General features: G+C 43.2%; 1 long non-coding RNA gene across 1 annotated transcript; it reads right to left on the reverse strand.

The window, feature by feature from the left end:
• Window positions 1-10,416: 10,416 nt before the first annotated feature.
• LOC128835377 (uncharacterized) lies at window positions 10,417-102,626 on the reverse strand. Its single transcript, XR_008444641.1, has 3 exons — window positions 102,342-102,626; window positions 94,334-94,434; window positions 10,417-10,501 (listed from the first exon to the last, which is right to left on the reverse strand). It is a non-coding gene; the product is annotated as an uncharacterized LOC128835377 (long non-coding RNA).
• Between the last annotated feature and the right edge of the window lie 41,553 nt (window positions 102,627-144,179).

Below are 144,179 nucleotides of genomic sequence, written 5' to 3' on the forward strand. Positions count from 1 at the left end.
TGTTTCAGTCACTAATTTAAGCAAACTCTTGTGCTCTCAAATTTATATTTGAAATTATAGATATAACGAAGACTATGGTGAGCAATTTTGTTCCCAACCTTCCAGCTTCTTATGCCCTTACTCTCTTTGCCAGGGGCAGACACTATCTTAACCTGAAACCTTTTTGATACAAATGTTGGCAATTGAATTAAAAATGTGTAAATGGTCAATCAGATCAGGAAAATGAAGTACCCATGTGTTCTATAGAACTTCTGGACTCATTTGGATTCTTTTTGAGGAGCTAAGCCTGCAGTCTGTGGGCTGGGAAGCTCCTTCTAAAGCTGAGAATTCCTTGCCTAAGGACAGTAGGAACAAACTATTGAATATTTATATTTTGTAAAGATGGCCAGTCTCACAAGAGTTTAATTCACAGCCAGGAAATGTCAATCGTTATCTCTCTTGTTTTCTCCCTTGCTTATAGAGTGCTTACAGAAAACAGGGCTGTTATATGAATAATGAATAATGTCGCATAACAATTGGAGTCTCGGGGTGCCCATGTTCTCTTCAGTATAACTGCTTCTCTATAGAATTTATTAATATCTCTCAATAAAGAAGAGATAGTATATAAAATTGCAGTTTACAAAATAACACCTCTGAACAATAAAGGTCACTGAGCTGCTTAGCAGTTAGTCAGTCTAACACTAAGCACATATTGTCATAGACTTATGCTAAGTGGCACAGTTTGCAATCAGGACAAGCTACGGCACAAATATTTGTTTGTTAGTGAGAGACATAACCCCTGAGCAGAGATTCTGCTGGACATCAACCTCACTTGCCATAGCTCTTGGATTCAAATATATTCCTCCCTAAGGCTCAAATGAACAATGCACTTGAAACACTCTCACAAATGAGACTGCTGTGGTACTGGAATAAAGTCTAACTTCTTTTATTGTGGGAATCAAGGGATCTATTACTGTGCAGCTGATCCCATAAAATAACACTCACAGTGAAATGACTACCTCATGGTCCTCTTTGGAATGTGATTTTCTTAATCACATCAGAGGCATGATCATCAGAGCAAGTGGAAGAGGTTTGGCTTGGAGGGTTATTTGTGGTTGGGGTGATATTTATGAATATACTGTGATATGTTTGTTTCTTCCTTCACTTAAATGGCGTGTGAACATCATGCACTTTTTTCTTATGATATTATATGGAGGGTAAATTAGTTTTGAGACCTGATGCACCTATTACTAGGGAACATTTAATCCAATCACACTTCCTGAAAAAAATTTCATGTTTGCAAGATCAAGAATTTGTATGTAATTATTTCTAAAGTGGCAATCTTCTCCTTGTGGATTTAATTAGAAAATGAATAAAAACAAAGTTCCAGGACACAGGTTCCAGAAAACAAATGTAATAAATATTGTTGCTTAAATACATTTCATGCATTAACCAAAACAGAGGTAGATTTCTAATGTTGCCCACTCGGAACTGCTTCTGTTATCTTTCCTGCAGCGAAACTGCTGCTTTCACCCATACAGACAGAACTTTGTCCATTAGCCTCCACCTCCTTCACAGTGCGCTTCTTGCTTGTTTCATTCTCCCATGGAGACTTTCCTTCATTGCACAGCACACCATGAGAAAGTATGGCTATTTCTCTGTTGCTATTCTGAATGTGACAAATGCCTGATATCCTATCCTTGTGACATGCAGTTGTTTTTATACAGCTGATAACTATAAGAATTGGGGACAGCATTGGGTCAATGGAGGCATTTTTCTTCTAGTATGGAGGCATTTTTCCCTGTGTTTTTGGGCATCTCTTCAGTTCCCATTGATCCTGTGGAAGACATGTAGCTAATAATGGGTGGGATTGCTGCCCTGGATTTGAGGGGTGTGTATACCCCAGAATGCGATTAAGCTAATTGCAACCATATTATGTGCATTCAGCCACCATGAATTAATGAAATAGAAAACCACATAGTTAAGGGTTAATTTGAAGATAGGCTTTCAGAAGCAAGGTCAAAACTAGCTACAGTTTCTGCTAATCAGAGTGGGAGGAGGGGACAGACAAGTAAACCACTGAGACTGAAATTCTTGGTGGTTGGGAAACATTTGAATCTAGACTCCTCTGATATTAAAAGTTTGTTGAAAGTTAAAAAAGTGATGAACTAGTAGGGGCCATTATGACCTATATGTTTTGTAGAAGTTAGTTATAAAAGACTAGCTAATATAGTCTACTTTGGAGCAGTCCTCTGAAGCCCTCTTGAGAGGCGTTTTTCCTGACACCCTTTCTCCCCAGAGGGTGAGCAACTGGCCACTGCAAACCTGCTGTTAATTACTCAATACCGTTCCAGATGTTAGGTAAATATCTGGGATGTTCTAAACCTATTGCTTATGTCTTAAGCGGTGTTAGAAAAGACCACACTTACTTGCATTTAATCCTTGATTAGACAGAATTGCTGTGTTCCTATTGATTTATTCCTGACTGCCTGGATGAAATAGGGTTTTCAGAACTCACAGCCAGGGCAACTTAACTGAGTAACAGGATGAGTCATTGGTATGGCTATTTTACTGCTTTTCACCGTCCTTTAAAGAACATAAGGAAGCAAGGGTGCTAGCAAGTGTGGTTCTAGCATGCGCTAACCCCTGAGGTGATTTTTATGTTGTCAAGGGAAGTGTTACTTGTGGAAAGAGTGAGTACCCTAATGGATAAGGTGTCTTCTTCAAATGTCTTAGGTTATCAGTTCAAATTCTTCAAGGCTGCACTTGAACAGAAGTGAGAGGTAAAAACAACAGAATGATTAATTGAAAAGCAATTGTAGAGGCAAATGGGTGTGTTTCAGAGTGAATTGCTTTTGAGGTTTTACAGAAGCAAGTAGAGATTCTGCAGAGTTTGTTTTGTGTGTTGAGTGTCTTGTACGTAGTTGAAAGCTCTGATGTTAGGAGTTGAAGAGAGGTATTTGCACTGACAATATGGAGTCAACCAAAGTATGTCAGCAATACTTCAGTGAACATTGTGGATAGGAAGACAGCAAAGAGGTGGGTTGCTGAATAAGTTCAAAGAGGAAGAGATATTATAGTGCCTATGCAGACAGAGTCCAACAAGAGTAGAGGATATCACTAGAAGTAAGACACAATAAGTGGAACATGCAGTGGCTGCCATTCAAAGTCAACAATCCATTAGCAAAAACAAGGAGAAGCCCTTGTGGCACTTTAGAGACTAACAGATTTATTTGGGCATAAGCTTTCGTGGGTTATAACCCACTTCAGCAGATGCATGGAGTGAAAAATACAGTAGGCAGGTATAAATATACAGCACATGAAAAGATGGTAGTTACCTTACCAAGTGTGTGTGTGGGGGGGTCAGTGCTAACGAGACCAATTCAATCAGGGTGGATGTGACCCATTCACAACAGTTGATAAGAAGGGGAGAATATCAACAGAGGGAAAATTACTTTTTGTAGTGCTAATGAGGCCAATTCAATCAGGGTGGATGTATTTTTCACTCCATGCATCTGATGAAGTGAGTTATAGCCCATGAAAGCTTATGCCCAAATAAATCTGTTAGTCTCTAAGGTGCCACAAGGACTCTTTGTTTTTGCTGATACAGACTAACAAGGCTACCACTCTGAAGACCACTAGCAGTTATCATACCACCATACTGCCATAGTAATTTCCTATTTTAAGTACTAGGGAAAACTGTGGTATGTTGGATCTCAGACCAAAAGTTTCATTAAGGTAAAGTTAAGGTTGTTGGACCAGAGGAGTGATTTGAGTGTATATTACATTTCAAGAACTTTAGAATTAAAAATAAACAAAACAATATTCTAAATCCAGGGAATTTAGAGTGAAGGTAGTACTTCATAAACCAGGCACTGAAATAATAAGCACAAACTTAACACTGCCACAGAATAGACAAAAGAGACAAAGTAAAGCAAATAATTAAACAAAACAGCTGATTCATGGATTTGATGATACAGTAAATGAAAGTAAAGTGGTTGTAATGCTACTGTAGAAATGTGACTCTGATAAACTCATTTCACAATTGTATTGTATTATACATTCAGTTTCCATCACAAACCCGAAATACTAGGTTTACAGTCTGTCATTGTATAACATGTGACTAGAGAATCCAGAGGGAAGGGGACTGGCATTTTCCCTTCTTCCTGATGACTTCATGAGGTAACATAGCTTAGGCCTGGTCTACACTAGAAAACTAGGTTGGTTTAAATACATCGGTCAGAGGTATAAAAAATTAACATCCCTGAGAGGTGTTGTTAAGACAACCTAAGTCCCTGTGTAGACAATGCTAGGCTAACGGAAGAATTCTTCTATTGACCTAGCTGCCACGTCTCAGGGAGGTAGAGTACCCATACCAATGGGAGAACCCCTCCCATCAGTGTAGATAGTGCAGTGCATAGTGTTTAGCAGTTCCAAAATTATCACACCACTGCACATAAGCCTTGTGGCACAGCTACATCATGAGTTTGGGTCTCTCAATTTGACATACTACACCTCCATGGATTTTGCGTCAATTACAATGAGCTGAGGCCATTCATCACTAGTGCTGCAAAAAGTGAAGTAGTAAGACTCCGGGGGGGGGGGGGGTATGTTCATTCCAAATGGAATTGTACCACTTCATCCATGAAAGAGAAGATAATACAGAAATCAACGCACGACCAATGATAGAAAGAATACATTCAATACAATGGCTGATGTGGTATTTCAAGAACAGTCTGAAGATATTTCTTGTAATGCTGGACTATCACTGAAGTGTGGGAAAGAAAAGCCCCTTACCCTCCCTGGGCAATTAGTCTTTTAAGCAGTGTACGGCATTTGAAAAATGTAGAATATGTCCAGAACTGACTCACCAAGAAAAAGTACTTGAGAAAATAAACTCTTGCCACTACAAATGAATGCTGTTTGAGATTTTTCCTGGTGTCTTTGAAGACCACTACCTCATGATGTCCTATCAATACCAAATGACACTGATACTGTTCACACTCAGTTGATTCCATTTTGGACTGGTTTCAACCATAAACTTTCAACAAAGAAGAGCACTTACACCGTGGTTGCATATGCACTGATTGTGGATGCCATACCAGCTGACATGGCCACAGTCTATATCACAGGGCTGAATTGTAAGGAAATGTCTAGGACAGCAGCATGCCATTCAAACCATGGATCAGCAGCTGTATGCTGCTGCTCAGCAAGAGAAATGGACTCTCCCAAATGAACTAGGTACCAATAGGATTTGCCTGGGTGTTTTTCACACCCTGTGCTATTTTATTGCATGTATCGGAAATTTTGGGGAGAGGCAGGATTGCTAGACTTTCTTGTTGATTCTGTTGTGTACGTCGCTTGTACTGCAGATAAAATGCTTGCTGGTAAGCAATTCAACCATGCCCTATGTGGCTTGACTAACATTTGAGGCCCTGAGTGCGATGAAACTTTACTCATTTATTAAATAGTGTGAGCAGGGAGGAGGTACTCACATAGTTCCAGCATTTGTCTGGCAAATGTTGGCTAACCTTCAAAAGGTGTTTGAATCTGAAGACACTGAATCCTTACAACACATCATTAAAAGAGCTTGATGATGCTGTAATTCAGCATATACTACCACTACTGGAGGACTTTAAGACATGGGGGTATGCCCAGTCTCCTACTTTTAAATTCTGGGGTAATTTTCTCCTGGTTATACAGATACTAACTTCTAAATGTCTATGCAGTGCAAGAGGCTGATTGGAAACTTCACCTACACACACAGCATGCCATGCTTCCCTACTTCTTTACTGCAAACTGATCCAATAATGCCAGCTGGATACCAATCTACATTCCTGATATGTTAAATGCCCTTGAAGAAGTACACAATGGCTTTGAATGTGGGCAATTTGCTGTACATCAGATTTTTGGTTCTTCCCATGTCACTCCAAATTCCATTGAAACTCAGAAAATAGTCATCAAAGACTCAGAGGGCAGCAGGGGGATTGTAGGACTGATCATAAAGAAACCAACCCTCTTCAAATGTACCCTCATAAGACAAGGCAATGAAGACTCTGTAACTCACGCATTTTAAATGGAGATCATGATAAACAAGATGATAATGATGTTGACTAGAAATGTCACCAGCACTCCTACATTGCAATAATACCTGTACATATTTATTATTCTACTATTGTTGTGATGCTTTGCGGTCACAAATAAATCCAATTTTATAGACTGAAATAATACATAGAACCATTAAGCTAACAGAAACAAATGCAAATATTTCAAAGTGGTCACTTTAATGTGTTGATGGAGTCATTGATTATTCCTGTTTCTATGGTAATAACACCACTTGATAGCTCCACCTCATGCCTCATCTTAAAATCAACATAATAAGCTTTCAAGTGATGTATGGTATGTGTGTGTGTGTGTAGAGAGGGTACATTAAGTCAACCAAATTGATGGTGTTTGCTGCTCTTCTTTTACAGTCACTGCATAATACCTAATTGGTGACTTTACTTCTTAAGAGTAATCACTGTAGATTGAATATGCTGAGTCTATTTTGAGACTTGGATCTAGGATTGACTAAGGCAGAGCTCTGACTTCTGGACAACAGTCTGCACACTCCTAGTAAACACAGATCTTTTCAAACTTGAAGCTGCTGATGCTATAGATGTCAATATACAGCATACAACAGCGATAGTAGTAGCTGGAGTATAATGTCAGCTCGGCTTGAGAGGATACAATAGTGAAAAAGAATCCTGTGAACATGAACCCCCTGACATCACAGCAAGCAACACTTAGCAATTCTATCTGGCAGATGACTGACTAGAAGGCCAAGTACATCATTAAGTAAATTATGGTCAAGCTGTCTTTAAAAAAAAACAGTTCATTAGTTTGCATTTTGCCCCATCTGGTTTTTTTAAAACAAAAAATCATTCTGGGAAAGCTGTGGGAATTCAGTGGGACATCATAACACTTGGGAGAGAAGTAGTATATTTGGGTTCATATTTGTAGGGCTAAGTTCTTCTCTCACTTACACCAGTGCTTTTTTTCAAACCACTAGCATTCTTCATCTCGCTTGAATTAAACCTCAGCCAGCTAGTTCTCATCCAAGCCAAACAGGGTTACAAAAGTGAGAGAGTAGAATTTGAGCCCAAAATGACTGTTCTGCTACTTAAAAGCATTTATGGCCTCCTAGATACCTAGCTGTAGTTCCCTCAAGAGAGAACATTGATGTCCTTTATGTATCTGTCATGGGGTGCATCCCTCACCGCCCGACTGGTACCTCCTCCTAGTTGCTTCAGGGATTAGCTCGAGGCTGACACCCCTGTCCACAGTCTGCACACCATCACTCTGTCTCTGCTTCTGCCTACAGCCTTTCTCTTGGCTTCTGGAACTGCAGCATCCTCTTTGCAATTCAGCCCTCCAGCCATGTCACTGTCTGTGTTTCCCCCTTCTGGGGTGGGGGGTGGGACAGGATGTATCACAGTCCTATTGTCCAGCCACTTCTCCAATGGCAAGTGGCAGGGACCCAGGTGCACTACTCCACGTCCCAACCCAGAGACCATGTAAATAGCAGCCTACTGCTTTGGCTCTTTAATTTTTATCAATGCTGCTATATTTCCTTGTGCCACTTCCCCATGGCCCCAGCACCTTCTTTTCCCTCACCTCAGGGCCCTCAGTTGCTCAGCCCCACTGCCAGCCAGGAGCTCCCCCTTGCTCTTCTGGTCCCTGCTAGCAGCTGCTCTGTCCAAGATGCTTACAGTTCTCTCAGCCCTCCAGGGACACAGTACTTACTCCCTAAGCTCTCAGCATCCACTTACCCACTCTGACCCTGCTCCTTTTATGTGAGCCCACTGGGCCCTGATTGGTTGCTCCTTGTATCCTCTCCCTAATTGGTTGTGCCTTATGCAGTTTCTCTGGGCCACTCGGAGGACTCACCTCCCCTGCTCCTTTTGGGACAGGGCATGGTTAACCCTTTCTATGTCTGTGTGGGGTAGGCATCCCATCACAGTATCTCATCAGTGAAACAAAGGAGAACCAGTATCACGTACCACTGGCTTCAACAGATAGTGTTTTATTTCTTGCTGATCTATTTCCATCTTAGTTTTAAATCTTCTCTTCCCCTCCCTCTGGCTCATTGGATGAGTTTTCCCAAGACCTCTTTCACCCATGCCTGTGAGTGATGATTCTTATATTGGCAAAAGGGAATGGACGGACGCTCTATTCCAGTTACTTTTCCTAAATCAAACACAAGGCAGCTAATTTCTTCTGCAAGATTTCACGCCCAAGAAAATTTGTTCTAATAGCAAGGGGACTGATAAGGCAAATCACTGAGTATTCTCCCTGTGTTTGACAAAAATTCTTTATAAAATGTTGCATTGGCCATTGGAAAAAGGCCAATATCAGACATAAATGAAAATTCTTGAGGTCCAAATCACTTCTAGTGTAGCTTTTCTTTGGATCTTTGTTACATTTTGCATGGCCCTACATAGGATGCAATGAACATGGTAATTTTTTAAAAGTTTATATTAGGTACCTAAACAGGATAGGTACAAAACACCTGCTGTGGGTGCACTAAAAAATGTCTATTTTGTGAATGATTCTATTGCTTCCAGAAATATTCCCTATCTTTTCATTGCGGCACTCCAATAGAAAAGACAAAATCTGTATATAAGCAAAACTGAATAAAGTAATATTTCCATATGTAAGAGGATTCTCCTTCACCTCTCAGAATGTTATTTGTGCAGACTTGGGATATTGTATATGACTGAAGCCTAATATTGTTTACTTTTGGCTGCATCTCTTAAGTGGAATTTCTATCTTTATACAATGAGACTATGCTTTCTCCTTTTAGCTGTGGCTGAAATCTATAGAAATGCATTAGTGGCGTGCTGACGTAGTTTCAGCAATTTTAGATAAGTTTTAGGATACAAGCCCTCATTCAAGGAAAAAACTTTCGTGGTTGTGGGCCCACAGAAACTTCTGGGCTGCGCCACCATGAGGGCATTTCTCTTCTCAGAAAAGGACATTCCCACTCCAGCAACTGCAGAATGCTTACCAGGATGAACATTGTGACATTACCAACTTGAACATCACATATGGCTAGCCCTTTGGAATGTCACCAGGCAATTTGACATCAGGGTAGGCCCTTTGCTGTCTAACTAAGGCAAGGGAGAAGTGGTCCTAAGTTACTGTTCCTTGTAAGTGAAACCTTAGCTGACAGCTCCATTTCAGAGGTCAGCCAGGGAAAGGAGGAAATAACCATTGAGGACTGAAGGTCCATTTCTTTTCATTCCTTCAGAACAAAATCTAATGCTTTAGGGAAGTCAGCAAAATGCTCTCTTGCTCATGTCCCCTCATGCAGACACACTTACCATGGAAACAGCTCATAGACATGAAAACGAAGCTTTTTTATTTAATTTCTGCAGCAGGTCAGCCTTCTCCTGGATAAGTTTGGCTAATATAAATGTGCAGTCTTCCAAATGAGCACCAGTGAGATGGCCACGAATGTTTTCAGTGAAATGAACCTGACCCAGGCAATGGTAATAAAGACAGCACACCTTATTTCACAGGGGATAACAGTGGATCATCATTTTCTGTCAAAGCAAAGTTTTTAAAAAATACTGTTAAATGTTTTACAATTGAAATAGCAACATGATTTGTTAATCATTCTGATTTTTCTAACCAACATTAATCAGTTAAATGTGCAGTTCATTATTATAATCTAGTTAAAGGAGAACTACAACTGCAGCTGAAGATCTCAGAAAAAAGTGAACAGACTAAATTAAAATATATAAGTAAAACAAAATTAGGTGTAAATTTCTTTAACTGACATACCCTGTGAGTTTTTCAAAAAGATGAACATTATTTATGACTATTTCAGGATTCTCTTTAATACATATTTGATAGGCTTTGAGTACGTTCAGACTCAGAAATTCTCTTTTATTTGGTCTTCTTTTAAATACTAAAGTGAAATCAACCTTGGATTTAAAGGAATATTAGCTCTCTCCTCACATATTCTGTCTGGTCTTGTGAGAGCTGCCCATTGTACCCAAATACAACAGTTTCTTTAGCAGTGCTGAAACTTAGACACTAAAGACAGCCTCTCCTCAATGGGGGCTACTACAGGGGGAAAAAGAAATTTTCAGTGCATCAGAGAAGGGACAATCTAATCCTCTTTGCTGGTACATCTGCTCTGGCAGTTTTGCTCTACAAATCAAAAGACATCCCATTAATTAAAGTTCCTTTTTCTTTCATTTTTATTCAGCTTGTGAAATGTGACCAGTATTCACAAAAGTTTCAGCCCACTTTAGACACAAATATCCACCAGAAGGGTATGCACTTTGATTTGTTGTCTGGTTTCCGCTTACTTTTCTTTCTTTCTTCCTTTCTTTCTTTTTCTTCTTTTTCTTTTTCTTTCTTTCTAGATGAGGACCTTCTCCTTTGGCAAAGTGTGATACATTCAGAGAGACTTACAAAACAAAGCTTTCAGTTCTTGGTCAGCAACAAACTCATCTTTGTTCATGCAGCTCTATTAAGGAAAGAAGGCCAATTTTATGCAAGTTTCTATGGTCTGCAGCACAAAGGCATCTAACTGCATGCAAGCTATCTGGCAGGCACACTGCAGACTATGAGATCATCTATTTCAGCAATTGCCAGCTGCAATGAGGAACTGTAAAAATTATAAACTGGTTTATATAGTGCTTTTATTTTTCCAAACAGCCTGCACTACAGATTTATACATTGTTTTGTGGACAGTTAACAAGTGCAGCTAATAGGGTCCCTTCACATCTAGATCTCAGGATGTGGTCTACATTCTCCCCCCCCTTCCCCCCCCCCCCCCCCCCCCCGTGATTCCAAACTATTTTGATTGGATACTTTTTTATCTTAAGCAGGAAATGATGCTCGACTGCCTCATCCCTGGGATTTCTACTGTTGCCTAAGGAATCTGGTCCTTTATTTGATGGACTTTTACTGCACTTTCGCTACCATCCACCATTATCACACAGTGGGTGGCCATCTATTTAACACTTGCCAGTTGCATCATATACTCATTATAAAAAGAGCATATTATAATTCCACAGGATGAGAAAAATGAGAACATTTCACAAAGTCAGACTTACTCTTTATAGAAGAACAAGAAGGGAGGGAACTTGGATGGGGTTGGGAGGGCTTTTAGAATTTTAAAAAATATTCAGCTCATAACTAATCATGAAGCTATCAAAAGATTTGATATATATATATATATAAAGAGAGAGAGAGAGAGAGACATAGCATAAGATTTCAATTATCATATGCTTTTCATTTGAACTGCACTGTGCAATATTTACAGTGAATGCAACTGTGTAATCTTTTACCTATTGTAATGGGTCACAGTGCTTCTCATTTATATCAATGCAACTTCATTTACCAAAACGGGCTTTTACCTAAGCAACTCAGGAGCAAATCCAGCCCTTATCTAAGGATATGTCTACATGGGGACAACTAACCCACAGATGGCATGCGGGTCAGCTGACTTGGGCTCCTGGGGCTCAGACTGTGGGGCTAAAGTAGACATTTGGGTTCATGCTGGAGCTCTGGGACACTGTGAAGGTGGAGGGGCCCAGAGCTCTGGCTCTAGCCTGAGCCTGAATGCCTACACAGCAATTTTTAGCCCCGCAGTCTAGGCCCCAAAAGCCCAAGTCAGCTGTCCCGGGCTGGCCGTAGTTGTGCCTTGGGGCTTTTATCCCCATGTAGACATACCCTCAGTGGCTGTAGAGTTGCCTCCAAAGCTCCGTGAAGTCAATGGAAAGACTCCCAGTGAATTCTGTGGGCTTTGAATCAGGTCTGTGGTGCAACTCACTGCACAAAGGAGGGTACTGGATTTATGTGTCTCTCACTGTATGGTGCGGAGTTCAGTTTCACAGAAACTCCCTGCACATTAGCCTCATGGAGGCAAGAGTGACGTAGGAGCATGGACAGATTGGGGGATGGGCAGAGCCAGTGGGCCCACTGCTGCACAGACAGTACAGCCTCTACACACTGTAGCCATCTTAAGCATGGCCAGGTCCTTTTAGCCAATGGGCCAATGTACCCCTGTGAAGCCATTCCTTGGCTTTGGGGTGAGAGTATGCCTTTCCTAGCCTCCCTGCACATTTTTCTACATCCAGCCCAGCACTGGAGACTAGACACTAGGGTTAGGATTTGCTTCCAAGAGCAGAATGTTGGCCTAACATATTGAATTTCATTTTTCTTAATTGAAAAAAGTTGTTAACAACAGCTACTGTGTTACATTAAAATGAAGTGCAAGCAGTGTGGGATGGAAACGTTTGGGGGAGTGAGAAAATGGGATTCTACAGACCCTTATTTTTCATAGAACGTGTGATGTTTATTTACCTGAACAGTAACAACTCACAACGTCTTTCAAGCATATTTGACTGAGAACTTTAATACATGTGTCTATAAAGAATTCATAAGCTTTTGTTATCCAAGACCTGTGGTTTGAAAACAATTAAGTACTGTAATGAGAGTAGTGCATACTCTTTATTAATGCAGAGTATCCTCTTGCAGTTAGTGCCATAGGAAAGTTCACCCTGTTTGTGAAAACTTTATCTTTATGTCCATTACACCCTGACCTATATAGTATTCCTACAATAAGTAATAATTCTGCTGTACTTTCTCTTTGATCAACAACCACCATATCATGCACTAAGTTAACAGTTAAATATTTCTAACACACATGTAATGCTGTAGAATATCAAGCTAAGTCACTACACACGATACCAATGGGTGCTTTAAATAGGTTACTGTGCTCTCTGTGCCTTTCCAGAACACTTTGAGCCAAATTCTTCCCTAAGATACTTAGCTCCCCTGGACATCACTGGGATCGTTATTATTTATTTGTATTACCATAGCACCTAGGAGGTCTTGTCATGGACTAGGATCTCATTGTGCTAGGTGCTGTACAAACACGGTGTGAGCTTTGAGCATGTGTTTGTGGACAGAATTTTTCCCATTGTGTTTATAATACAGAGTAAATGCCTAAAAATAGCCTTTGTTTTGTTTCCAAACATGAAAGCAACTCTGTGTATTCAGTAATACCTCAGCATGTGGGTGAGAAGTGATCTGTATCCCAAATGAATTATTTAATAGCCCATGTGTTGATTTGTAAAGATGATCATCCAGCTAATGTGTCTTTCCCTAGGATGTTGGCTATAATTTGTAGATTTAACTTGGGTGTATATTCTGATGACAGCTTGGTTTGGGAAGAAATGTTTGTTCAGGGTATATGGATCTGTTCTATGGACTGAATCTTTTTTTACTTCAATTTATTTATGAACGGTACAACTGTTTCCTTCAGGGACTAACGGTGATTCACTGCTAAGGTTTGGGTCATACAATCATGACCGGTGTGCTTGTCAAGAGAGCTCTAGAATATGAGCCACTCAAAAAGACATTGGGATAAATTGTAACAATTTCTCTATCTTTTTATCCTATATTTTAAGCCTATATTACTGTTACTGCTATCTTACATTTACAATTAAGATCAGAAAGGATTCCAAAGCACTTTACAACTATTTAGATAGAGCACCATTGAATTGTAGCCACCTCTTAGCTATAGAGGTAGAAACCAGCCAGGATGCAGTATATTGCACAAGAATGTGGGGTGCGAGTGACAATGAGAGAACAAACTACCACCATCATCTTTAATGACCATACTGAACCCTAGATTTTCAAAAGTTTTGTTGAAAAGAATAAAATGCATGGTCTTCAGTCTACCTGTCCTAGACAATGAAGGGCTGAGTTGCTTTTACTGGGATTTAAGTCTGGAGTTCCAAGGAATCCTGACATTGCAAAACTGAAATTTTAAAAATTTATTTCTTTGGATTTATCAACACAGACACAAAAAGAAGGCACCTACCTATCCAAGCACCTAGGCACCTTGACATACTTTGAAAAGAAAAGAAAAGAAAAAAAAAGAAGAAACCAGGAGAATAGCAGGGAAATTTTCTAGAGGTGGGAAAACAGACACTTTTGGGTTTGTGTGTATAGAAGGTCCATCCATCCATCCATCTATCTAATGAGAAGTTATGGCCTTGATGCAGGAATTACTGCGTCAAATTCAATGGACTACCTTATGCAGGAGATTGGTCTGGGCTAACATTTAAAAAAGCATCTAAGTGACTTAGGGGCCCAAATGACATGGGTATTTAGGAGCCATAGACTCTCAATGTGACTTATGTTTATAAGTTCCTAAGTCACTTATGAAAATGGGACTTAGGAGCCTAAGTCATCAAGATAAGTATAATGGTCCCTTCTGGCTTTAAATCTATTAATCTGTCCTAGGTTCTTATACAGTGCCAATCACTGTGGTAGTGGAGGTCTATGACTGCATTTTTTGTGGAAGAGCTATATGCTGTGAATAAATTGTGGCAATCATCTGAACTCTTTAATAGATGATGCAGCCAACATAAAAGCTAGAAAACTGAAGGAAACCAAAATGCTTCATACAGGAGGGAGCTGGAGACCAGTGGGTTCCAAGTCACTTCTGCAGGGGCCCCTAAGAAAAAAATAACTGGAATGAGAAAATTCCATGTAATCAGTGATAGCCAGAATCTTTTTGGCTGGGGGCACAGAAGCCAGTTCTTCTCATTATTTCCCTTGCTTTAGTCAATGACCAAATTTGGGCAGAAGGGCTTTTTCAATCTGAAACCAACCCAGGGTGATTACTGTACTCAACTAATCACTTCATTTTCACCTGTAAGAAACAGATAAAATCTGGATATTTGTGTGCACCCCGTACTGAGTGTTCATTTTCTAAGTTCAAATAAATACAAGCTCTGAAATTTGCAAGCACAAGGAATACTCAGTAAACAATCTGCAAGGACAAAGCTGGATGAGTCAACAAGACTAGGCGAGGCACTTATTAGTTGATGGCTGGTTTAGGTTTCTGTTGAGATATGTGTAACTACCTGGTATTTTCTGTAATGAAAAGCTTAAATAATAGGTATACATGCACTACAGAATCTTGTGGAAAGAATGGAGGACAACAAAATGAGGAGCATCAAAATAAGGACAACAATATACATTAATTTGTTCTCTTATACATGAGAAGGATGCTCAACCAATTCAAACTTGACATACGACATAATTTACCTTCTTTAAATAATACCAAGGGATGTGGCAGAAATTCTGAATTCTAGGGAAAAGAATTGGAAGGCAGCAGAAATATCCACATTCCTTCAAAGTCCATAGTAACTGAAATAGTCTGAAAAAGTGCACATTACTGTTTGGTTGTTTCTTAGGAATAAAATCTCAATTTTTTTTTCTTCCTAAGTGGTTGTACAAATCTACAGATCCCATAAGGAAGCCCATTTGAACTGAAATGCATAGATCCCATCCAGTGGTTAGCAAACACAGGACTAACTAACACTCTCTCAGAAACCTGCACACCTGCTTGTCCATAGTGCTGGGATAATCCAGGAGCCCACCCTCAAAAGGGAATGTTGCTGGATTCAAGCAGGGTACATGACAGCCTCCCAATAGAAGTGAAGCTTTAGAGAATCTCTCACTCTGGACAGGTCTGAACTAGGTCCAGGCTTACTTCCCAGAAATAAGGCTGCAAAAAACCATTTTGCACAGCATTTATTAGAACTTTGGCTGTGAGATTTGTTTTTATTTACAGATCCCATGGCTATGAGAAACCCTTTATCTGTATTTCAAATGCTAGCTGGTTATTTTTTCTCTGGCCTTGTCTGTTGCTATGGTGTTTCTGCATTCACATTATGTCCATGATGTACATTGCACTGGTAGTTTGGTGCTGAAATGTTTTTACTGAAAATTAAACAGAGTACTGGAATTTAGTCCTCACCCTGTAACTAACAGCATCTGATAGCCTCATTTACTGAGGACATACCAAGGCAGATAGCATTTGTCGTCCACATATCAGAAAATTCCCTAGAAGGCAACAGAAATTCTTATATTGTGAGATTTAGCCAGTTCAACTTATATAGCTTATCCAAAAGAAGATCAAGAGGTGATATGATTATTGTATATAAGTACCTTCACAAACAGAAAATACTGGGTACTAAAGGGCTCTTTTGCAGAAAAAGGCATAACAAGAACCAATGGCTGGAAGCTAAATCCAGACAAATTAAAATGAGAAATAAGATACACATTCTGAACAGAGGGTGATTAACCACTGGAACTAACTAGTAAGGGAAGTTGTGGATTTCCCATCTCATGAGGCCGTTAAATCAAAATGGGATGCTTTTCTGAGTGATATGGTTTAATCAAACTTAAGTTTGGGCTCACTACAGGAGTAACTGGATAGAATTCTATGTCTTATATTATACAGGAGGTCAGCCTAGACTATCTCATAGATTTAAAGCCAGAGGAGACTATTAATCTATTAATCCATACAATTCTGTTTCTGTACCTAAAATTCAATTTGATAAGCATCCAAATTTCTGGGTGCTGAACTGAACTTTGGAAGGTTTGCCTGTCATTAACTTTTTCATATCACTCTTTGCATTCTACTCCGAGAACAAATCCCATTATTATTAGTATTATTGATTATTTATATTACAGATACACCTAGGGGCCCTGATTGGGAATGGGCCCCGCTGTGCTGGACACTGTGCATACATAATAAAAAGATAGTCCTTGTCTGAAAGAGGTTATAGTCTACAAATATGATGAGGCACAACAGGTGGATAAAACAAATAAATGGGGGGAGGACAAGGTAAATAGTGAAACAATAATAAACTGTCACAGCACACCAACCATGTCTTGGAATCTAGACACTAAAGCTCTTTAATGGAATTCTAGCCCCATAATTTAAATTCTACCTATTCCAAAAATATTACATTTACGCCATGGAGCAGCTCCCTCTTTTAGCCTTAGTACCTGCATCCACATTGCAAAATGACAGGTCTCACACCTGAGTCACAGCAGGACTCAGGCTCTGACCCATCCCCTCTAGCAGGGCCCTAGGACCTGGATTCCTAGTGCTTGCTGACTGAGTCAGACTGATTTGTGTTGGGGCTTGGGCTCAAACCTAAATCAAAGCCTGAGCTAAGTGTGCAGTGTAGACATACCCAGAGTGAACTTTTTCTTCTTCTGTTTCTCCACTCTTCTTCCCAGATTCTAATACTGCCACCTTCCTTCCACACATTGGTACCGCCTCAGTTTCCTCCCATTGCTGTGCCTGTGCCCAGTTGTCTGAGTTTCTCTGCTGTCTCACACTGCAGGAGACATGGCTGTCCTGCCCTGATAAATTACCTGTATCATCTACCGAGACTAGTTATGAGCTATGCATCAAGCTCATAACCTGTGTTATGCAGGAGGTCAGACTAGCTGATCACAATAGTCCCCTCTAGCCTTAAAATGTATGACTCTATGAGGCACAAAGGGTCCTGTACAGCTATTCCATAGATCCCACTTGTCAAAGAATTAAAATATCAAGTGGATCTATAACCCACATTTAGTTTGGTTTTGAAAGTGTGGGTCCTTTAATGGAAAAAAACAGGGAGTGTTGCCTAAAATTCCTAAAAAAGACTCATTGAGCAACCACAATTAGTAAACCAAAGATGCTATAACATGTTTGTTTGCTTGACGAGGGAATAATGTGATTAATAAATGGAGCTCTTATTGGTAAAGTTCCAAACACTGTCATTTCTTTTATCTGTAACTTCAAACAGCTTTACATTCACGAACTGGAAACTATAAAGGTCACCCATAAAGGTTTTGATCCTGCTCCATAGAAGTCAATGAGAGTTTTTGCCATTAACATCAATGGGAGTCAGAACAAGCCAAAAGGGTCTGATTTTCAAAGGTGCTTAGCACTCACAGCTGCTATTGATTTAAATATGGGTGATGAGCACCTCTGAATATCTGGTAGTTACTTTAGGATGCAGTTAGCTCTCTGATATAGAATCCTCTATATAAATGAGTAGCAAAATATTGTTCTTTCTTTGCCACCTCCTCTTGCTTTATAGGGAACACCTGTGATATATCAAGATCTGCAGTGAAAGAACAAACAGTTACTGATTCAAGCTTCCCATTGTGATGAAACTTTAATGGTGAGTCATGGTTCATGGCATTAAATATTTAAGATCAAATATGTAGTGTGACTTCTGTCTTTTGGCAGGTTAAATGATAACTAGGCCTTCAGATCTGTCTAGGCAAGTGCACATATTGCCCATCCTTAAAATGCAGAGGATACATAAATTCAACACATTAGCTCTATTCTCCTTATTACACCAACACAATCTTTTTTTTTCAATGAGTTTGCACTGGTGTAACAGTGGAGAATCTGACCCAAGGCATTCCTTGAATAAAATAGTCCCATTGAAAAGGTGGGGTTACTTTGACATGGACGGCAGTAGTAGATTCAGAAGCTGTCTGCTGAACTAGCAATAGTGAGTGAAAAGCTGATAGAGCAGGAGAACATAGCGAACCCCTAGAGCAGGAGGTGGAGCTATTCTAGGTATGGAGAAGCAGCTGTGGGAGAAGAAGACCGGCTGAGAAGAGCTGGGGAAGACGGTGTAGCAGGAGCTTGTAGAGGAGAAGCAGCAGTGGGGGAGAGGGAGGCAGTAATACTTTGTGAAGGCACAGAGGAATAGGGAAGCCCTGGGAGTTGATGGAGGGGAGGGATGCAGGAGACCTCCCAAGGAGCTTGGTGGGAGAGGAGCTATGGAAACGCTCTGTGGAGGCTGGGAGACAGGCAGAACATGGATCCAGGCTCAGATCCATGCATTGTATGAAACATTTAAAATAAACCTATTTTGAATTATGGAGCTATAATTCCATTTAGGAGCTCCGGTAACTGCACAAACCACTTGAGCTTTGGTCTCCTGGCTTCTGACATTATTGAGACTCCTTGATAGGATTAGAGCCCTGTAATTCACAGTGGCTGGTTATTTATTATAGATGTAATTAGCCTGAGCATGCATAAATGCACAGTAGTTTCTATTGTGTTACAGCATAATCCAATCATCATTGCAGTGGTTATTTTATTGTCAGGTAAAGAACATGGAATTTGAGCTGTGGAGATCTGAATAAATATGTGAATGCTGGAAGAAGTATTTATTCTAAACGGCATACTACAGCCCAGCATGAGATGAGTAGCTGTAATACTGAAACTGCCTATGAAAGTATATTCAGAGCCTAATAGATTGATGGTAACTGACCTAATTTTTTTTCTAAATCAATACCTGTCATTGGTGCATTATGGTACAATGGAGTTCTCTCATAAGTGTTATGACAGCAAGAGGTTCAAAGCAAAAATGCTCAAATAAGATGCCATCCATTTATACTATACCAGTAGAGGTGATCTTGAGGGTCTGGAAAGTGTCTTCACACTCCACTGTCCAGCATACTCGAGAGGGGCTGCCCTTGGTGATTAGCTCGGTCAGGGTTAGGGTTTGAAGCAAATAGGGCATGAATCATTAGTAATACCCATCCAGCCCACAGGAATTGCCGCACCTGCCTCTTTGTGGTTGGGGCAGGACAGGCCTGCAGCCCTTGTACCTTCCCCACGAGAGGGTGTACTTGTCCCCACCCCTCCGCAGGGTGTATCCCAATAGGTGGTTTCTTGCCACCTGATTCGGCATTTTTGGGGGTTTGCTGTTAGCCCGGCGGCTCGCAGGGCCCAAAGGATGGCCGCCACCAGGTTTAAATGGTCCTCCCAGCGCTGGCTGTACTCTACTACATCATCCAAGTAGGCTGCAGTGTATGCCATAGGGGGCAGTCCATCATCAGCTGGAAGGACGCTGGGGCTCAGTGAAGGTCGAAGGGCATTTGAGTGAAGTGATAGAGTCCTGTTGAAGTGGAAAACACTGTCTTCTCCCTGGAGCTCAGGTCTAGGTGATTTGCCAGTAGCCCTTCATGAGATCAAGGTTGTGATGTACCAAGATTTCCTGAGATGGTCAAGGAGTTTGTCAATCCAGGTCATTCGGTAGGCATCAAACATCGAGATCACATTCATCCTCCAGAAGTAGATGCAGAACCAGATGGTCCCAGGCTTCAGGACTCAACACAATGGGGCTGCACCACTTGATCTGTGACCATTCTACACCCCTAGATCTACAATTGCCTGGACTTCCTTCTCCATGACTTCCCACATCCACCGCGGGAGAGGCCAGATGGCTTATCGGACCACCTTCCCTGTGTTTGCCAGGATAGCATGCTGGACCAGGGATGTCTGGCTGGGCGCCACAGTGAAAGTCTCGGAGAAGGCTTTTAACAGGCTGTGGATTTGTTTCCACTGCTTTGTCATTAGGGTGTCACCCAAATGTGGCTCCTCAGAGTCGGTGCCCTCAGGGACCTGTGAACCTAGAGCTGGTTTGCGGGGATACGGGAATATCAGCAGCTCCTTGCATTCCTGCCAGGGCTTCAGGAGGTTCACATGGTAGATTTGTTTCTTCTTCTGGCAGATTACCTTGTAGGGGCGCTGCCAGCAGGCTAGGAGCTTCGATACCTCTGAGGGGAGTAGAAGGAGTGCCCAGTCGCTGGGTTCAAAGGTGCAAACCTGGGCTCCCCGGTAGTAGGTATGTTCTTGTACCTCTTGGGCTGCCTGCAGATTCTCCTTTGGACCATGCACTCCTGTAACTGCATGACATACTGTAAAAGTCCCTGAGTCATTAATGGGGTATGCTCCCAGGTCACCCTCATTAGGGCCAACAGCTTGTGGGAATTTCAGCCATACAATAATTTGAAGGGCAAGAACTTTGTGGCTGCCTGGGGCACTTCCATAATAGCTAATAGCAACGGTGGGATCAGTTGGTCCTATTGGTGGAGCTCCTGCAGGGGAAACTTACAGACCATATCTTTTAAGGTCCAGTTGAAACGCTTGATCAACCCTTCCACCTGGTGGTGATACACCGAGGTCTGTAGCTTGATCCCCAACAATGTACACACCTGGCAGAGCAGCCTGGAGGTGAAGTTGGTGGTCGGTGAGGTGAAAAACTTCATGAGCTCTGCTGCAATGGTGCGGGCATTTGTGTTTTGTAAGGGGATGACCTCGGGGAAATGGATGGCATAATCCATCAAGACAAAAATGTATCGGTAGCTGGCACTACTCTTCAGGAGGGGTTCCATCAGGTCCATAGTGAACTGCTTGAAGGGGACCCTGTCCATGGGTAAGGGCACCAAGGGGGCCTTCTGCACTCTCAGGGGAGCCATGAGCTGATACTTGGGACACAAGTTACAGTAATTCTTCACCTTGTGGTGGACCCCAGCCAGAAAAAATGGGCCAGGACCCAAGCCAGGATCTTCTCGTGCCCCAGATGACTGACTGCTGGGATGTCACAGGCAAGTCTCAGAACAGCCCACCAGTGGCTGGGTCCGGACCCCACAGGTCCATGGGTCTTGGTCAATGTGCTACAGCGGTTGCCTCTCAGCTCAAAGCAGGGCCACTGGCCCACCCAACTGGCTCAGTCACCTCTTTGTTGACGCGGGCCAACTTTTCATAGGCTCAACTGAGGCGTCCTGCCTCCTGGGTTACTCTTGTCTTCCTCAGACGGATCCCCCTTGAGGCCTTCCTGAGTAAGGGAAGCCCTGAGGTTTGCGCCCTGAAGCAGTTCTGCAAACCCCACCCAGTTGTGGCTGAGGATGATGGGATAGGTGAGGGTGGAGGCCAACTCCACCGTGATCACCCAAGTCACTCCATTTATGGTCAGCGGTCCCAGGCACTGGGGTAAAGTCTCACATCCCAATGAGGACACTGGTGTCTTATTTCTCCAAGCACCTGCTCAGGGTCAGGGGTGAGCTTCTGGCGGACGAGGGTCTGTCCAGAGCCCAAGTTTATGAGGTTGGTGACCTGTATCCATCCTACCTTCACAGGGATCATGAATTTTGCAGCAGGCTGCTAGCAGGCACGGGATTCTGCCATGTAGACCTGTCCAAAACTACAATCCATGTCTTGGCATTCTCGTTGCAGGTGTCCAAACCGGCCACACGCAAAGCAGGGCTCCAATTTGGGCATGCCAAGTGGGTGGCCACCTCAGCCAGGGAGTTGAGTGGACTCTGATTAGACAACCAGCTGGTTGGGGCAGCCTGGGGCTCCCAGAAAGTGGGATAAGGTCGGCAAGAAGCGTCGCTCACCCGACCATCATGTCTCCAGGGTCCAGGTCGTACAAGGAAGTCCTTGGGCCTGGACTTCTTCTCTGGGCCCAGAGTGGTTGGTCCTGGTGCCAGGGTGCAGACTCCCAGCTCAACAGGAACTTCCGTAGCCAGGAAGTCCTCCATCAAACTGAAAGCCACACTCAGTGTAGCAGGCTGGTGTCAAAGGACCCGGGCCCTCCCTCGGGGTGGGAAGATATGTACGAACTGCTCCATGGTGATCTGTTTGGTGACGTCGCTCCCGGAATGCCGCTTGGGTTGCATCCATCACCAGCAGGTGTCCTTCAGTTCCTGGGCCACGACCAAGGTCAGGCGCCCGTTGAGTAGATCTTTCCTCAGAACCGTTGTCGGGTGATCTCCAGATTAATGTCCAAAGCATTGAGGATGGTGGCCTGCATTGGTCCATAGTCCCAGGCCTTGACATTTGGAAGCCCCCCATTTGGCAGTTTGAGCTACCCCCATCAGGTAGAGGGCTTGGAGGGTGGCCCACTCTTTAGGTAGCCCCCTGGCAACTGAGAGCACCATAATGAAATTGCTCTTTGCTTCTTCCAGATTTGGCATCTTTTGTTTTTTGCTTCATTTTCCCCTTGCTAATTTGACTTACTGAGAGGAGTCTTTGGAAAACATGAAACAGGCTGCTCTGAAAATGTTCAGCTTGGGCACTGTCACGGGGTTGCTGGGGAGTCCAGGCACAGGCTACCTAAGAGAGCTAATTTAAGGAAAACTAGCCTATATAGGCAGTAAATTGAATAATGAGCATCTGACCCTGATCGAAGGCCACTGGGGCTCAGTTGCAAGGAGATACTCATATAGAAGCTCTTGTCAGGGAGAGGAGTTTCCAGAGAATCACAGGCCTCAAGGAGGAGGGGTTTGCAACCCAAGCCTAAAGGGAGAGCTTTTATTTCAAGCTTATTCCAGTGGGGTAGCTCAAAGTAGAAATTTGTCCATCCACCATAAGTTGGGACCTACCCAATGACATGTCACTAGGGCAAGTCCAGAGGCCTGGAAACCAAACTTCCTTACTCCTGCATGGTGGGGGAGGAGGGGAATCTTTTTGTTTGTCCAAATTTCCCAGGGCGGTAGCCACAGGTGGTCCTGAGGAGGCGAGGGCAGAGAGGGGATGGTGTCAGGGAAGGGAAGAGTTCTGGGCTGTGTTGCTGTCTCTGGACGTGGTTGGGAAGTACCTGCCCTGCAATGAATCCCTGCCCTGTCCCCAGGGCAAGTCTCAGAATGGGGCAGGGGTTAGAGAGTGAAGCCCTGGGCAGACTGTGCCCCGCACTTTACTGATATCTCAGTGCTGCACCTGTTCCCCCACATACTCATGGGCAGGACTCACCAGTGAGCTGATTGAAGAAACTGTCCAGGTCCTTGGAGTCAGACAGACTCTCCTTCCTGTCCTTGCTCTGCATCTTCCTACCAGCCACACTCTGGAGGTGCCTGTCCCAAGCCTGGCCAGGTGTGTCTGTCAAGGAGAGAGCCTGGTGCTGGGTTGGGACTGGAGGGGACCAGGTGCATCTCTTCTCCCTCTGACTGACAGCAGATACTTTGAGCAGATGGGGGATGTGGAACAGGAGCGAGTGAACTTTGGGTGGGTCCACCAAGACCCACCCATGGCTATGTGCCTGGTTTATTTGTATTTAATAGAGCAGAATCCAACAGGGGAATTTTGTCTGACACCCTTTTGGACTGTGTGTGTGTTTCTTAAGGGTCCCTGAGAGAAGGGAATCCAAGACAGCGCATTCCTGCAGTGTCACACTAGGTCAAGAGGAGACACAACAGGGCAGGCATGTTTTACTCTCCCTGGTTCCATGGTTTCATGCTTGGAGCTCTGCACCAAAGATGTTCTAGCTCCTTTTCAGAGCTCCTCCTTGGACACTATTGGATAAACTGTCGCAGAGGAATGCAACTAAATGATCATTAATGGAGAGGCAGCTGGTCACAATATAATGAGGATGTTTGGCATCCTAGAGCTGTAGATTGACAATGAAATGAACTGGGAGCCAATCGTGGGTGCAGAGCACTGGTATGATGAGTTTTCTGCATTATTCCTATTAAGGAAATGGGATGTGCGTTTTATGCAAGCTGAAGATTTTGTGTTGCTTCCACCTGCAGCCCCAGATAAACTTAGCTGCACATGGATCATTGTGACTAGGTCTTCATCTGAGAGTCAGAAGTTAGAAGAAGGTATCTCTCATTACAGTTGCTAGCTGGATATGCTCAAGCAGTCCAGTTGGCAAACAGCTGTTTTGACTGCAACATCCTTAATGTGTTACCGCTAGTCTTTTTTCTGAAAGCTAAGAAGAGTCAAGTGTGATGTCTACTTGTATTGGAGACAATCTGAAAGATCATGTTGCTTAAATTGTTTCATCAGAAGAAGAAATTTCCTGGAACCCAAATAGCAAGGAAGATAAAAAGCTTTAAGACCCATCTCCAAGTAAGATCTGTTCAAGACAGAAAGGACAGATTCCTTACATACATCATGTCACCCTAGAAAGAGATAATCCAGGTGTTTGTTGTTTTATATCACAAAGTCAGGGCTAGTTCTGACTAGGCATGGGTGAGCAGGGCAGCTTGGTTTTTATCCCCCTCTGTTCTCAATTGGCTGGCATTTTGTTTTTGCCTCAACTATTAGGAGTGGGGGCAGGCTGCCAAAAAAAATTCTTCCCCGGCCAGCAAAATGACTAGGGACTCTCTTGCACAAGGTTTTAAGCCCTATACTCTCAGGTGAATAAACAGGTTCTCTGTGCAAATAAGGCCTACTTTCAAGTTCCTGCTCCTTTTGCCTGTCCCTGCAAAGTGTTTGTGAACACTTCAGCTGCAAGGCTATTGTTACTAAGTCCTTTTGAGTGTTAAGAATGTAAAAGACTAAATTCCTTGGTTTCATAAATGTGAATGCCTGTTACTAGAGCTGACCAGAGGACTGGCAAGTCTGTTTCACAGCAACTTCCAAGGTTTTGAAATTTTCCAAATGGGAATGAAACCAAAAGAGTTTGGAATGATTTTGTGAAAATGGAATTATGTTTGTGGATAAAAACCTGAGCTATTGAATTCAGGAAGTGGAGTGGGGGCAGTTTATAACACTGGCCTGAGATGTGGGTGTCCCACGTTCAAGTGTTTTTTCTGAGTGTTTTTTCAATCCTGATACTCCAAATCAGGCAGTGCAGACCTGAATTGGGATCTGCCATGCCAGTACCTGAACCAACAGGCTGCAGAGTCTCCTTCTCTCCCTCCTAACCCCCAAAATGTCATCAGAACTGATACATCTCCATGGAACATTTCAGCTTTGGTGAAATAGCATCTTTTGAAGAAATTGCATTTAGTCAAAAATGCTCTGCCCAGCTCTATCCATTTTTTATTACTGCATGCCTTTTACCATGAGCTGCATAGCCTTCTCCAATGTGTAGTCTTCTTGTAATGTTTTTTCTCTTCACACTACATATTCCTTTGCCCCAATGTGTGTTCGCCTACGACTGAGGAAAACTACAAAAGTTGATAACAAAAAGCATGAATAACTAGCAAGATTTGTGGGTTTGCTTTATAACAGGTTCTGCAGCTGTCTGCTGTTCTTTTCATCGAGAATGGAAGTAGCACTCTGCAGGGAGACTCTGTGGCTGAGATTGATACTAGAATAAGACTAAAAATCTGTTGAGACAAGTCAGGAGTGGCACTAAGGAACATCAATGAGAGCAGTTCTAAAGGAATTATTAAATTTCTTTTAATCTTTCTTATAATTGTTTTTCCTGTTTGTACCTCAGTTCTTTTATGCTGCTGAGAACTCTTGGAAAGAAGTAAGCTGTCTTCTGTAGCAAGGGGTTTAGGTGCATATCCTGGTTTCAAATGATCTTAGTGAAAGGGTATCTGCTTTGCTAATCATTGCTGGAACGGAATGCTCTTCTGTCTCTTGCAAATGGAGTCTGAGAAAAGGTTAAGACCTTTGTCCTTGGTCCTTCAGTGCTTCAGTTTAATCATTTTTTGTTACCATTTGCTAAAAGTAATAGAAAATACCAGTAAGGGGCCTGATCCTTAAGGGGTGCTGATTTAGTAACTTGCCCCATATCTCATAGACAGATCAATAGCAAGGTTAAATATAAAATCCGCAACTCTTGACTTACATGGCTGTGCATGAGCCACAAAATGTTTCATTTGATCTCAATAATAATCATTAAAAGTTTGACTGTTGTGTAATTTTTTCATGGAATGCTGCAATCATGCCAGAACAAAAATAACTAACATTTTAGCGTAAATAGCCATTTATACTCATGAAGAGCTATCACTAAATCTGGGAAATGTGCACTTTTTAGTTACAATAGCATAACATTACTTTCTTCTTCAAACTTCCCATAATCTATTTGTTGAGACTAGAGCTGGATGGAAAATGGAATTTTCGTTCCCCTTGAAAGTCCAAGATTTTGAAATACGGTTTTGTCTGGAGGCAAGACGAAAAGTCAATCTCGGAATCTTTACAACACAAAATATTCTGAAATATTTCACTCTGACCTTATCAAAGTATTTCAATGTCAAAATGTTTCATTTCAACTTTTGTTATGTTACTTAATAATTTGTAATATAATATGAAAGTCAAAACACTTCTAATTTTATATCATATTATAAAAAGCAACGTAAGTTGAAAGGATAAAGTTGAAATGAAATATTTCAACCTTATTGAAATTAAACATTTCAATTATTTTGAAGAAACTGATACATTCCTGCAAAATATTTCAACTTCATCAAATCAGCATTTTCTGATGGAAACTGTTCTGTTGGGAACTTGTCTCAACTAGAGCTTGTAGAGCAGGGTCTTGAACCTCTCAAAGGACTACATCAAATCATTGCTGAATGAAGGTGGCACAGAATTGTACTCAGTATGCCAGCAAAGATGTTGGGGGGAAATTTTAAAATAGGTTTCCAAATAAGAGTGGTTCTAGGAGGTGGAACAGATTTTTGCAGCGGATTGTGACCTAACAAAACTGCATGCATGCAACTGAAAAACAGCTGAAACCACCATTGAGGCAGAACTATTACTGTTATAACAGTGAGCAAAATTTTGCTAGGAATTTGAGAGGACAAATGAAAATGCTAGGTCTCTGTCCCAAAAGGCTCACAAACTCATTTTAACTGTGACTGGATTAGTGGGGATAACAAGTGGTAGTGAGTGTGTGGGGAAAGGAAGGGCAAGTGTTAAAGTAATGAAATTCCATGGTTCCTTCATTCAAGCATATGTACTCCTACATAGTTTGATTAAAAGTAGACTTGTACATGTATATTATTGGCGGACTCAGTTGTGTTTTTTGTAGAAGAAGTGAATCTGAAGGAGGGATTTGAATGAAGAGAGAGAGTAATGGCTCAGGTGACCAGAACTGACACGTTTGGGGGGTGATAGCCAAGATAAGGTTTTGAGGGGGATCAATATGCCAGATGAGTATCACTTTTGCCCTGACATGAAACACAAAACTCACAGATTTAGTTATTAAAATAATTTCACAGTATTTTTATTTTCCTGTGAAAGAAAGTACTATCCTCAGTTAAGGCTGCTGTGAGTTTTCTTGCACTTTCTATTATCCCCTCTTTTTTTTTTTTTAATAAGCATTAGGCAGCAGTTTAACATTAGGCAACAATGGGTATCAATTTTCAGTCACATTCAGTTGAGGAACAATAATGTCAGTGCCCACCCCACACCCCTTGCATTTTTATGCATAATAATATTGTAACAGATTGCTAGAGGCGGTCCCAAGCCTTCCTTGTGGAAACTTAGTCTATTCAAATCTCTGTTACCTGTCCTGAGCTAAATGGCAACACCAAAGACATGGAATCTCACTTTTCATATGCCCCATGTCACAAAGGTGACCATCTTATAATAGACAAGGGCAAGAGGGGATTAATGTCCTGTCCTAGAGACAGGAGCTACAGCTGCCCCACAGCCACTGTCAACAATATCAGACTTGAGGGCAGGCCCTCCAGGAAGGACTGTGGGCTTTCACAGCTGGGCTGCCCTGAAAGAGAAATAATGGGTCAGCTCTTTAGTCAGTGTGAGTGTAATCTATTGAAATCCATGGAGCTATGTTGATTTATACCAGCTGCTGATGTGGTTCAATGATTCTCAGGCAGACAGGACCTAGTGGGTAGGTGGAAAAGCTGGGAGCAGTCAAGGTTGGGAGGAGGGTTGGGCTGGACTATGATTTCCTATTGTTCATTCATCTGTTAATAATATCAAACCTCAGGCAGAAGGTGAGTTTTGACACTAAATAGGGTGTATGGATTGTTTTACAGCATATGGGAATGTCTCCTGCTCACACTCCACCTCCCTTTAAATTCACACAAATATTAGAGGAAGAACTCAGCAAACTGATCAAACTAACTTCCTTTACAAACATGGATTAATTCCAATGACAGAACATAGAGAGATATATAAAATATATGACCCCATGTAATATCTTACAGAAAACTAGCAACATCAGATTCAGACCCGACCTGGGGGCAGAGTTGGGTTTGAAAAAGCTCCCTAGAACAGGCAATAGCTGGCGCTGAGGTGGACTATAGATGCATCTTCTACTTAGATCAATGGGAACATTTTCATTGGCTTCACTGGAGCCAGCATGAGGCCCTTCAGGTTCCAATTCAGCAGTCCATCCCTGTCCAGCAAATCACTTAAGCACATGCTTAACTTTAGTCATGAGCTTAAGTCCTATTGACTTCAGTCGGACTTAAGCATGTTATTACTTTTATTATTTAACATATTTATTACGGTTGTGCTGAAAGGCCAACCAAGTACAGGGCCCTGTTGTGTTAGGCACTGTCTAAATGCAGAGTTTAGTCCCTACCTGGAAAAGCTTATAATCTAAACAGACAAGACAGACCACACGTTGCGGAAAGGGGTAGAACACACAGACAGAGTGAACCATATGATGGCAGCAAATCACACTTTGTTTCCACTTTTTATTTTTGGGGGGTGGGTTGATTTGCTTAAGAGGGGCTTTGCTAAATGGAAAGAAAAGGGGGTGAGTGGAAGAAGGCAAAGGAGAAGAGAGTAAGAGGGGCAAGTGTGCAGTGAAACTGAGGTAAAGAGGCTGGGAGGGAAAGGGAGCAAGAGGGTTGGGTTGGGTTGCATGTCCTTAAAGTTAAGCATATGCTTAGGCCAGTGGGTTCTCAAACTTCATTGCACCGTGACCCCCTTCTGACAACAAAAATTATTATACGACCCCCAGGAGGGAGGACTGAAGCCTGAGCCCACCCAAGCCCCACCACCACAGGCAGGGAAGGGAGGGGTCAAAGCAAAGCCCAAGGGCTTCAGCCTGGGCAGGAGGCCTGTAACCTGAGCCCCGCTGCACAGGGCTGAAGCCTTTGGGCTTCAGCTTCGGCCCTGGGCAGTGTGCTCGGGCTTCAGCCCTGGGCACCAGCAAGTCTAAGCCAGCCTTGGTGACCCCATTAAAATGAGGTCCCAACCCACTTTGGGGTCCAGAACCACAGTTTGAGAACTGCTGGCTTAGGCACTTTGCTGAATAGTGATGGACTTAGACATCTGCTTAAATACTTTGCTGAACTGGAGCCTCTGAGAGAGCGGGGGCACATCAGCAATTACTTCATGCATTTCCAATTATTTCCCACTGTTATAAAATGAAGAGGCTCTTACTATTAGACAACATGTTTTAGAACAAGAATATCTCCTCTTTTCCCCAGACCTGACTAGTCAGTATGGGGAAGGTTGCTGTCCTTTTCAAAACATCTTTCTCCTCCAGTTCTTCCCCTGAGAATTTATCTTTGAGCATTTCCCAGTTAAGTTGTCTGTTCTTTTTCTTGCCTTTTTCATTATTAATCCTCCTGCTAACTCTTTTACATCACTGTATCCTTGCCTCAGATTTGTATTGACATCAAAGATTTTTTTCCCCCCAGAAGATTTTAGTATCTTGTTATCAATTTCCTCTTAGTCCCTGAGGGTGCTTGACCTTCTGTTTCTTCCTGTTGCTGCAGCAAAGGGCTGAATAACCCCCCAGCAGGGGATATTGCAGGTACTAGAGGCCCTTGGCAGGAGCCATGGAGCTGGCTTTGGGATGTTCTGCAGAGCCTGGGGAGGGGTGGGCATGTGCCATCACTATTACAAGGGTCCACAGGCCAGTGTAGCAGGGGTGCAAGTTGAGCACTAGGTGCAGAACCTGCCCTCTGTGGCCTCTCAACAACAATTAAGCACAGAAATTAATCTGACCCCTACTGGCCTCCTGAAAATCCCAAGCAACCATCTATCCAGTCCGGGTCTAAAGTCACTGCTGACTCCAACAAAAATATCAGACCTTCAAGAACAATGTGCTATGACTCACAGATTTTATTTATTGTTTTATTCCTTGTCCCTCTCTTCTCTACCACTTTCTTTGAGGGCTACCTGCATTTTGATGTTTATCTCCTTTTAAGACCTGAAAACAAGATCAGTTCTTAGTTTACAAAGCCCTCATTGCAGGGACAATGCCTTCTTATTTCTGAAAAGCATCATGCAAATGAATGGGGCTTCCCACCCTTTCTCCTCCCTCCCAGCCCCCCGGAATGTCAACATTTTGGGGTACGTTTTCCAGACCTGAAGAGCCCTGTGTAAGCTCGAAAGCTTGTCTTCTTCACCAACAAAAGCTGGTCCAATAAAAGATGTTACCACACCCATCTTGTTTCCCCAACATTTCCTGGCAGGAAGCCATAGCTTTTCATGGTAAACCCCACAATTTTCACCAGGAAAACCTGCCTTCTATTTTCATAGAAAAATTCAAGGTGGAACTGCAAAGTGTCTCCTTGAGTCTCTGTTCCTTGTTGCATAATCCTGATCCTTGGGTTCCATCTGCAAGTGACCTTCCAGACACCACAAATGTTTTTGACAGAAATGATCCATCATTTCTCCTTGAGTCTCTTGACGCTGTTCTCTCTTGGTACAGCTCCTACTCATTTACTGAGTTTTATGTGAATTGATTGCTGGTGAATGGTACCACACTAACAACCCTTGAGATTGAAGGCATATATTTATCTACTGAGAAGATACAGCTTGGCAGTGCCTGTGGGCACTTCTCCATGTTGCACAGTCAATGTGCTTCATACGTGGCCCACAATCCACCTGCCAGCATGAGCAACTAGTTTAGTGACCAGTCTCTATACTCATTCATTCCTTGGCATCTCCTCCAAGATTACAAACAAGGGAGCTAACTAGTGCCCATTGTGATGTTGGGTTTTGCCGGAATTTACTTATGTACTGGCAACTGGACTGAGACCATGAATCACAAAGTCATCAGATGGCAATATTTTTATGATGACCTGGTTTTGAATAAATAGCTTTGATGTTAAAGTGTATCTCTTGACCTATCCAGTTGCAAGGAATTTGTGTTCAGTGAGGTGCCAATTTTTGCACTCAATCCACTGTTGCAAGTATCCCAGAAGGCTTTGTTCTCAAGTCTCTTGTTTTTAGTATAGATCTGCTTTGTCCTAGGTATATTCTACCATCTTCACTGTTAATGTAATAAATTGTTGGAGACCTTTGCAGAAACAAAGAATAAATCATTTACTTCCTCCTCTGATACTCCAGCCTTGTATGCTATATATGTAGTGAATGTTGTGTGTGAGAACTGGTAGTTATATGGTTATACCCTCTTGCTTTCAGGTTTACTCTGTAATTATTTGGCTTGATGATCTGTTGGCCAAGAGCCTTGTCTTGACTTCCTGCTGCCATATGAATGTGTTTAGAATTAAATTCTTGAAGCAATGCCATAAATGTTTACTTTAGAGGGCAAAAATGTCCCCCTCCCCAGTGGGGATGGGTATGTGTGGACCAGCAATAATCCCAGATTTCTCAAATGAGATGCAGCAGTCACCAACATATTCCTATCTTGTCTGTAGAACTGGGCATAAAATGAAGTATAGATTCCAACATCTCATACTTTGGGAAATCCAGGTGCAATCATGGTAGCTGGCCCTTGTAAAAGTAACCACTGAAGTTAATGAAAACTGACTTCTGTCACATAACGTAGACAAAAGCCTTTTAAACCTGACTCATGTCATGTGATAGAGCCGTTAAAGTACACTTAACAATATATCCATGTGACTCAGCCAAGTTATATCTCATCTTTCTAAGTATGTATGTCTACACTGCAGCTAAAAATCCACAGCTGGCACCAGCCAGCTGACTTAGGTTCACAGTGCTTGAGCTACACCACAATTCAACAGCCCCTTAGCCCAAATCAGTTGGCAGAGGCCAGCCATAGGTGTCTAATTGCAGTACAGATATACCCTATGAGGGCAAACCACCTTGCATCTCATCTGAACACCTTCAAACTTTGGGAAAATTCAAATAGAGACAAACTTTGTAGCTCTGTTTGTTTTACTGCCACACCATTGTACACAAAAACATCAATCAACTTCATATTTGAATTAATTGAATTTGAATGATTTATAATCCTGGGGATTTTAATGCCTGTGGCTCTATTATGCACAACAAATTTTGGGCTAACAATACACGGTTGGTGATAGATAAATAACTGGGTAAGGAGCAAAGTCTAAATTTCACTTAGGTTTGAAAAACATGCATTATATGTACCCTTGACTCTGGCTACAGTGCATGAGTAACTGCAATAAGAAAATCAATTTAAACTTGTTTAAATTGAAAAAGATATATATTTGGTCAAAGTGATATGGATTTTCAGACATAAGTGAACCTTAAACTGATTGTATGTCCTATCATTTCAAGTATTACCTAAGATTACCATAACGATAAAGAACTCAGACTTTTCTCTATTTTTCAGTTTATTTACTTGTGCAGTTGATGGCACTTCGTGCATAGTCAGTTTCACTGTATCCCCATCTAATCAGTTAGGGCCTGATTGTGAATCTCTTTCACTGGTGAGAGGTTATTCCCCAGCAAACAGTGGGACTACTTGGATGAGTAACTGCTCATCACTGTGAATAAGAGGTTCTCAATCTGGCCCTCAGTCAGTCTTATTCTCTGTGGTTGGAATGTCTTCTCTCCCAACAACAGAACAGAGGAACAGTTTTTGAAAAATAAATAAATAAGTGTGGCTTTAAAAGCACAAATATTGGCATAGGGACTCAGATGCAGAGGTAAGTATTTGAAACTACATAAACTCAGTTAAAAAATAGACAAGGTTTCCAGAAATAAAATACAGATTCTGCCCTTATTTAGGCCCTGATTCAGCAAGGCACTTAAAATGTACTTAACTTAAGCACATGCTTAAGTGTTTTGCTGAATCAGGGCCTTATACTCATGAAAGCTTGTTGCTCAGTTTAAGGAAGGACAGAATTTGGCCTTGTAATTTTGCATTAGTAGAGCAATCCTGTTATCCTGGTCATTGCAGCTATACTTGCATCAGGATAGCAAGAATCAGGCATTTAGAAAGAGAACTTTGAACTATTTTTCACAGTTCAGTGTTCTCATTTGTTGTTGTCAGTTGCTTGCAGGCATCTGTGTGACTCCTTCTGCTACAGTTAGTTATGCAAGCTTCAATGCACCTTTTCCAGTTATTAGCAATACACAGTATCCAAGCTCTTTCCTTTGGGCCACATTTTTAAATAGAAGGGGCCTACCCAGCTCCCATGCAATGCACAGATACAAAGAGGTGATTTTTTTTGTATGCACAATTACCTAGTTTCAGTGAGTACACACTTATTCTGTGTACAGTTACCTACTGGCATGCACATATATTGTGAATGCAATTTAGATTTTGTTTGCAAAAAACATCCTTTAAGTTTATGAACTAACCTGACTCACTACTGGTTTGATAACATATTGATTTAACGTTTTATCAATTGCATTGTCATTCTCCAGGTTGTTTGAGTAATTTTCTGATAATGTTTGTCCTTGAGAAATCTCTTCTGCCTAAACAGGACCTTTACAAGTACCTTACACTTGGTCTCTTATTTCATGCTGAGTCTTTTCTCTTGCTGTATTTCCCATCTATGGAATTACTTACCCTTGGGTCTTAGAAGTGTCCTTGAACTCTCTTAAAAACAAGACTGTGGTTTCACTCATTAGTTTCCTTTTTACTTACTTTTATTCTGTTCGAAATCTAGTTTTTGTTTCTTATCATTATTGACAATATATGAGATGCTTCCATCAACGACATTACAGAATACAAATTGACTGAGTGATCGAGAGTGGCAATAGTGGCTCTTTATTTCACTACACAGTGTACCTGGTTTTCGATGCCACCTCTTTTTTTAAAATGTTCTGCTTAAAAATATAGAGAGCTGGCAACAGAAGAATGCATGAGTACAAACCCAAAATATCAGAAAAACACTTCAGGGAGTTCTCATTTTGATAATTCTGTGACATCTGGTCTCAGTTCATCCCAAGTGGAAATGTTTGATATTACTGACATGTAATGAAAATTTACTGTTGATGTTTCTATTTTAACATCATCTTAACAAAGCACTGAATACCCAGCACAGTCCCCCTCAGTTCTTTGTAATGAAATGTGCTCTTCTCTTATACATTTTGTTTTATGTTTCCTATTAGAGTGAGATATAAGCTTGATAAAGAATTTGGGAATGCCAAGAGCTATTGAGTATTATATTGGCTCCCTTCCCATAAATTGTCCCCTTCTGCTTCTGCTGTAGTATTGTCAACTTTTGAAAACACCTAGCAATCATAATAAAGACATTTAATTGTCTAGTTTATAGGAAAAATAAATTTCTAAATCATGTAAATATCTTTTCATCTCAATTTGAATGGTGGACATAAGAACATCTCATGTTAGGTAGGAGTGAACAGTTCTTCCTCAAAGGCATTTGGGACTGTAATTTATTATAAGATCTGCTTGTATTTCATAGAGAAATATATAAGTGAGATATAAGCTTATATCTCACTCTAATAGGAAACATAGAGAAATACAAGTACAAATTATATTACCCGCTCTTTTAAAATATTTTGCTTAAATAATTTACAGAATTGGCAACAGAATAGTGAAATACAAGTACAAATTACTTAACCCAAATGTTAAAAGAAATTCTCAAAACTGGCCCCTTTACTTAAAAAAAAATTAGTTTCTTGCTTTTATAACACCAGCTATTACAAATGTTAAAATATTGTTTATCATGTTACCTACTACATGTTGCATTGTGATATATCGCCACACTGTATGTTGGGTTTGATTTGGACATATCTGTTTAAATTACAAGAAACAGTATAACAGAAACCAGTGATTACAAGTTAAGATCTGAGATGAAAAACAGTGCCTTTTTCTATAATTATAAAAAGAAACCTGTTTTCACAAGAGCACATTTCTTTGTAACATACACTTTTGGATGACTGCTAGCTGGAAGAAAAAGTAGTGTACAAACAGTAAATCAAATTTTATATTGAGAAAGTAAAAAGAGATCTATCCATTGTCTATATCTTGTATGTACATAGTTCCAGGCACTGTAGTACCCAGGCCCACTTAGTCATACATTGAGAGAAAGTTATGACATTTTAATTTTAAAGATCCCAATTTAGCAAGATATTTAAGCATGTGCCTAACTTTAAGCACGAGCAGTACAGCTGGTCAGAACCTTTTTGACGAGAATTGATTTTGCAGAAGCATTTCAGAGAGACGTATCAGTTTCCCCACAAAGTTTTTGTCAAGAAGCTTTAGAGAGACGCCCTCTGTAGCAGGGGTGCTGGAACAATTTGTATAGTGGGAGAGCTGAGAGCCATTGAACCAAACTGTAAGCCCTGTATATAATGCAATCCACTTCACACCAAGGGGTGCTGCAGCACCACTAGTTCCAGCACCTATGCTCTGTAGCCTTGTGGTTAGCACACTGGTCCTAGATGTAGAAAACAGGAGTTCTAAATCCATGCTCTGCCTGTTTCAAAGCAGAGATTTTTATTGCAGAACGTGGACTTGAACCAGGGTTTCCTCCATCCTAGGAGAGTGCCCTAATTAGCAGGACGTATGAACAGAGCCACTCACCATTACTTTTGATCCAAAAACAGACATTCTGCCACAATTCTGTTTTCATGAAAATGTTCAGAAGGTTTTGGTTTTGTTCCAGTGTGGAACAAAAATAAATTTCAAACCTTCAACAGTTGCCACAAAACAGAATTGTCGTCTTCCCATCAGCTCTAATGAGTAGCTCCACTGAAGTCAATAGGGCTACTCATCTGCTTAAAGTTAGGCACGTTCTCAAGTGCCTTGCTGAACTGGGGCCTAAGCTAAGCCGACAGTTGATGGAAACAAAATTAGAGGTTGAACTGTGTCAGAATGGTGCAGCAAACGGATCCAGCTCTTCCCATAAACCCCTAAAGACCGATCGTGTCACTATTTAGGACACCGTCTATTATAAAGGATGGTAGCCCCGGAACATCCCAGAGAGTTCATAATTTGCTGCTGGTTTATAGCCCCCTGCCCTGGCTCAGTTATGTTAACACACGGTGGGGAAATGGAGCCCAGGCTCTGCTCTTTCCCTGCCCACCGGCTTTAGGGGAGGAGTGGTGTATAGCATTCACTTAGCCCTGCATGCCCAGACCCAGGAAACTTATTCTCCTTTATGCCCCTGTGCAGAGTCACAAGAATCCCATAATTTTCTTGCTCCCTTTCTGAGCTATAAAGAGGAGAATCTACACCTTTCCCATTCACATCCCTTAGTAATAAGCAACCTTGCAGACCTCTGAACCTTTATAATGCTGTGAAACAGGCAGGAAGAGATGGCTGGTCCCCTGGAAGAAACCAGGGAAGGCTTCACCCTTCAGGAGCCCATCCCTGGAGTGCTGGCAGGTGGGAAATGACTATTTTTGTAGCACTGCAGGAGGTAACCTATCAGGAACATGGAACTCCCAGCATCTCATTAGTGGGGCTTAGCAGGCCTGCTGCATTGGATCTGCTGTCTACTCCCATGGGTTCAGGAGTCTTTCCTGGGGTTTCTCCAACTTGTCACAGGGCCGGGAAGTAGAGATGATTTTCTATTTGTGTCTGTATATGTGTGTTTGGGTGGGGGTGTGAGGGACTGTGCACACAGAAGCATAGAGAATTCTAGCACTTGGTGGTATCCTTTTACATTTAAATCACATTATTAAAAAGACCCTATACAAATAAATGTACAGGAGCAATTTCCCTTGGAGTCCCATCTAGGGAAGATTTCTTTCAAAGGAGTGTTTACTACTAACGTTTCAGTCTGTATTGTGATGCTGGTAACTTACTTCCCAGCTACACCACTTTTTTTCTTACTACCATATTGTAAACATTACTTTTTGCCCCACCCTTGTTGATGAAACACCCCCAATCTACCAGGCATAGTAATGGAGCCACCAGTGATTTTAATGTGGCCGCAGATCCTGCCCATCATTTTCTTTTCCCATCTATGATGTAGCCTCTCCCAAACCAAAGCAGCAGTGGCCTCCTGGGAAGATCCTGTTCCGGCTCAGGGGGCGGGGAGCTACGCCATACAGCTACAAATCCCCTTCCTCAAAAATCCCAATTTAACCAGTGACCACAAACACACAAACAAAGCAGGACACTTGATATGTTTCTCTCTCTCTTCACATTTGTATTCAGCAGAACTTTAGGAAAACACGTCCTAAATCCCTTCTGAATAATTTAGCTTGAAATGTTTACCCTTTGATGAGCAAGCACAAAAAAAGTAGAAAATACAAAGTGCTGAAACCATTCCCAGAAGCTACCGTCACATACATGGTCTTTACATATTTTAGACTCTTTATGCCAGAAAAGGCCTCGGGCCTTCTGTGCTGCACAAGGCTCAGGAAGATACAAAAGAGACTGTAAATCTTGGCTATGCCGCTGAACTCTCCTTCCCACATGTGAATTTCCTCTCAACAGAGAAGAGCCAAAAACCAATTCACTCCATAGTATGTTACTTCAACTAAAGGCAAAAGTAATTCCCCAGTGGACACCCACAGATGGTCAACGGAGTTCATTGCAGCTGTCCTATTTCTATAAGTACCTGGGTTACAATGAAGGACACTTTTTGTCATTTGTAACTTTTTAAAGTGACTATGGCTTAAGGTGATTCACAGCTGCCATGGCAACTAGCTTTCTACTGTTCCACTCAAGAGAGCTCTCATCCTTGTTATGTCATGAGAATTTCCTGCTCCTTAGAGCCCTCTTGGTTTTGTTATCGGTTGGGTTAAACCTCATTGAAACTGCTGGGTGTAACATCCAGCCCTCATTTGGGAAAAATGTAAGAAATAATTAAGCTCTTTTACGGAACCAGAAAGCCTCCACTCATAACACAGGCACATGTCACAACCCAAAACAAAGGCACATGAAAGGCATGGGTGGGTGAAGGGGTTTCACTGAGTATTGTTTTAGGAGAGGTAGAGAGAGGTGTGTGTGTGTGTGTGTGTGTGTGTGAGAGAGAGACAAAGAGAGAGAGAGAGAGAGAAAAGCAGGAGAAACATCAGAGAAGGGGAGAGAAAAACAGCAGAGAACCAAGACACATCCAAAAGCAGCACTGGGTCTGGAATGAGGCTTTGAGAAAAGGCTAGAGAAAGAGAGCTTTTGGGCTAAGTGCTGGCTGGAAAGGGGCTTGGAACTGTGAGCAAAGAAACAGTCTCCACCTGTTTGATTCCTCCTATGTTCCGGGAAACAGTATTTTGTACATTCTTTGTAAATACACAGAATTGTATCAAAGATGACTGGTGCCATCATCAATTTCTCCTCCTAATCGAAGCAACCTGTAGGACCCTGAATTTTGGCTAACTGTTTGGGTCAAAAAGGGTTAACTATCATAACAAGAACTACTTTACATGAGCGTGGATGGCAAAGGCAAAAGAGAACAATATTAATACCTTACACCTTTCATCCCCTCAAATCCCAGGGCACTTTATACTAAATACAGGCATTATTTCACCCACTGCTGAAATACAGCCACCTCTAGGATGGAATGTACCAGCTGTATAACATTACACAGGAGTTCAGGACAGGAAATGAAGATGTATTGTAACCGACCCCGCTGCAGGGAGTCACTGTGAGTGGTGTGGTACACCATTCCCATAGGTGGCTGGTAGTGTGCTGGGTGAACTACACGCTCAGAGGCAAGTGCTGCAGGAGTTGCAAGCAGTCGGCCCTTCAATCTCTAGCCCTTGGTGTTTTTCCATAAATACAGAACCTGACAAACAGTGACTAATGCTTTACTAGGGCTGCCAGCAATAAATGGTGCAATTAATGATTGCTTTATGGACTAGTTTCCACACCAGTATAACTATGTCAGTTAGGGTAGTGGTTTTTCTACTGCTATATTTATCCCAGCATAAGCCCTAGTGTAGATGCACTTGTATCAGCATAAAGGGATATAGGGGAATAGATAAATGTACATTTATACCAGCCTAACTGCATTCACCCTAAGGGGGTTGTACTGATTTAACTATACTGGTATAGTTACAGCAGTACAGCTTTTATGTGTAGACAAGATAAACAAACAGTCCCTAACTCAGCCCCTGATACCTTTGGGTAAGGAGGTGGGGCCTCTACAGCCTGGTGCCAAAATTACTCACTCCAGGCCACTGCTGTCCTGCAGGCAGTCACACACTGGCCTGCAGATCCCCCATCCAGAGCCCAGTCCTTTTGCCTTTTTAGCTCAGACCTGACTAGCCTGTGTGCAGGCTGTTCCCACGTAACCGCCTGTTGTGATTGCTATTAACCCCTTTGCCAGCAACGAGCCATTTCTTAATCTGGTTCTCAGCCTTTCAGTCCTGGCACCCAAGCTACTCAGCTTTCTCTCTGCAACCAGCTCCCAGCCAGCTCCCACTCCTGTCTGCTGCGCCAACCACCACATGGCCTTTCACTCCCTCTGACCTATGGTGGTAAGTCCCTTTCCTGACTTGAAGGGATTCTGGACCCCTCGGTTGGCTGGATGTTGCCATGGGAATTAACGGAGTGTCCAGTAATGAGCTGACAGGTTCATTTCAATGTGTAGTAAACTGAAATTACAGGAAACTGCAACTAGCCAAATCAGAACAGGGCAGGACAACAAGATTAACATCCTAACTCTTGCTTTTTGAAAAGTGCCATGAGCGCTTTAATTACCATAATCAGTCAGGACTTCAGTTTTATATCCTGCTTCATTAGTGTTATTTGCCTTGTATTCATCTTGACTCCTGCTTCCCTCCTGGCTTTTATACATGGAAGCCTCCCCTTTCTTATGCACCAAATGGCTTCCTTTTCCTCCTTCAGGTAACCCCTCAGAGCATACTTCTTCCAGAAAACCTTAAAAACAATATCTCCTTGTCCCCCTCACATTCATCCCCCCACTTTATACATGTCTGAACTGTTTGTATGTGTGTGAACTGATCCTCAAGGCAGGGATCATATTTATGTCTGCACATGCCAAGAGCACAGTCAGCAGTCAATTAATAATAATAATAGTTTCTTACATCTATTCAGGTACAAAGCTGTGGAAATCATCTTATCACCTGAGGACCTGAATCTCTATGGAATGCAGCCTTTCCTGGTTACTTTATTTTGAACAACCATATTGTTTAAGTATTGAAAATAAGAGTGATCTAAGCACAGGCCTGGAAGGCAGTGAACTATATTCTACTCTCAGATCTGACATTAACTTTCCTCTGTGACCTTAGAAAAGTCATTCAGATGCTTTATCCTATCTAAATGCACCCCATCTAAATTTAGATATGACTTACTTTTAGTGTTTTAGCCAAGGTTTTCTAATGTTTTTGGATGCCTCATTGTTTGGGTGCCAACTTGAGACTCCTTAAAGGCACTCAATTTTCAGAAAGTGCTGAACACTGACCCCTTCAAGTCATAGGTGTTGATTCTATGGGTGCTCCAGGGCTGGAGCACCCATGGAAAAAAATTGGAGGGTGCTTAATACCCACCGGCAGCCAGCTCCTCTCTTCCCTCCCAGCGCCTCCCACTTGCTGCGATCCGCTGTTCCGCAGCATGCAGGAGGTGCTAGAGGGGTGAGAGAGGGGTGAGGGTGGGGCCTGGGGCAGAGTGGGAAGTTGAGCACCCCCAGGGCCTGGAGGAAGCCAATGCCTGTGCTTCAAGTATCTCAGATTGAATCCTCCCCACCACAAATCACTAGTCGTATTTGAAATGCTTGGTCCTCATGTCTGTGAACTGTTTTGTAGATGAAAGTGCCAAGTATTATTCATAGTTGTATTGTTTGTGAAAGCTTTAAAACTACAGTGAAAAAAGTCTGAGGATAAAGAGAGAAAATAGATAGATAGATAGATCTCTAGCCGCTGTTCTAATAAAGAGCACTATGATAGAATTTCCTGTTTGCTTTTCTTTAAAGATGATCTTGTGGCTAAAGCACAGACTTGGGAGTCTGGAAATCTCGATTGTCATCTCAGCTGTGTCAGATTTCCTCTGTCACCGTGGGCAAGTCACTTAAGCCAAAGTGTTCAAACTTGGGTGTCTATAGGAAAGCACCAATGTGGAAATAGTTGGTTCTTAACCTTTGTGCCTCCGTTTTCCCATCTGTAAAATGGGGATGATAATACAATACAGGAGTTTGGGGAGTTTTAATACACTAGTAATTGTATAGCATGTTGAGATCCTTGCATGGAATGGAAAGTGCTATATAAATGCAAACTATTAATATTAAAATATGCTGCAGGTACCTTGACATAAAATTAATTTAAATGAAATCAGAATCTCAAGCCCAGTATGTAGGAGTAGATGAGAAAGTTATATAATGCAGAGGGCATGAGGAACTAACAAGAGCTTGAACAAGAATTTACAAGGCAGCAACTGGTATTGAAAAGCTTTGAAAATTAATTGGAAAAAGAAGGGGGATGAAATTCTGCAATCCCAGTGTTGCTCTAACCTACTTTCTGTAGCCTATTGTGAATCTTATACACCTAGACTGTTTAAATCCTTCCCTTCCCCACTAAATAAAGAAAAAAGTAAATGATTCTGCCAAATCATATGAGATTTAACCTACTTGAAAGTACTTTCCAAAAGAAACAGACTCCAATGTGTCATGTCTCTTTGCTCTTCTCTATTCTTGAGAATAATTAAATATGGATTGCAGACAGGGAAAATACATTTTTTCTGGTTTAAATTGATAACAACATTTCCTAATTCCTCTAACCAGTTCATACTTTTGTCCTTTTTCTTTTCACTGTTACAAATCTTATTAGAATGGGCGTGGGGGTGATAAATGCGGTAAAGGGAGGTAATTGGGAAAGGGCACATGCCAGGCTACACAGAGCACATGTTTTATGTGGATGGTATTAGCTATACAAACCATTTTGTTTTATTCCTTGTGGAAGGCATGACAAGCAGTGTAATACTCCACTGAACAATTCCTGTATGGAAATCTTATGGTTTGACCTTGGGATTCCTTCTTGTGTATTATGATTCAAAGCAGATGTTTCCCTTTGTCATATCCAGCATTTCATTCAAACATGCCTCACACAGATTCATAAGCTTTAAATAAACTGTTTCTTTTTCTTGTGTGTTTCATACATTGTGGGAATTAGGTCGGAATTGGCCTTTGCAAGCCCATGGAGCTCATGGCCTTTCCCCCTTCTCCTATCTCCCAATTTCAGGAACCTAGAAATGTACAGGAGAACCCCTCAGCTTTGTTTTTTTTAGTATGTTTCTAAGTCTTTCTCTCAAAATGAGAGCCTTGAGCTGTAACTGCTGCAAACTAATCGCTAGGAGTGCAAGTTTCACCAGTTTTCCCTAAAGGACACTCGTTATTCATAGCAACCTCCTAGTCACCCAGGAGAAGACTGTGGCCCCCTGTAAAACTATAGCCATTGATACCTTGATTTTGGACGAAGACCACAGAGCAGTTGACAGCAATAAAGTGCAGTGCTGCCTTGGCTACTGCTGATCGAACGAGGCCATAACCATTTCCTACCAACCAGCTGTCTGCAACTGAGCTAGCAGCTTGGCCCACCAGAGGCTTGGCTCAACAGCATGAAATAATGGATTAAGGAAGGGTCTGACTTTAACTGCCTCGGTGGATTTTTTATAAGCCACACAGGCCAAAATTTCATACTCGGGTGCCTAAAATGAATCTGAGAGAGGCAGCTCCTCTGCTGGTGTAAAGCAGCATGGCTCTGTTGACACAGGGTATGTCTAAACCTTAATCATGGGGTGTGACTGAAACTCAAGTAGAGATAACTGGGCTAGCTTTACTGAGCTGGCTCAGGTACTGGAGCAATGAAGCGGTGGTCGCATGGGCTGTACAAGCCCACTTGGAACCAAGCGACTAGCCATGCTGCTGTTGCTTTACAGCTCTGCTACCCAAACTAGCTAGATTAAAGCTCATTTGGGTATGTCTACACAAGCTGCACTCACACCCGTAATTGCAGTGTACACATACTCTTGGGTAGAACCAGGCTCTTCACCACAGCGCAGTCTCTGGCCCTGAGAGCCTAGCTGTGAGCACATAAGCCTGACGTGAAGATCTGCTGAATTCTGTTCTCTCAGACCCTAACTCCCTCCATGGCTTTAGGCAAATTGCTTATGGCTCAATGATACTTAAATATATCCTTAAAGTTAAGCGCATAGAATTATGAGACTGTATGGCTAGAACGGACCTTGAGAGGTCATCGAGTCCAGCCCCCAGCACTGTGACAGGGCCAAGTAAACCTAGACCTTGACAGATGTTTGTCCAACCTGTTCTTAAAAACCTCCAATGATGGGTATTCTACAATCTCCCTTGGAAGCCTATTCCAGATCTTAACTGCCCTTATTGTTAGAAAGCTTTCCCTAATATCTCACCTAAATCTCCCTTGCTGCATATTAAGCCCATTACTTCTTGTCCTCCCTTCAGTGGACATGGAGAACAACTGATCACCTTCCTTTTTATAACAGCCCTTAACATATTTGAAGACTGTTATCAGGTCCTCCCTCAATCTTCATTTCTCAAGACTGAGCATGCCCAGATTTTTTAACCTTTCCTCATAAGTCAGGTTTTAACAACTCATAACAACCCTGTTAGTTCATCCCAAAATGCCTTTTCACAACTGCATTATAATGTTGACTCATATTCAATTTGTGATCTACCATAACCCCCAGATCCTTTTCAGCAGTACTATTGCCTAGCCGGTTATTCCCATTCTATAGTTGTGCATTTGATTTTTTCCTTCCTAAGTGAAGTAATTTGCAGTCCCTGAAGGTTTTCCAAAATAAGGAGGGGTTAAGCACGTGTTTAAATGCTATCCCTAGTTGGGCCATAGTGGTGTCTCATCCTCCTGGTTTCCACCTGATAAACTGCATTAAAAAGCAGCTAAAATAATGAAATGCTTTCCTAATATTACTTTTCAATGAAAGCCATTACCATAGAGATGCTATATGATCATGAATGGCAGGTAGATGGCCCACAAGACAATCACCCTACTGAAATTAGGCCAATAATATGGAAAAGTTTAAGAAGCATTTATATTCAAAATGACATAAAGGCCCAGGTCCACAAATGGACGTCTTCTTGCTATTTTGTATGGTATGCTCTGAGCACACCTACTGAACTGGGCCTTACATGCAAGGCAACATCTATCTTTCCCTGATTTGAGGATCATACTGGGGCTTAGTTGTGTCTGCCAGAGGTAGCAGTGTGCATGCCCAGAGGCAGAAACATAGGCACCTAGAGGACTTTTATAGCCAAATATTAGGTCCCGAGTGAGTTTAGGCACCAACAGGGTTAAGTGGCAGCCAAGAGGGGGTTTTGTGCATTGCAGTGGTGTCTAAAGATGGGACCTAGGTGCCCAAATCTGGCCTTTAGGTGCCTAAGTCCTTGTGTGGACCTGGCTGAAAGCCATCACTGTTTCGGAAAATAAGCCCCACAACTGAGATATTCGGTTCTTTGGAAGAAGTAGTAATTTTTTACTCATAGCAATCAGCAAATATTGAGGTGATCCTTTTAAAATTTCCTCTACATCAAGACGTGATAAACGTTCCATGATTTTAACATGTAATATGATTTAAGATTAGCTATGAAACAGAGAGATTTTATCATAAACATCCAGCTGGATAACAAGGAGCATGTTGCATTGTATCACTGAATCCGCATGTTAGAAGAGGATGGAACACAAGCATTTTCTTCACTCAGCTGGTGAATCCAAATGCATTGTGCAACCCATGCCTGCTTAGTGTGGCGCTCTGTCCCCCTCTGGTGACACCTAGGCTAGGTAGAGATTGATGAATCTGCTACAGCCTTGGCTAAGAGCCACGTGGCTTTTAGCTTACGTAGTAGAGGCTCATACACTAAGTTTCAGAGCTCCCAGGTTTGATCCCAATGACCAGGGGTCTGTCAGCGTTATAATTCCATAAGACATAATGCAGGCTCTTTGCACGTGACAATGACACCAGAGCCCAACCCAAGAATATCTGCTGACTTCCCTTTTTAAAACAAGAGGAGACAGTTTCTTGGGTAGATTTAGGGTGTGACATCTATGAGTGTAACAGCCTGAGGCAAAAATGCAAAGGAGTTACCAATTAATTAATGGGTAACGTAACTGGGGAGTTACCTCTTAAAAAGTTATTTTATAAGTAAGTATTTTATATTTAAAATAAACTTTAATTTCCTTATAAAGCAATCATCCTTATAATCAATTAATACATAAAAATAAAGCAAATCCATAGGTCTTTGACATTTCTTAACAGAATAACACTCCCTTAGAAAATCAATGGATGCTTCATAATTTGGCCATTCACTACAACTAATTCTTTCCCCCGCTAGTTCATTTCATATTTACAAAGGAAGATTTCCACCTTATTTAAGCTTACCTATCAAGAATATGTTTAGTAGAGCTGAGCAACTAATTCCCAGTGAATAATCTGACTAATTTAGAATTTTTTTCAGGTCAAATTGCCTAAAAGTTGTGTATTATTTTCTTTAAAATAGATTTTTGTCAATAATTTCAAAATTATTGACCTAATGACTTATATGAATAATTCTTTATCTGTATATTAATCAAGAGCATCTTATTGAAGGTATTTAAAATTGAGCTATGCTGATTGGTTTTGATTGAACATGTTGATCACATGACATTGTTTCTGTTCCCTAACTGGATGAATGGAACTTGGAATCAGTTTTCTGGTGCTTACAAGTTCAAAATTTGTTTTGCTTTATTATCCAAGATTCACTTAAAATTTGCAGTTTTGGTTAGTATTCCTGCCTGAAGCTGAGTTTAGAATATTCCTAGAAATGAATATAAAGAGTCAGGTAAATTAAATGCAGATCTTTGTTGTTGGTGTTTTGTAATGACTATGTGAAGAAATGTATTTAGGTATTCATCCAGTTCTTCAACTGGGCCTCCCAAAGCCCATTGAAGTCAATGTGAGTTTTTCCATTAACTTAATTGGACTTTGGATCATGCCCATTGAGTGAAGTAATTGCTGTTTGCTGGTAACACTGCTTGGGATGCAAACCCAAGAAGTGTAAATTTAACTAGTTTGTGTATCAAGGTTGTATGAATGAAATGGTTCTTTAAGGTGCTTTTCATGTCAAAGGGACTGACTCCTCACTCCTGCACACAGAGATACACAAAATCATGTTCTGAACAGTACAACAGTGAGCAAGAATTGAACCATTTCTCTAGAATGCGATTCTGAAAGCCAGACTTCCTCTCATCATCTGGAACAGCCCTGTTCATCTGTGGAAAGAGGTTACATATTGTTTTTCAATATGTGGGAATTGCCTCCTAATATAAAGTGACAAGAGATGATGCTTTAAGTCCTTCATGCCAGAAAACTTGTATTCTTGCAGTTTTTATATAGGCCTTGCCTTCCATTCTTACTCAGTTTTGAAGTGGAAGACTAAGTTGTCTGTATAAACATAAATCGAACTTTAATATCCCTTATTATGGAAAACAATTTTTAAAAACTAGACAAAAGCCACAGATAAGCAATAAATACAATCTTTCTGAAAAAGGAAGATCGCCTTCTTTCACATTATGCTAAAGTATTTGAAATGAAAGATTATTTTGATGATTACTATTTTACAGTGCCCCAAAATGAGCTACCTTCTTTACAGAACAATAAATATGCATAACATTGTCCCTGCCTCAAAGAACTTGCCATCTAATTTTAGACACGTTGCAATGATTGAGAGTAACAAACAATGGAAGTGAAGGGAGAATGAATTGAAGAACAGGGTTACAGTTATTAAGGATGTGATTACTTAATTTTGGTGTTTTCAAAAATATGATGGTTCCATTCTGTTTTTTTAACTGGCATAAGTCAAACTGAGAATCTCCCCTTCCCCCCAAATTTTGGAAAATGAAAATATAAGGAATTTATACACAAAGGGCCAGGTTTTTAAAGGTATTTAGGTGCCTAACTCAATGGGAGTTAGGCACTTAAATACCTTTAAAAATCTTGTCCATTTAAAATAAGTGAGAACAAAGAACAAGAGTGACGTCCTGGCCTTATTAAGGCAAAGTGATCTCTCCTACTAACTTCCACAGGAGCAGGATTTCACCCACAACAACAAAGACAAGGGGAATTAATAATATTTAACACAAGGATCTTAACACTCGTACCAGGTATCAGTTTTAACAGGCAAATGTCTATCCAGTTTGAAAAAGCACAGGATTATGCTGAAGCTGTCTAAAACTGCTGTAATATATGCTAAAAGGTATAAAGACTATGCTAATGTTCCAATAAAGATATTTTCTTTCAGGTATGTTTGCTGCTAACTGCATACTGAAGTACTGATTCATATTGTTGGTACATTTGAATAGAATCAGCTCTTAACTGAGATTCAATTATCATGGTGTCTAAACTGGCTTTACAAAAGGTCTATTCACGTTAATTATGTATGCACTATATAATGTGTAGGTATTAACTGATAGGAGTTACTAAACCCAGAGCCAGATGTAATGCTCTTCTCAATTAGTCTTTCTTTTAAAAATCATATTGACCTAGAAAACCACTCTGTCAAGTACTAATGAAACAGGATACATTTTCTAGATTCCTTAATAATCTGTTTGTATATAAAGTGAAGGTTTTATTTCCCCCTATGTGTGGGCTTGCCCATGGTGTATGCTCTTCACAGGGAAAATATCATGCGGGATATATTGTGGAGGATCAGAAATAGATCATGAAAGTGCATGATAAAGCATACTGGTGGCCCACACTAAGTACATTAAGTACTAAGTACACTTGGTAATGGAGTTCTTATTATTGTGCAAGATAATATATGTTGTATTGTGAGAACTTTTGGGATTACATGTAACACTAATTTCCCATTGAACAGAGTTATCAAAAGGTCTTGCAGTTAGTCCTGTGATAAATGAGCAGTTACTGCATGCATATATAGTCTGAGGAAACACCCTTTGTAGTTATATAAGCTTTCTTCAGTGAAATCTGCATGCTTACTCAGTTATATAGAACGGGATCTTATAGATGTTATCACATTATTTAATTACTCGTCCATGCAATAGCATTACACAACATTTTATTATGAAAACTTTCTGATTGGCTTCTAGAGTGCACGCAAAAAATGAGAGCCAAATTCTGCTCTCAGTTACACCAGAATTAAAGGTTACAAAGTAGCAGCCGTGTTAGTCTGTACCCGCAAAAAGAACAGGAGAAGAAGTGAACTGTAGCCCACGAAAGCTTATTCTGAAATAAATTTGTTAGTCTCTAAAGTGCCACAAGTACACCAGAATTAAACTGCAGCAACTTCATGAAAATGAGCACCTGTGTAATGGACCAAAATTGGGATCCAAGTTTCCTGCAGCAAAACATTGTTGCAACATAGTGCAACAAGGGCCTGATGCAAATCTCACTGAAGTCAACGAAAAGATTCCAGCATCAGACCCTAGTTTATATGATACAAAAAAGATAGGACTCTTTCAAATTGCTGCCATGAAAACACAGACATTGGTGCCAATTCTTCAATGGCTTCATCATATTAAAATGCCTCTGGGCTTTCCCAACTGTTCATTGAATGTTATTCGTAACTTTGACAGCATCCACAATTAGGCGAGGCACTTTACAGAAGTAGTAAAAGACAATAGGCATGAGTCTAGTCTGATTCACAGTGATGTAAATCAGGAGACTCTCAGCTGAAGTCAGTGGATTTACACAAGTGTAAAGGTTGCGTAAGAGCAGAATCAGGCCCAGGGTCCCTGCTCTGAATGATTCATATGCTAACTGAAATAGATAGTGGAAGCGCAATGAGCAATTACGCAGGGCTGCAAGCTCCATTCCTGAACTGAGTTCTTTGTTTCCCAGGCTTACAGAAAACCTGAATGGTGAATGAGAAGCATATTCAGTCCCAATGTGGCACTGTATGGACACTCTCCACCAGCAACAGAAATTACACTAAAACCAAATCCAGCTAAATGACAGATATAACTTTGGAAGGGGGTGTCAAGAGATAAAAGTAGGAAATGGAGTAGATCCAGATGATTTGCCTCTGTCTAAAACTGCTGTAATATATGCCATTGATAATATGCTGAAGTGCTTGAAAAAATTCACCACAAATTAATTTTGGAGCAAAGATTTTAAGTGTGATTGCAAGAAAAAGTGACAGGGCAAAGTGGAAACATTACAACTGAATAAAACTTGAAGTCATTCATTTTCCACATTGATGGATGTGGTATAAAAATCGACATAGAGGTGTGGAGGCTATTGTCCCCTGATATTACAGTTACTTAAGTAATTCTGCAACATGCGGAAAAGTAGCAGCATCTGGAGCTGGGGGTTTTTGTCTTCACAAGAACCATACTGATAAGTGCATATAAATATTCTTAGAAGTTATTTTTCATTCCTGGCCTGGACAACTTCAGAGGTTTGTTTAATATTCAGTGTGCATAATCCCAAAAGGTCAGTGCACATATTTACAATTTCATTGTACAAAGGTATGCTACTGAATATTATTTCAGTGGTTTTCAACCTTTCCAGACCCCTTGCAGGAATCTGATATGTCTTGTGTACCCCCAAGTTTCACCTCATTTAAAAACTACTTGCTTACAAAATCAGACAAAAAATACAAAAGCGTTACAGCACATTATTACTGAAAAAAATATTTACTTTTGTCATTTTTACCATATAATTGTAAAATAAATCAGTTGGAATATTAATATTGTATTTACATTTCAGTGTATAGTATATAGAGCAGTATAAACAAGTCATTGTCCGTATGAAATTTTAGTTTCTACTGAGTTTGCTAGTGCTTTTTATGTAGCCTATTGTAAAACTAGGAAGATATCTAGATGAGTGGATGTACCTGCTGGAGGAATTCTGCGTACCCCTAAGGGTTCGCGTACCCCTGGTTGAGAACCACTGTTTTAGGTCATGGTACTCAAACCTGCTTGAATAGAAGTCAGAAAGGAGAAAGATGAGACAATTGCTACACGGAAAGGTCAAACCTTATATTATTTATATTAGACAAAAATATAGAAAGTTTCAATCCAAAAGGAGAATCTTTTTGAAAGTTATGAGTAAATCAAAACAGGGCAATAATAGAAACCATTTTGGAATCTTAACTATAGCACAAGCCATCATGATACTTTAAAAAGTGTTTATAGAGAGAATATTTACAGTGAAATGTTCTGATTCTCCCTGTCGCTAATCTTTTTCTATATCATTAAGACAGTGGTGTTGTATTTTATTTTGTATTGTATTGTACTGTACTATTCCATATAGTGTTACAATGACTACTTAGTTTTGTTGTTGGATACAAGAACAGGCCCTTAGTTATGGAAGCAATGGTTTTGTAATAGTAGCTTAGCTGTAATTTGATAACTATCTGTATTTTCCTGTAGTCCAGCTGAAGAGTCTAAGTGTCGCAGCTGGAATATATTTATTGTGATAGCCCAGATAAGGGGATCTTTCTTGCCACTGTAATGTTATATAGTACATATCAATGTCTACAAGAAATGTCCCCCAGCATGTTCCATGTATACATCAGGCTGTATCATAGTATTCGTTGATGCTGCCATTAAAATAAAGATGTAAAGAATGCATGGGTTAAGGGTGAGGGTTACATGAGAAGAATGGGCACAGTAAATGAAACATGAATATTACTGGAACATAAAGATCCTGCTTTTTGAAGAATGAGGTGATATTTTGTAAACCACTGACCAAAAGAAAAATAACCTGAAGAGAAATAGCAGAAAGCCAGTGATTCATTCCCATAGTAGCTAAATTAAACCCACGGCATTAAATCTCTCTCTCTCTCTCTCTCATATGAATATCTCTGCTTCTGTATAGTATATAACTCCCAACTGTTTGTATGTTAAAGCTAAGTAAAGATGGCCCTCATCGCTGTGATATTTGGGTTCCTACAGGCATTTATGAATTTATCCTCACAACACCTTAAAGATAATTATGTACAGATGAATAAATGAGGCAAAGAGATTAAATACACACACTGCCCAGGTTGGATTGACAGCTCATTAATTGGCTGTAATTCCACTAACAGAAGGTAGAGTGAAAGGTTGCATGTGTAGACATTTCTGAGGAACTCCACAGCTTTCAGTTCCAGCCACAATTGGGATTTGTTTATTTTGTGTCCCACCCAAGAAATGGCCATTTTTTAGAGGCGAGGAAAGTAAATGGGTATCTGGATATTGTGGGGTGTGATTTTTTAGAATTGTATTTGCACAATTACTCATGCAAAAAAGAATAAGTGCACAACTCTGCAGCTAATTTGCGTGCATGGTTACCACAAATGCATATGAAAATGTTCATACATTTGCAATTGAGGATTTGTGCATGGAATGCTGTTAATTCTGCTTGCAAATTAGGCATTCTGAGATGCAGGCATTTTGGGCTATGTCTATTAGCTAGGGGTGTGATTCCTTTGCTTTTGCACATGTTCTCATACTAGCTTTCATTTAGCTAGCATGAGTATAAATAGAAGGGTAGAACCAGTAACAGCAGCAGCAGAGGCAAGAGCTGAGATGTGTCAAGTACAAATCCACCCAAAACTGATGGGTATGTATTTGGCTTGGCTCAGCCATGCCTCCACTGCCACTGCTTGTGCTATTGCAGCTACATTGCTGTTTATACTCATGTTAGCTTCATGAGTGCTAGCATGAATATGTGTGCATGAGCAGGGGAATCACGCCCCTAGCTCATAGTGTAGACACATAGCCTTTGGGTTCATGTAGTTCTTAAAACAAGAACCTCTGGACAGTTTTCCATTCTGCAGAGCACCTTGCTGTTTGTGAAAAGCGATTGTCACAGGGTGCTTCCGTCACTACTCAGTGAACCACACTGCCTGGCCAGTTTAGATGGTTTCACAGTCACAGACACACACCAAGCTGTGCATTTATTCCCCTCTTACATAGTAATACCACACAACACAGGCAGGGTTGGTTTCCCTACAGCCCTCATTCCCCAGCCCAGGCTCACAGAGCTTCTGCCTGGGCCGCCCCTTGCTTCCTGTTTCCTCTCCTTATATTCTCCCCAATTATCTTGTTAGCCCAGTGATTGTCACCCAGGTGCTAACAATCCCCCACCAGAAAGTGTATAATTGTCCTCAGCTGGGGCTTCAGCCTTCTCCAGGCTGCAGCAGTGTCCATGATCAGGGGGCTACTGATAGCACCCTGTCACAGATATATAACATGCACAATAGTGAATTATATTAGTAATTTACTAATATACATCTCTCAAAATAGACACTTATATACTCTCTGTATCATATTCTTAATCAATATTTTCCTCTCCCAATATTTCAGTTTATCCATTGAAGACATATTCTGAAATTCACACCTGTACTTAAAACCTATCTACTTAAGATACTTATATGACCTGCATTACCATAGTATCTGATCACCTCACAATCTTCAATGTATTTGTTCTCACAATAGCCCTCTGCAGTAGGGGAGTGCTATTATCCCCATTTTACAGATAGGAAACTGAGGCACGAGGGTGGAATCCATGGAGGGACTTAGGTGTTGCAATGGTGACCATCACAGTGCCTAACTTTTAGGCACCTAGAAAATTACAGCAACAACACTGTGAGCCATAAAGCTGAGTTAGGCACCCATTCAATGAATAGGGAGAGACAGGCGCCTAAGAATTCAATATGCAAAAACTAATATGCTAGATGGGACCCAGTCTAAACTAGCCAATGAAAAATGCCTATGTGCTAAGTCCCACCCCTTTCTCATGGATACATGCCAAAATCCAAGCTGCAGGGAACTGCTTAGCTCTGCTAGCAATCCACAAATGGAACCCTTCTCCTGGCTTAGGCACCTACACAGTTTCTTGGAGAATGAGTTAGGTGCCTGTCTCACTCCACACACAATGTCCCAAGGGAAGTGGGGCCCAGTTTATAGCTCAGTGGTTAGAACACTTGCCAGGGATGCCGGAGACCCAGGTTTAATTCCCCTCTGCCAGTGATGGGGAAGAAAGAATTTGAAAAGGGGTCTCTCACAAGAGTGCTTTACCCACTGTGCTATGAGATATTCGGATGCAATACTCCCTTATTCTCTCCTGTTTAAGTTGTTGCACTCGGGCTAACTAATGAAAGAGTGACTACAGCAGGGGGACTGGACTCAGGGTCTCCTGCCCCCCCCCTCCCCCCACCTGGGTGTCCTGACCCCCAGGCTACAGTTATTCTCTGGCTCACTCACTATAAGTGGGCACAATTATAAAGGGAACACCACCTCCTTCTCCTCCAGCCTTCTTTTCAATGGAGCCCAAACCAATAGGCACATGAAGAGAGCACCTACTGGATCAGCCCCGTTGGGCAGGTTAGGTAGCTGATAGCCTGTCTTTCCCCAGTTCATGAATTGCCCTGGGGCTTAGACAGGTGCCAGAGGCAGGAACATAGGCCCCTAGGGAATTTTTACTTTGAGGAACTTAGACACTGAGTGAGTTTAGGCACCTTAAGGGTGTGACACTGGCAGAACAGGTCCCTATGCCTTAGATGAACACTGACACATACATAGCTGGAATCAGTCTGGCTCACCTGTATGTTAGTACTGTTAAAATAGTTATTAAAACTATAGGAATGTGTTTAGACTTTAATCTCACTTCTAATATCTGTATCCCATTTTGTAAAGTAATATGTGAGCAGTTGTTGTGTCTCTGTGACTAGGTAAATCACCAGACAGGAAAGAGACATTAAGTAGTGTGAAGTGCTGATCTCCAAAAGAAGGTGTTAGATCCTGCCCAACAGGAAAGGTCCATAAACACCAGACAGTCTATTGTGAGATGATAAAGAGGACAAAAGATGTTTGTTGTTTTGTCTTCTCCCCACCCCCATAAAGATAAGTCATGCAAATAGATTCCTCCTGTAAACTGAGTTTGCAGCTGAGAGCACAAGTGAGGAGGGGGATAAAAACCTCTAAAAAAAGGAACTGGATCTCTATGCTGCTTGGACTCTTGGGGGTAAGGTTTATGAGTCATAAGCAAGAGATCCCCAATGCCTAGCCTGGGTTAGTCTTAAAGGTCATATAGAGCTTGCTTTTTATAGAAACTTCTGTTTTTGAAACTTAAGATTGTAACTCATTGGTGTATTTATGTTTACCTGCTTGAACCTTGTAAATAACTCTCTTGTTTCCTTTTCCTACTTAATAACTCTTTAGATAGTTTATTATAGGATTAGCCACAAGACTTGCCTTTGGTGTGAGATCTAAGGTGCAACTGAGGTGGGGTATGTTCAGTACTTTGGGACAGGGAGTAACCTGAATATTGCTCTAATTCTTGATGTAAGGGACCATCTATCACAAAGGTATGCTTGCCTGGGTGTCAAAATAAGTCAGAGTATCTAAGGGTACTGTCTGTGACTCCATGTTCAGACTATTATAGTGCTTGAGGAGTTTACATGTGATAATTGGTTGGTGAAATCTAAGTATAAAACTCCCATCCAGTTTGCGGTATGTCTACCCTAAGGTTAAAAGCAACAGAGGGTCCTGTGGCACCTTTAAGACTAACAGAAATATTGCCACAGGACCCTCTGTTGCTTTTTACAGATTCAGACTAACACAGCTACCCCTCTGATACTTGATACCCTAAGGTTGGTATTCTTGCTCCTGTGCCACTGCAGGCAGCCTGACAAAGGGTTCAACAGGGAGTTTTGTGGAACCCAGTGGGGGACTAAGCCATCTAAGAAGCTTCATGGATTCCACCTAGAGAAACTAAGTAACTTAGCCAAAGTCACACAGGAAGCCTATGGAGAGGCAAGGACTTGAATCTAGGTTTCTAGAGACCTAGGCTACCATCCTAACTACTGGGCCAGCCTTCCTCTGTGTAAGATATGTTTTATTTTAAGATACTTGTGGTTTAAGACCTAGGTGGTCTGTTTTGTTTTGTGTGATGCTTTAATAACTTAAGTATTAAATAATTTCAGGACAGGCTGACATTAAACAGTAGCTTATCAGATGTGCCAAATATGGGGTCATTAAACGAGGCTGTATCTTTACAGCCCTGTTTCTTTAATCTTCCTGTGTTTTTGATGCATCACCTGGTGAAGTATAAAGAAGCTGGGTAATAGTACAGGTTCTACTGCTTAATTATTTGGAACATGCTTTACTCCTAGAGCACATATTTTGTGCCCATACCTGTTCAGTGTTGCCTCATGCTTTTTTCCGAATGTTAAATGTCTTGGTTTAGGCAGGCTGCTGCTTAGAGAGGGGTAGATTAACTCAGAAAGAAAAGGTTGTGAAAGAAAAACACATGGCAAGGAAAAGGTTTTTTTGTTTGTTTAACTATATGACAATAATTTACACTCTTGTCTAGACATGAAAGTTATTCTGGAATAAGGCTGGTTGTTAATTTAAACTAGAAAAGCTGTTCTGGAATAACCCCATGCACAGACACCTTTATTCCAAAACAAAAGTGCCTTCCAAAGTGGATTAAGCTAATTTGGAAAAAGATATCCTTATTCTGAAATGAGAGCCTCCATACGTGGAATTACTCTGGAATAACTCAAATGTAGACAAGCCCTTCATGAAAACAAGCATATGAAAGCAATTAATTTTGATACAAACCAAGGCAATTAAACTGACTTTAATATTATCTGTGTATGTACACATATTCCAACACAAAAGGTACACTAAAATGGCAATAAGGTTGAGAGGATATACCAGTAATTTGGGGGAAAATACATTACAGGGAGGTTATAAAAATCCCCAAAACAAGCATTACAAAGACAGGAAATTCAGATTTATGGTTACATTTAAAACAAATCTAAATGTGTTAAGGTATGGAAATGCATAGTTAAGGAATCCAAATGACCACAACTCTGCCCTGAAGTGATGCCGGGCAGTAACTGTAGGATTAGAATTAGGTTGTTTTAATGTCTCTGGTCTGAGATTAGATTAAATTGACTTTTAAAGATGCATTCGATTTTTATTCTTCAATGAAGTTGCCATGTGGAAAACCGAGGGCCAGCCCTAATCCAATTTACCTGAGAGTCTGAGGTAGTCTAAGATTGTTTAACAGAGCCATGTAGAGGACAGAAATTCTGTTTTGTGAAGAATTTCAAGATTTCATTCCGAACTGGAACAAAATCCCAAATATTTGAAATTCCCCACAAAGGAAAATTCCATAAAAATTATCATTTTGAGGCTAGCAAACTGGTTTTATTTTTGACTTGGTTTTGTTAAATTTTCTCCAACCAGCTGTAGTGTTTTATTTACGCCTTCTTTTAGCCCCTCCTTTCACAATTCTGCTCCCATTTACACTAGTATTGTGTTACACTAGTGTATCTGAGCACAGTATTATGCCCTGAGTGTGCAAATTACCTCAGTTTATGCTTTTAGACCTTGTCTACATTAAAGAATAACTAACTGAATTGGTTTAAAGTCACACCTTTAGTTATTGAGGTGTAAATTGTGTGTGGCTGCTCTTATTTTCAAATAAAAGTGCTCTATTTCCATTTAACTTAAATTGATTTTTTTACTGTTAAGATACAGGGGTAAAGTGAGGCTTAATTAATTATTTATAAAGTGCTTAGAGACCATCAAGTAGAAGGTGCCATTAGTGCAAGGAAGGGTTACTCTACTGTATAATGAGCTGTAAAAATAAATTCCATTTGTGACAGTCACCATCTTGGCCAACACCAGGGACTTCCAGAGTTGAAAGCATGAGTCTGTGTAGCTGTTGGCTGTAACAGGCTCGCATCTTTTGCAGATTGGGCACAAGTGGTCAGGATGCGTAATGTACACTGACCCCACACATTCACTTCTGCCTGGGAAATCAGGAGTAGCCCCACTGATGTGAATAGAATTATACCACTGTAAAACCTGAGTCAACAAGATCACAGTCAGTGCCAAACTGTAAGAAAAGCAAATAAGATTGGGACAGAGTAGAATGAACAAGCAGTAGCAATGCTCTGTATAGTCTTGTACAAACGGTGACAACTGTACACATAACACCACACTAAGAGCACAGCATATGGGAAGAAAGCATGCAAATGGAAGAATTTTAATGTGACTATGATGGTCAGTTGTTTACTCAATTATTGCACAAAAACTATTAGTAGCAGCTGACTGCGCCTGTGGTGTGCTGTGGGGGACCTCACCTAATTGCATTGTGTTGCTAGAGATGAAAGATCTATTTTCCTGAATAGTCAGTGATCTAATTAGTGCATTTCTGGTTCTACACTGCTTAGTCTTTCTGTGACCGTGCTATATGGTATCCAAAGGCAACAGCATTGAAATAAATGGATGCTTAGCATATTGTGCCAGCCTTAATAGAAAGGCTTTTCAGAGCTGAAACGCCCTGGGAAATTTTAATGAATCAGGGCACAGGTTTCATATTCTGTCTTGCCACTGAAATCTTCAAAATACTGTAAATGCAGTAAATTCATTGCATAACAATCCACTGAAAACAGCAAGGCTGGTAGAATCATAACAAGAATGGAAAGAATATGCATATCCAAGGAGCCAAAAAGGCAGATAAAATGGATCCCCAGCATATTTATCTACTAAACAGTACCTTAGGAGCCCTTGGGTTAAGTCCTGTGCTTAAGAAGCTCAGTGGATGCCCTCTTAATATGCTATAGGATGTTAGGGATGCCTGGGAGATGACTGGAGTAAACAACAGATGTGGTCCAAGGGAAAACACTAGATGAGCAATAGCAAGAAAAGGGAAACAATAAGAACAATCTTGTGGCTAAAGTGACAGACTGGGTGGCAGAAGATCTAGGTTCTATTCCTGTCTCTGCCACTGTCTTCCTCTGTGACTATGGCCTCAGGCTCCACTGCAATGGGCATGCTATAAATACCTAGATAGACTGGTGAGTCACAGCCATTCTGGGCCTCATGTTCCTCATCTGTAAAAGGAGATAATACTTTCCTAGCTCACAGGAGTCCTGTGACACTTAACTGTTTGTGGAGCTCTTTGAGATCCTTAAATGGAAGGTGCCTTAAAAATGCAAAATAATGTCATTATATCCCATCTCTACACCACAGAGAGGGCTCCAGACACCCAGAGCATGGTTTGAGACAATTGCTCTTCCTTCCCAAGGTTGCTGTTATATAGAGATCCATAGGGTTCCATCTTATCTTCCCATTATTCAGTGTGTATATGGGGCCGTTGGGAGAGTTAGAGAAGGCATAGGGTAAAGGTGTCTTCAGTATGGAGATGTCTCAGAGCTGTATATCTGTACCTCATCCACCCCAGTATAACATTCAAATGCCTTGTCCAAGGCTGAGATTTGAGCATGGATGAGATTGAGCTGACTAGGGCTTAATCCAGATAAGATAGAAGTAATTGTAACAGGTTAGGGGAAGCAACCAGAAGATATGCTGACGATTAAATCTGTTTGTCTGATGAAGGCTGTGTGTACACAGTCTATCAACTGAGCTGCAGTTTGGGGAAGTGGTTTAGATCCATTGCTTCAGTTGGATGGTGCAGTGGTCAACATAGCTCTGTTTTTCAACTGTGTCTAGCCAGAATTTTCAACCATTTCTTTCTGATGTGGACATTGCTACCATGTTTCCCTGCTTTTATCACCTCAAAATTAGACTCCCACAGTAGGTTCCACATGAGATTATACCTTAAAAGGGCTACTGCCAGGCTGTTCCCTGTAAGAGGCCATTGACTGGAATTTGCTCCCATCCTTGGACTGGAATAGCTCAGATCTATTGGCTTTTAGGCATGCTGCAAAGCTCATCTCTTTTATTGCACTTAGGGGTGGGAGAGATGCAGTGAGGAACGGTATGTGAGTGGAGGTTGGGGGGATTGCTTTGATTTTTATTTTCTGCCTGTGCAAATGATGGTAGGCTGTCTGGTTTATTGGATTGTTTTTTATATATTTCTAAAAAGTGCCTGCAACTCTGGCTAGGCGCTTTTAATGTTGTGTAACCCAAAACAAATACATAAATAAATTCCCCTTTAATGGCTCAATGTACAGGGGCCTAATGGAGAACCAAGCAGAGTAAAGCTGAAGTAATTCTATGAATGGAAGCTAGAAGTCATTCCTTCAGTAAGTAAGAGGTTGCTGGGGTAGGCATTAGACTACTATTGAAGGGTTGAGGTTGTCTCAGAGTGTATCACCAGGACACTTGAAATATTTCTGAAACAGTGAAGCAAGTCTTTATAACCAGCTGTGAACAGTATGAATTTTTGAATGCCAATATTTGAGAAGAATGACATTATATTTCAGCATGGAACCCAATTATAAACTTCAAAGGTCCTGAAATCTGTGTTAAGGCAAAATTTCCATTTGAAGTAAATTGCTATGGGGAACTGGAGGATGGCTCTATGGCAAAAAGCAAACTGAAATAGGACAAGGTGTGCCATAGTTCATGCTTGAACATTGTTCAACAGAAGAATCTGTCACTGGATATTTTTCTAATATCTAAAAAAAAAAAATCAAAGCAAAGCCAATAAGGCATATTGTAAGACCTGTGAGATACTCAAATGGATGCCTGCATTTCAAATTGTGTGTCATTAATAATTTTGTGCTCATTCATCAACATGAGGTTTAATAATTATTTAAAATGTGTATTCCTTAATGTTTCTGTAGGTAGTAAGAAAGAAGGGGAAAATTCAGAAACAAAGATATGTGAAAATTAGAGTAGAGTGACTAAAAACTTTTTCATCCCAAAAGAGAATTTCAATGTCAATGCAACTTTTCAGGGAAAAAATGATTGTTGTAGAAATATTTTGGGGATTTATGACATTTTGAACAAAAAAGGATCTAAAATATTTTTTTAATTTTTAGTTTTAAGAGATGGGTGGGGGAAATCCCATATTATTTTACCCCTTTCCCAGTATAAAAAAGGTGAAAAAAGTTTTAAAAGTGAGAGAAAATGTCCCCCCCCATACTCTTTTTTACTTTTCTCCCATTCCTCCTCCCCCCTTACTGGAAGAGCAGGGAGGAGACTAAAAAGGGAGAGGAAAAGGGGAAACAAAAATTCAAAATGATTTTTTTCATTTTTCCCCACAAAATTCTATTTCGAAGTTTTTATTGAGAAAACAAAAAACAACCAACCAAAAATAATGAAAAATTCAAATAAAATAGAAATCATTCATTTTTTTAAATGGGCCTGGTTTACATTAAAGCAATTGAATTTTTCTTGCTCAAATGCTCACCAAAAAGGAGTTTTAGGTTTACACATTTAAGTATTCATAAATTATTAAATGTAAGGCCAGAAGCGGCTATTATGATAACCTAATCCAGTGTCTCTCAATGACCTGTCCATGGACAGATACCGGTTCCTGAGATCTCCCTGACTGTTTCAGAAGGCAGCAAACCAGTCCCTGGTATCAAAAAGGTTGAGAAACACTGATCTGCTGCATAACAGTAAGATTTCACCAAGTAATTCCTGCTTCAAGCCCATAATGTCTGACTGAGCTGGAACGTATATTTTAGAAATACACTTAATCTTCATTTAAAGACTTTAAGTGATAGAGAATCTACTGCCACCCTAGGTAAATTGTTCCAATGGTTAATTATCCTTACAGTTAAAAAATGTTCACTTTTCTTCTAGCTTGAATTTGTCTAGCTTCAGCTTCCAGCCACTGGATCTTGTTATGCGTTTGTCTGCTATGTTAGAGCCCTTTATTATCAGAAATCTTCCCATCCTGTAGAGATCTGTACACTGTGATCAAGTCACTGCTAGACTCCCTCTTGGATAAACTAAATAGATGGAGCGCCTTTAATCTTTCACTGTAAGGCAAGTTTTCCAGACCTCTGGAGTTCTTTTTCTGAATTCCTTCCAGAATTTCAATGTCCTTTTTAAAGTGTGGACACTGGAACGGGACACAATATTCTAGTACTGGTCTCGCTACTGCTTTATATAGAAATAATACCACTTCCCTAGTCCAATTTGGTATTCCCATTTCTTATACATCCAAGGATGAGGTTAGCAGTCTTGGCATCGCATGGAGAGCACATGCTCAGTTATCCATCATGACCCCTAAATCTTTTTCAGAATCACTGCTTTCCAGAATACTATCCCCCATCCTTTAAGAGTGACTTACATTCTTTGTTCCTAGATGTATGATCTTTCATTTGGCTTTATTAAAATGCATGTTGTTCAAATTGTTTACCAATCAATCCAGGTCATTCTGTATAACTGAGCTGTACCTATCATTATTTGTCACTCTATCATTTTTGGTGTCAACTGCAAACTTTGCCTGCAATGATTTTATATTTTCATCCAGATCACTGATAAAGATTCTGAATACCATTGGGCTGAGAACAGAACAGGCAGCAACCCTCTGGAAACTTGCTAAATGATGATTTCCTCATGTACAATTATTTTTTTACATCTATCAGACAGTTTTTAATCTATTTAATAGGAGCTACATTGATTTTGTATCATGCTATTATTTTAATCAGAAATTTATTCCCAAGAGATGGTATATTTTACATGGAATCTGTTACATCTTAACACAGCAGGGGAAGAAGGTTTCCCAAAACACATTTACAGAGCCCTAGTACAGAGAAAATTAAATGAACCAGAGAAGGATTTGAAACCTACCCTTCACAGCTTTGGTCCATGCATAAACACACAATCACTTTGTATAAACATGATGAGACAAAAGTAAATTTAAACTCTGCACCAAGCCGATAAATCTTATAGTCACCTATTTGTGAGGAGTGATGCTCTGGGAAATTCCTGTGTAGTTTAGGAAGGAAAAAGGTTTTAAATATTCTAGGGATTTCTGATCCTGCTTATCTGCTTACCTGCTACGAATTTCTCAGTCTCCCTGAAAGAGTCAAATAACTATTACTGCATCAAGCCCTTCTTCTGATCACAGAAATCATGCTCATCTAGGGCCGGAACCAGTATTTACTGAAGTAAATGAAAAGACTCCTATTGACTTCAGTGAGCATTAGACTGGAATCTTATTAGGAACCCAAGCAATCCCAACTAAGCAACTCAGCTTGGATTTTCAATACCACGTGTGGAATACATAAGTGAAGTATAATCATGATCAATCCTTACAGTGAGTAATATTTTAAAAAATGGAATAATTTTGAATTATGAGTAAATTGAAGTAAAATGTGATCTGCTCATAGACATTCTGCAAGTAGAAATAGAGACTAAGGCCAAGATTTTCAAGAGTGAATAGAGATTTGGCATGCCTCCAATTTTAGCTGCCTACACCTCTGAAAATCCAACCCCTTTAAAGTGTCTCAAATTAGGGAACCCAGAATAACTCCTTTTGAAATCTTGACCTAAATTCATTGAGAGTCAGGAATCATGGTTGCACCAAAGCTGGTCTCCAGGCAACATATCGAGTGCAGCTGGTCTGTAGTAAGCTGCCTAATTGTCTACACTGCTGGATTGGTTGGAAGAGTCAGCAGGCTGGCTCTTAAACCCAGCTGCAGGAGTAGTTCAGTGGCTGCTCACAGCATTTGCTCAAGGCTGTGATAGTGCTTGTTCCTAGCTGCTCTTGCCACACCTTGCTCCGGGTAACCTGGTTCCAACCCTAGGATCTGGATCCTGACTCCAGCCTCTGACCCTGGCCTCAGACTGGACTCCGATTCCTGCTGACCACTAGGCATGACCACCCACATCCCAATTATTGAATCCATTACTCATTGTGAATTATTTACTCACCTCTACTCGGTGTGAGGAAGAGCTCTGAATATCAAAAAGTAGACAACTTATATAATGAGGAATCATAGTGGATCAACACATTTAAAACTCTACAGTGGTGACACATGGCCATATATGTTATATGGCCAAGAGAAAAAGAGGACTCTGGGTCACAATGCCCTCTCTGATTCCCTCTTGCTCCAGGAAGGAAGTAATCCACTGCAAGTATAGCAGATACCACACATGATGGTCAATACACCAGTAGCAGACACTTTCCCCCTTTGTGTTGATTGGTGTGCACAGGAAGTGGAGCCAAGATTCTGATTCTTCTGCACTCTTGCTTCCAGACACTCTCCCCTTTTGCACTGGAGATAGAGTAGAAGTTCCACTGCTCTCTGCCCTTTCCTCCCCTACGCTCTGACCCTTGACATAGCAAGCCTGCTCCGGAGAGTAACAGAACTCCTTAGCCTCCTATCTGGGAATGTAGGATAAGACACATTCTTGAACTTGTTCTATAGAAATAACAGCAGCATGGAATGTGTTTTATATAAGTAATAAAATAAGTTATTCTTTGTTGCCTAGCCCTGCCCTGGTTCTTTTGCTCTCTTCACTTCCTCAGCAACTGGATCAGGGTACAGTTATGTCATTGCACCCAATGCCTAAACCCTCCTCCTCTGCCCCGGCTCTGGCCACTTCACACCCCCGGCTTTGAATTCCTTCACTAACTTTCCACTGCCCTTCAACTGAAACTCAAACTTCTGATCCTCATCTTGAAAGCTCCATGCATACCTGGCCATACCTCCATCTCAGCTCTCCTTTCCTCCTCTGTACCCTCCTACTACCCAAGCTCCAAGCCACCCTCTTTATCTTCTCCTGATCTTGTCTTCACATCTGCTCCCATGGCACCTGTTATGTTTGAATGCCTGCCTATCCCTCAGTGCTAGACGATCACCTGCTCATTATTCATATCCCTCCATTGAACACACTTTTCTACATAACCTACCAGTAATAATCCCTGGAAGAAATGATCTCTGTAATACAACATTTACTCATAAAAGTGACATCTGCACCACTTTGAGACGTGATCATTGTCTAGTTACCCTGTGTATTTGGTATCTCAAGTGCTTGAATGAATGATTGGGACAGTGTTTGCCCAGGTGCACGGAGCACACAAGGAGCCTCCTCACTCACCCTGTTCAAGGACCTGTTGGCATTTCCTTGTCGAGCACGGAGGATGCACATTGCCCCCCAGGTGGTGGGGCAAGGCAGAGCTGGCCTGGCAAGCTAGTGTGTGTATACTTTGCCCTCTGAGTGTAGCAGTTTGCATGCTCCCTCTGCATACTGGGGAGCTCTCTTGAAGATGATGCAGCCCTGCCCCGCTCCTAACACAGCACTGTGCGTAAGTGGCAAACAAAGCCCTTATACTGTAGGCTCAATGGGGAAGGGACTGTCTCTCTCTGTGTGTTTTTGTACAGGTCCAAGAACATAAAAGGTTCCTGTAAATCAAAATGATAAATAAGCTGCTGGAGTTTCGCTGTGACTGCCACCACACACTGAATTGCTGTGTGCCTTAATGTGATTTGACACATTAATGAGTCATGAGTGGTCTCATTTTCTTGCAGAGTGAAACAGATCTAGCAATAAAATGGAAGGTAACATATGCCAAACGCTGCTTGCACTTTGCCTGCAAGAAGTGAATTAATTTTACCATTAAAAAAAAAAGGTATCTTTAATGGAACCATCAAGGTATACAGCCACCATAACTGAATAACCACAAGGTCATGTTACAGATCCCTTGTGCTTCCTCCTCCCTTACTGTGTATTTGTCCTACTCCTTGTGTCATGTCTGAAAGTAGGTTGTAAGCATTGCAGGCGATGGATCATACCTTTGTTCTGTATATTTATAGGTATTTTATAAATATATAGGTTCCTGCCTACATAAATTTAACATAAATTTTATAACAGTGACTCATATCTTCTTGTGCGGCCAAGCTGTGCTCAGCCCAGAACTGGCAGGGGGATGAGATTGGACAGCAAAGGCTACTTTAAGCCATATGCATTCCTTGACCCGAGGACTAGTCAGGCCTCTGTCATAAGTGAAAGAAACCTGGTTGAAGGCTTATGACAAGAACCTGAATGGCCACAAAGTCAAGGGAATGCTTGTGGCTTAAAGTAACCTTTCCTCTCCACCTTCAGCCCCTTGCTAGTTCTGGGCCTGCTACAGTTTATGCCCGGCTGGCCATGACCCTACCAGACTGATCCATCATATAGGGGCTGCCAGAGTATTGGGGTACTGCCCCTTTCCCCAGCCATCCCTCTATGTGCAAACCAGCTGGAGCAGATTTGAAAATCAAGTCCAAGTGTGAGTTTATGAGCCCTTCAGTGCCCCCAGCAAAGAGCTCACTGTTTTGTAACTACCACTATTACTAGGCCTGACAAACTCACCATACCTAACAGTGTTGTCAAAATATTTATCCAAAAAGTATCCTGTAAGGCATCAAATGAAAACTGGTGACCCTCTGGTCATTAACATTGTGCAATATTTGTATAGTTAGGGTATAAAATGTGCTGGAAATACATCCCTAAAATATGTTCAAACCAAGCAATCGAAGTAGAGCAGATCAACAGGTTTGTCCCCGACAAAAGAATGAGGATTAACCAATCTGCTTGGGTTTAGCTTTGTAAGCCAAAAACAATGAACATTTGCATCTGAGGTAAACACCCGTTATCAGGATGAGAAGACAGCATGGCATCAGCTTTCTGGAGCACAAGCATCAGGGAAGAAAAACGTCAAAAGAATACATTGTGAAGGTTTACAGACTATAAAAAGAAGGGGAGAGAACCCCTTAGTTATCCATAATTTAAGGGATGAAGAGGCCAGCACTCTTAGAGTCTGTGAAAGGTGGATCCCCCAGCCATGTGGGTGGAAGATGCTGAGAGCTGACTGTAAGTGAGAAATTGCCTGGCACCTGGATTGTAATCTGTTAAAACACACTTTCTAGTGTCTCAAAGTTATTTGTACCCAGTTTTGTTTCCATTATCCTTGCTTACCTAAGTGTCTGTTCTTTATTAATAAAACTTATTTTTGGTTTTACCATAAAATCATCAGCATGCTGTGTAGTAAAGTAAAGGGCTGGTCCTCAGCTAAACAAATGAGGTGTTGTGTGCACTGTCTCTTTGGTGGCAGCAGACTTGGTAATTTCTGAGAATGTCCGTAATAGGAGCTAGATACTGCAGAGAAACACCTCTGGTGAACTTGAGCACACTGAATGTTACCTGTAAGGCAAGGTTTAGACTGTCAGAGTCTTGAGGCGGCAGACAGGTTGGGGTGGCAGGGTGCTAACACAGTTTAAGCTCCAGTAAAGCTCTCTTGCTGTGGCAGAGAGGTAACCATGGTTTACAGTTCTGGGCTCCCTGAGGAGATTATCACACGAGGATTTTGGTAGGAGCCTCTAAAGGTCCCATCTATTTTCCATCCACCAAAGGCCCTACATTGCCAGCATTTCCCCACCATTCAAGGCAGGCTAGTTATGGCTCCCTGTACAGCATGTTAAAGGTGCTTGAAGGGCTTTCCAGAGATCAATGCAAGGCATTGTCTCCCTTTTCAAGGGGGTATGAACATATTTCTGCTGAATGTGTTTCTGCAGCTCCCCCATCTCTGGATAATCTGGAACCTGAATGCTCAGCCTCTGTGCAAATACTTTATATTTCTACATAGCTTTTCTCCAAGGATCACTAAGCACTCTATAAATCTGAAGCCTCACAACCCTCTTGGGAGATAGCCACTGTTATGCTCATTTTACAAATGAGGCTCAGAGAGGTTAAATGACTTATCCTAGGTCACACAGTGAGTTAGCCATAGAGCCAGAAAGACAATCCAGAAGTCCTAGTTCCATATCACCTTGTTCTAACCACTAGACAACATGGCATATAGGCCTCACTGACTGTAAACAATGCTATCTTCCTGCCTAGATTGTTGCTGGAGAAGGAAAGGTAAGAAACTGTGGTGAATCAGATGTGATAGTACTGGCCCTGTTTGCACCCTTCTGGTGTTAGTGGGAGAATTCTTAGGATGTTGCATTATTCTGGCAGTACATAGATCACATACTGTAGCTAGATAGCTGGCTGGGACAAGGAAGATCTAAAGAAGCATAGGTATAATTAAGACAAAGGTTTCATGTATTAAATACAATAACATCATTTTATGACCATGTAATTTTTTTTCACCTTTTGAGAAGAAGAAAAAAAAAACCATAAGCAAATAATGTAGGGCATCACTCTGAACAAGTCTAGCCCTGTACACATCTAGAAAGCCATAACTCCAAGGATACAGGACGTACTGTGGTTTTTTTATAGCCCAATAAAAGAGAGACAGCACAGAGCTTACCCTATAAAGGAGCTGCAGACAAAGAGTGTGAGGTTTCTTTTAAACCCAGGGGTCCCCATTAAACATACTAGTAAAAATCAGCACTTGAGGAATTGCCTGGTCTGTAATACAAGACAAGTAGTAATGCAAATCTGCACACTTACAATAATGGCAGAACCTTTCTCCTGTTCAGAATGGAGAGAGACAGAGATGCTGTCTGTACACTAGAGAATTAAAGAGCTTGTAGTTGAACTGACTCGATAGAACAAACTGTCCCTGTTAGTCACACTGATTCCGTTTAAGAACCCTTTTGCCCTACATCCCCTCTAGTGCTTTTCTAAACCATTTCAATTGCAAAGCCTTCTGGATACCCAGCTTACAGTTTCTGCCAGAGATCCCAAAAAGCAGTGGATTCTGGGAGATTTCAAATGGTCATTAGCACACTATTTTATGGTAGTGGGCGGGTTTGTCCACCCTAAAGTGGTTCACAGGAAAGCAGTTCTTCGATCTGCTGAAAGCAAGTCTAATTTGGACACAGATGGCATCTGGATCTCCCGAGGGACCAGATCCTCAGCTGGTGTAAATTGGCATAGTCCAATTGAAGTTAATAGTGCTAAGCTGATTTGCATCAGCTGAGGAGCTGGCCCATTAAACTGGTTGGAGCACTTGTGTGGCTGCAAAGTGTTTTACAAGTATTCAAAGGGGTTAGAATGGTTCTTAGAGGGTGAATTGCTCTAGTGTAGGAAATGCCTGAGAACAAAGCAAACCAGTGGCAGAATGGGATGTATCCTGTACCCCTGAAGGCTCACATTTTGCACTCACAGAAGAACTCCACTGTTTGTTGAAAAGAGAGATAAGTTTAACTTTCCAAGCAAGAATGATCTTCATTACCTAAGGAGTAAAATAAAAGATAAAAAATACTGTCTGATAAGGCCAGAAAATTCAATAATTGATTTTGTGCTTTGATCTCAATCTGTCTCTCCCTTCCCTTTTTTCATCCTGACTCTGGTGTAAGATAATTAAAGATGGACAAAATAAGGAGCATTATGCATATTTCTACAGTGCCATAAGAGTGAAGGCACGTTCATGTCATCAGGGCATGCAAGTAGCTGAGACAACAGTCAACACTTCTTTACTGGAACAACTGATTATGCATAACCACACAGCTGTGTGTTTCCTGGCCAGCATTTTTGAGTGTGCTCACTTAGCTCTTTAGAGGAAGGGACTATCCTTTACTACCTGTTTGCACACCCCTAGCACAAAGGGGACTCCACTTGGTGGAGGCCTCTGGGCACTACCACAATATGAATATTAAACAATAGTAAACTGATGATAGACTTTCTTTATGTGATTTATTTCTTGTGTCAAGGTAATTAATGGTAATAAGACAAGACATTTGCCCTGAGCAGACAATCATCTGATTTCTAGAGAGGTGACAGATACAATGAGTCAAAATAGAAATCACCAATGAATGTTGAGTGTGGGACGGGCTAATGAGTCACAAAACAAAAAGGAGAGGGAGCAAAGTTTGTGGGAAACCTGGCATGTTGGCTCCATTGCAATCATTCATGTTACTACATTCCATTAATTTCTTGGGTGTATTTTGCTTTTCAGGGGAGCGAGGAGGTGCTTAGATGGTGTTCTCCTAATACAACTGGGAATGAGAGTGTCAACGAGCAGCACGATGGGGGAAGAGAGGGGCAATGAGGTTTGTAAAAGTAGTGAGGTGTGAAGAGGAAGGAAGCAATGTTTCTAGATGTGTTCGAGTAATGAAGCTGTTGAGGGCAACATGAAGTGAAGAGTCATGAGTGGGAAGAGGCAAAGCGAGCAAGAAAGCAAGTCAGGTTAGCAGAGCAAAGGGTGCACAAAGGGGCATAAACAGAACAGAGCCCTGCAGAGGCAGAGTTGTGAAGAACCTAGAAGTTTCTTCTGCAAGGAGTCTGTGCATAATCAGGAAGGAGGCAGGGAGCCACTGGAGACTTGAAATTGGGGAGTATGCAGCACTGGGAGAGAAGGTGACTTTTTTCAGCCACATTTTGGAAAGACTGGATGGGAGCAAGGTGAATCAGGGACTCAGAGGCGGCGGGGTTGCTGTAGTCAAAGTAATGGATCATTCAGGTGTAAACAAGAGTTTTGTTAGTCCGGAGATAGACTGAACAGGAAAAATAAACAGGATTTTGCTGGATAGGAATGGAGGGGTATAAAAGAAAAAAATGTTGATCTAGTGCAAACTGGGGGCGGGGCATGGAATGTATTCTGGGGGGTGGGGGGTGAGCTTTAGGAAAAAAAACACTGCACGCATTTTACCCACAGCAATGAATAACTAGCAAAGCTGATTCCTCCAGACATATCAGATCCTCAGATGATGCTATGCATTTGTCTCAAGATGGCACTGTGCATTTTGACAGATTTCTGTTAAGCTTGCATAGCATTATACAAAGTTGTTGCCATCTGTATGTTAAATTTGTTTGCTGTGACGCAGGGTGGGCATTTAATTGTAACCATGGATCACAATTGCAGTTCTGCTTTTGCTCTTATTACAATGGATTGTTGGCTCATTCGTGCAACAGGAAAAAAACCCCAACTCAAGTGAAAAACAAAGAAGCTGAATGTGATTCAAGTGAAGCACCACTGTGCACAGGGCTGGCTCCAGGGTTTTTGCCACCCCAAGCAGCGCAAAAAAAAAAAAAGAAGCCGCAATCGCGTTCTGCGGCGGCAATTCAGCGGGAGGTCCTTCGCTCCGAGTGGGAGTGAGGGACCGTCCGCCGAATTGCCGCCGAATAGCTGGATGTGCTGGCCCTCTCTGGAGTGGCCGCTCCAAGCACCTGCTTGGCAAGCTGGTGCCTGGAGCCGGCCCTGACTGTGCATATATCGGTATATGTTCTTGTGTGGGGGGAGGGGAGCGTAAAATACTACAGTAGGGTTACCATATTTCAGCAAGCAAAAAAGAGGACGGGAGGAGCCCTGCCTTAGCCCCGCCCCTCCCACTTCCCACCCCCCCAGAACCCCCAACCCTCCCCCCGTTCCTTGTCCCCTGACTGCCCCCTCCTGGGACCCCTGCCCCTAACTGCCCCCCCAGGACTCCACCCCCTATCTAAGCCTCCCTGCCTCTTGTCCCCTGACTGCCCCAACCCTTATCCACACCCCCACCCCCAGACAGACCCCTGGGACTCCCACGCCCCATCCAACCACTCCTCACCCCCTGACAGCCCCCCCCAGAACTCCCAACCCATCTAAACCCCTCTGCTCCCTGTCCCCTGACTGCTCCGATCCCTCTCCCCACTCCTGCCCCCGACAGTTCCCCCCCAGAACTCCCAGCCCCCCACCCCCCTGCTCCTTGTCCCCTGACTGCCCCCTCCTGGGACCCCTGCTCCTAACTGCCCTCCAGAACCCCACCCCCTACCTAAGACTCCCTGTTCCTTGTCCCCTAACTGCCCCCTCCTAAGACCCCCCCCAACTGCCCCCCAGGACCCTACCCCCTACCTGTACCCTGACTGCCCAAAACTTTCTCCACTCCCCCCAAAAAGCCCCCCCCTGAACTCCCGACCCCCCCCCGTTTCTTGACTGCCCCCTCCAGAACCTCCCTGCCCCTTCTCCTGCCCCCTGGCCCCCTTACCCTGCTGCTCAGAACAGGGTGTTGGGCTCTGTGCGAGCCGGACACGTGGCTGCGCTCCCCAGCACAACACACAACCCGGTCCCTGGCCCTGAACAGTGCTGCCGGACCGGGGCACTGGGCTGCAGGGGAGGAGGAGCTGCCGGCTCAGAATGCGGGGGGGGGGGGGGAGAAGGAGCTCCTCTACAGCTGCTCCGGAGTCCAGCCTGTGACTTTCCTGCAGCCCTCCCAGCCGCTCGCTCTGCTCTGCGAAGGGGGGTGGGGGGGGAAATCCTGGACATTTTGAGTGATTTACAAATTCCCCCCGGACGCTATTTTTAGCACAAAAAGGAGGACATGTCCGGGTAAATCCGGACGAATGGTAACCCTATACTACAGGCACAAAGAAGGGGAGTGCAAACACATTAGGTTGAGAACCACTGGTCTAGAAATTCAAAAACAAGTCAGAAAGCTCAGCGTCACTGAGTTACAATTCTGGTTCTGACAAGAGACTCTCTCTCTCTCTGCCCTTATCTATAAGAGGGGATAACACTCACTTGCCTGCCTCACAAGCATCTTTAGAAGATTAATGAGTTACTGCCTGTGAAATGCTTTGAAGATGAAAAGTGCTGTTTCTGTGTCAAATAATATTACCCTGCATGTCTGCTGCTGCACCCCACACTGCAAAGTCTCACTGCTGACTATTCACACTTGTGAAAACAGTAAATGTAATGTTGACAGGTAGTGATCAGCTCTAGCTCGCAAGCTACTGCGAATGGCAACAGAGGAGAATGGCCAAGCCACGGTGGTTCTGAGACCTTCTCCTTACCTTAAAAGTTTGTTGCAATGGAAGGGGTGGTTAGAGTGTGTGGAGGATGGTTCCAGAGAGGAATGGGAAAAGCTGAAAGGACAGTGGGTCTTCAGAAGAAAGAGCAAAGCCTTTTCAAGATAACAAGCACCAATTTTACCACACATCCCAGCTAAACACGCTCCCTAGGGATAAATTCTTTGACCAGTTCTGTCACCAAGCCCCTTATTATGGTCATGCCCCTTACATTATTACAGAACAGTCATTTCTCTCCTGTACTGGTTAATGTTGGCTACTCCATGCCTAGTGAGAAACCTGTCCCTTCTTCCAGGCCTAAATCAATATTAATGGAAAATGAGCTTCTCGTTTCTCGGGGTTTGTCTACACAGAGAGCTAGTGCATGGCAAGCTGGAGTGTAAATCCAGTCTGTACACACTAGCTGGATGTGTGGACCTTGCTACACACTAAAGATTCATGGTGCATTTTGACCTACTGCTGTTTGAACTACCACACGTAACTCTCCATATAGACATCCCTCATGGACTTGTCTTTAAGTAGGTGCTGTTTTCTTTTCAAGCAAACAGAAAAACCATAACTATAAAATGACAATTTAACCAGTAAGAGATTTGTACAAGCAGTAAGCAAAACACAATATCATTGGCCTTATATTCAGGACTTTTCTGGGTTTTAAAAAAATGGGGTGTGTCAGATATTATAGTTATGTTGGTGTCTGAAAATTAAAGGGTTCTTCTCAAAGTGGTGGAATATTTTGAGAAAATGTACTTCTTTCTAGATCTTTGGATTTGTCTGATTTCAGAGGATCTGTAGAGGAGATCAAGGCACCTAATATAGGACATGCACCCTTTGCAAAATACTAATGACCTTTAGGGGATAAAATGAAAACAATATTAATACGAAGGAGCCTGGATTCAAATGATTCAGGTTAATTGTCCTGTGAAAACTATGATTTTGAAAGCAGGCAAGCATGAAGGAAAACTTTCATTTTTAAAAGTATTTGATGGACTCATATTGCAGCTCAGTCCACAACAGTTTAGAAAACATTTCAAAATTACAGAGCAGATATTGCAGGGAGGCGTATCATATAGCAGGTAATTATAGGAAGTATATTTAACAAACTACAGATTAAAGAAAATTGCTATTTTCAAATCGGTGGAAACAACCAACCAAAGCAACCGAGCTAGCAGATAATGGAGCTGACATCTGAAATGCTACCCATAAAGATGAAGAATGTAGAGATTAAAAGCAAAATTTGCAGTGTATCAACCAATTTAACTGGACTTAAGAATAAATGTGCAATAACCACTGCAAATGTTGGCCCAAAGTTGCAAATATTTGCACATGTGAGTAGGCCTATTGATGAATGTCTCTAACTCAGGGGCAAAAAGTGATACGTGTAGATAAGGGTTTGCAGAATGAGGACATTAAAAATCATCTGCTTTATCCAAAAAGTGGTACCCAAGTTTTCATTATCAGCAGAGCTTTCTTTTCATTTAAATCTCATTTTGGCCCCAAACATGCCAACTTTTATAGACATTTTTAATTTTAAGCATGCAGATAGTCCCACTGATGTCAATTTAAGCACACACATGAACAGTATTGCCAAAAAACATTCATAAATCATGGGTTGGGTCACAAAACCCTGCATGAAAATCATTAGGTTAAAAAAAAAGTTAGGGGTTCTTTTAGTGTATTCTGGTGTCATAGCCTTTAGGTTCATGTTTTTAAGCTTTTCTCTGCAACTTTGAGGCTACAAACTTTAATTTAAAAACAAGGAAAGTGGATGTTTTCACATAATCATATGGAGCCAGGAACTGAGACTTTAAGTAAAGTGTCATATATTGCAAAACTCACAATAAAACTCACAAGAGCTTGTAACACTACATATACTTTGGCAGGACTGAGATATTTGTGAAGATGTAGCAGAACCAATATGGAGAATATTGATCTGATAACTAGTTTAACTTGTTTTAAGATTTTGTTTTAGGGGACTAGGCGCAACCATAGTAGGGCTGTATAGGCTAGTCTGCCAACTGTCACAGGTAGTGAAGCAATGTGTGGAGACAGGCCTGGGCATAGATGACCGGTTAGTTAGTAAGTACCCATTATGCCTCTGGCGTTTAGGGCAGCGACGAAGCTTCTCCACTCCTGTCTATTTCTGGAAAGTCTTTCAATGGTTCCCCAGCTGTGCCTCAGGTTTTTCAGCTTAGTTTCCACAGCTCTTCACCATGTTGTTTTTGGGTGGCCTGGTTTTTGCTTGATGTCCAGAATACTGCAAAGTTTCTCCCGAGGCTGTTGTTATTCTCCCTGATCCCGTCCATCTGCTCTCGCTGATGCCCAGAATGTGTAAGCTGTAGCGTCTCATCTCTGCTGTGACCTGAGCTAGCTTCCCTGTTTCATACGTTGTCCATACCTTCCCTTTCATACACCACTTCCCATTTCCCTCCATTGCACCCCATTCATGGTTTGTTGTCCAAGGTCAGCAAAGTCCCAGAGTCCAGGGATGTTTTCAGATGGGTTCATCTCCTGCCCCGTGGGTATGTGGGAAGGAGGGGGTTAAGCAGCACCTGTCCTCTGATTACTGTGGCTTGCCATTGTTGCCTCTGCCACAGCTTACCATTATCGCCTCTGTTGCAGACATGCCAAACCCAGGAAAAAAAAGAAGAACTTGGGCTTGGTTTTGGCTTAATTGGCTTGTGAGTTGGTTGTTGGCTAGTTTTTGGCTTGTAGCTTGTTGCTTCTTTTTGTTTATTTTTTGATCGGCTCCCAGCAAACAGGGGCAAGGGGCAAGCAGGGGGAACGGGGGAAGAAAGTCAGGGGTGCCCAGCAGGCCCACCATAGTCCCAGACTGCACGCCAGGGGGATCTAGTCACACAAAATGTTGGGATTCTTAGGGATTGGCTTGTTTTGGCCTTGTTTTGAAATGGGATTAGCTTGATTTTTGGCTTATTGTGAAAGTCGGGGTGCTTATTTACCGCGTGAAAGTTGGCAGCTGTGCTTCGTTGCTGCTCATTGCTGTCACCTCTGCTGCTGCCTTTCGCTGCAATGCTGTGTTCTGAGGTTCCACCACCTAGCCTAGTCCACCTTTCACTGCAATGCCGTGTTCCCAGGTTCGACCACCTCTCCCAGACCCAGTAATTTCACTGCATAGCGGGAAACCTCACTGCTTCTTCTGCATTGTCCCCACACCAGCTCTAAGACTCAGCCCTTACACCAGCTCATCAGTGTTTTCAGCTCTAGTGATCACTGACAAGAGACAAGGACTCAGAGTCGAGTCAGCTCTGTCTTGAAACACTGGAGAGAGAGAGAGGGTCAAATAGCATTGAAGATCCTTTAAACACAGTCTAGCTCACCAGGTAAAAACATCTCTCCTGTCCTGTCCTTTCCAGTCCACCCCACACTACACACATTCACTTGGATTTGCCATTACTACTGCCAGCCCCCCTCAATTAGGACATATGACATACAGTTCTGCTCCTCTTTAGTCATTCAATGTGGATAGAATTTCATTACTTCTACATCCAAGACTAATAAATGAATTTTAACCCCAAACAACTAAAATTGATCACTTTGGGAAAGCAAGTTGTCTGCTGACCACGTAAGCAAAATAGGTGTCACTATGCAAATACAGTGTGTTCCTGAGGCCTTCTCCTACAGGTCATCAGCAGATAGCAGGAGAGAGCTCATTCAGACTATAGCTGACATGTAAAATCATGTCAGGTACGCCATGATTGTCCCATTGTGGATTGCAGCCATGTTTTATAGAAACAGAGCCCTGAAACTATGCTCATTGACAGCACTGGTTGCCGGTTCCACCAAAATCATTTTGATCAATTTCACCACTTTGAATAACACCTGATGTTCAGCTTGGCTGAGCAAACTGAGCTTTGGGAACTGGCAACAAAAACCTTTCTGTACGCTAACAGTTGGCTTGCAACAGATGAAGCTGAGTAATCCCTTGATCATGGTTGAAATCAGAACCATATACCTGAAGCACCTCTTGAAATTGCATTTGTTCTGTTTGAAATTATGAGAGTTTCAAGATTTTGAATAATTTTGTAGCATTTCTATTCCAAGGTTGATTGAATATTGGACATGTAAAATCAGTTACTTTGAAGTAATGTACTTATAAAATTCCTTTGCTACATTTAGGTAGCTAAGTTCAGCTGTGCCTATTTACATATTTTTCCAGTGTAATCAACAGATCAGGTGTCGGCTATTCCCTTTCTCCATTCTGCCATATTCTAAACTGTTCTACAAAGAGTACAGTAGCTATAGAAAACCAAGAAGCCAGCTAAATGTTTCATTTTGCCACAGAACACTCTTTTTTTTAATTCTCCCATCCAAAGTCATTCTTACTAAGTGAGTAGTGACTAAGTGATGTACAAAATAAAAGGGTATATTTTCAAAGTGCTAAAATGAAATCATTTAAAATGTGGCTGGTTAAAAAGGAGGAAACTAGAGTGTTGCTTGGATGGTCAGGCATGCTAATTATCTCTAACTTTTCTGGTGGAGTTGTTCCCAGAATAAGTTGTAGCTTTCATCTGATTGAATGAACTGAAGTGACTTAAGTGTCGTTTTCATAAGAGATTGGCCTTTTATTGCTGAAACATAAAGGACTTTTCAACCTAGCTTAATACCAAACATAAAGTTATAATTTTGGAGCTGATATGCTACCAATTTCAGCTCTCATTTCAAGATCTTCTATTGCACCCATAACAACCTCCCAAGTTGCACACTGAGTAAGGTAGTGCTAAGAAATTGAAGACAGTGGTTCTGCACAGATAGTCCATCTTGTTGGAGAGAGGACATGGATACTTGGTGATGTACTTAACACTTCAGATCTTATGTCCTGAAATATAGCATCTCATTTGGGTGATTTTTTAAATTAACTTGATGATGATTTTTTGGTAAAAAATTTTTAGTATCTCCTCCAATAGTATTTTAAATAGCCTCCTAGCATGCCAAAATGAAAGCACGCCTATAGCAATGAGTATATGTAACTTGTGGGTCCTCCTTTTGCAATCTGATTGCTAACCTTGATACTAAGCATGACATATTGGTGGAACTGTCATAGCCTTGTCATAGCCTTGATCCTCAGATTTAAACTCAATAATATATTTTTAAATACAGATATGATTACATCTGCTGATGTCCAGGCTACATGGTACAATCCAGTGAACTCTTCATGTCATCATCCACATATCACAGATATAAGTCCACTTGCTCTTTGTTGGAATAGTCTGTTTCATCTACCATAATTGTATAGCACTTTCCAGGAATATCCCTCACAATTTTAAGAGCCATGATTTCCATTATCTCATTTGGGATAACTGGATTGTGAATTTGTCTTTAAACTTTTTTAGCCACTTTAAAATATCAAGATCAGATTCTGCCTCCAAATGAAGCAGTTGAATAAAGTCAACCTGTCCACTTGAGGGCATATTTTCACCTTGTTCAGTATAATGGCCTCACAGCACAAGTCCTTGTCTGGCAAGATAACATACACTACTCAGAATTTTCATTAGGCTTTTCCTCTTTTCTTCAGAGAGTACTGAAAAGCTAGCACATCATCAATGTTCTTTTTGGACTTTTGAAGAATATCAACTGTTTCATGGTGACAGAAAGATGCTTGGTGCCTCTCAAATTTGTCTTGAGCCTTTTTCCAATTAAACAATCCAGACTGTATGAAAGATTCATCTGCGTACTTAGTGAAAAGTAGTTTTTGCCTTAAGCTGTATAACAGTAGAAACAAAGTACACTGCCACTAACTTCAGAATAATGGAGCCATTGAAAGTCATCAAACCAGGATGTGCAGAAAAAATGGCCTTGTTTCTCAAAGTTACACACAGGGAAAGACCTAAGTTCTGGTTGATGAGGTGTCTTAGAAATTCTAACAGTATCAGGCAATTGACATTTGGTTCTCGCATCAGCTGATGGTGGAGACAGCTCAGAACTACAATCAGCAGGAGTTGATCCACCTGCTGGAAGTCTAGTGTCCTCGTTTTTCACCAGACATGTTTTAAGTGATTTAATTTTAGCACTTTGAAAATATAGTAGGAGTAGGAGAAGCACAGACAGGTGAGCCTCACCCAGGCACCCTGAATTTACCTCCGTAGAAGAGGGGACCCTGCTTGCTGAGTCTTTTCCCAGTCAGGAAAAAGAAGAACCAGAGCCTGCTGCAAGCAGAGCCCTTCAACTTGGCCCCAGTTACCAAAGACCAGCTGCTACCCTGCGGGCAAGAGAGAGATTTCAAGCACCCAAGAGCATGAGAGGAGTCCTCCTCTCTTCCTGGGGTGAAGAGAACAAACTGAGTTATCAGGGAACTGTCCCTACTAGAACAATTAGATGGTGTAAAAACAATATTCAACAGCTTTTTTAAAAAACTCTATCCCTCTCCACCTTCCCCTTCCCTGTGAAAGGTATAAGCAAAATAGCTGTAATAGCACTACAGAGAAAGAAGATGGGCAGACAGCAACATGCCACTGCATGATAGGACTTCAGAATGCATTAGCTGTTCCCTAAGAATGTATTTCTGTACTAGTGTAGAGGCAAATTCTCCCCTGTGTAGGGGAATGGACATCTTGAGTTGTAACTAGTGGAGATTCTGTGGAATTCTGCTGACAGAGTAAGAGCAGGAAGAGGCCAGAGGTTCACCTTCTAAATCTGTGGCACCCAGATTCTCACCCAGATCTCAGGTTTCAAAGGAGAGCCATACAAATGCCCCATCCCACCTTTCTGTTGCCCAGTGTCCCTTAGCTCACTGCACTTCCTGGACACCTCCAGGAGCACTCCAGACCACGGAATGCCTCAAGAATCCCCTTGTAGGAAGCAGGGCCGGCTCCAGGGTTTTGGCCGCCCCAAGCAGCCAAAAAAAAAAAAAAAAAGCCGCGATCGGGATCTGCGGCAGCAAGTCCTTCGCTCCGAGCAGGAGTGAGGGACCGTCCGCCGAATTGCCGCCAAATAGCTGGACCTGCCGCCCCTCTCCGGAGTGGCCGCCCCAAGCACCTGCTTGCCAAACTGGTGCCTGGAGCCGGCCCTGGTAGGAAGCTTCCAAACTATGGAGGAGGCAAATAGAATAAGTGATTGAAAACATAGTGTGGGAAAAGTCTGGCAGAAGTTATCTGGCCTCCTCATCCCTTCCAGCTCTGTTTTGTTAACCCCCTTGTTAGGCTTTTCCATGTGTGAGGGGGCTACAGCAGCAGCAGCATTTTCCTGCTGCGTCCCTAAGCCTAGGCCCATGTGTGCAGGCTTCTCTGTGTGAGGAAGTGGAGTGGAGAATGGCCTGGAACCATGTATTTTTTCAAAATTGTGCAAAGATTTTCATAGCTATTTTCCAAACACCTTTATTACTGGTTCTTTGCAACATTTTAGGCCCTTGTCATGCAATGAGATGAATGCAAATGGAACCCTAAGCCGGAAAGGAGACTCATTGATGTCAATGGGGCTCAGTAGGGTTGCAGAGGTTCACCTGTGTGTCTCTCATATAGGATCAGGGCCTTAGTTTTATACCTATATATAGAATCACTTTTGAAATCTGAAGGCTCCAAAAGGAACAACTGAATGCTCTTATTTAGAAAGAGATTTCTAAGTGGCACTCAGAGGCACTAGAGGCCTATCAGCACCTGATGCATGGTGAGTTCTTGTTTTACAACCATCCTCATGGTCTCCTTAAACACTCTAACACAGGAACGTTTGAAAATGTAATTTCAGGCCTAAAATTCAAGGTTTAGAAGGAAGGAATGGTTGGGGATTTTTGTCTGGGTTGTTATTTCTTGTATTTCGGAGGGGGTGTTTGGGGTTTTGGGGGTTCTGTGTGGGTTTCGGTTTTGTGGAGTTTTTTTTTTTTTTTAATGTTGAAGTTGTACAGATTCAAATACTAATACAAATGTTTTCATTACATTAAAAAAATTCAGTGGAAGGTTGTGGTTTGGATTTAACAATATTCCTGAGTAGTGCTTGGAACAACATGTTAGTGCATTGTGAAGGAGAATGCCAGACTGACTAGAAACGTAAGGGTAATCCAACAGGTCTACATTAATTACCACAGCTGACAAAAATGAGCTGACTAAGCAAGTAGCAGAGGTGGGGAAAAGAAAGTTTGATTTTTAGTATACCCTCACTTATAATCATCTAAGACTATTATTTGTAACACAGTAAAGGCAATATATTTTAAAATGTAATTTTGAACCTGAAGTGTCCTTTTAACACCTAAATGTTCTTGTAATAAACCATACTAGCATGATATGAAACAATAAGAATACTTGTAGTGCTTTTCTTCTTCAAAACATTTTACAAATATTACTCAATTAAAAACATTAATAATTCATTGGCAAAGACCCAGATGAAGAACAGACCTGCCCTACTCCCTCTGTGCATTGTGTAATTAACACAATCAAAACTCAATGTTCTACTAGGATTAGAGTTGCTATCTTTCCACTGTGCATCGCTTGAATCAAGCTTCACTTTGCTTTCCAGCTGAAGCACAGCTCCCCCAAGATGAATCAGGCATGGAGTTATTTAGTTTGGGGTTTTGCCTTTATTGGCTTGTCCTGGCCAAGTTATCTTCTCCCTTCTATCCCTAGTTGTATGTTCTGCCATCCATCTAATTGCCCCTCTTCTTGTCATTTTGTTGTACTGATATTTTTCACTTTACCCACTTGCCCCTCCTCCTTCCTTGCCTTTTGTGTCCCTTTCAACCCCTAGAGCATGTTCTTCCGGGAGAATAGGGAATGAAGTAAAAATGAGATGTGCAGAAGCAGTATGGAGTGGGAGCAGAATGAGTAGCACACACATTACAAGCTTCTGTCTCACTTTGCTTCTCAGCCCATCTCATAAAACTGGCATAAACCTTGGAAATGGGGGAACCAGACATAAAGGTAAAATACCCTGTCTCCAGGGAGCAGATAATCTGAAAAGGAAATTGCAGAGGTGTATGGTAAAAAGCTCCTAAGTGTGCAAGTCCACGAATGCCCAGAGCAGTCCCTTGGCCAAAAAAAACTAATTATCTCTGCATGTTGTTACGGCTGTTCTTTTTATTGCAGTACCAGTGCCCTAACATGATAAAGATAATCAGAGTTCTGAGTACTAATCACATGAATCATCTAAATGATTTGTTAAAACAAACACCTTCAGTCATCCATTATCATCCATTTAGCACCCAAAATGCACTAGTTGTTTTACTGACAAAGAACCTGGTCCCTGCCCCAGATCATTTCTACAGTTTAAAGAGAGACATGATGAATCACAACAAAAACAAAGGGAGTGGGAAGGGTAAATGGAGGCCAAGTGTTGTCATGAGTTTGTTCTGCTAGTTCTGTGGGTGTCTTGGTTTAGGGATTTGGGTACATTTTTATTGTGTTAAAATGATGTTTTAGCTCATTGAAATAGGAATGGAAGGGATGAGTTAATAGGAGATAAGGAGCTGGGAGATTGTGGTCAGGAGGTAGGGTCTCCCAACTAGTGGTTAGTACCCAAGACTGCAGTTACCGCAATGGGTGTAGTTCAGGGTGGAAACCCCACCTAGGGGATATGTTCAGGGGCAGAGTAGGGGAACCTATGCCCACTCATTCTACAGTGTCCGACCCAGGGTCCTGGGAGTCTGGTTTGGCTCCACTTAACCTGCGAGGCCTTGCATCAGCCTCAAATCAGCTTCCCTGGGTCAATCCTTACCTCTCTCTGCATCTCAGCTGGCCACCAGCCATCCCTGTGGGGTTCTGCCTTCTGGGCTCCCTGCTCTGGTGCTGGTCCTCAGATCTGTGGCTCATCTATTCCCCAGCTTGGTGTGAGTTCCAGTCATGCCCTGCCCCGGAGCTCACAGAAGACATCCTTCTCTCTGGCCTGCCAGCCCTCAAGTGGGCTGTCTGTCTGCCTTTTAAACCCACCTCCAACCTGAGCACGCTCGGCATGGGTGGAGGGGCATGGCCTCCTGAGCCCAAAGTTGCTTCTTAACCTCTTCCTGTCTAGGGGTTTATACACCCCATCACAGAGGGGGTAAAGGAATAGCAAAATGAGGGAGGGGAGAGAGAGAGAGAGAGAGAGAGAGAAGAGGATAAACAAGGGAGGGATGAGAAAAGCATGATGGTCAGGGAGGGTGAGGTCTGGCCACAGAGAGGAGGTGGATATTGGAGAAAGATGGAAAGAGGTCAAAGCAAAGAGTGAGTCTATCATTTAAATAGAGAAGTTTCAAAACTATGGTTCACAGAACAGTTGGTGGTTCATGACAAGCTGGCTGGCTCCTCCTTACTTCCAAGTGTTCAACCAGATACAATAATTAATGATATACTAAGTTCTTTCCTAATATTTACTTCTCCACATAAACCACCACTGTTGCCACAGGGATGTTGCCAGATTGTGAAGGAGAGGAGACCTGTCTCTACAAAGGTGTGGTTCACTTTGTGACGAAGTTAGAGAACTGCTAATTTAGTAAATGAAAAGAAAGTTGAGAGTTCAGGTTTTGAAGTTGAAAGGTTCTGATGACATTAGAAGGCTGCTGGTGGTGAGGAGGCTACTTTCCAGTGAGAGATGCTCAGAGCAGAAGGGCACTGTGGTGGGGCGATTGCCCACACTCAGAGAGGGTGGGCTGCAGCAGGTCTAGGCGCCTGCGCAGCCGCCCAACCAATCAGGGAAGGGCTTACAGAGGGCCAATCAGAAGACAGATTGGGGCCAGCCAATCAGGGCCCGCCTCAGCCATATAAGAGACTGCCCAGAGCAGGAGCAGTCAGTCTGTCCCAGGCCTTCAGAGGGGAAGGTCTGTCTCCAGAGCTGGGAGGCCAGCACCTCGGACAGCGCAGTGCAGGCCAGCCTGAGAGTGGGAGAAGGCCCTACTCCATAGCCTGCTAGGCGGCAGGCCTGGGAGGAGGAGGCCTAGCGTAGCGAAGGGCTGTTGGGGAAGCGGTCCAGAGGGATAGTCAGAGGAGTAAGGAGAAGGAAGACAGTGAGACTGTCACTCGAGGGCCTCTGGACCGGGACTCAGAGTAGTGGGCGGGCCTGAGTCCCCCCCCCCTTTTTCCCCCTTTGTTTGTTGTGCTATCCCGCGCACAGCCACAGGCCACAGGGAGCGGCCGGTCAGAACCACACCAGATCCTGGACTGCGAGGATCGGACTTGAGGGTGTGGGACTGTTGTTTAACACACCCCCCTCCCCCCCGGAAGGGGGTGTGATTGGACAAAGGGACACTGTCGGAGGGTAGTGCTCCGGAAGAGGACGCCGACGTCGGGAGCAACGCAAGGCCGTGCACCCCACAGAGGCGAGACGACAGGTGGAATGCCACCCAAAGAGGGCTCTCTACTGGCGTAAAACTAATTCCCCGAAGCGGCCAGGAGGAGGCGCCACAGCGGTGAGCTACGACCCTGTCACACGTGGTGGAGAATGCGGGCATAGCAGTCCGCCCCTGATACGAGGGGCCAGCGCCAAGACTGCGGACTATTGCCCAGAGCAGTGCCGTGCGCTGACAGACGGTCGACCCGGATTGTGGGTGCAGACCAGGACCCACCAAAGGGGTCCAGAGTGTGGGGGTTGAATCGGGAATAACCCGCTGAACCCCAACATGGAGGCGGAGAAGCTATTAAAATGGCTGCTAGAGAAGCAGCAGGAGCAGTCGGCCCAGCAGCACCAGCAGCAGATGCAAATGCTGCAGCAAATGACCACTCAGCAGCAGCTGCTGATGACTCAGCACCAAGAGAATCAGCAGCAGCTCCTCCGAGAGTTGGCCACCCAGCAGCGGGTGCAACAGGAACATTTGGTGCAACAGATGGCCGCACTATTACGGCCGGCAGGAGGCACGCCTGCCGCCCCCATGGGAACCAGTCTGGGGGATACCCCAGGAGCACTACCGATACGTCTCACCAAGATGGGGCCCGAGGATGACCCAGAGGCCTATCTGGTGACATTTGAACGGGTGGCGACTGCTGCCCGGTGGCCCTCAGAACATTGGGCCACGTTACTAGCCCCTTATTTGACGGGGCAGGCTCAGGCCGCATATCGGAGCCTCGACCCCCGGGAAGCACTCGAGTACGCCCGAGTCAAGGCGGCCATCCTAGACCATACCGGCATTAGCCCAGAGACCTACCGACAGCGTCTCCGTAAAGAACAATATCCTCCGGGGGCCCGACCCCGCGCCGTGGCCCAACGCATCCGGGACCACTGCTGGAGATGGTTGGACCCAGAGGGCCTGACGGGACCCCAGGTGGCGGAGCTGGTGGCCTTAGAGCAGTTCACCCAGATCCTACCCCCGGGAGGGAGGGCCTGGGTACGACGGCATCGCCCGGCCACCCTCTCCGCAGCAGTGGCCTTAATGGAGGATTACTTGTCGGCAGAGGGGGCGGAGGCACCACCCCGAGTGACCGGAAGCCTTGGTCGCAAGGGCAGCGCAGAGAAGGTAAATTCTCGTGGGGCGGGAGCCTCCGAACCACTGGCAGGCCACAGCCATGGGCGTCCGAGGCCTCCCAACCCTGAACCCCGACCCAAGTTACTACCGGGGACGACTTGGAGGGAGCGACAGCCCCCAGAGCGAACAGCCCCCCCCGGAGGAGGCACAAGCCCAGCCGAGTCCCGAGAGAGGTGCTGGGACTGCGGTCAAGAAGGACATTTCCGGTGAGATTGCCCTTTTATGGACTGCAGCTACGGGCAGGCCTGGATGGCCGGACAACGGGCCCGGAAGAGAGGGGCAGGAAAGTTGATAGTCCCGGTCCGGGTTGAAGGGAACCCCACCAATGCCCTCGTAGATTCGGGGTGTAGTCAGACCCTCATACGAGAGGGGCTGGTCCCAAATCTCAATCTTTCGGGGCCCCCGATCTACCTACAGTGTGTGCATGGGGACATCTGCCAGTATCCCACAGCCTGGGTCAAGATGGGAGTAGGCTGCCGAGAGGAGGGTCTCCGGGTAGGAGTGGCCCCGAGGCTGGCCTACCCAGTGGTGTTGGGACGAGATTGGCCCGGCTTCAGAGAGATCCTCCTGAGATACCAGCCACCCAAGCCCCGACCAGACAGGACCATAGCACCGGGGACGGGGCTGCTTGGGAGCAGGCTAAGGGATGACCCCGGCGAGGGGAACTCCTCGACGGCGGAGACCCCTGCGAATTGTCCGGGAGACAGACCCCGTTCGGTGGAGGACGCCCGGGTAGAGTTAGAGCGCGACGGGGACTTCTTACGTGAGCAACGGGAAGACCCAACCCTAAGCCGAGCCTGGGAACAAGCCACCAACCCTGCTGTTGAGGGGGACGGGACGGACTCCACAGGGCCCTCGCTTTGAGGTATGGCAGGATCGCCTGTACCGAATAGCGCAGGAACCCCAGACCCGGGAGACGTTCCGCCAGCTGTTGGTCCCCCGGAGACTGCGAGCCGGCCTCCTCCACTTAGCCCACGCGAACCCTTGGGCTGGACACCTGGGACGCGAGAAGACCCTACAGAGGGTGGCCTGCCGGTTTTTCTGGCCAGGCATCCACCGGGAAGTGGCATACTTTTGCGCCTCGTGCCCAGAATGCCAGCGAGCCGGACCGAAAGGGGTAGCTCCTGCACCCCTGGTACCCATGCCAGTCGTGGGGGTACCCTTTGAACGGATCGGGATGGACCTCGTCGGCCCCCTTGAGCGAAGCAAGACAGGGAACCACTTTATACTAGTAGTCGTGGACTACGCCACACGCTATCCCGAAGCCGTTCCCCTAAAGACAGCGATGGCACCGACCATTGCGGGTGAGCTGGTAAAGATTTTCGCCCGGGTGGGGATACCCGGTGAAATATTGACGGACCAGGGCACCAATGTGTCCTCCAAGTTAATAGCCGAGCTATGTCGCCTCCTCCATATCCGGACCCTCTGGACATCGGTGTACCACCCGCAGACCGACGGCTTGGTAGAGCGGTTCAATGGTACACTAAAAGCCATGTTGCGGAAGTTTGTGGAGGAGGACCCCTCACATTGGGACACCTTGTTGCCGGCCCTGTTGTTTGCAATAAGAGAGGTACCACAGGCCTCGACGGGGTTCTCGCCCTTCGAGCTCCTATACGGCAGGCAGCCCAGAGGAATACTGGACCTCCTGAAAGAGGAGTGGGAAGCACAGGAAACACGGGTCCTTGGGACCACACAATACGTGCTACAGCTCCGGGAGCGACTCCAAACGTTAGGGGCCTTCGCCCGTGAAAACCTGGAACGGGCCCAGGCAGGTCAGGAGCGCCTCTATAATCGAAGGGCTAGAGGGAGGAAGTTCTCCCCAGGCGATAGGGTGTTGCTGTTGCTGCCCTCTTCTGAGTCGAAGCTCCTGGCCAAATGGCAGGGTCCCTACGAAGTGATCCGACGAGTGGGACCAGTCGATTACGAGGTCAGACTACCTGGTCGACGCAAAGAGACCCGTATTTACCATATTAATCTCCTAAAGGCCTGGAAGACCCGGGAAGCCATGTTCATCGGCCCGTCCACCCAGAGTCGGAACTTGGACCCCTAGCAGGAGATCTTCCCGACCCCGGACTGGCTGTGGTGGGGTCAGGCCTCGACCCCAGACAGAGAAGACAACTACAACAGATGGTGGAGAAGTTCTCAGATGTATTATCGGCCCGCCCAGGCCGGACGACCCTAACGAGTCATCATATTGCCACAGACCCCGGGAAGAGAGTGACGGACAACCATCGACCGTTACCCAAGAAAATGTGGGACACCGTCCGGCGGGAGGTGGAGACGATGTTGGAGATGGGAGTGGTAGAAGAATCGACGAGCGAGTGGCGAAGCCCTATCGTCTTAGTACCGAAACCAGATGGGGCGACCCGGTTTTGCATCGACTTCAGAAAGGTCAACGCTATCTCTCGTTTTGATGCCTATCCAATGCCGAGAGTGGATGAACTGTTAGAGCGCCTCGGGGGAGCCAAGTACCTGTCAACTTTAGATTTGACTAAAGGATATTGGCAGATCCCACTGACGCCAAACTCCCGAGCGAAGACGGCCTTCCCTACGCCTTTCGGCCTCTTCCAGTTCGTAACCATGCCGTTCGGCTTGCACGGAGCAGCAGCCACGTTTCAACGCCTGATGAACAAGGTCCTCCAGCCCCACGACCAATACGCGGCGGCGTACATAGATGATATCGTGGTTTATAGCCTTGACTGGGAGAGCCATTTACACCACCTGGCAGCAGTGCTACAAGCCCTCAGAGCGGCCGGCCTAACAGCTAACCCGGCGAAATGTCACTTAGGCCAAGAAGAAGTGACCTACCTGGGATACACGGTAGGAGGGGGGAAACTAACACCCCTGATTAGCAAGGTACAAGCCCTCAGAGATGTACTCACCCCCATGATGAAGAAACAAGTGCGTCAGTTTTTGGGATTAGCTGGGTACTATCGTCGTTTTGTACCAGACTTCGCATCTATAGCCGCCCCCCTGTCAGACCTAACGAAGAACTCCCAACTACAGTGGACTACGCAATGCGAGCGAGCCTTTAACACGCTCAAGGAACGGCTCACTCAAGAACCAGTACTACGACACCCCGACTTCACGAAGGAGTTTATACTACAAACAGATGCTTCGGAAGTCGGCCTAGGTGCAGTACTCTCCCAGGAAGTAGACGGGGAGGAACACCCAGTACTGTATTTAAGCCGGAAGCTGTTACCCGAGAAAGACACTTCTCAACAATAAAGAAAGAGGCCCTGGCGGTACGGTGGGCTATCGACGCCCTCCGTTACTATCTGCTAGGGAATAGTTTTAAATTAATCACAGACCACGCCCCTTTGCGATGGATCCACAGCATGAAAGACACGAACGCTAGAATTATGCGGTGGTACCTTGCCCTCCAGCCTTACGACTTCCAGGTGCTACACCGACCGGGTAAGGCCCATACTAACGCCGATTTCTTCTCCAGGCTAGGGGAGGAGGGCGAAGAACCGGGTCAAGGAGGGGGATCCTTAGTGCAGGGGGTGGTCTGCGAGGGGGCAGTTAAGCTCCCATCCAACTGCCGAGGCCCTAAACAGTTAGCCCTGACAGCAGAGGATCCATCACGCTTGTACGGGGTGTGTCCCAAATGCACAGAGAGTGCGAGAGGAGGGAGCATACCCCAGCCTAGGCAGACGGCCGTGGGAGGAGAACCCTTGCGGGAAGCCCCGGTGGAGGACCAGCCCACACTCCTGGAACCGCCGAGGACTGTGATCTCTCCAGGTCGAGAGGGAGCCTCACTGTGGGAGGGACCAGCCGAGGCGGTGGACCACGAGACCCGTGGAGAATCAGGAGACCCGTGGGACACTCTGGCAGCGGAACCGATAGGAGGCAGCTTAAGGGAAGAGACGGACTGGTACGTCGGACCCGGTAAGCCTCAGCGTGTTTCGGTGGGACCCCCCCGCTGAGACAGTGGATAAGCCGGGTTGCCCGTTGGCAGACTAATTTCCGTGACTTTGGGACCAGTAGGCCATGGGGCCCCGTGACAAGGGCTATGTTTCTGGACTGTGAGCCGGTAAGCCGAGCCACTGTGGGATAAAGGCTAAGTTCCGAGCTCCTGAACATTAGGCCGATTAGGATACCCCCCCCCCCCGGGAAGGTTCTTAAGGGGGAGGGTGTGTGGTGGGGCGATTGCCCACACTCAGAGAGGGTGGGCTGCAGCAGGTCTAGGCGCCTGCGCAGCCGCCCAACCAATCAGGGAAGGGCTTACAGAGGGCCAATCAGAAGACAGATTGGGGCCAGCCAATCAGGGCCCGCCTCAGCCATATAAGAGACTGCCCAGAGCAGGAGCAGTCAGTCTGTCCCAGGCCTTCAGAGGGGAAGGTCTGTCTCCAGAGCTGGGAGGCCAGCACCTCGGACAGCGCAGTGCAGGCCAGCCTGAGAGTGGGAGAAGGCCCTACTCCATAGCCTGCTAGGCGGCAGGCCTGGGAGGAGGAGGCCTAGCGTAGCGAAGGGCCGTTGGGGAAGCGGTCCAGAGGGATAGTCAGAGGAGTAAGGAGAAGGAAGACAGTGAGACTGTCACTCGAGGGCCTCTGGACCGGGACTCAGAGTAGTGGGCGGGCCTGAGGTCCCCCCCCCCTTTTTCCCCCTTTGTTTGTTGTGCTATCCCGCGCACAGCCACAGGCCGCAGGGAGCGGCCGGTCAGAACCACACCAGATCCTGGACTGCGAGGATCGGACTTGAGGGTGTGGGACTGTTGTTTAACACCCCTCCCCCCCTGGAAGGGGGTGTGATTGGACAAAGGGACACTGTCAGAGGGCAGTGCTCCGGAAGAGGACGCCGACGTCGGGAGCAACGCAAGGCCGTGCACCCCACAGAGGCGAGACGATAGGTGGAACGCCACCCAAAGAGGGCGCTCTACTGGCGTAAAACTAATTCCCCGAAGCGGCCAGGAGGAGGCGCCACAGCGGTGAGCTACGACCCTGTTACAGGCACCAAGGCCAGGGCCTTTTATGAGCTGCTCCCAAAACTTGCTGCTGGTCCCCATATGGAGTGGGAATCTTGGAGAGGGAAGGCCACTGGGCCCACTGCCCTCAGCGGGGCTGATAGACTCTACATTCATCCCCTGCTCCAGAGGTGACACGTGGGGGGCGGGGAACATGGGGTCATGTGTCCCCCACCCCAGAGTTACAGCTTGACTTGTACTGATCATGAATGCATGGACTGAGCATGCTCAGTAACATCTGTTGAAGCTGCTGCCCTCACTCTCCTCCCCACTATCGCCAGGTATGGATCGCCTCTGCCCTGCTCCATGTTGCTGATTATAAACCCTGAGTCCCCATACTGTCCAGTGTGCTCTCCCCAAGTATTTTCATCATAACCCAACTTGCCAAATTGCTAATAGTTTCCTTTAAATCACTGACATCAACATTCTAAGTTGAACTTTAGTCTTTGTGACATCGTTCATGATATCTCCCCTTGGGCCAACATTCAGCATGCACTAGACCTTGGGAATGTACACTTAGCCTCTCCCCACTGACTACAGCTTCATACTGAACTCAAAGCATTCTCCCCATATGTATGTAAAATTGTCATCTCTTCATTTCACTGCTGTACTGGTCTTATACAGCCATATAGTTTTTGCTGTGGAGTCAGCCAGTTGGCATGACAATACCTGTCCTGCTGGAAAACTGCACATGAAGTTTAAAAATAACCAATTAATCATTGCATCTGCTTAAAACTCCCCTAACAGGCATGCATTGTCTGAGCCAATTACACTACACTATAAGATTTTTCTCTTTATCCCCAGGCACCTGTGACTTCATTTGATCTGAATCTAATTAGGTGCACAAGAATGTGAAAAGCAAGTCATTAATATTAATCTTAAAACTGAGCTTTGCAGCACCACCTATTGTAGGAATATCCTAGAAGCCCCAAAGAATAGGCAAGAAGCCACATAGTCTCCTTATCAACATATATTTTATCTTCAAACCTGAGCACCTTGTTGTTGAAACCTAACTGGTTGAACCTAGCAACAGACAAGATGCCTATATAACTTTGCCATAAACAATCCTCTCCCACAAGTCCTCCTTATCCCTTTCACTTGTTAAATAGTTATATGCTACACAATGCAGATGTTACATCATTAAAAGTATTCACCTTCTGGGTGAAGTAAATAGCATACAAATTCCTCAAAACCCTGACTAGAATCACTTGCATGTGCTAATGTGATGTGTTTTAAAATAAACCAAATTTACTTAATATTAAACAGTTTCCCTTCCTGGACCGTCACAAGTTTGTTTGTTTTTTAATTGATTTCTGACATTTATTGTACATCTGGATATCCGTGTTATTTTTTTTTTTAAATCCTTATTTGCTACATTTTCAAATGGGTGAGTGGGCTTTTAATCCGGACCCTGCAAGAGATTCCCGATTGGGGGATCCCTGACAGTGCACAGATTTGCTTGCAGGGTTGGAGCCTTAGCCTATGTTTACACTGCAATGTAAGACCAGGGTTAGTAGGACTTGAGTCAGCTGACTCTGGGTTAGAAAACCCAGGGTTTGAGAATCTACACTGATTGTTAACTCTAGATTAAGAATTTTCTAGCCCAGGCTCAAACCCGAGTCACTGGCATCCACACTGCAGCATGAAGACCTGAGTCAAACCAACCATATCCCAGACTCCCTAGTGCCCACCTGAAACCTGGCTGCTGTAGCCCGTTGACCGTGGTGCACTGCAGGAAAACGTGACTGTCCACCCTGCACAGAAATTTTGAACTGCTTTGGGTGGTTGCCTCTGTTTTCAATAGAGTAGATTCTTGGGATAGAGAGGACAAAGGAACTTGGCCCATGGGATTGTGGGATACTTTTTGGAGGACTCCTAGGACCTGAGTCAAGCAGTGTTCCATTTACACCGCAAACCAATAGGGCTCAAACCCTGGGTTAAATCTTGACCTGGGCTGAGACTTGGCAGCCCCTCGGGGTCCTGGGACCCTGTGTCTGAGCCCTGGGTTAGTACATTTGTGTGTGAACGGAAGGGGGGGGTGGGCTTGAGCCTGAGCCCAGGCTTACACTTGAGTGGAGATATACCCTAAGGCACTTGCCTTGCTTTGACTTTAACAGGAGTTGTGCATCTGAACCCATATGCCTCTCTTTGAAATGTAGCTCATTTGTGATTGATAGTGTATCCCACACTCTGATCATTCATGCTGACAGTTATTAATTTTATTTTCCAGTTCATGAAAATATGCCTCACAGCACTTGGGGCCCAAACCAGAAAATACAGAACACTTACAATATCAATCAATCACACACAGAGTAACACAATGTCAAACTTAAAAAAAGAAAACCACTTTCTCCACTTAGTCTACAACTCTGCTCCTGCTAGTCCACACCATCAGCTTAAAGCCCAGGTGAAGAGATAACTCTCAGAGCAAGCTGAAAAACCTAAGAGATTCAGACTGCATTGTATAAGCAGGAAAGGCAAGTTCCAGTCAAGGGCCCTTATCTGAGAATCCCATGCTACTAGCCTGCAGGTTTAACAATCTAGGATGTGTTAATTCTAGAATTCCAGATGATCTCAACAGCTGTGAAAGAACACGAAGAAAAAGGAGGGGATTTTCAGAAAAGCACAAGACCCTTGAGTTTCAGTGAGACATGCTCCTATGTCACTCAGGCACATTTGAAAAATTCACCCAAAGTCTCTGAACACTTTATGCTGCACCATTGAAGTCAAAATGAGCTCTGCCATTAACTTCAGTGGGATCAGGCCTAAGATAGCCAAGAACAAAAACATATGTGGCTTTATACACTAAAATTGACACATTGAGTGACAACCAAAATAAACCCTGGAAGCCAGAGAAGTCTATGGGCTACCCATGTAATATGCTCCACGTATATGAAATTGTCAAGAAAGCCGGTAGCTGTATTCTGAAACAGCTGAATTTATGAATGGTCTTCAAATGTAGCCCCACATAGAGCAAATTGCAGTAACCCAGTCTGGAAAACACAGAAAATCATTTACAACTTTGCTCTGATATGTATAAAAAAAAAAAGTAAATAATGTAAGTGAAATTCAACAAGGATCAACCTTTTCCTTTCCAACCTTTATTTTCCCAAGCCTGTTGAGCCCTATTTAAGAGAAGACCCTTCAGCAAGGTCTGGTCTACATCTAAACCTTAGGTTGACCTAGCTACCTCACTCAGGGGTTTGAAAAATTCACCCCTCTAGTTAAGCAGACCTAAGCCCCAGCGTAGACATTGCTAGGCCAATGGAAGAACTCCTTCTGTCACTGTAGCAAGTGTCTACACTACAGTGCTACAGCAGCACAGCTGCAGCGCCGTACCTGTGCCTCTGTAGTGTAGACATAACCTGAGTCTACAGAAAAGCTGCAGCTGCAGTAATCAAGCTTAGATTGGGTCTGCTCTATCAATTCATAGTCCAGTGATGACTAGGAGTCCAGGCACAGATATTACAGATCTAGTTATTTCATGGTCCAGTGAGGATGAGGAGTCCAAGCATTGGTGGAACAGGCCAATATAATAGCCAGTGGTGTTGATCATTAGTCAATTGAAGAATAAATTCAAGAGAGGATTTGTAAGCAATGTGTATGGAAGGTTAGTTTATGCTTGTAGTTATTGTGTGCTACTGGAGCTGTTTTTACTAGTACTACTCAAAGTAAAGCCTCTTCATAACACAGTTTGCAGAATGCAACAACATTCTACAAAAAAATCCACAGTATGCGTAGCATATTCAACTATGTAAATACTAGATAGTGAAACTAACAATATTCCACAGCTGTATTGTATCTAAAGTCAACCACCTGCTGGGGCAAAATACAAACTTTATTTTATTTTTTTTCACAGGGTGACCTCCTTATGATACCCAGTGCACGTTAATTCTTACCACTTGGTGCTCTGTGCAAATAGATTTGACATACAGTGTCACTAGCTAACTCCACAGAGTAAATTCCCCTTTCACTTACCCTAGAGTTGCACAGATTTCAATGGCATTATTGTTAATTGTTTGTGTGCACTGTAGGGAGATAGGGGAACACACTGACAGAATGGTACATCCTAAGGCAGAGGCCAGTGTTACTGCTATCTGATTTAAGAACCAAATAAAACTTAAAAGAACATAGATCATGGACCTCTGCTGACATATATTTGATCTTTTGCTGGTCAGACCTTTCACCACAACTTTTGGCCCCAATCCTGCAAAGGGATCCATATGGACAGATTCTTATGCCCACAGGCATCCCTTTGCAGGATCAAGGTCTTTGTAATGAACAAAGTTGACTTCAAAAAATGGTGAACATTTAATTTTTTTGACCAGCTTTAGTAATGAAATAAGACATTAAAATACCACTGTCCAGTTGAGATTATGAATTACTGTACTAATTGAATCATTTGAATATTCAGTGGTTTTATTAGGAAACTAAGACCCGATCTACCCTGGTTGAACAACAGAATTTAAAAATCATAGTATTTGGTTGTTAGACTGTAATCTTTTAGTTCTCTTTAGTTGTCATCTCTCGGGGAAGAATAGCATTAATTAAACTATTGACATTTGCATTTCTCACTCCCTAATCACATTTTAATGCCATTCACTTTGTTCTTCATCTCCCTTGTTATAATTATCATTGAAAGGATGTGCTGAAAAAGCCAATAACTGCATCCACTGAGGCATTCCCTTTCCCCAGTTCTGAGAACTAATTTCCCCAGTATTCATATGGGAAATGCTAAAATGAAAGCCTGGTGCATCAACACTAGATTTCGTATGTTTGCCATAGTTCTGATAACAAATAATACTTAGCACTTTAGCATCTGTTTTCAAAATACTGTACAAACATTAACTAATAGATTAATTGCTGATGCTGTTGCTTGCCGTTTGGGAAACTGATCCACGCCTCTGCCTAAGTTTTCTATAGTGCTCCTCATCTTAACTTCCATGTCTTCAACTGCACCTTTATTAGCTGCCACCTTTCACTGGTTCTTAGCTTTCTTGATGTATGGCTCCTGAAAATCCATAAATGTTCCTGCCATCCTGTACTTCCAACTCCCTGCTCGTTAACATAGGTTCCTGATCTCTCCCAGTATTGCTCTGGGCAGGACATTTCACTTCCATAACACAGAGAAATGAAGTTCAAAGAGACGATATGGCAGGCAAGCACTTTAAGCCTTTTCAGTCATCAGAGAAAGTGATCTTATTAAAGCAGTATTTGGCTGGCGAGAAACCAGAGCCGCAAGGTTTAACAATACCATTTCTGCTGTTGTCAAGGAGGTTGGATCAAATGTGGGCACTGCTGGATTTTTTCAGTATCCTCATCCTCCCTCTATGCTGTGTCCAAGGAATTAGAAATCTAAAAGAAAAGAGGAGAGACTCAAATGGCAAACTGACACAACTGATTTTATAACAACTGTTTTATTCTGACAAGGGGATATAATAGAAAGAAAAGCCCAAGCAAGTAATAAAAGCAAGAAAATTCCAACTGGTATAAAAATAGCTAATGCTATTGAGCTAATAGAGTCTCATTCCTCATACTGATGTGGTGAAGAGGATCTTTGTGTCTTGTACACTTAAATATAATATACATTTCATCTCGTTTGGCAACTCTTGGCTCTTACGTTGCCAAGTTTTCAGCTCAGCTTTGTCTCTGTTTCCACAAAATTGGAGACACAAATAGTTGCAGTCACAGTTTTGCACCTGTAATTTGCACCACACAAAAAAGAGGCCAGTGTTCAAAACTCTAGCCTATAGTGTGTATTATAAGCAGAGAACAAATACAAGTTAAACCTTCTTTTTCCCCAGAGACTCTGCCTCATCCAGTGCATGAGAAATGTTACATCCGTGTGTCTGTTCCTATTTCCCCATCCCTCCTGAACCTACTGTGAATACAGCTGTCTATCACTTCCTTTTTCACTGTAATCCTGGGGATAGCAGCATAGTGGCTGCCAAAATGTTTTTGTCAGCTGTCTCCTTCCCAATAGTGTTCTGTGTCCAGGTCCAAACTTTCTAGGTTTTCCAGAGACCAGAGGACAAACATTATACAACACTGAAGCGAAAGGCAAAAATTGGCTCCAGTGTGAAGAGTGGCATCAAGCCAAAGGGCACCACCTCCAGTGAGCGCGCTCTCTCTCTCTCTCTCCCTCTGTGAATGTGAAGGCTCTTCTGAGGCACTGGAGAAACTACAAAGCAACAGCAGGGACAAGAAAAGGGTGTTAAGAAGGTGATTGCTGTGTGGGGGCATGCAGAATTGCCAACACTGTAAAAATGTTGGCAGGGACAACTCTCCATATAATAAGCCAGGGGTCTGAAGGCAGGGGTGGGGGTGCTAGGCCCCCTACTGTCAGAGGGTTTGCATGTAAATTCTGGTGCATTTTTGGCTAATTTGAATATGAAGACCCTTATTAAGGGCCTCAGTCACTGTGTGGTCTGGATAACCACCCAGAGGTTTGAAAGCTTATTCACGCTTATGAAGACCGCGTAACCCTCCATCCCTAGGAACCCTATCCCCTACAGCGGGCTCTCTCTGCTTGTAGGTCTTCTTGTGAGAAGGCCCACTCACGCGCATTGGGAAGGAGGATGGCATCCCAAAGGGAGAATGGCAGGCCTGTTCCCTCTCTTCTCTTCTCAGGGAGTGTTGTAGGGTTTCTCCCTTTTCTAGGGGACTTTTTCTTACAGGACATGGAGCTTCAGTTCTCCTCTCTTTCTCAGGGGATCACAGAGTTTCTATTCAGGGTCTTCCTTTCTCTCTTTCCCCTAAGTTCCCCCATTTCTCCTACTATTGAAACCCTGCATTGTGTCATGCAACTCTGTGTGTGTGTGTGTGTATCCTGTTCTGAACTCCTTTCTCTGTTTACCTCCCTATTCTGGCCCCTTTTCTGTGTTCCCCACTCTATGCATCCCTTCTGTTCTGCCCCTTGTGTCCTTCCTAATTTGGCTCCCTATCTGTATTCAGATTATTGGCTGGGACTCAGGGCCTCCAGGATTGGGTTTACAAACCTACGGCACCTGCAGCCAAACCAAGACAGTTTGTCAATACAGTAGATTTTCTGCTTTTCACCGACATGCTAATGAACAAGCTAAGTTTTGCCAGCAACAGAGGGAGGGAAAAAGCAAATGAACCTACTCAGGCAATGGCAAGACAGGGAAACAAATACCCAGAACTTTACAACTGAAATAGTAATGTAAATGTCTCTGAATTGGGTGCAAGGTGTTTCACAGAAGGCATAAAAAGACAATCTCTGCCCCACGGGATGTACATTATAATCTAGACCATTCTCTGCACTGCACCTATGTGGTCAGAGGGGTTAGTGAACTCAATTCTAGCTCATCCCATTCCTGGAGAGAGCGGGGATCCCAGAAGGAACTTCCTGGTAAGAAGTCATTCCATGCTAACCACATGGAGTCTGTTGTCTTTCTGCTCACACAACAAGGAGTAAAGGAAAATGAATTCTTTCTCACCCCTCTGCATAGCCACAGAGGACCTACTCTGATCATAGCTTCAAGCATCTAGCACTTTTCCTTACAAGCAAATGGGTAGACAGCGGGCAGATTCATGGCTTCGCCTTCACCCCTGGTGAACTGGAACAGTATCCTTCACCCCAAAAAAGGGTGGATTATAAATTACTCTGTCCAGTGCTTAATTTATGCCACAACTTGCCAGCACTGTAGGCTTGGCAGTTCATAGCCCCACTACCTCTTGGCTCACTGCATCAGTTATGGAAGTAAAAAAATTGCTTGAGCCCCAGCACCTAATAGTTTGAGCCCTGGCACATCTTTCATTACAAATTAAGCACTGACTCTGTCCCAGTGCAAGGGAGGAGCCGTGGAAAAAATGGCGCCGCTTTTCTTTGAGACAGCATAGCTGTGTCCTGCTTCATACTTTAGGTTGAGCCTAAAGGCAATTTAGATGTGACTTATGAGTGGAGGTGACAAACAGTAAGGAGAAGATGGAGTGAGGAAAGACAGTAGTTATCGCAATACTATCCTGTGGCCACCCATTTAGGCACATGCACATCTTGTCAATGACTATATATGCAGGAGGAGCCACCACTGAAGAGAAAGGCTGTCAAGAGTTCAAGTGAGCATATGGAAGTGTTACAAGTGGCAAGGAATTGATGAGAATTATTCAGGGTATTTATGTCATCTTCATGCTCATTCAGAAACTGGTAGAGCAAAAAGAACTGCCTGGGTTCTTTCTTGATGTTCAGCTGTTGTGGCAATTCATTTGGGTTTGCTGGGATGATGCATTAATCTCACGTGTGCTTTTCAAAGGCTGTACAAGTACCCTATTCCCAAATACAGGTCAATGGTCAGGTCTTTGAAGTATCATACTTCAAAGTAAAGTCATAGTAAAGTCAATACTTTATCCCCCTCTGCCCCCAATCTTGGAGCCACTCCTGGCCAAGCTTCTCTTGGGAGCCTCCTGCCTGCAGTTCAGAGTAGAGGGGGCTGATGTTGGGGTGTCACCCTTCTCTCACCCTGCTGCCTCCTCTGTACCTGGTCTCTACTGAGCTGGGGTGGGGAGCAGGAGTCAGGAATGGGAACTGCTGGCAGCTGCTGCTGTCTTAACAAGCCTTCAGACTCATGAGTTCGGCTCTGCTTAAAATGACAGTGCACTGTCTCTCACACTCCCCCAACACACAAACTCTCTCACACACTCCTCCAACACACACACACTGTCTCTCTTACACGCCCCCAACACAAACTCTGTCTCTCTCTCACACACACTGTCTCTCTCTCTCTCTCTCTCTCTCTCTCACACACACACACACACACACACACACACACACACACACACACACACACACACACTGTCTCTCTCACACTCCCCCCAATACACACTCTCCCCCCAACACACACTTGTTGTTATTGTTATTACTTCTTGGTACTGCCTATCAAAACGTATAAGGCACTTGTATTCTCTGATTTTATTCTTTCAAAGTTTGTTAAGGTTTACAGTACTGTTATTTTAATTTTTTGACTGGTCTATGCATTTCATAATTGTATTACTCACTTATCCTTTAATTTAATTCTTTAGTGAGTTCTAAAATGCCTAACCTGTTCTGGCTGGAGTAATTATCATTATTACTTTTACTACCATATAATGCTTTGTCATTCAGTATTTAAAATGGTACAATCAAATAATAGTATCCTTCTGGAATGTAAATTTAACTTGTATTCAACTTAGCAGTGCCAGTTTAAAAAACATTAGCTAAACACATAACTTTAGACACTGTGCAGATGAAAGTCATTTAATTTCAAACTGTATTTTTAGTTAAAATTTGTACAAAAATAAATGCAATTCCAAGTCTGATACTAATAGCAATGATGGAGTCAAATGTTAGTGAGTCATGCACATGATTGTGATTGGTAAACATAAATGCCAAAATAATTAGAAAAATAAATTCCCATTCTTAATAAAAGAGGAAAAAAAACCTCAATTATGTATGTTAAAATTAACTAACTACATTTTTAATGGAGAGAAAAACAATTGTCTAAAATAGAGTATATAATGGCAGTAACACAGAGTGCATCTGTTAGAAAAACTAAGCAGATTTTAAGTAGATTTTATTTATTTTTATTTATCTCTAAAGATAGTGTACAAAGTATCAAATACGTGTTTCTCATATCTGTGTTAAAGCTCCAGAACTGATACTTCGGGGTTTGGGATTGGGAATATCTTGCTATATTAGCTCCTGATTGTTCTATATTTACATATAAACTTAAAATATGTCTTTAATTGGAATTTTTATATATTTTTCTTTCTTTATATAGGAATTAGATACTGTGCTCCTGTCAGCTAATTCCTAAGTTACTACCTGCAAAAAATGCTAGAGTTTTCAGGTGTCTAAGTAGTCCCTGGAATCACAGTTAAAGTTTCCTCCCATCCCTCAAAATCTGAAATGGTGACTCTCGTGAGCCAGGAGTGGCCAGAGGGCTGCAGGAGGGCCGAGGGCTCTGGCAAGCTGCAGCCCCTGTGTGACAGTGCAAAGCCCACCTTGAGCCGCAGGCAAAGTGCCAGGCACCACGAGCCACAGCAGCAGCACAGAAGTAAGGGTGGCAATACACCATATATCATGCCACCCTTACTTCTGCGCTGCTGCTGGCGGTGGCATTGCCTTCAGAGCTGGGCACCCAGCCAGCACCCACCAGTATCAGGCAACCATGCCAGTGCTTAATTTGTGCCAGGGCTGAGCTCTGGTACCTCTTTCAATACAAAATAAGCACTGGGGGGAGGCAGTGTGGCCCAGAGGTGATTGGGGGTGGGGAGCTCGCGGAGGCCAGGGTGATGGGGAGGCAAAATACAAGTCTGCCCACAGTGCCATTTTCTTTAGGGCCGGTCCTGACAAACCTAAACTTATTGATGGCCAGTTTATATCCATTTGTTCTTGTGTCAACATTGGTGCTTAACTTAAATAACTCATCCCCCACCCTCGTATTTATCCATCTGATATATTTATAGAGAGCAATCATATCTCCCTTCAGCCTTCATTTGGTTAGGCTTTGAATCTCCTCTCATAAGGTAGGTTTTCCATTCCTCTGATTATCCTAGTAGCCCTTCTTTGCACCTGTTCCAGTTTGAATTCATCTCACCAGTGCCCTGTATAATGGCAATAACACTTCCCTATCTCTACTGGAAATACCTCACCTGATGCATCCTAGGATTGCATTAACCTTTTTTCATGGCTGTCACACTGGCGGCTCATAGTCATTCTATGATCAACCAATACACCCACGTCTTTCTCCTGCTCTGTCACTTCCAACTTATAAGTCACCAGCTTATAGCAGAAATTCTTCTTGTTAGTCTCTAAGTGCATGACCTTGCACGCTGCGCTATTAACTTTCATCCCATTTCTATTATTCCAGTTTTCAAGATCTTCTTGTATGATATTCCATTCCTCCTCCATACTAGCAATACCTCCCAACTTTGTGTCATTCGCAAATTTTATTAACATTTCTACTTTTTGTGCCAAGATCATTAATAGAAGCATAGGATCATAGAATTGGAGGACTGGAACGGACCTCGAGAGGTCATCTAGTCCAGTCTCCTGTATTCAAGGCAGGACTAAGTATTATTGAGACCATCCCTGACAGGTGTTTGTCTAACCTGCTCTTAAAAATCTTCAATGAAAGAGATTCCACAACCTCCCTAGATAATTTATTCCAATGTTTAACTACCCTGACAGGAAGTTTTTTCTAATATCCAACCTAAACCATGCTTGCTGCAAATAGAGCCCATTGCATCTTGTTCTATCCTCAGAAGTTAATAAAAATGTTACATAAGTCCCAAGACTGATCCCTGAAGAATTCCACTAGTAACCTCCCTCCAGCCTGACAGTTCACCTTTCAGTTTGACCTGTTGTAGTCTTCCCGTTAACCAGTTCCTTTCCCCCCTTTCAATTCTCATATTACTCCCCATCTTCTCCAATTTAATAATTTCCCTTGTGGAACTACATCAAATGCCTTACTGAAATCAAGAAAGATTAGATCTACTGCATTTCCTTTATCTAAAAAATCAGTTATCTTCTCAAAGAAAGAGATCAGGTTGGTCTGGCTCGATCTACCTGCTGTAAAACCATGTTGTATTTTATTCCAATTACTATTTACCTCTATGTCCTTAACTACTTTCTCTTTCAAGATTTGTTCCAAAACATTGCAGACAATTGAAGTGAAACTAAGAGGCCTGCAGTTTCCTGGTTCACTTTTTCCCCCTTTCTTCAAAATAGGAATTTTATTAGCAATTCTCCAGTCATAGAATATAAGCCTTGAATTTACAGATTCATTAAGAATTCTTGCTATTGAGCTTCCAATTTCATGTGTCAGTTCCTTTACTATTCTTGGCTGGAGATTAGCTGGGCCCCCCCAATTTAGTCCCATTAAGATGATTGAGTTTGACTTCCACGTCAGATATGGTAATTTCTACTTCCATATCCTCATTTCCACTGGCCATCCTGCCAGTATTTCTAAGCTCCTTATTACCCTTATTAAAAACTGTTGCAACATATTTGCCTAGATATCTTCAATCTCCATCCTATGCTCAGGATTTAGCAGTCCCACTTTTTTCCTTGTATTCTTTTTATTTATATGGCTATAGAACCTTTTACTATTGGTTTTAATTCCCTCTGCAAGGTCTAACTCTGCTTGGCCTTTGGCAGTTCTTTCATTTTCCCTACACTTTCTGACCTTCAAGAGGTAGCTTTCCTTGCTGATCCCTCTTTTCTTACGTTCCTTGTAGGCTTTCTGCTTTCTCTTAATCACCTGTTTGAGATGCTTCCTCATCCAGCTTGATCTGCAACCCTTTTCTATGATTTTTTTTTCACCTTGCTTGGGATGCAGGCTTCAGATAGTTTCTGCAATGGTGATCTATAGTAATTCCAAACCTCCTTCACATTCAGATCCTTGAGTCCTTCAGTCCAGTCCACTTCCCTAACTAATTCCCTTAATTTTTTAAAGTTTGCCCAGAGTGTGACACACATTTCACTGAAACTTCTGATGAACACAGGAGAGAAAAACTGTTTTGTGAAAGATTCAACAAACCCCCTTCTCCTTGAAGTGGCAGCTGAGAAACCTCTCATTCTAGTTCTCTAGTACTTCTGGCAGCTTTCCAGTAAAAACAAAAATACAAAAATAAGGAAATGAACAAAAACATATGAAAGACTTGATATTCCTGATTGCTATTAGGATATAAAGAGATTATTTTATTTGCTAACACAATTTTGTTGTCCCCTTGTAGGTCACCATTAAAACATTAAGAGTCTGATTCTGCCACTTCGCTTCACATTCAGTAGTACTTTACTGTGCAGTACTGATGTCAATGGGACTGCTGGCAGAGTTGAGCCCTAATTGTGTTTATAAACTGAGAGAGCCTTCAGGGTGGGACAAGTTCTGCTCTGGTACACCAGTGTAATTCCAATAACTCCACTGACTTCAACTGAGTTGCTCTGGGTTTAGACCAGAGTAACTGTGCTCGGAATTTGACTCTGACAGAGTAAAATGGGTAACATAATTCCACTCCCCTCTCACTGTACATGAAGCCTAAACAACTCCATGTTGTTTAGATCCATGAGGCATAAATAATAATGAGACAGTTGACTGAGCACAGGTTATTATCTCTTGTGTGGGTGCACTTCTACTGTAGCGTAGGCAGGGGAAAGCTGAACACAGTGTTCAGAGACACTGACAAGCGAAGGCTTTCCTTCACCCTCCCTTACATATACAATGAACATACATCATCCCAAAGTGATTAAACACAATACTCACCCACAAATGGACACTTGGAACAGGTTCTCTCTCTTCCATGGTTTGCTGTTTTTGCAGGGCAGATAGAAAACAAACAGACAGTTGCTTGGAACATCAACATGTAAGGGGCATAATGTGCACCCTTCTATTTATAGTTTCTCTCCCTCAACATGCATGCAATAGCCTATTTAGCATGGATGACATTAGAGGCCTCTTCTATTCATCCTGATTCTGTCTTAGTATCTGTCAGTCATGTGGCACCGTAATCAGCTGAATATTTCACGGCTGTCTTTTTCTTCTTTCCAGTATTTCAGTTTCTCAAACAAGAGAGCTAGGATTTGTCTTCCTGCCCAGTAGACGCAGTTTTGGGGTGTGGATCACTTGAACCATCTGTAATAATACACTTAAAGAAACAGGAAGTATACCTGAAAGAACAGCAGAAGTAGCAGCTTTTTGTAAAATGTCTGGTGCAGCAGTGCTGAAAGGTTTACATAAGCATCTGAATTATCTGTGCTTATACATGTTGAACTCTACCTATAGGTTCACACATCAATACAAACCTCTGACTCTATAAAATTGATCTTATAAACTGGAACTTATTTTTTCTTTGTTATTTGAACAAACAAGTTTTAAACAAGAAAATAGAAGAGAAAAAATGTATTCCTGTGAAATACCTTTACTCATGAAATCCTGGGCTAGGCTCTCAGCTGGTGTCCGTTGGCATCAGAGCGATGCTGATTTAATAGATTCATAGATTCTAGGACTGGAAGGGACCTCATGGCAGGACCAAATACTGTCTAGACCATCCCTGATAGACATTTATCTAACCTACTCTTAAATAACTCTAGAGATGGCATTTCCACAACCTCCCTAGGCAATTTATTCCAGTGTTTAACCACCCTGACAGTTAGGAACTTTTTCCTAATGTCCAACCAAAACCTCCCTTGCTGCAGTTTAAGCCCAGTGCTTCTTGTTCTATCCTTAGAGGCTAAGATAAACAAGTTTTCTCCCTCCTCCTTATGACACCCTTTTAGATACCTGAAAACTGCTATCATGTCCTCTCTCAGTCTTCACTTTTCCAAACTAAACAAACCCAATTCTTTCAGCCTTCCTTCATAGGTCATGTTCTCAAGACCTTTAATCATTCTTGTTCCTCTTTTCTGGACCCTCTCCAATTTCTCTACCTCTTTCTTGAAATGCGGTGCCCAGAACTGGACACAATACTCTAGTTGAGGCCTAATCAGCGCAGAGTAGAGCGGAAGAATGACTTCTCGTCTTGCTCACAACACACCTGTTAATGCATCCCTCACAACACACCTGTTTGCTTTTTTTGCAACAGCATCACACTGTTGACTCATATTTATCTTGTGGTCCACTATAACCCCTAAATCCCTTTCTGCCGTACTCCTTCCTAGACTGTCTCTTCCCATTCTGTATGTGTGAAACTGATTGTTCCTTCCTAAGTGGAGCACTTTGCATTTGTCTTTATTAAACTTCATCCTGTTTACCTCAGACCATTTCTCCAATTTGTCCAGATCATTTTGAATTATGACCCTATCCTCCAAAGCAGTTGCAATCCCTCCCAGTTTGGTATCATCTGCAAACTTAATAAGCGTACTTTCTATGCCAATATCTAAGTCGTTGATGAAGATATTGAACAGAGCCAGTCCCAAAACAGACCCCTGCGGAACCCCACTTGTTATACCTTTCCAGCAGGATTGGGAACCATTAATAACTACTCTCTGAGTATGGTTATCCAGCCAGTTATGCACCCACCTTATAGTAGCCTCATCTAAGTTGTATTTGCCTAGTTTATTGATAAGAATATCATGCGAGACTGTATCAAATGCCTTACTAAAGTCTAGGTATACTACATCCACCGCTTCTCCCTTATCCACAAGACTCATTATCCTATCAAAGAAAGCTATCAGATTAGTTTAACATGATTTGTTCTTTACAAATCCATGCTGGCTGTTCCCTATCACCGTACCACCTTCCAAGTGTTTGCAGATGATTTCCTTAATTACATGCTCCATTATCTTCCCTGACACAGAAGTTAAACTTAATTGGTCTGTAGTTTCCCGGGTTGTTTTTATTTCCTTTTTTTACAGAGGTCTGGCCCATAGTCTTTTCATGAAGTCATCTGTATGAATTTGAAGTAGAAACACTGTCACAGTAAGCCTGATCCTCTGCATCCTAAGGGTCAATAGGAGTTGAAGGTGCACAATGCCTCAGGACAGGTGTTGAGCACTTTCTAGAACTGGGTCCTCATCTAGAAGAATATGAAAATGCAGAGATGTAATGTTTTCTTTTAGATTATACTTGCAGCTACAACTTGAATCAAGATGGTATTGAAGCTTTCATGGATGGGCAGGAGGCCAGCTTTTGTTTCGTTACCTTAAATTGAAAACACAACAGAATCACTTGTTTAACAAATACTTCATGTGATATGCAGAATGTGAGGGGTTTTTTCCTCCCAGTGAATGGCAGGAGTATTAAATAGTTATTGTTGCAGTCTAACAGTGAAGCCGGGGAGATAAACTGCTACTCTTCAAGTGCTGAAAACAATTTTCTGATAAAATTGCAGCAAACCACTATTGTGTAAAGGTGACCTTATGTGACTCTTGTAAAAGACAATCAAGTGCCCTAATCCTCTGCCACTCTGTACACTTTTTTGAGATTAATTTCAGAGGGCTGCTTGCAAACGATTGGCAAACTTCTATTCTCCGATCTACATAGGGATATAGCCTCCAGTAGTATGCTTGCTACATGTGTGGAAGGCTGCAGACAAGGGGTGGAAAGATCAAATTAACTGATCAGAGAATAGAATTTTGCTCTATTTAAGTTTGACAAGCCTAATAATACTGCAGTATCCAGCTATCATATTTCTAACATGCCCATCTTGTGGTAAAGTATATCTATTCAATTCACATAACTCTATTTTAGCATCTCAAGTTTTTATTAAATAGGACTGTATCATAAATACAGTACAGTTATACTAGCATTGTATGGACATAAGACTAAGATGACTTATTGATGAAGCAACAGCAAAAGGTTGATCGCAGACCTGATTCATAGATTCATAGATTCTAGGACTGGAAGGGACCTCGAGAGGTCATCGAGTCCAGTCCCCTGCCTGCATGGCAGGACCAAATACTGTCTAGACCATCCCTGATAGACATTTATCTAACCTAGTCTTAAATATCTCCAGAGATGGAGATTCCACAACCTCCCTAGTCAATTTATTCCAGTGTTTAACCACCCTGACAGTTAGGAACTTTTTCCTAATGTCCAACCTAGACCTCCCTGATGTTGAACTTCTGAAGCTTTGCCACTCATTTCAGTTACAGCAGGCTGAAGCCCTGAGTGAAAATCTACAGAAATGTCTGAATTTAATTTACACATGTTTCAGCAAGCCTCATTGGAGGGACAATTTTTACCTGTTCGCAACTTTTGTCTTCAGCCCAAATATGTGCAAGTGCAGATATAACATACTGAAACAGCTCTTTAAGGAAAAATAAAAATCAGCCAAACCCTGCCCTCTCCTCTGCCCCAGGAGAAAGAGATGGGACAAGGTTTAACACCCCATCAAGGTATCCACAATCATTACACATTGTGGAGCTCTGTTCCCAGGGACTTTGGGGTAATGGGAAGTGTGGAACAGGAAGGAGACTGGTGTATCCATGACTATGCAGATCTACTCTCCATTCTTTCCTATGAAGAAAGAATATACTGGCCCTGGAAACTATTGTAGCCCTGAAACTGCAGTGATAACCCCAAATCATTCAGGGAGAATCCTTTCCAACATGCCCCTGGCAAGAATCCCAGGACACAGCCCAGTCAGTCAGATGCTGGGTACCTGGACTAGACCTTATATTGTTGCAGCTCCTTCATTTTAATGCATTCACTGGTTAGTTTCATCCTCAATTTATTCTTGTTTACAGTGACATTCAGACGTGGAAACAGGTTACAGGTTGATTTGTACTCCAGTCTTTATGAACTTGTCAACCCATTGCAAAGTGAATTTGGAAGAGTTTACAGGACACAGGTCCAGAGATGGTGATGTTACACTAACTTGATGGTGTATCAGCATCATATCCAGCAGGAATGAACAAGAACAATCAAAGCTGAAAATGCAACAGAAAAAATGCAACTATTTGTACTTTACAGGCTGCCTTTAATGGGATTGGGGTGAAGTTTCAGAAGAACTCATCCATGGCTTGCATTTAGTTTATGTTAATTGGAAACATGGTTAAACGTTCTGCAGAAGGGGCACTGTTGCTGCCGAGCAGTCCCTTTCAGCTGAGTGTGGCTCTAGTTAGGGCTAATCAGCCCTAGGCCTCCTGGGTTTAGGTGCTTCTACTCTAAAAGTCTCTGATTGGGATAGATAAGGGAACCCAGGCCTGCCCACTCCACTGGGTTCCAGCTTAGGGCCCTGGTTTGGGACAGCCAAAACCAGTCCTTCTCAGTCCTTTGCCATTCCCTGAGCTACTTTCTATCTCTGCAGTCTTTCCCAGCCTACTGTCCTGTTTCTCCCTCTTGGAAAGTTTGTTTTGTCTGGCAACATCTCACCAGGCTGCTGGAGGGATCCTATCACTGACAGCCACCTTTCTTCTCAGGAGGTCTCCCTCTAATCGAGGTCCTTAATCATTCATTATGACAAGTGCTCCTGCCTGATTAACTACCTCCCAGTTATTCAGTAGGGTAACTACTCTTAGGTGAACCTGAGCTGCTTCATTCCCCACTGTGAAGTCTGTCAGAGGTAGGCTCGGGTTGCCACCCATTCAGTTTTCACCTGGACAGTCCAGGTTTCGGCGTCTGTGTCCGGATGCCATTTGACAAGCCCTGATGTCTATTTTTTTTATCTGGGGGGGGAGGGGAGGAAGAGGTGGAAGGGGGTGAGGCCTCGAGGGAAGAGGTAGAGAAGGGGCAGGGCCTTGGGGGAAGAGGAGAAGCAGAACAGGGGGTGGGGTCTCCAGGGTCTGGCTACTAGTCATTAGAAAGGTGGCAACCCTAAGATAGGTTGGGCCCCTGAGCCCTTCAGAGGGCCAGATACCCTCAGACATGTTCAAGGAGCAGCAATCATAGTCCTGAGGAAATGAAATTTTCTTTGTCACCTCATATGCGGATTGCAGTGTAGCAGTGAATGATCTGACAGCGCTAGTGAGAACTTCCTTTAAGATTCGCGCTTTAAAATGCATGAGAAATTAGAAATATTTACTGGTGGTTTTATTCCACCCAAACGTTTCGCTCCTGCTCACCCTTCTCCTACTCTCCTTTTCATGCTTTTCTTGTATACTGATCTACATTCCTGGAATGTCCTTTGTGTGCCAGCCAAACACATGGTCATTCAAATTCCTCTTTAAAACACATCTCCACAAAGCCTATGAATATTAGCCACCCTCAGTAAAAGACTTTGTTTGACACTTCTCATAGACCTATACATACAAATGTGTGTAAAAAAATCCTTTCAGCACTGTAAGGTAGAACTTCTCTCTTATCCTCTAATGCATTGTGTGTCTGAAAACACTGGTGCCCATTTAGTCTGAGTTGTTAGCTAATATTTGGGGCCTTGCAGAGTTGTTGCCATTAAGAGGAGCAATGGATGACATGAGCCAGGTATTTCTTCGGTGCAATCTTATGTATTTACAGAGAATCTACACAAAGTCCTGTTTCCCTGAACAAGGTAGGAATGAACAGTGAGCAATTTCCTTGCTCATAATTTACAAGTCTGCCTTCTCAGCCAGTCCTGCACTGCAAGGATAGCTGTCTCTGTTCCCTTCCACTTAAAACTGCTTCTCTCACTATTTGCTGGCTTTTTGCCAGGGTTTCTGCCTCTAACACACAGTTTGCTAAATGATACCCTCTAGCCATTGCATGTGCAATCAGGGAAACCCTCAGCCCTTGTGACTTAATCCTGGTCTACATTAGAAAATTAAGCTGGTTTAACTATGTCACACAGGGGTGTGAAAAATCCACACCCTTGAGTGGCATAGTTAAGCTGACCTAACCCCCAGTATAGTGCTATATCGATGGAAGAATTCTCCCATCAATCTAGTTACCCCCTCTCAGGGAGGTGAATTACTTATGCTGACAGGATAACCCCTCCCATCGGCATAAGGAGTGTCTACACTGAAGTGCTACAGCAGCACAGTTGCATCTGTGCCTCTGTAGAATGTCAAGTGTAGACAAGCCCTTATCTACTGATCAGGCCTTGCCATGCAGCCCATTGCCTTGGGCAGTGGCTTTTGTTGTTTCCAGATACCTCACTGCCTAAATGGGTTAACTGCTCCTCCCGGGGAGTCTGAAAGAAGGGTGCTTAGAGTGTTTGGATAGATTTTAATCAGACCTGTGACCATCTATAAATTACAGAAGCACCTGATGGGAGACATCAAAACCTTCCAGCGTAACCATATTTCAGACATAGATTGCTTTTACAATTAATTTCTTTGACAGGGTTTTCTGACTTTGGTAGTTAGAGGGTACATGAACTACCCTTCTTACCTTAATGTCTCCTCCCTGATTGGATGATTGAAACTCCTATAAACAGGAAGGGAGCTTGAATGAGTCACTCCAGAGTAATCCGTTATATGAAGCTTTGCACTTACACACATGAATAATTTATTTCAGCTCTCATTGTGCCAACATCCAGCTAGGATTGTTTAGATAGGTATTGAATTTTGATGCAACTTGAAATGAGGCTGCATTGCAAAAGTTATTTATGTATCTGTTCCATGAATTAATCCAAATTCTGGTTTAAAACAAACAAAAAGCTACTATAGGATAAATACTATAGATACTATTATCTAAATGATAATAAATCATTACTAAATGATTTCCTATCATGTCAAGACTACATAAGAATGACCATACTGAACCAAAGGTCCATCTAGCCCAGTATCCTTTCTCTGACAGAGGCTAGTGCCAGCTGCTTCAGAGGGAATGAGCAGAATAGGGCAATTTTGAGTGATCCATCCTCTCTCATCCAGCCCCAGCTTCTGATAGTTGGAAGTTTACAGGTACCTGGAGCATGAGATTGGGTCCCCGACCATCTTGGCTAATAGCCATTGATTGACCTATCCTCCATTAACTTATCTAGTTTTTTTTTAACCTAGTTATACTTTTGGCCTTCACAATATCCCACAACAACGAGTTTCACAAGTTGACAGTGCATTGTGTGAAGAAATACTTCCTTTTGTTTAAACCTGCTGCCTATTATTTCATCGGATGATCCCTAATTCTTTTGTTATGCTCTCAATACCTTTTAGAGTTCCCTATTTGCTTCCTACATACTGTTCATGATTTTATAGACCTCTGCCATATAGTCGTCTCTTTTCTAAGATTAACAGTCCCAGTTTTTTTACTGTCTCCCATATGGAAGCTGTTCCATACCCCTAATCATTGTCATTGCCCTTCTCTGTACCTTTTCCAATTCTAATATGTCTTTTCTGAGAAGGGCGGACCAGTACTGCATGCAGTATTCAAGGTGGGGGCATACAATGGATTGATATAGTGACAATCTTTGTTCTATTATCTATCCCTTTCCTAAAGGTTCCTAATATTATGCTAACTCTTTTCATTGCTGCTGCACATTGTTTTCAGAGAACTATCCACAATGACTCCAAGATCTCCGTAACCGTTAATCTAGACCTCATCATTTTGTATGTATAGTTGGGAGTATTTTTTCCAATGTGCATTACTTTGCACTTATCAGCATTGAATTTCATCTGCCATTTTGTTGCTCAGTCACTCAGTTTTGTGAGATCCCTTTGTAACTCTTCTCAGTTATCTATGGACTTAACTATTTTAAGTAATTTTGTATCATCAGCAAATTTTGCCACCTCATTGGTCACCCCCTTTTCCAGATCATTTATAAATAAATAAATTAATGGAGATATCCTCTCTCCTAGAATGGACAGTGAAAGATCATTGAGTCCATCCCGCTGCCTTCACGAGGGGGACCAAGTACTGATTTTGCCCCAGATCCCTAAGATTTTGCCCCAGATCCCTTAAGGATTGAATGCACAACCTTAGGTTTATCAGGCCAATGCTCAAACTACTGAGCTATCCCTCCCCCCAATGAATATGTTGAACAGTACTGGTCCCGGTACAGACCCCTGGGGATACTGTTTATTTATCTCTCTTCACTGTGAAAACTGACCATTTATTCCTACCCTTTGTTTTCTATCTTTTAACCAGTTACTGATCCATGAAAGGACCTTTCCTCTTATCCCATGACTGCTCACTTTGCTTAAGAGCCTTTGGTCAGGGACCTAGTCAATGGCCTTCTGAAAGTCCATGTACACTGTATCCACTGGATCCCCCTTGTCCACATGCCTGTTGACACTCTCTAAGAATTCTAATACATTGGTGAGGCATGATTTCCCTTTACAAAAGCTTTGTTGACTCATCCCCAACACATTGGGTTTATCTGTGTGTCCGATAATTCTGTTCTTTACTTATAACTCTGTTCTTTACTACATCTGTTTTAAGACTGACTTTAAGATTTTGCAGTTAATCCAGACTTTTTCTACCAAACCACTCATTTCCTCTTGCACCAAGTTATCTGTGTTTTCTTAACCCTTTTAAGCCGCTAGACATTATTCACTAATATGTCTAAGCATGCTATAATTTAAAAATTAGAAAAGGAAGAAGAATGTAGATCTGATCCTATTTCTTTTCTTCATTTAAGCCTCATCCTGAGGAGTGCTGAATGGCAGATCTGAATGGTCAGAGGGTGCTCAGCTCTTCGCAGGATTTGACCCAATAGAAGTTATCGATGTTCACTTCCTCTCATGATCAGGCCCTATCATTTTTATCCCACAAGCTGGTCTTGCACAGTGATGGAATTATTCTCTCATGCTTTATATAACAAATTATACAAACCAAATGAGACTTTTAATACTCTTTGCTGGATAAAGTCCCCTCCCCTTTTATCCTTCATATTATTAAATTCAGTCACACAAAATCAAGGATGAAGGAGGGTTTTTACAAGTAATTGCCGAGAATTATATTCAAATATCAATGTCTTTACACCCAAGAGCAAAAATGTTTTTCTTTTTCCAGTTTATAATTAGTTATAGCTGCTTGATATTTATTTTATCAAAACATCCACCTCCTTCCCTTCCCCCACCCCAAATAACTTTTCAATTGAAAATTTCTAGGGATGTTTCTCTCCCTTCCACCTCCCAATATGAAAAATAAAAAATGAAAAGTTTTTGGAAAACATTTTGTGGGTTCGCCAGCAGCAAAATCATTTTTAAACAAAAAATAAAAACACAGAAACTGAAGTTTTCATTGGAAATTAAAAACATTTTTTACAGATTTCCAGCACAAAATATTTGGCATTTTTCCACTAGCTGTGCAATTTATTAATTTTACCATTGCCCAAAGGTGTACTTGGCAATTTACAGAAAAAGACAAGGCCCCTTGTGATGGAGTTTCTCAGGGCTTTTCTGCCCACAGCTAGAGGTATTGGTTCCCTAACACATCCTGCTCTGGGTGGGTGACCATCAAGTCTTAGTCTTCCAGAGGCCTAGAAGGGCCAGGAGCAGACCCTGACCAATCAGCAGCCACCAGGCTAGTTAAAATGGCTTCTCTGCTTCTTCTCAGGGGAGTGCTAGATGAGCTCCTCAGTGCTAGCCCAGAACCTTGTCAGGGCCTTACTTCAAACAATGCAATTAAGCATTGTTTTTATTTAAAGTTGTTTTTATTTAAAGGCATGCAAATTCTGAGCACGTTATCCTTAGTTATCTGTTTAGAGACTGACACTGAGCTTACTGTATGGGCTGCCCTGCTCTGAGCAAGAATCCCAAACTGGTGAACTAAGGCAGGGAGTGCTTGCAGTGCCTCACGTGGCCCCACAGGAGGTGCTTCACAGCAGACCTACTCACCACACTTCTCACCTGAAGTGCGGGTAACAAACAAAAAGAACAGGTTGCAACAACAAGGTCTTGCAGTTATTCAGTTGAGTTTTGCGCACACCTTGCTGAATCTGGTAAATTGTGTGTGTGTGTGTGTGTGTGTGTGTGTGTGTATTTCAAATCAATGACATTGCAGAAGTAAGTTTTAGGGATGGAATTAAGGTGCTGATCCAGTGCCTCCTGAAGACAATAGAAAGTGTCCCATTGATGTCAGTGGGTATTGGATCAATCACTCAGAGAAGAGAAGGAGGTAGCTAAGTAAGCACAGAAAGTATTTCGTATATAGGGAGCAGTATGGAAGAAGACACAAAGCAATACTGGGAGAAGGAAATTAAGAAGTTATTAATGCTGATATTATTGTCTATAATGAAGAACAATCTGGTGCCAGTGAAGAATCCCAGTACTGATAGGCAGCAGCAGAGTACAGCTCTGAATAAGAAAAAAATGCCACTTCTCGGTTAGTTTGCTTTGCTAACCCACTTAGATCAGCTTGTTTTAAATTGGTTTGTAGCAAGAAGCACACTAGGAATATGTATGCCCTCCTGGACTGGACCTTTAACATGAACTTTCCTTTAAAACCCCTGATTAATGTGTGCTGTTGGCACATGGAACAAAGCTGCAAGAGGCCAACTGCTGCATGGAAAATGAAATAAGTCACCTAAGAATTCTGATATTTATTTTGCTGCTGACACAGAGAGACAAGGAGAAGCTGAGTTGGCTTCAGTATATTAAAACTGTACAGGAAAAAAATTCAACTCTTCAGTCCTCTAGCCTTGGTTAATATAGTAATACTATCTAGACTATCTCAGTTTTCTAACTGAGACCCGAGTTTATTTTAACTCTCTTATTCAAGAATGACATTTCTATTGGCAGTGTACTGATACAAAACTTCAGCTCTGCACCCTTAAAATTCCATTTGTCCTGTAGAGGATCTCCTAACAGGTGAGGGCCATTAAAGTCAATGAGCATTTTGCCATTGATTTGTCTGGGAGCAAAGTCGACCCCTCTATAATTTGAAGATAACAAGAATTTTATATTAATCAAAATTGCATTGACTGTTCATTTAAAAATAGAAAAAACACTTAATGTACATCTCCCCTGAGTTTAAGTGCCAGCGGGCAACTATTCTCAGAATTGAATATTAAACCGGAACAAAGCCTTTGGTCATTATTCAGAGCAAATTTCTATTGAAGCCAGGGCTATAAGTTTTGGCTCATAGCTAGCAAACAATCAAAGCTTCCTATGCTAAGCAGTTCCTTAATGTTACAGTATCTATTTTCAGTTTAAATCCCCTTTTTTTTAATGGCATTTTACCTTTGATATTGCAACTTTCAGCAGAGTCTCTTGGGGGAAAGAGGATGGCAGGTACTTGAAATATTTTGAGTTCTAGATTTCCTGGAACAAACATCTCTAACTTAACCACCATTTGAATGGGATCCCGCACTGAGTAAGCACACAATATTTTCAGTGTTCTGCGTGTACTATGGCAAATGGTAAACAATGACCAAATTGCTTTTAGACAGAGACTAAATAAATTGATGTAAACTTGCAAAAATCAGTGAATGCAGAGCACTTTTGTGATGCAGCTAAATACCTCTGTCAAACATCAAGGTAATTGTTTGTTTCAAAAAGTCCACTGACAACTTCATTAATGCTACAGTACAGTTCATTTATAATGCCTCCCAGGCACATAGCATGGCTTGTTATCGTCCATTAGATGGCAAACACTCATCTTGAGATTACAGCTTTAACCACTCAGGGTATGTTAACACTGCAATAAAACACCCACATTGATCCCAGTCAGCTGACTGGGGCACATGAGGCTCGGCTGAGAAGCTATAAAATGGCCGTGTAGATGTTCAGGCTCAGGCTGGATCCCAGGTTCTGAGACCCTGCAAGGAGGGAGGGTTCCAGGATCCAGCCAAAGCCTAAATCTCTACGCTGCAGTTTTATAGCTCCACAGCCTGCGCCCCATGAGCCCCAGTCAGCTGAGCTGGGCCAGCCATGGGTGTTTTATTTCAGGGTAGACTTGCCCTCAGTTGTCAGGAATTACAAAATTCAGTGTTTTTATAACAATCTTAACTCATCTACACATCACAGATTGGGTATTATCCACACCAGATTTCCAATTAATTTCCGTGTGCAATTCAGTGTTTTAGTTTTGATCAGTAAAGCCCTAAGGTGTGAGTCCTAGTTACTTTAGAAGCGTCCTCTTTCACTGTGAGATCCTGCTGGAATTGAGGGCAGCTGCATCTTCAAGCTTTAAAAGTGAGGCGATGACAGTCGAAGGCCTTGGCTACACTTGCAAGTTACAGCTCTGTAAAGCCTCCCGCAGAGCTGTAACTCACTCCCCGCCCACACTGGCAGGGCACTTACAGCGCTATATCTCCCTGGGTACACCGCTGCAGGTACTCCACATCTCTGAGAGGAATAACAGCTGCAGCGGAGTGGCTATGACTCACGGGTGTGAGTGTAAACGCTTGCAGCGCTGTACTAATCACCTTGTCAAGTGGCCAATCCTCTTCATTGTTGTGACCGGCTGCAGGAATGCGGAAGTGCCGGTTTCAAAGCTCGTACCACAGAGAAAAGCAAACAGTTTGCAGCTTGCTTTGAGTGAGTAAATGAATGAGCAGGGGGCTGGGAGTTCAAAACTTGCACAATAGAGAGCTGACATGCTCCAAAAAGCACTCTCTCTCCCCCCACACTCCCTGTCACAATCCACCCCACCCCCCGTTTTGAAAAGCACATTGCAGCCACATGAATGCTGGGATAGCTGCCCGTAATGCACCGCTCCCAACACAGCTGCAAATGTTACAAGTGTGGCCACCCCACTGCGCTGTCAGCTGTCAGTGTGGACAGACTGCAATGCTTTTCCCTACTCAGCTGTACGAAGACAGGTTTACCTCACAGCGCTGTACAGCTGCAAGTGTAGCCAAGGCCAATGACTTCCCTGAATGGCCTGACAGAGTCCTAGTTCTACCTAAGGAAGAGCTCTGTTGCTCAAAAGCTTGTCTCTCTCACCAACAGAAGTTGGTCCAATAAAAGATATTATCTCACCCACTATGTCTCTTAAGAGTCCTAGTTTGTTAACTTTCAAGACATGCTGCCAAGGCCCATGTGTATTCCCAGGTTTTCTTATGAGACAGCAAGAGTGCACAGCCAGGAAGCACTGAGAAAGTATCTGAGTGGATGTGGGATTGAAGAATGAGATTAGGAAAAACTGTTAGTTGTGCCATTGGGTTGATTAGAAATATATGCTTTTGGCTTTTCATTTAATTGATTTGTGCCTGTGCTTTCAACTCTGGAGAGGCATAAGTTAAAAATCTAAATATGCTAGTTAAATGATTTAAATGTTTACTTTAGTATTTAATGCAGTGGTTCTCAACCCACAGCCCGTGGGCCACATGCAGCCCAATTAGTACACATCTGCAGCTCAGCTGTGTGCTAAAAAAAATTCAAAATTTGCCGCTCTGGTCTAGCAGGGGGTGGGGCCAGCTGAGGGGGAGACAGCGTGTTGCAGGGAGCTGGTGAGTGCTGCAGTTGGCAGGGGGCGGAAGAGTGGGTCTGTGGGTAGGTTTGTGGAGGGGAGCTCTGGGCAGTGAAAGGGTGCGGGGTGTTGGGAAGTAGGGGTTTGCTGGGGTGCTGCAGCACCGCCAGGTGTTAGATGGGGCTCCTCTCCTGGACCCCCTTCTCGGGTCCTGACTGCCGGCTGCTGGTGGTCCCGGCTGCCCATCCGTGTGTCATGGCACTCGGATCCTGGCTGCCCATCCCCGCGTGGCAGCATTAGGGGTCCGGATCAGGCTGCTGCCCAACCCCAAGCAGCAGGTCTAGCTCCCGGCCACCCGGCCTGAGCCCCGGGCTCTGCTCCTGGCCCCGCTCTGTGCGGGGTTGCTGGGCATAGGGGACTGTGGATGGCCTTGCGGGGAGGCACTGTGATTCTCAACCTGTGGCCCACGTAATACATTGTGGGTTGCATATGCAGCCCACAGTGATAAACAGATTGAGAAACAATGATTTAATGTAACTGTGCAACCAGTAATCTAGAATTGCCATGGTCCAAATTCAGCTCTGATGAAAGCAAGTGCAACTTCATTGAAGTTGACAAAGTTGCAATCAATGTGCATTACCCATAAGTAGCAGGAACAGTTTAAACTCTTTGGTGTGTAATGATTTGGGGGGTACTTAGAAAAAAGCTGAGTTAACAGCAGAGGGGTCTGCTTTTGGTAGAACTCAGGTCCAGTTGAAGGACCAGGAGCTAGGCAGAACCCTGGTTCTAGTAACTGAATGGTAAGAACTGTGCCCATAGAGATGCACCTCAGCAGGAACTCCATAATTTCCACAAGAGTTTTTTGTGTTTTTCCTAGTCATTTCTACTTTCAATCTCTTTTTTTTTAAATGAAGCAGTTTTTAATACACCCCTCCAGCCTCTTTGATATGATATCTCAATGCCTCCCAGTAACATTTTTTAAAGAAATCCTTTGATCCCAACTGTGCTGAATTGTTATCGCTGACAGAAGCACATTCTGTCAAACATTGGCATGAAGTGCAGCTTCCCAAAGTGTTTTGTAGCAGTGGGTGGTACTGTAGGTTGAGAAGCCAGAGGGCAATAGGCAGGAGGAATCATTACAGTAAGAGGATTGAAAAATAAATGAAAACATTTTAGTGATGGGGGATGGGAAAGATAGGAGATGGCAAAGGAGAGGGGAAATATCAGCAGGAGAAACAGAATAAGGGAAGGAGGAGGGAAGGAATATAGCCAGAAATAGGCATGTAAGAGGAGTGGGGGGAGGAGGGCCCCAAAGCCCAGGTTCCAGCCTAAACCCAAATGTCTACACCATAATTTTACAGTCCTGCAGCCCAAACCCTATCCTATCTCCTAGAAGTGGAAGGGACCTTGAAAGGTCATCGAACCCAGCCCCCTGCCTTCACTAGCAGGACCAAGTACTGATTTTGCCCCAGATCCCTAAGTGGCCCCCTCAAGGATTGAGCTCAGCACCCTGGGTTTAGTAGGCCAATGCTCAAACCACTGAGCTCTCCCTCCGCCCCTAGTCAGGCCAGCCACAGGTGTTTAATTGCAGTGTAGACAGACGTTAAGTCTTTCAGTAAAGGCACTGGAAGGAAACAGATACCTATTTTGCCAGGTGAAAGGCTGGTATAGTCTTCCCACAAAACAAGTAGACATTTTCATTGCAGCTGGACCAGTAAAAGAGGTGGCCATGGTTGTGGAAATAGCTGCTCCATTGCCCCCTCTGGGCTCTCTAAGTGCACCACATCAGGGGTTAGGTCTCAAACCCTTACCTGTCTCGGGGTGTGTGATGGAATCCCCAGGGTACAATCTGGAACTGGGGTACCGCTGTACCCCCTTAACTTTCCAGCCTGGGCTGTCTGTCATGATGCTTTACTAGTGACAAGCAGCAAACCCCTCCAGGTGCTGTTATCGCTCAGCCACCAACATACAGAGACACATCCAGTCAGGTTGCGTGAATGCTCTCTTAGCCACTCATGGAGTATATAGAGGAAGACACCAGCAAATCCCCCCAGAAGCCAACCTGGCACCCCAGAAATGTACCATATTACACTGCTCAAGACCTTCTCTTGAGCAATGCAAGCTCATTAATTGGTTTGCCACTTAGTCAAAGGATAGTGGACATGCACCAGCCTTTGTAGTCTGAGCTGGTTCTCTAAGCACATTAGACAAACTCGCTGGTAAACGTAACACATTAAAATAAGTTTATTAACTACAGAAAGATAGATTTTAAGTGATTATGAGTAATAGGCATAAAGGTCAGAGAGAATTACCTAAGTAAATAAAAAGTAAACATGCATTCTGAATCCTAAACTTTCAGACTAAGCAAGATTTGAATCAAACAGCTTTTCTCACCCCCCTGAATGTCACAGGCAGGTTACAGTTCTTAATACACAGACTGAATTCTCTTCTCAGCCTGGGACAGGTCTCCTTAGTTCAAAGTCTTTTTCTTCATAGGGTTCTTATTGTCTTCAGCGTAGGTGGGGGAGGAGAGAGGTGGTCTCATGATGCCCCATCCCTTATTTTATACTCTCAATTCATGTCCCCGGGAAGATACTGGCCCAGACATGTCCTGGTGGGCCTTGCTGAGTCACAGAGTTGAACAATCCCCATTGTGTAGTGCTTGCACAACTGTCTCTTACAGGATTGTAAATCTTTTATTTACAATTCCCCTACTGGTCAATGGCCCATGATGGTCATTTAACATCCATTTGGGTGCGTGTCACCTACTTTGTTGCCACTGGAGAGCTAGCTGTGGGCATCCCCCAGAGGCACAACATATTTCAATAACAACCATATAGCAGAATGTCATAATTCCATATACAATGATACATGAATTTTCACAGAACAATGAGTTTCAGCAGATCAAGACCTTTCATATGGTACCTTACAAGGCATGCTTTCTATGAAATACCACAACCATATGTAACAAATGATTAATTCAGGAATTACAGGATGCTACTTTGAGGTACAGTGCATCACAGGATGAAATCTGATGATTGTTCCACTCTTAGACTGGGATCCCATTACACTACCCTGTGGATACCACCCTGCAGACTTGACTGGGTTTTGGCACCTGCATTTTGGGCATCTTCCCTTTGGGAACCTGTAGCCAGTGATACAATGACCTTTAGCGTTCTTATTTTTTATTTAGTAGCTGGAACAAAGACTTCCTAGAAATATTACAGGAGAAGTGGTGGGAGGCATTGAGATATCATACCAGAGGCTGGAGGGGGACAAAGGAAGTCTTCCTCTGAATTCTCTACTTTAAAATATCAGGTTCAAATAGGTATGTTAATATATGTGTTTACTTGCATGTAAGCATCGTAAAGGCTTGTGTGGTGCTCATTTACTCAGTTATCATTAAAGTACTAGTGTCACCTCTGGAATGAGTAAGCAAACACCTTCATATTCTGTCTCCGCAAAGAAACCTTCCACGAGCTATAATCCTCTGCTGTTTTAGTGTAACCCTGGCATTTATGTATAGCACCACTCTCTAGCAATGGGAGGGCTTGCAGATGATTCTGTCTCACCGCAAAGCTAAATTAAGTAATTTCTTTTTGAGAGGGAGGTTGGTTTATTGACCTCAATAATGTTAATCTTGATTTGCCTGGAGCTTTAAATAAGAATATAATCCAGCAATTTTATGTCACTTACTCTGTGATTTTTCTATTTTTCAAAGCGTGGTTTCATTTCTCTTCCCATCCTTTATGGCTTTTAATGCAGCCATTTTCCCCGGCCATCTGATTTCAGGCATATCCTCCAGTGCTGATCTCTGTAAACTCTTTGTTTTAGCTGGCTATTTAGAATCCCAGGCAGGGTGGTAAAAATTGCAGGTAATCACAAGTCTGTGAAAGGCAGACTGAGCCTGCAGTTTAATTTATCTCAGAATAAGGGCCTGGTGGATTAGAATGCAAAGTGCATTCAACTCATCACAATCAGGACATCTGGCAGCTTTTCCACCCATCCTATCACTCTAGCCACTTTGCTTACTCCATTCCTCACATAAACACTGGGGGTGGCTGATAGCTCTCGCTGTTTCTTCATCACGTGAGGTGGAGACACTTTATAGAACACAAGAAGGGGGTAAATTAGACCAGCTTCTTCTCCTCTGGGAGATCAAATTGCTCACTTCTGTGTTTGCACTAATAAAAACAGCAATTGTTTGGATATTGCTGCTGAACCACAGTCACGTTCATGGCCGGGAAAATCGCTGACACCACTGACCACCAAGCCGTAGGCTGATATTCTGGTAGCCAACCTCTCTACTGCAGTGCCAAGTGCACATAGATCAGACCTACCTAATAAGCTCAGGGGCTTGACCTGCAACTCGGAGGCTCTATGGAGTTCCCCTGCTTACTCCAGAGCTTCTTTTGGCCCCTTATCTACAAAAACAGACCAGTGCAAATGATTCCTGGGATTCTGGCTTTGGTATCATGATTCCTAAGGGTAAAACGCCATTAGAGCTAAAAATTACATATAAGCAGCAATTAGAATCAAAACGAGCTTTATAGAAATCCCACCCACAATTTCCTTTAATACCATATTCATTGCAAATTAGATAAACATCTGCAAATGGACTACATTTTTTCATATTGAATTTAGCAAAGTCCCTCCAACATGAGACGAAACAGTAACTGAGTGAATAGGCCTTGCTGAATTAGCAGAGCCGCTCCAGCTGGTGGATGCACACTCTACACATCATTATGACTGAGATTTAAAGCTGGATGTTTGTGGTTCATAGTAATTTAATGGGGTAAACAAAAGGCTCCCTGTATTAGCCAAGTTAATAAGAATTATGGGCCTGATTACCCTGTCTTGCGGGGAAACCAATGATACTCATAAATTGCTCCCAGATTTTTCAAAAATAGCAATGTGTGTCCATGCTGAGGATACCAGTGCAAACGCAAAGCCTCATTTACAGCTGCCACAGTTACTATATCACTTGTGCATATGCATACTTGGCTTCCTGCATCTGCACTGCATGCATTCACCAGGAGTGCTTGTGTGAATGCACAATGCAGTGCACCGTGGGTAGGTGTTCCAGTGTGCAATCCACCATCATCCAGCGCATTGCCTTTTGAGAAGTTTTTGGCAATGCATGCTGGGGCAGAAACACGTTGTGCAGGGGTGAATGGGAACAAGGGATCTGCTTTCCAGTGTACAACTGTCTCCATCCCATAATGTCATCCATATCCCATAATTTTTGCACTTCTTTTAAAAATCCCACAAACCCATGCAGCCCTCCTCACGGTCTGCCATCTCTGACAGAAGCATGGAGCCTGCACAGCTCTGCACTATTGTCATAAGCGTTGCATGCACATGATGCATAATCCTCCAGTATTTGAAGCCGTAAGAAGAACCAAATCAGCAGGGAACATGACAATTTCATGGAAGACAGATTGCTTTGGGACCTAGCAAGAAGGAATTCAAGGTTGTTGTTAGCATTCACAGAGCAGCTGCAAACAGTGGAGCACCATTTCTGGGCCTGAGAAAGGAGCACTGACTGGTGAGATCACAGCGTAATGCAGGTTGGGAGTAATGAGTACTGGTTGCAGAACTTCTGGATGTGCAAGACCACATTCCTGGACCTGTGTGACAAGCTCACTCCAGCCCTTCAGTGCAGGGCATCAGAATAAGAGCTACCCTGACAATGGCAAAGAAAGTGTGATTGCACTGTGGACACTTGCAGCATCAAATTGCTATCGATCAGTGGGAAATCAGTTTGAAGTTGGAAAATCCATAGTGGGGGTCATTGTCATGCAAGTGTGCAGAGCCATTAATCATCTCCTGCCATGCAGGACTGTGCCTCTGGGCAATGTGCAGGATATTGTGGATGGATTTGCAGCAATGGGTTTCCCGAACTGCAGTGAAGTGATAGATGGCATGCACATCTCTATTTTGGCACCAGACCACTTTGCTACAGAGTACATCAACAGAAAGGGCTACTTCCCTATGGTTACGCAAGTGTTGGTGGATCACTGGGGACACTTCACTGAAGTCATTGTTGGCTGGTCAGGGAAGGTGCATAATGCTAGAATCTTTAAGAACACAGAATTGTTCAGAAAGCTGCAAGCAGGGACTTTCTTTCCCGACTAGTGAATTACCACTGGGGATGTTAAAATGCCAAAAGTGATCGCAGGGGACCCAGCCTACCGCTCCCTCCCCTGGCTCATGAATAAGGCTAAGATTTTGTCACTTTTTTTTAGTAAAAGTCACAGACAGGTCATGGGCAATAAACAAAAATTCACGTGAGCCCGTGACCTGTCTATGACTTTGCTAAAAATAACCAAGGGGCAGGGCTAGGTCAGGGGGAGGAATAACAGCTGGAGTCCCATGGAGGGGGACTGATAGGCTGAGCCTCCCCGCCATGGGGGAGGTGCACAGCCCCCACTCCAGAGCTGGACGCAACTGCGGGACAGGGGCACACAGTCCCAGCTACAACCCCAGCCACAGGTGCACAGCTCTGGCCGCAGCAGGGGGGATGGAGGGGGTTCATGGCCCTGGAAAGCCACGAGGGGGACGCACAGCACCCACTGAAGCCCTGGCCACAGGGCAGGAGCACATGGCCCTGGCTGCAGCCCCTGCCACAAGCTGTGAGGCAGGGGTGCACAGTCCTGCCTCCAGCCCCGGCTTCAGACACTGACAGCTGAAGCCCAAGAAGTCACAAAGGTCCGGTAAAATTATAGAATTTGTGACTGATGTGACCTCTGTGACTAAATCATAGCCTTACTCATGAAGCTCTACACCAACCACCTCAACAGCACCAAGTAAAGATTCAACTACTGGCTCAACTGGTGCAGAATGACAGTTGAATGTGCTTTTGGGAGATTGAAGGGACAATGGTGTTGTTTAGTCACCAGATTGGATCTCAGTGAAAAAAAAATCCCAATGGTTATAGCTGCCTACTTTGGCCTATGTAATATCTCTGAAGCAAAGAGGGAAAAATTGACACCGGGACAGAGGTGCTGTCTGCTGAGTTTGAACAGCCAGACATAAGGCTATTAGAAGAGCTCAACACAGAGCTATATGGCTCAGGGAGGTTTTGAAAGAGCTTTTGAAAGAATTCTCCATGGACTGCAAAGGGAGGAGAGCCTGTGACTGTTGAACCTGTAGACCCACAAGAGTCTGCAGCATCTGCGCTTGTGACAGAGAAGCCCCATTATGTCCTGATGCATCTCCCTCTCCTCTTCCCATGCCTTGCTTCTGTCTGCTTTGTTCTTCTCCATACAGTCTGCAGTATTTCCCCACCATGACATCTGGCTTGCATGATCTCACTGAAAATGTCATCCCAAATCCTCTTCTTTCTCCTCCTTATCTGGATCAGGCACTCTGTGGAGGGGGAAACCCCTGAAGGCTGCAATGGCCACAGCTACAGACAAAACACCCAGAGGTACCATTGTCGGTGTCGTCACAACGGAAAGTGAAATTTAAGATTCAGGACTCCCTTCCTGGCTCCCCGTAAGTTTCAAAGAAGACCTGCTTGTTGACAGTTCTGCATGGGAGTGGTTGTGTATGGCACCACTCACAGCACCAGCCATGCTGACTTTGGCCTGCAAGTGGAGAGGGATATGAGGAGGGAATTGTTCAGTTGCATGAAACTATGAGTATAGGGCCATGGTACTAACAACTGGCACCATTTTCCACAGGCGCTGGTGATTTTAGCGGATATTTCACACCTGAGGGTAACAAAGGCAGAGAGAGCACAGCTGCTGCTGTTGTCCTGAAGCTCCCAGTCCTGTATGTTGCTAGCCTGTTTGCTGCAATGGTGCTGGCCAAAGGTATCACTGACTGACATGGGAAAGTGTCCTACCACAAAGGAAGAAATAAGGCTGCCATTCCTAGAAACCTTTGGGAGAGGATTGCAGAGCCCCTCCATGAATGTTTCATCGCATTCTCTCAAGAGGATTCAAGGGACATCCCTGTGCACTTAAACAAACTGCTCGACATCACCACTACCCACAGCTAACTCTACAGGGGAATGAAAAGCAGATAACAACTCTACCTCTCTTTGTTGTACCGCTACCTCTTCTAGTAAGAGTAAATTAATGAAAAGTCAATAGTGGTGTCCTGCTAATTTGGGGGTGCCATCCCTGTAAGAGGAAATAAATGTACACACTTACCTGAGTTCCTTCCCCTGCATTAGGCTTGTCCATGCTTAACTACCAGCACTGACTGGACTGTGGTGGAGTCTCAAACAGGTCCTAGCTCACAGCATAGCTGGACCCCCTCGTCAAATGTCCTCCATCCTCCTGCTCTTTCTTGTCTACCTCCTCTTCATCCTCACTGCTCACACCAGGGGCCTACTGTGACGGGTTGGATCACAGAAACCCCCTTGGGGCTGCCAACTGATGTGCCAAGACTACTTCTGCCCCTGCCTTCCCTGCCAGCTTGTGATTCCAGAACCCTGCCTGGTTGTGCCAGACACGTTTTCCGGCCACAAACACAGACCCAAGTCTGAACCACGTCCCACAAACTGCAAGCTTAACTGAAAGCAGCTTAAGAAGTGTTCCTGTCTTTAACACTCAGATGCCCAACTCCCAATGGGGTCCAAACCCCAAATAAATCTGTTTGCCCAAATTCAAATTGTTCACCCTCTATAACAGTGGTAGAGAGGTATACGCAGCTGTTTGCCCCCCTCCCCCCCCAGATATTAATACATACTCTGGGTTAATTAATAAGTAAAAAGTGATTTTATTAAATACAGAAAGTAGGATTTAAGTGGTTCCAAGTAATAGCAGACAGAACATAGTGAATTACCAAACAAAATAAAATAAAACACGCAAGTCTATGCCTAATACAGTAAGAAAACTGAATACAGATAAAACCTCACCCTCAGAGGTGTTCCAGTAAGCTTCCTTTTATAGACTACTATTACTGTTACAGGTTACTGTCCTTTGTTCCAGTTTCTTTCAGGTATCCTTTGGGGGTGGAGAGGCTATCTCTTCAGTCAGCTGAAGACCAAAATGGAGGGGTCTCCCTGGGGTTTAAATAGACTCTCTTGTGGACACCCCTCCCTCCCCCTGAGTAGAATCCAGCTACAAAATGGAGATTTGGAGTCACATGAGCAAGTCACATGTCCATGCATGACTTAGAACTTACAGGTAGCAGCCATTGTTCACATGCTACCTTCAATGTCTTCAGGTAGACTTCTTATGTGCACTGGAGCCTTCCAAGATCCATTGTCCGTTAAGTGTTTCTTGATTGGGAACTTAATGTAAATGCCTTACTAAAACCTACTTAAAATCAAACAAGTATACAGCCAATATTCATAACTTGAATACAATGACACATGCATACAAATCGGATGAATATATTCAGTGGATCATAACCTTTACATAGATATGTTACATGGCATATGTAGCATAAAACATATTCCAGTTTTGTCATATGTACATTCATAAGCATATTCCCATAAAGCATTGTGGGATCACACCTACGACTCGGGCTTCTTGGAGATATCCATGAGGCTCTGCGGGGTGGTGGTGAGGTCTCTGCCAAGTATGGCATGCAGCTCTTTGTAAAAGCAGCAGGTCTGCAGCTCAGCACCGGGTTGACTGTTGGTCTCCCTGGCTTTCTGGTATGCCTGCAACAGTACCTTGGCTTTCACTTGGCATTGCTGCTGATCCCTGTCGTACCCCTTCTCATGCATCCCCTAAGCGATCTGCTCATAGATGTACACATTACTATGACTGGTCCATAGCTGTGCTTGTCCAACCTCTTCTCCCCATAGGCCCAAGAGTTCCAATATCTCTTTTCTAGTACAGGCTGGAGTGCATCTAGAGTGTGTAGCCGGCATGGTCAGCTGGGCACAACAACAGAGTGGTGCTTGTGCTTGCCAAGCTGGACAATCAGGAAAAGGCATTTCAAACATTTTCAGGGTTTTAAAGGGGTGGGGGGACTTCAGGTCTCCGTGACTCCTTGGCAGTTGAGTTCACAATTACAATTGTGACCATAGCGGTGAGTGTTGGGCATTGCGGGATAGCTCCTGGAGGACTGTTAAGAGTTGACATAAGTAACACAATATCTACACTCAGGCTGCATTAACCTCACCACATCAACCATGGCTCAATGCTACTATGTTGGTGTAGTGGAGAGCTTACATGGGTGGGATGCAAATTTAAGTGTAGACACATGCACAACTAGCTTGACACAAGAGGGCTTACACCGACCTAACTCTGTAGTAAGAAGAACAGGAGTACTTGTGGCACCTTAGAGACTAACAAATTTATTAGAGCATAAGCTTTCGTGGACTACAGCCCACTTCTTCGGATGCATAAGTGGGCTGTAGTCCACGAAAGCTTATGCTCTAATAAATTTGTTAGTCTCTAAGGTGCCACAAGTACTCCTGTTCTTCTTTTTGCAGATACAGACTAACACGGCTGTTACTCTGTAACTCTGTAGTGTAGACCAAGCCTCATTCTCAGGAGTACACGTTTACATCAGGAACCAACATGATAGTCCAAGATTCCCATTATACCATAAGGTTAGTCACAGTGTCTTGATTTTTTTGCCATTCCAATAGTTCATTAATTCAGATGAATTTCTACTTTAAAATTCTTTCAACTAGCTACATGCCAAGGGCAAAAATCTGCCCTTGGACACATGAAGATGTTTCCCCCTGATTACAGTGGAAACACTTCATACTTTAGAAGGCGAAATGTGGCTCAGTGATCATGGAGAAAGGTTCTCTGAGTCTAGCTCACCTAGAATAATTGTTTCACTGTAATATATTAAGCTGAAACTTTTCACAAACTTTTCATTTTACCAGCATGGTGCAGACCCCTACTACATCTTATGCAATAGCACAGGGATATTTTTTGCTAGAGGAAAATAAATATGTAACTTCTATTTACAAATCAAATCTATTTATACTCACACTGCTGTATCAAACATAGTGACATCCAATGCCACTTGTGTTTCTATTGTTAAAATTGGATCCACTGTAAACTCAGATTCTTGTAACTTCTAACCACGGTTGGAAAAATTCACTCCCGGATGAAATTTTGCATTAAAAATTTGAGATCAGTTTCAATTATGTGGCTTTATACATTTTAAATATCCATAGAAGCATCTTTAAGGTGAATGTATTGATCTGAAGACCTTTTTGTGTGATACATTACCACAGTGAATTAATCTATGTCAAAGCTAAAATTAAAATTGATCAGATGGAAAACTTTAAATAGTAGCACTGGCAACCAATCCCACATGTGCTGTAGCTTCCTTAAGGTGTTCACTACTGAATACTAATACTAAACATCACTAAATATGGCAAAATGAATTAATCCTGTTCTGCTCTTATTGAAGTTGATAGGAATTTTGCTGCTGACTGCCATGGGAGTGAGAGAGAGCACAAGGGTACGTCTACATGGCCAAAAAAAAAAAAAAAAAGGCACCCATGGCAACAAGTCTCAGAGCCCAGATCTACCTATCTGGGCTCGAGCAACGGCACTAAAAATAGCTGTGGAGATGTTCAAGCAGGGAGGAGGGTGGGTTTCAGAGCCCAAGCTCCAGCCCAAGCTTGAATGTCCACACAGCTATTTTTAGCACCATCACATGACCTTGGGTCGGGAGACCCAGGCTCAGAAACACACTGCTGCAGGAAAACAACAAGGAGTCCGGTGGCATCTTAAAGACTAACAGATTTATTTGGGCATAAGCTTTCGTGGGTAAAAAACCTCACTTCTTCAGATGCAAGGTTTGGGTTTTTTAGCCATGTAGACAAGGTAGGTTTACACTGGAATAAAAGACCTGTGGCTGGCCTGGGTAAGCTGACTCAGGCCATAGGGCTAAAAATTGCCATGTAGATGTTCAGCTCGGGCTGGAGCCCAGGCTCTGGGATCTTCTCCCTTTGCAGGATCCCAGAGCTCAGGCTCCAGCCTGAGCCTGAACATCTACATAGCAATTTTACAGCCCTGTAGCCTGTGCCCTGTGAACCTGAGTCAGCTGACCTGGGCCAGCCACAGGTGTTCAGTTGCTGTGTAGACATAACCACAGAGACTCAGGGTATGTCTACACTACAAAATTAGGTCAATTTAATAGACATTATTGTGTGTGTCCCCACTAAGCGCATTAAGTTGGCGGTGTGCGTCCACAGTACTAAGGCTAGCGTCGACTTTCGGAGCATTGCACTGTGGTAGCTATCCCACAGTTCCCGCAGTCTCTGCCGCCCATTGGAATTCTGGGTTGAGTTCCCAATGCTTGATGGGGCAAAAACATTGTCTTGGGTGGTTCTGGGTACATGTCATAAGCCCCCCCCCCCCCCGCCTCCCTCTCTCCGTGAAAGCAACGGCAAAAAAATCGTTTCTCGCCTTTTTTCCTGGGTTACCCGTGCAGACGACGTACCACGGCAAGCATGGAGCCCACTCAACTCACTGTCACCGTATGTCTCCTGGGTGCTGCTGGCAGACGCGGTACTGCAGTGCTACACAGCACCATCCCCTTGCCTTGCCTTGTGGATGGCAGACGGTACAATACGACTGCTACCCATCGTCATTGTCCTGTGGGTGCTCCTGGCTGACCTCGGTTAGGTTGGTCGGGAGCGCCTGGGCAGACATGGGTGCTCCTGGCTGGCCTCGGTGAGGTCGGTTGGGGGTGTCTGGACAAAAATGGGAATGACTCCAGGTCATTCTCTTCTTTAAGTTTCGTCTAATGGAGATTCAGTCCTGCCTGGAATATCATGCCAGCTGGAGGCTTCTGCCTCAGGCCGCTCTCCCAGTCAGCAGCACTGTGCGGTCGCACCTATCCCAGCCTGCCCCTTGCTCCCATGGCTCATGAAGCCTGGACAGTAGTAAGGAGCAGTTCAACTATAGGCTGAGCAAGTGCATTATGGTGGTAGAATGTGCCTTTGGACGTTTAAAAGCTCGTTGGAGCAGTTTACTGACTCGGTTTTTCCTCAGCGAAACCAATATTCCCATCATTATTACTGCTTGCTGTGTGCTCCACAATATCTGTGAGAGTAAGGGGGAGACATTTATGGCGGGGTGGGAGGTTGAGGCAAATCGCTGGCTGCTGATTACACGCAGCCAGACACCAGGGCAGTTAGAAAAGCACAGCAAGGTGCACTGTGCATCAGAGAAGCTTTGAAAACCAGTTTCATGACTGGCATAGTCATGCACCCTGTACCCCTCCTGCACCCCAACATCCTGTCCTGAGCCCCCTGCCACACCCTGCACCCCAATCCCCTGCCCTGAGCTCCCTCCTGCACTCCACACCCCTCCTGCACCCCAACCCCCTTCCCTGAGCCCTCTCATACACCCCACACCCCTCCTCTGTCCCAATCCCTTGCCCTGAGCCCCTTCCTGCACACTGCACCCCTCCTGAACCCCAGCCCCCTGCCCTGAGCCCCCTGCCGCACCCCTCCTGCACCCCAACCCCCTTCCCTGAGCCCCCTCATACACCCCACATCCCTCCTCTGCCCCAAACCCTTGCCCTGAGCCCCTTCCTGCACACAGCACCCCCTCCCACACCCCAACCTTTATGATGTTCGCCTCTAAAAAAAAAAATTCCCTGGGTGCACACCCTAATGAAATGTGCTGCGCACGCCTATGATGACTGGTCAGGCTACGGTGTGAAAGTTCTGTTTGTTTCTCCTTGATGAAAACCCGCCCCCTTGGTTCACTCCACTTCCCTGTAAGCCAAATGCCCTCCCCCCTTTGATCTCTGCTTGCACAGGCAATAAAGTCATTGTTGTTTCAAATTCATCCATCCTTTATTAATTCGTCACACAAATGGGGGGATAACTGCCAAAGTAGCCCAGGAGGGAGGGGGAGGAGGGAAGCACAGGGGTGGGGTAGTTGTGGGGCACCCCCTAGAATGGCATGCAGATCATCATAGAAGTGGCATGTCTGGGTCTCTGACCCGGAGTGGCCGTTTGCCTCTCTGGTTCTTTGGTAGGCTTCACGCAGCTCTGCTGCGGGTCTCTGTTATAACCTCTGTCCTTCATGCCCTCAGAGATTTTTTCAAATATTCCAGCATTTCATCTTTTGGAACGGAGTTCGGATAGCACGGATTCATCTCCCCATACAGTGATCAGATGCAGTACCTCCCGTTTGGTCCATGCTGGAGCTCTTTTGCGATTCCGGGTACTCCACTGTCACCTGTGCTGATGAGCTCTGCATGGTCATCTGTGCTGATCAACTCGCTATGCTGGCCAAACAGGAAATGAAATTCAAAAGTTCGCGGGGCTTTTCCTGTCTACCTGGCCAGTGCATCCGAGTTGAGTGTGCTGTCCAGAGCGGTCACAATGGAGCACTCTGGGATAGCTCCTGGAGGCCAGTACTGTTGAATTGCGTCCACACTACCTCAAATTCGACTCAGCAGGGTCGATTTCAGCGCTAATCCCCTCGTTGGGTAGGAGTACAGAAATCGATTTTAAGATCCCTTTAAGTCGACAAAAATGGCTTCGTCGTGTGGACGGGTGCAGGGTTAAGTCGATCTAACACTGCTAAATTCGACCTAAACTCATAGTGTAGACCAGGGCTAAGGTTCAACTGGAGAGGTCAGATCCTGAAGGAGGCTGAATGTTCTCAGCTTTCATTAACTTCATTGGGAATTGAGGGCACAGTGCCCTTCACAGGAAATACGCAGCGCCTCACATGATCAGGTCCATAATAAGTTAGAAGTTCTCATATAATTCTGCAGGCGACATTTTCCCAGAAAATGTAACATGACTGACAATTTCTGCTTACGCTGGCCAACAAGGGGAGTAGCCTGGGGAATACTGCAGTTCCAGACTGAACAGGCTTGTGTGGAAGCTTGCGCAGGCCTGGCCATGCCCTGCCAGGATCTAGTAAGAACTGTTGGTCCCTCCCTTTCATAAGCAGTGCTTTCCTGAAAAATAAAAGGGTAAAACTGCTTTATTGGGCAAACTATGTGATTTCAGTATTGTCTAAATTCAGGCTATATCTGATAGACTAAAAGATCTTTGCCAGTGTTAGTTTTATGAGTCACCTTTCATAGTTCCAGTAGAGATCTTTCTTCTCTTTGGTAATTTTTTGAGTTGTAATACACCCCAGAGGTAAATCTCAAACATTTTCCTTAGCATTCCACTGTGCATAATTACTCTTACAGCAGAAATGATAGGGTAAAATCTTGGCCCCATTAAAGTCAATAGCAAAACTCCCATGCACAGCATTTTATGAATTGCCTTATTGCAAAGGGTAAGTTAAATCAGCCACAGCTCTGAATGTCTGGTTTGGCTTCAGCCATGATTTTAATATATGTAAGTTAGGGTCAAATTTATCAGCATAAAGTAACAAATGAATACAAGTTTTGCCATACATGTGTGGGATCCAAGGAGCACCCAGCAATTCTGTCCATTACGTAGGCAGACTTCCACATCATATGCTCCAAGGCACCATGGCAGTTGCTGTATATAGGGGGAAAACATGGTTTGTTGGAGGTAGGCTATAGGATTTCAGTGGGATTTGCAATTTCTTACTCCAAGACTGAATTTGGTCCGTAACATTTTGTATTCTTACAACACAAACTTCTGACATAGGCTTTAAAGGCCAGACATGATTGGGAAGCAGGAGAGGGCAACGTCATTTGCTATTTTTATGAGCTTTTGTATTACTTTTTAATTAATAAATAGAAGGCACAAAATATATCAATATCTAATCAATGACATATTGTCAAGTAAATTCACACAAAAATCTAGCACATGCATCCGATTATTGTGGAACCTTGAATTCAAATTCTCTGAACAATTTCTTATTTACTGGCAGAAGTGAAGGAAATGATTTTACAACTATGACTTCCTGGCAGGGAGTCTATATCACTAATATGCTAGATAAAGAGCTTTAATAGTCTCCATTATTTCCATGTCCGTTAAGTGCAACTGAGATTTTTATACTTGTGCCACATTCTCCCTACAATGAGTATTATGAAACAGCACGTTGTTTCTTTTTAAAAAAGACTAAATAGAAATCATATACGCTGTTATGGAAACTTACATACACAAACCCACACCCCAAAAGGTTGCAATTTGTTAATAGATGTTTTATTTATCTTTCCTCCAAAATCAACATTTACTGTGTATATTAAAGGATTATGTCCCCTGTAATCCCTGGCAAATAATTTTCCTGTAAACCCCTTCCTCTGTCAGATGCACTGTAAATCCTTTTTTTACTCTATCAAATATAATCCTACTTCCACATCAGATACCAAAACACAGCTGCTGCCAAGGCATTGTCTCAGCCCCCATCTCCTCTGAGATGAAGAAACCTTCCTTCAGCTGTAATGTACAGTAAATCTTCGGTGTGTGTTATAGATATCCATTACAAAAACCCCTTCAAAGTGGGACTGATCAAGGGACTAAAATGAAATCCCGTTTAGCCTTGATTTTCATTTTAATGAAACTCCTGTGGGTTTGTCTGTTCTGGTATTTCCACTGCCATTTACTGGCTTGACACTATGTGGCAGGATTCACATTTTATAATACTGTTTGTGTTACAGATTTCCTTTCCTTGCTATAAGTAACAGTAAAGGATGCATGACTGAATACGTATGCTATCCTGTAATTTAATACGAGGAGCTTGCTGTCATTCACAAACTACTCAAGCTGAATTCCCTGCTTAAATAGATTAGCAGGAACTCCCTAGATTGAATTATCCTCTGATATTCAATTGTGTATCTTGTATTATTCTTTATTAAAATATAAAATGAATTGCTCTGCAGCAGGAACCTTGCCAATGAAAATGTTATTAAATCAATTCCTGGGGTCACAGGCTTGGCTGAAGTACAGTGCAGGGGCTGCTTCACCTCTGCTCTGATTAACGACCAGATTTGCCAGGAGTAGAATACCTGCCACATTTTCTTTTGAAAATAAGAACATAAACACTGCTTGCTGCCCACCAAGTATTTATGAAAACATTAATTTCTGGTGGTGGTAAGCTGCATCCACCCCCCCCTTTTTTTTTTTTTTTTTTGCTTGCCACTACCTGCAACAGCCCCAGGATAGCAAATTGCTGCCTTGAGTGTTGGCCAACAGGAGTTGCTAAAGAACTCCAGGTCTAAATCAATGCCCATAGTCAATGGGAGTCTTGCCACTAATTTTAATGGGCTTTCGGTGAGTCCCTATGTCAGGTGCTCTCTCCGCAGCGCATCCAGCTGCAGAAGCAAGATTACATCTATATAACAAGTGACTTTTATTTCTCAAAAAACTGATTGCATTGTCCAGAGCTGGGCATAACCTGCTCCACTATGTATCTCACTCATCACATCTATCTAACTACATAGTATCTTCTGTATCTGGCTGAGCAGAGATTACAGCTTGTATGGTGGCTTCTGGGTGACGCAAAAGAATTGCTAGAGACTACCTTGTGGGTCAAGGGTAACATACACTACACATTTTCAGGGGAACCAGAGACACAACCAGCCACAGTTGAATAGGCAACAGTCTCAGCACATCAAACCATTCAGAAGAGACTGCATCCCAAGGTCCTCACTAGGGCCTGACCCAGAACCCATTAAAGTCAATGGGAGGCTTTCTATTGACTCCAATGGGCATCAGATCAGGCTCCAGGACTTCAGAGACTATAGAATCAGTGGTCCCAATTCACGAAAAAAATTCTAGGATATGAACATCTTAATCAAGAGGGCTCTTGCTCTTTCCGCCAGTTAAATTCAATTGGGGCTGTACAACAGAATTTATCCAAGTCATGAATTAAAAGATGGGAGTCCGTGGCCTGTGTTATGCAGGAGATCAAACTAGATGATCACAGTGGTCCCTTCTGACCTTAAAAATCCATGAATTTGTGTGCAGAAGCCACAATGACACCAAGACGCAGAAGGAAAAATTGCAAAGAATAAACTATTTTCTTCTAAAGGTTCGGCATGAAATGCATCTTTTGCGTGATCTTATATTTTGTTAAGCCATCCTTCAGTGAGGTTGTCCAAACAGCTCAGATTGATTAGTAGTCTTTGAAAGGCATAACTTTACCAAGCTGCTTCTCACAGATCTTAGGTTTCTCAACAATTTCCTTCGTTAGTGCCCATAGACATAATCAGGCCATAGAAACAAAAATGGATAATGCCTCCTCCATTAAAAATATCATCTAATATTTTTTCCATCCTAAATAAATTATATAATCTTATCTATGGCCACCTTGTTAATAATGTATCTATTTGTTAAATGTCAGCAATGCCCCTAGGAGTTCACAGTCTAAACAGGTGTCAAGTATCAGAGGGGTAGCCGTGTTAGTCTGGATCTGTAAAAAGCGACAAAGAGTTCTGTGGCACCTTATAGACTAACAGATGTATTGGAGCATAAGCTTTCGTGGGTGAATACTCACTTCGTCAGATAAATGTAGTGGAAATTTCCAGAGGCAGGTATAAATATGCAGGCAAGAATCAGTCATCCTGGACAACGATCCCTCGCTTTCACAGGCCTTGGGAGGCAGGCCAGTCCTCGCCCACAGACAACCTGCCAACCTTAAGCATATTCTCACCAGCAACCACACACTGCACCATAACAACTCTAACCCAGGAACCAATCCATGCAACAAACCTTGATGCCAACTCTGCCCACATATCTACACCAACACCACCATCACAGGACCTAACCAGATCAGCCACAACATCACCGGTTCATTCATCTGCACGTCCATCAATGTAATATAAGCCATCATGTGCCAGCAATGCCCCTCTGCTATGTACATCGGCCAAACTGGACAGTCCCTACATAAAAGGATAAATGGACACAAGTCAAATATTAGGAATGGCAATATACAAAAACTTGTAGGAGAACACTTCAACCTCCCTGGCCACACAATAGCAGATGTAAAGGTAGCCATCTTACAGGAAAAAAACTTCAGGACCAGACTCCAAAGAGAAACTGCTGAGCTCCAGTTCATTTGCAAATTTGACACCATCAGATCAGGATTAAACAAAGACTGTGAATGGCTATCCAACTACAGAAGCAGTTTCTCCTCCCTTGGTGGAGAAATTTCCACTACATGCATCTGACGAAGTGAGTATTCACCCACGAAAGCTTATGCTCCAATACGTCTGTTAGTCTATAAGGTGCCACAGAACTCTTTGTCGCTTAGTCTAAACAGGGTTTTCAGTCTAAACAAGCCAGATCACTCCATCCTGCAGAAAAAAACAAAGGACGTGGAAGCTGAGTGGGTTTCAGCTGTGGTGGAAGGAAGGTGGGAGGAGCTACAGATTCTAGAGGCCATGCCCCCTCCTAACTCCACAACTCTCAGCGACCAGGCAAAGACAACTATCTCCTGAGCTGAGATGGGAGCCATTGCATGGAAGGGTACTGCTCTGCTGGCTACTCTCCCCTCTGGCAACATGGCACTAGCTGGATCTCTTTCGCCTTTGGGCAAGTGTCCTTCAGGAGGCCTCTGGAAAGGAGGAAATACAGCTCCAAGCTATATAGAGCTGATCTCCTGGATTTCTATGTAAAGTTCCTCTTTACACCCAAATCCCTTGAAGTCCAAGTTGTTCCATCAGAGGGAGCACCTGTGCCAAGTCAGGACAGAAGACAACATGAGAGAATTGGTACTCCCTCCTTACACATGGAGAGGAGGAAATCAACATGTAAAAGGTTGCTTTCCTGTGTTTGAATCCATCCGGCATAATCCATAAATCAGATGCAAAAGGAAGCATATTGTAGGCCTTGATTCTTTAAGCTGTTCCATGCAGGTAGATCCTTGTGTATGTGTAAAAAGCAACAGAAGGTCCTGTGGCACCTTTAAGACTCTGTTAGTCTTAAAGGTGCCACAGGACCCTCTGTTGCTTTTTACAGATTCAGACTAACACGGCTACCCCTCTGATACTTGTATATGTGTGGTGCCCCAGTGAAGTCAGAGCAGCTTGCAGGACAGTGACCCTAGAACAGATATTGGTGCTGTTTACATTACAGTGCCCAAGGCGGAGTTAATGCCAGAATTCTGTTTCAGGAACAGTGGCTGAAGTTTATTTTGTAATTCAATCCATAAGGCCCAGTGGTCAGTGTTGTCAGTTGTAATTAATGAACTATTCTGCAGCAGATTTTTGTTGATTTCTATCAATTAAAAATGGGAAACCCATAAAAACCTCCAAAAATCATCTCTAAATTCTCCATTAAATCTTTATGGGAAGGCTTTGTTGAATGTAAAAGGGATTAAGCCAATAGGTTTGTAGAAGAATTTAATAAGATTCATAGATTGCAAGGCCAGAAGGAACCACTGTGATCACCTAGTCTGACATTCTTCATAATCAGGGCCGTAGCAACAAAGAACTTGGCCCCCTCCGAACATATGTCCAGGCGGGGCCCCTTACAATGCAGAAACTGGAATGCGGTATTTATTTTGCCACTTTTAGGGGTCCCCTTCCTTGCGGGGCCCCCTCCAGTCGGAGGGTACGGAGGGAGCTTGCTATGCCTCTGTTCATAATACAGGCCATGGAACTTCCTCAGAATAATCCCTGTAATGGACAATTATAGAAATTAACCTAAAAAACGAAAGGAATATTGTCAACTTAAAAATCATACCTATGTTTACTTTTTACCTCTGCTATTGTTTTAAGTAACACATGAGTTTACTATACCTAAGAGAGACTAGAGGGAAAACAGTTGTGTTTTTCAATGTGTTTATTTTGTGTATTTGAAAGCACTTTGTGCATAGTCACTTTCACTGTTTCCTTGTATAGTAGGCTAGTCAGTTTCCCCTGTTTGTGTGGGTCTTTCAGAAGTAAAAGGTATGGGAAAACATTTTAAAAACAGGAAGAAGTCATTGTAATTCATTTTGAATGGATTTATTGTAAGTTGAAAGTGTTCCTAAAGAAGAGAATGATCTATTTTCTGAGTGTTTAGAACTATCCTACAGAATTCCCCGGATGGAGCGGGTGGGCGGGGGAGGGCTTGCGGGGGCTATAGCCTCTCCAAAATTTGCCTTAGTCCTCCCCATAATCCCCCCTCCCAGCGCAAAGCTCAAACATTACGCAGGAGTGAGGTTGCCATGGTATGGTATTGCCACCCTTATTTCTCAGCTGCTGCTGGTAACAGCACTGCCTTCAGAGCTGGGCACCCAGCCAGCAACCACCTCTCCTGCTGCCCAGCTCTGAAGGCAGCAGTGCAGAAGTAAGGGTTGCCATCCTTACTTGTTCTCTGCTCTATATAGGGCTAGTACATACAGCCTACTTGAACCTCACACACAGTGGCTGGGGAGTACATGAAGATATGGGTGAGAGTCCTGGATCTCTTGCCAGGTGGCATAGCCTAGGAAAGGAGGGGAGCTCCTGATCTGGCCTCTAATTCAGCTCAGTTACCCTTCTCCTGGGCCAAGCAGCGACCAAGGGACACACATTTAAACTCCCTTCCTGGAAGGAAGGAAGCTGACTTGGATAGCTCAAGTGCAATAGGGGGAGGTGGGACAGTCACTTGTGCACCAGTCAGAGATTGGGGAGGTGTGATGGGCAAATGGGAGCACAATCAGGCAGCAGAGAGAGGCTCAGTGTATCTTTTTGGAGCAGATGGTTACACTGAGTGTCTGTGAAGGTTGTTGGAGGGGTTCCCCACTTCCTGCCTTTGAGCTGGGTTTGGCTCTGCTTTCAGGGGCATGGCTAACGGTACCCACCTTGACAGGTGCTGGGGGGGAAGGTAAGTTATGGAGGGTTGAAGGGGGTGTAGAAGCTGTGTGAGTCAGGGGGATCTGGATGTGTGTGTAGGGGCTGTAGGCTGGGCACCTATGGGGCCCTATGATTCTGAGTTATATGATGGGCTGCAGATGTGTGTCTAGGATGGGCGGTGTTCTTTTAGGGGACAGAGGGGAGGGGTCATGGAGTGGGTGGGTTGAAGGAGGCATATGGAGTATGAGGGGCACTAGAATTCTTCTCAGGAGTGTGGAGGTGTGGGTGGGTATGAATGGAACTGGGGTTCTCATGGGGGTGGGGGCTACAGCCACTGCCTTCAGAGCTGGGTGGCTGGAGAGCAGCTGCTGCTGGCTGGGCGCCAAGCTCTGAAGGCCACGCCACCGCCAATAGGTAGCACAGAAGGGTGGGATGGTATAGTATTGCCACCCTTACTTCTGTGCTGCTGCTGGTGGCAGCACTGCCTTCAGAGCTGAGTGGCCGGAGAGCAGCAGCTGCTGACCAAATGGCGCAGCTCTCCCACTGTCTAGCCCACCTCAGACACACACCCCCAGGAAGAGACTGGTAGAATTCTATAAATTATAAGTAGTAATTCTATTAATTTCTATAGAATACTTCAAATAACCTATAGAAATGTATCTTCCATTGTTGCTTGCAATGTTGTTGTAGCCATGTTGGTCCCAGGATATTAGACAGACAAGGTGGGTGAGGTAATATCTTTTATTGGACCAACTTCTGTTGACGAAAGAGACAAGCTGTGTAGCTCAAAAGCTTCTCTTTCGCCAACAAAAGTTAGTCCAATAACAGATATTACTTCTCCCACCTTGTCTCTATAGAAAGGTAATCACTTTCTGTTAAAGTCTATATGGCTTTTCTATAGGGAAAGATCTGATCCCCCAACCTCTCCACATATGGAATCCCTTTGAATTAAAAGGGAGGTCTACATCAAGACTGCTTGCAGAATCAGACCCAGAATATAGGCTATACAGAAGGGATCCCAAGAACCTCAGCTGATTTACTTCCTTCCTAATGTTTTGCTGTCCTTGAACAGAAGGCTTCCCAGTCTTGCCATGAACACAAGAGATTGTAGTTTCGATCCTAATTTACTAATATTTGTGGCTTGGAGACACAGATTGGAAACCTCTCCGATGTCTATGGTGTGTGTCAGAAATTATTGGAGAAGGAGTTTAGAATTTAATTTATGAGAGAGAAAGAAATCAGAATGGTGTTGCATAATAGGCAAGCTGATCATTTCTCAAAGTGATCAAACTCCATACGCTGAGCTTAATGACTTTGCTGACCAAGGGAATGATTTCTTAAATGCTGTCTTTCTTGTGAGCCATCCAAGAAAATCTGCAACACCCAAGTGATATTGGTTCATTTTTGCTGATTTGATTAACTTTCAACCTATTGCAGCCAATTAGAGAGTTCAACAGCTTTTGATAGGTTTCTGAATTCTACCAGATGTTAATGCTGCTAAAATTTCCATGTGTCAACCAAGTATACCGTTTCATCAGGCAGCTGACGTAAAAGTTAACATACTTTCTCACAAAGAAAAATTATAGCCTGTCACAGTGAGAGGCAGCAGACACACTACATGGTGCATCGTATGCTACAAGAATTCTGCCAAGATTCCTCCCAGCTGGCTGGTGGGGATGTACTATAGAGTACACTTTGCTGCACCCATGAAGACAAACAAAGTGCACTTGCAGTAGCACTTGTTGCTGATCATTTGCTGGCTTTGGGAGCAAGAGGGGATCGGAATCCCCCAGAATCATTTACCATGTGATTGCTTCATGGAGGCAGTCTCTCTGACAGCTTGGCGTAACCCTTTGAGGGCTTTAAAGATCAGGACCAGCAACTTGAGACAGATTTGGAATTGGAGCCAGCCTAGAGCACAAAGTACTGGTATGATGTGCTGCCTCAAGGCTATCTCATTCAGGAGGTGGGACACTAATTCTCATTTCAGTTTCCTGATGGCCTTCATGATCAGCCAAAGGCCACAACGGTATTTCAGTAATCTAGCCTGGGGGTCATGAAAGCCTACTTCAGCATGATTAGGACCACATGTGAGAGGAAAGGGGTGCAGTCTGCTGCATGCCAAAGCTACAAGAAGCCATTTCTGGTCAGGGTTGTTATATGGGAGGCTAGCAGTAGCAATGAATCCAAGCCTGCACAAACCTAGTCCTCTGCTCTTAGCATTTGCATTTGTTTACTAACTAGAAAATTATAATAGACCTACAGTATTTAATTCTATTGACTGAACCTTGCAGAGATTTGCCAAGCTATCTGAAACTCCACTTCCATCTGCTTCTGAACTCTTAGAGCATATTCTAGCCCCAGCATATCTAATATTCAAGTATTCCCAATGCAGAAAATGCTCTGAATGTAAATCACATCTGCAATATGACTAGCTGTTATTATTATCCCTACCAAAAGAGGTCTTTCTAAAAACACGGTGTGATCGATGGTATCATGGTGTTCATCACTTGGCATACATTTTAATAAACAAAAAAACGCCCCAAGCTTACTTGCTGCTAATGTTCAACATAAATTCAGGTCAAGACTCTACTTCCCTCATAACTTGACCTGGCAGATGGAAGCAAGTGGAAGATTCATGAGCATCAGGTAATTTCCTGCTATTGCAAAGCTTGCTATCACTAGTGCTGTGACCCTGACCCATCACTGCGGTCTGACTGATCTCGGAGGGAATTGGTGGTGTCTTCTAAACTTCCAGCACATTTTACTTGTGTAATCAGCACAGAATCTCATGGAAAATTTATGATGTGAACATACTCCTCATTGTCACATTTACTCAGGGCTAGCTGAAAGATAGGCTCAAGAGGGCAGCGGAAGTAATAGTTCATGTTTAAAACCAAATATTGCTCATTTTAGAAGTAGGTCCCCGCACATGAGGTGGCCAGTAGAATTACTGATATCATTAATATCTCCTTGTTTTTAATTTTAATTTTATTTTTTAAAAGATCCAAACTAGAGTCGGACAGAGGATGACAATTCAGTTTTGACATTTGTTTTTGTTCCAATGTGGAACAAAACCAAAACCTTTTCAATGTTTTTGTGAAAACAGAATGGTGTCAGAATGTGTGGATTCAGATCAAACCCTGTGCTTTTTGATTAGGGACATGTGTGTGGGGCGGGGGGGGGGCTAGGGCACTGGTCTGGGATATGGGAGGCACACATTGAAGTTACTACTCAGCCTAAGTCAAGGCAGAGACGTTCATACTAAATCGCTCTACCTCATTTAGAGTAAGGACTTGAACCTGCTTCTTACACATTCCCAACCCATGCCCTTATCACCAGCTTGAGGGGGTCTCTCTAATTTGCTTTCGCTCACAAAAAAACAACCTTTCCCAACAAAATATTTCAGCTTTGATTAAATGTCTTTTAGTCAAAAATGTTCCTACCAGTTCTATTCCAGACCTGAAGTTTGCCCAGAGAGATTTTATGTGGCCATGTTTTACTATCCCATCTCCTAGAACTGGAAGGGACCTTGAAAGGTCATTGAGTCCAGACCCCTGCCTTCACTAGCAGGACCAAGTACTGATTTTGCCCCAGATCCCCAAGTGGCCCCCTCAAGGATTGAACTCACAACCCTGGGTTTAGCAGGCCAATGCTCAAACCACTGAGCTATCCCTCTCCCCCATCACTATATGCATGTCCTCCTACTCCCATTCGTTTGTTATACTCACTTGCACCATCTTGTTTTACCTTTGATTGTAAGCACTTTGGAGCTGGAATTGTCTCTTGCTCTGTGTTTGTACAATACCCAGCATAGATCTAATTAAGAGTGCTGTATGTTATTGCAATACACTTAAAGTAATAAAAATACCAAACAGATGCAGGCCTCTCAACTCTGTTTTTTGTTCAAAAGCCCACTGATAGCAATAAAATCTACTAAAAAAATAAGATAATTCACCTATTACTAATGGGAGTTACCAATATAATCGCAGCCCATACAGATAAGAAGATAGACCTCAACAGAGCATTTTACAATCATCTCAGCATGGGCTGTGAACTTTTCGGTAGAAATAGACCTGTGCATTAGACACCATGGAGATAAATGTCTGGCTAGTACTTCAGAGAGCTAGAAGACTTTTGAGGGAAATGCAAGTGCTCTAAGACATGGTGCAGAGCACAACACAAGCAGACTGCTCAGCATGCCACTTGTGGCCACTGTGCTGCTGGTGATGCCATCTTTCAGATGAGCTGCATCTTCTTTCTGGCATGAGGTACCACGGGCATAGATCTAGATTCCAAGAACACCTGAGTTCTAGGTCTGCCTCTGCCACCAAGTGTCCTTAGGCAAATCACCTTGCTACTTTGTATCACAGCTTCTCCCTCTACAAAATAATATATACTTACCTCCTAAGGGGGTGTTTGGATTAATTAATATTTATGCATCTCTTTTAAATGTAAAAGCACCACATAAATGCTATAGTTTCCTATGTCAAACTAAGGGTAGTCTGATAGTTAATAAAATCCCAGAGCACATTTACAAGATTAGGTCCTTATCAAATTCCTGGTAGTTCAGGTCAGGCAGTTATCATCTGTCTAGTTGACTTCTGCTTGTAATTTAAACTGAACATATTTTTCTCATTGCTTCCTGAAAACACTTCTGTAGTGCTGCTAGTACAGAAATTTGCCAGAATTTCAGAGCTCAGTAAGTGCAAACTCTGGAATAAAGGTGCCATATAAATGTACAGTATTATTTATATTCTCCATAAGCAAAGGCACTTCAAGGACCTTACAAAGGAATATTTCCATGAAAACAAACCAAACTGATAGTGTAGTTTACCCATTAGGTCTGTTTTTGATAGAATACCGCTTCAAGAAGAGACTGTATAAATTATCTGAAGAAGTGAGCTTTAGCCCACAAAAGCTTATGCTGAAATAAATTTGTTAGTCTCTAAGGTGCCACAAGTACTCCTGTTCTTTTTGCGGATACAGACTAACGCGACTGCTACTTTGAAACCTGCATAAATTATGCAGGACAAATCCATCACTGCTGTTCCCCACAAAAATCACTAGATGGCACTAAGAGCACCAGCAATACTTCATGGCACTGTACTTAAACTAAATGGCTGAGGTTTCATTGTGTCCATGTTTCATTAAGATTTATAAGAATTTTTTGCAGAAAGTAATGCAGTTTTGAATGTTCATTTTTCATATTATTTCCCGTGCATTTCTGATGGATACTGGGCTCCAATTTACTTAAACATCAATAACGTAAACAAATCAAGCTGACATCCCAAGGAAATGTAATATCTTTCCAAGTATTGAAAGCCTGCAGTGGTTTCAAAAGCCTCTCTTTGGGTTCTGTTCCTGAGTAGCTCACTGCTGTATTTTAGTGGAAATGCTGATATACAGTATTCTGATAAGTTGGTTAAGGAGCAGTTATCAATGGTTCTCTGTCAAAGTGGGAGAGTGTATCTAGTGGAGTCCCGTAGGCTTCAGTCCTGGGTCCGGTATTAGTCAATATTTTTATTAATGACTTGGATAATGAAGTGGAGAGTATGCTTGCAAAATTTGCAGACGATTCCAAGCTGGGAGGAGTTGCAAGCACTTTGGAGGACAGGATTAGAATTCAAAATGACCTTGACAAATTAGAGAATTGCTCTGAAATCAACAAGATGAAATTCAATAAAGACAAGTGTAAAGACTTCACTTAGGAAGGAAAAAAAATCAAATCCACAACTACAAAATGGGGAATAACTGGCATGGTGGTAGTACTGCTGAAAAGGACAATGGGTCATAAAATGAATGAGTCAACAATGTGATGCAGTTGCCAAAAAGGCAATATCATTCATAATATCATTCTAAGGTATATTAACAGGAATGTGATATGTGAGACATGAAAGTAATTATCTCCCTCTGCTCGACACAGGTGAGAGTAGTGTCCAGTTCTGGTTGCCACATTTTGGAAAAGATGTGGCTAAATTGGAGAATGTCTAGAAGAGAGCATCAAAAATTATAAAAGGTTTAGAAAACCTGACTGTGGCAGGATGACGACTCACTGGCATGGCACCTCCTGCTGGTTGTCCAGGGAATTAGCTTTTTTCCAGCTCCAGAGAACCCTCTGCCGGCTGATGGCTTGCCTGCCGCTGGCCCCGTGTCCTTCCCAGACCCCGGTGCCCTTTGCCCAGGGGTTCTGCCCCCAGCAGCAACCCACTGTCTCTGGGTCTCCCCTCCCAGGGGAACCCTTAACCCTCTATCCCCACCTTGCCTCAGTGGCTACTGCCAGTCATCATCTAGTTCCCGCTCCCTGGGGCAGACTGCAGTCTGTAAACCACTCATCATCGGTAAGGGGGGCTTGGACCAGCTGCCTCTGCCTATTCCTGGCCTGCCCCTCTGCAGCCGTAGTACCCTTGTGGACCCTTAACTTGGCCTTCAGCCTGGGGCCTTTCAGCTCCCAGGCAGCCAGGTCCTTCTCTCAAGGAAGCTAGAAAGAGTGTGTGTCTCAGTCTCTGGCCCTCAGCCCTCTTATAGAGCCAGCTGTGGTCTGATTGGGTCTTGGCCCCACCTGTGGCTGCTTCCCCCAATCAGCCCAGCTTTTCCCCTGCCACAGCCCTCTCCCAGTGCTGTTTTAAGCTCTTCAGGGCAGGGGCGGGGTGACCACCCCACTACACTGACCTTTGAGGAAAAGTTAAAAAAAAAACGGGCATGTTTAGTCTTGAGAAAAGAAGACTGAGTGGAGGACATAATAACAGTTTTCAAATATGTTATAAAAAGGAGCGGGATCAATTGTTCTCTGTGGCTACTGAAGGTAGAAGCCACATGGCACTGTTACAGCACGGCACTTTGGTGCAC

The sequence above is a fragment of the Malaclemys terrapin genome, chromosome 1, assembly GCF_027887155.1.
Source record: "Malaclemys terrapin pileata isolate rMalTer1 chromosome 1, rMalTer1.hap1, whole genome shotgun sequence".
Taxonomy (NCBI): Eukaryota; Metazoa; Chordata; order Testudines; family Emydidae; genus Malaclemys; species Malaclemys terrapin.